Source organism: Pholis gunnellus, assembly GCF_910591455.1.
Source record: "Pholis gunnellus genome assembly, chromosome: 10".
Classification (NCBI taxonomy): domain Eukaryota; kingdom Metazoa; phylum Chordata; class Actinopteri; order Perciformes; family Pholidae; genus Pholis; species Pholis gunnellus.
In genome coordinates, this window is record NC_136537.1 from 25499105 (window position 1) to 25629758 (window position 130654).

Below are 130654 nucleotides of genomic sequence, written 5' to 3' on the forward strand. Positions count from 1 at the left end.
TTATTCGGGTGTTTCTGTACGTTTGCTCTGGTTTATGCTCTTAGATGCTTGTTTAAAGGAGATGCACTTCTGGTGACTAGTAGTTCTCTTGAACACCGATGTTGAACACACTTATTGTAAGTCGCTTTGGATAAAAGCGTCTGCTAAATGACTGTAATGTAATGTATTGTAATGTAATGTAGTATCATTTAGTTTTGTGTGAAACTGATCAGTGAACTACATTTCTCGACTCACACAACGTACGTCACCGACACCAACATGTTCGTTACCTTGGCTTGATAGCTAGCTAGCTGACTTAGCTTTGTTCAATCAGGCGTCAACCTCCGGTTCTCTAGAGTTCTTCAAAGCTTCATGTGTTAAAGCTGCATTCTCTCTAATGACCATCAGGGGGCGACTCCTCTGGTTGTATAGAAGTCTATGAGAACGGGATCTCTCGCCGTTGACTGTCGTGCATATTTTAATCTGAAATAATGTCCCACAGTGGTCCACCAGAAGGGGCGGGACTTCACCGCTCTTTTGTGACGTTTGAAGAAGAGCTTTGCTAAAGCAACTCGTTGCCTGTTAATTCCAGCTTGTTCTCGGCTGCTTTTACTGTGAAACTCCAGACACTGAAAAGGGAAATCGTTCCTGTTTAAATCTAAGCTTCCAGTTTATTTGACTCATGACTTCTTCTCTTCTTATTCTACTGTCGCTCAGAGGATCTTTGTCTCTTTCAGTTGAACCAATGAGCAGCGTTTCGTTCATCTACTAAACTAAATAACATCTATTAGTGAAGAGACTTTCTACAAAATAAAAGCATCAGAGACCGTCACAATAAAGCTCTGGAGCAGCAGGTTACTCACTTTTCCAACAGTGGTGTATGTGTGTGTGTTTACGTGTGGTCCAGTATTTGAATGCTCATGCGTGACAATAACTCATCAAAGTCGCTCTGATGGAGGGAAAGTTTGGAGTTCAAGAAAAAGCAGAAGGAGACGACGATGTCGAGGCTTGACTGAGGGGGATTTCCAGCACATCCAGTGTTCCTCCACCGTCTCTTCATCTCAACGCACATCTGCTTACAGAAAGATAGTCAAACTAGACTTTCTGTGATGGACCATTTCCCATGAGCCCGCTGGGATCTACAACAAACAGCGGCCTTCACTTGTGTTTTCATGGACGAGTTTGTTAAGCATCGAAACAAACTTTAACTCTTCAGTGACGTTTAGTTTTAATAAGATAATAAGACGTCTTCTCTCCCACAAATCAACAGATGAGTTTCCATTTAGTTGTCTAGCTAAAGAAATGTGAGTAATCCATCAACTGGTTTGGAGCGACGAAACTAGAGTCCGTAGTTTGTTCAGATGGCGGCGCTGTTGGCCACACACGTCTGTAATCTGCCAGTAAACACAGTAGAAGAAGAAGTCGAGGTCGTGAACCAGAAACAAAAGAAGTCTGCTTGTAGGTCGACTATAAGTTTGATAAAAACAAATCAGGAAAAATACAAAATGTAAAAGCAGCTCAAAGAAAAGTAAAAGTACATTTTAATAAATTATTGTTTCTCTGATTTGTTGGAATAACTTGTTACATTTGTCGCTTGTTGTTTTTTTAGAAATAAAATTTGAGTCTGAAAGACGACAAAAGCAGAATCAGCCGATCAGTCACGAGAATGAAATGTTCTAATGTCACAACGTATTTGTTGACGTAGTTTTTCCAAATAAAATTCAGCTCATCTTTTTCGACAAAGACAGAAAAACACCTCAAGCGAATGTAAAAACATATTTGCGCAATTTTACAGATGTTATCTGTCGGGAGGCGGCCGGTCGGTGGAGGAAGTACTCCGAAATACTACAGTGCAGAAATACTCTGTTACAAGTACAAGTCCTGCATTCAAAATATTACTGAAGTAAAAGTAAAAAAGTATTAGCATCAAAATGTAAAACACATTTTCAAATATACTTCTGTTTTATTATTCTCTTTTGAGTTAGGATTAGGAAAAGAATGTGTTAACTTGACGGACTAACGACTCAAAACGTGAGTCTTTGCGTCTTTGTTTGAGCGTTGGACGGTTCTGGTTCTGGGCTCCACGTCGTCCATTCATTTACTGATAATAGACGACTCGTCGGGCATCATCTCTTCAGTTATGCTTTGTCGATTCAGGGACTAAACCAAGAAACAAATAACCTTTCCACACGAAGAAATCATCTGCTGCCAGCAGGAGAATAAATAATCATCAATTATAAACGTCCAGAGGGTTCGATCCATCACGGATCATAATCATTCCTCCTCCTCGTTCTCCAAGTTGTCCCAACTTTCAGAACGATGCACCAATGACACTTATTTTACAAAAGACTTCACACCTCCTCATCTAGTGTTGAGATTTAAGTTGTAACTTAATGCCGACGTTGGAACGTTTATAATATTCGTAGAAATCAAACCGCCAGTAGAACGAACGATGTGAAAGAGGAATGGAACACTAATAAAAGAGTCGATGATTCACGTCTCGTCGATTGTGTGACGCCCGCTCCGCCTCGCTAACTGTCAGGTAAACTCCTTCTATTCATGAAAAACAGGCGGATGATTGATGAGCTAATGTTCCTCCCTAATGTGCTGTGTAGACTTCACGTGAGGAAGAGAGCTCTGCACGCCAGCTCACACGAGGACGCCACAGGCTTGTACTGCAGGACGAACGCTCGTTTGCATGAAAACTTTGCCACTTTGACCCAAAAGAAACGCTCGTGCCAGAGGCCTGTTGGCTCCAAATGTCCCACCTTGATCCGTGGCTGCAGTTAAAAAAAAAATAAATAAACCCAGAGCCTCTGGATCTGATGGGGTCTGATTTACGGCCGAGCGTGACGGGCTAATGACGGGTTTCAGGCTCTTGAGCAGCGTTTTACAGACTGGAAGAGCTGGTTTCTCAGACGCTGCTCCCAGATCAGCTTCAAACCTCCACGGGTGATGAAGACAAGTGGGAGGAAGAACTGATCCTGAATCAGCAACCCCGGAGGCGACCCCCCCCACCACCACCACCTGGACGGGCGGCCGTGATTGGCTGAGAGGAGTTTGGGAGCTCCGGCAGTAAAAACGTTGGTTTTCTATGAATCATGAATCACTGAAAGAACTCTAATTAAGAGTAACGACGGCTGTGAGTCTGCAGAGCGATGATTAAGATAATTACACTTAATCACAAAGAAAATAACATTTTAGCGTGACGTTGTTGCAGTAGTGCAGACTCTCACTGTTATTTACACGAGTGCTTCATTTCCGCATCGGTTAGTCGACGGGTAAATCATCTTTTCATGTTTTCACACAGACTTCTGTTACAGACTCGGATCCTTTAAACCACGAGGTTGGTGGTTCGATCCTCCAGCGAGACGCTGAACCCCAACTTGCTTCTGCAGAGGACATACTGCATGTTAGTGGTGTATGAGACGACTCAAGTTTAATACAAATAAGCAATAATAATAAATGTCAAATCAAATCCGTAAGTCAACATTGTACTTTCTCTGAGTCAAAATGTTAACGTGAGAAAGACAACGCGTTCAAACTCTTTAATGCATCATAAACGCACTAATAATGTGTTACGATCCAACTATAAAGCTGTATAATTATAGCTATCAGCAATAATTAACATTCATAATGCTTTATAACAATAACCATAAGGCATAACGCATTTAATTATGACTGAGGTCAAGTCTCTTAATGCTTCCTGATTGACTTCATAAATACTTTTCTATTAATCATTAGTTTTAAAGGATCATAGTTTGCTATAACTCCCATAGATTTGATTACAAGTTTGAATAAAGGTTAAACATGCAGCGAGGGGTAAAGTAGAAATAGTGAGGGATTATCTATCATTTTAATTCATTTTAATGTTCATCATCAAAAAGTAAAATTGGAGTATTTAATTTAAAACCCTTTTAACGTTGTTCTTGTATAGATTTCATATTTTTATCACTTAAAGCAAACAATGACGACTTCTAGTGATTTATAGTCACTTTATTATACATTATAACAATATTCTTAGAGTGTTTATTATAATAACGTATTACAACTATTATGAATTATAATACACTTTATAAAGTAACAGTTCGCTGTGTGAAGCTGCTACAACATGGACACGTTTCAGCTGAACTGATCAAACAGAAAGAGGAGATTCAACAATGTTCACCGGAACGTGAAGCAGAAACTGACAGAAGTGTGTCAACATCTCCCGAGCTGTTAGCAACCAAAAGAAAGTGGAGCAACGGCCTCGTGGCGAGGAAGTTGCTCCACTCATTGCCTGACAAACAAAGGCCGGACGAATACAAACAGTTATTAAAGTCAATCTAGTGAACATACAAATAATGTAAATAAAGAGCCGGATAATGAAACCGATACGCTAGCCTGTGATGTAACAGACACACGCTACAGCTGCCAGTGTACGTTAATGTTTATACATTGATATCAATGTATCGATTCAATGATCAACGATCCAACACCAGTGATTGCAAAGAGAAAACATTGATACATTTAACTGACGTCGCTAAATAACCAATTACATGTTAATAAAATGAGATAAATATAAATATGATTATATAAATACATGTGCAGAATACCACTCAGGTAGTCCAAGATCATCTCATGTGGAGTAGAAGTATAAATGAGCATAAAATATAAATACTCCAGTAAAGTAAAAGTATCTATTACTGAAGTAAGTGAACATTTGAATAAACTTTATTGGTGAATAACCAGTTTTGTTTCTGTTGGATTCGTATCCGACTCCTCTGAGGAGCTGAGAAAAGTGTAAATATTCATATACGTTGATGACTGTGATTTAATGATCCACACATAACGAGATCACACCAATAATTATTTTTTTGTGATCTCGGGAGACGCATCATTTTCTGGTGATTATGACATAACAAGTTTATGATTTCCGATCATTAGCTTCGTTAGTTTTTTTCCTTAACGATCAGGAGGAGACGGATTTCGGGGAGTTATCTCCACCTTCGTAAAATAATTCATGAGAGAAAAAAATAGAAGTGTTATGTTGAGATCAAGAAATAATTGTTCTGTGATCACGAGAAAGAAACAAACAACACAAAATAATTACACCTGTGACATTTTTCTAGCTTCTGGAGAAAACACACACACACACTTACACCTACACACACACACCTACGCTCACACACACACCTACGCTCACACACACACCTACACTCACACACACAGGACAATGTGACCCAACCTGTCGTGCAGGTGAGCAGCAGCAGCAGCAGTCAGGAAAAAACACAAAAACACCAATTATACGAATGTTTGGAATACAAACAGCCGCCCATCACGGCCCTCAAACAGGACGCCAGCTTCCAGACGGTAACGGCGACCATCAAATGTCCCGACTCATCTGTCACCGACCAGCAGCTGCTCGCATAACAGCTGAGTCGCTCACTTTCAGAGGATTTTCTTCCAGGAAAACAAACTAGAAAAATATAAGCAGACGTCGAGTCTGAGCCCGTCGGCTGAATAATCTCCAGTTGTCTATTGACATGCACTCATAATGAGATCTAATAATGATAATTGCACTCGACAACACTTTATACACTTTAAAAGTGTTGATAGCGAGTTAATGAGAAGAGCAGTGATGCTGCAGGACCCAAAGTGATTAAAATGATGAATGGAAATAAATTAAATGAGCTACAATCAGTGGATTCACTCGCTGAGCTGAAGTCCAGTCACAATATTATTAAATGTTGAGATTATTCAACGTGAATTAGCATATTTAGCACAATATAAAATAACTAAGTAATTATCAAGCGAGAGTAAAAGATCAGAAGATATTAAGTTTCCCGGTGTGAATAAACCCATAATTAGAGAGCTAGGCTAGCTGTTTCCAGTCTTTATGCTAAGCTAAGCTAACTGACATTCATCTGAACATCTCACTTTCTGTAGCTAGATGTGGATATAAACGAATCCTTCTAAGCTAACAAAAATACAGCGAATTTTTATTTTTAGTTGCTTAAACATGAAAGAAAACAAAGTTATTAATTAATATCATATAATATTGTATTTCATTTCTGCCAATAGATCCCCCAAAATGCTAGACACTGGCCCTTTAAGACTGAAGAACGAAAGCATCGGACGTCTCAGAACGTTCCCGAAAACAACACCCGTTCAACTGACAGCGCCCTCTAGTGGCCGCAGTCATACGACAGACCATCATCCCCAAACCTTAACCACGAGCTTATTATTGTAGCCATGACAACAAAGGTTCATAACAAAGCTATAATGTTAACCCGAACCACGATCAAGTTAAGACGAACGTCGCAGCATCCCCTGCTTTATGGTCTGTGTGACTCTAAATGGACCATCATGTACTAAATGAACATCATGCTGTGTTGAAGAAGACTTGAAACTAGAGATTGAGACCATAAACTCATGTTTACAATGTTTACTGAGGTAATAAATCAAGAGAGAAGTAGAGTCATTTTCTCATAGACTTCTATACAACCAGAGGAGTCGCCCCCTGGTGGACATTAGAGAGAATGCAGCTTTGACACATGAAGCATCGGTTTCACTTTACAGAACCGGAGGTTGCCGCCTTGTTTTTTTTTTAATAACCTTTTCCCCCGTCTTTTGTTCAGCCTCCGTCAAAGGCCGTTTGTGTTGGTGTGCTTTCATTTTTTGGGGAGCTCTGCTCTCCTTAACCTTATTTGTTAGAAAACTTTTAACTACTAAATACAATTTGCATTGTTTTTCAAAGTCTTCCTTTAAGCTGTTGGTTGTTTTAAAGTGTGTTTTCTTTCTATGGTTTAAAGATCCGAAGTTGTTTTTTTTCCCACTACGAGCTGGATTTTTGATCATTTTAACACTTGTAGTACCTTCATTCAGCAGGATGGTAATTACATTAGATTTAGATTAATTGTCCCAAAGAGAGATTTGTAAGAACAGCGAACGTTGAGTCTTTAAACGAGGATCCTTCATCTTAAGAAGCAACAAGTTCAGGTTTTAAATAAAGTTTTGAAGAGAAGATCACTGGATTCAGTCTTGTTCCCTGATCGGCGTCGGTGTGTTTGGGGCGGTGACAGCCGGTCCGACCCGAGGCGATGACTGACTGACAGCCGACGGGCCGCTGCTTTGTCCTCTTTGTTTACAGCATCGACAGTTTTGCGTGTTTGATGGAGGATTAGAGCTCATTAAGAGAGCGAGGCTGGTCGCCAGGAGCTGCTCAGAGAACCACTCATACATTATACTGCTCTCTCTCTCTCTGTTTCATTCAACATACACAAGCTTTATTACCCATATTCTCATGTTATACTAATGTTGAAGTGTACAGTTTAATATCCATGAGCTTAAAATAGGAATTCACGTTTTTATGTAAAGACATCTCATCTAATAACTTCTGTCTGTGTTCAAAGAAACACATGCAAACAAACTAAAGTTTGCAGGTTATTAAACAGCTCGTAGATATTCCATGAAAGCAATCCACGTAATCAGAAAGTATGAACACCGCAACAAGTTACACAAGGCGGGTGAGAGGGCAGTCAGATGAATAAAAACAAACACTTATTAAACCAGGAGACCTCTGTTTGTTCACCATGTGAAACGAGAAGTTAACGTTGATTTAATGGACATGTAACATCGTACTAAAGTAAGGTCACTAGTTATTTTAACCCAAACATAAATCTTTTCCTGAACCTAAAGTATTTTATGATCTTTTACGAAACCTAAATGGACCATCATTTACTAAATGAACATCATGCTGTATTGAAGAAGACTTGAAACTAGAGATTGAGACCATAAACTCATGTTTACAATGTTTACTGAGGTAATAAATCAAGAGAGAAGTAGAGTCATTTTCTCATAGACTTCTATACAACCAGAGGAGTCGCCCCCTGGTGGTCATTAGAGAGAATGCAGCTTTAAGCCAGTCCAAGTTTGTGCTATAATTGAAGAATTCCCCGTAAGACGTTTCTGAATGATCAGGTCCCTGAGAATGGACCGGATGGACGGACAACCTGAAAGACTTTCAGGTGAGACTGTAGTTTGGTCGTATTGGGCTAATCACATGTAGCATTAATACCTTAAAGGTATTCATTATCTATTTTAGTGCAGACATCATCAGAAAAGGAGACTTGAAGATGTCTGTATATTTACAACACTTTGTCTCAGACTGGATTCACTCCATAAAACCCGTCATGTCAGAAACATCGGAGCTCAACAATGAAGCCTGAAGAGCAAAGTAAAAGAGAGTGAAAGCTGATTGGAGCTCCTCGGGGCGATGAGGAAACAACATGATTGGACAGCTTCCTAACTGGCATCGAGCTTCCTGGTGAAACCCTGCAGGCGAATCTGAGGGTGACGTCGTAGTAAAAAAATCGGACGGTCCTCTGTCATTAATTCACCTCTGATACAAGTCAGCACAGGTGATCCCACACAGGTACGCTGCAGCTGCAGGCGGAGGCTGAGCTGCTCGGGGTCTCCTGCTGAGACAGACTCATCCTGCGGTTCTTTATTAGAGGGAAGAGGAACGCGGCGGTTGCGGATTCCCAGAAATGGAAAGTATTTGAGTTTTACATAAACAAACGGTCGCCGTCTTCACCTGATGCACTCACCTGTGTGTCAGTCAACACAGGGAGGAGCCACAAGACGGATTACACTTTAAGCTTCGATATATATTACAATGAATTATCTTCTTTTTTAACAAAGTGTAATTATCCATTCACAAAAATAGAATGGTATAATTGTACTTCCCTGGAGTATTTTCTCCTCAAGCTACTTTCTACTTCTGCTTTAGTACATTTATCTGACAGTTTTAGTTACTTTATAAATTAAGATTCTTTTTTGATTAATCAATTAATCAATTAGTGGATTGACAGAAAATGAATGTGAAACTATTTTAAGTAATTTTTTCATGTACAAATATTTGATGGCTCCAGATTTAATATGAAGATTTGCTGCTTTTCCTACTAATAATTGTAATAATTGACATATTTTACTTTTTACGGTTTTGTATTAGTACTTTCACTGTGACAGATTATTTTCACTGTGTGGTATTAGTACTTTTACTGTAACACAGTATTTTTGGAGTATAGTATCTGCAGCAGAGGATCTGAATACTTTTCCACATCTCGTCAGTTTACTTCACGAAAGAAAGAGGAACTCTTCCAAACAATCACGTCAGACTGAGACTATAAATGATAATTTCTTCTCACAAACGAACGCTTTAATGCAACACTGGTGAAGCAGCTGGCTGTTCGTACCCAGCAAACAGCAGCACTTGAACGCATCATCAGATCAAACTTCCTGCTGCAGTCTGAGGCTGGAGGTGTTAGTCAAAAGGTGGAGGCTTCTGGTATGTGTCATGTGAGACGGGGCCTGTAGCTCTGACACTTGTTTCACAACACACACATAATTGCAGCTTTATGCAGATGTGGAGGGCGTTTTAACGTTTCTTCTTCCCTCGCAGCTGGAGTTCTTTTCTAAACAAACGTCTCATTACGAAGAGCAGACGGGTGAAAATTAGGCCTTTAAACTCCGTCATCTCTCTCTACTTCTCACTTATTACCTCAGTAAACATTGTAAACATGAGTTTATGGTCTCAATCTCTAGTTTCAAGTCTTCTTCAATACAGCATGATGTTCATTTAGTAAATGATGGTTCATTTAGAGTCAAACAGACCATAAAGCAGGGGATGCTTTAGGGGCGGGGCTACACAGTGATTGACAGGTCTCTACCGGAGACGTATACGTCGTCTCTACGTCACTCCTCCTCAGTCCAGATATGGTCACTTCCTGTTCACTGGTTGCAAAAAAAACAACATGGCGGCCGCAAAATCACCCAATTTCCTGTAACAGGTTTAGCATCACAGCAGGAAAGAATGAGCAAGCTAGCGTAGTAGCTAGTCGTCCGCTAGTTAGCTTGTTAATGCTACCATTCTTTGATGCTACACCGGTTGCAGAAAATAAACTTAACAGCGGGCCATCCTTCCATCTCTCTAATAATTTAGCCTTCTGTGGTGAAACAATCGTGGCGGCTAAGGATGTTAGCAGAAGGCTAAGCTAAACTATTTATTTCTCTCCATCTCTGAAACGCTTTGACGATATTGTAGCTCGCAAGAGCCTCAAATCACAGCTAATCATCTCAAATCGGTTGTAAAAGAGACGAGAAGCACAAAATATAAATGCAGTCACTTCTTTCACGGCCAGCAGTAATGTCTCTCCATTACAGAAGTTACACAAACTGGAATAAAAGCTTTAAAAAGGAACAAAGCGACGAAAACTGTCACTGTTTACATTGCAACTGCCAATTAACCCCCCCCCCCCCACACACACACAGACACACATTCTTCTGCTAAAACGATGATTTTTATTCAAATTAGCTCCTTTCTGCTCGTTAGCGCACCTGTGCTCTCCTACACCTAATTAAAAGTAAAATCCTGCAAATTTCTGCATCCGCCGACGGTGGCTCTGTTACCAAATATTGAGCAAGGTAGCACTGTGCTAATTAATGTTAGGGGGGGGGGGGGGGGGTGAAGTCGGCTCATTTACATAAACCTGTGCAGGAGAAGAGAGAAAAACAACAGGACCTCACGTCGCCACGCTGCAGCAGGCGGGCGCTCGCTGTTGTGTTGCTTCAGACCCTCGAGCCGTTTTAACACTCTTCTTCTTCGTTGGTAGGTTCAGTGTGGGGGGGGGGGCGATTTTATATTCTATTTTGACCCCAGAAACAGTGTGTTAGTGTTAACATTGGTGAAGAAAAAGAAAAAAAGGAATCCTGCAGGTTTCAAGGTGCATATTAATTTTTTTTCACCCAAAATGAACATGTAAATAATGTTGGATTCCATTGATGTCAGCTGGGTGCTAATCACACGAGAAAAAGGAAAATTGAATACTGCAACAATTAGCAGGTTTGATGGAGACACGCAACCTTAGTGCAGTGCTTATATTTAACTCTAATAAATGACTAAAACAGTGTCTGAGGAATTGCAATTATAGGCAGCCATGTGAGGTGTCGGGGAAGGCAAAATCACAGGCGGAAACTAAAAACAGTGACGGAGGTGAAGAGAAGAAGAGAAGAAGGAAACACAACGCACTGCAGGAGCGCCACAAAGCAAATCCAGGTCTGAACTCAGGACCTGAAGACCAGCTGAACCTCCTCAAAGGAGACGGAATAAACCTTTCAGTGGAACAAGAAGAGTCAAGACTTCTCAACATGATCCACTCCGCCTGTCTTCAACGCTCACAGATTCGATGAAACGTGTACAACCGGCGGATAGTTTGATGTTCTAAAAGAAGTTCTCAGCTGCCTGTGGATTGAAAAGGACTCACGATGCATCCGAGGAGGAAGAAGTACCACAGTGTAGAAATACTCTGTTACATGTAAAAGTGCCAACATCAAAATAAACTTAATGTACCAAAAGTAAAAATACTCATTATGCAGAATAATGAATATCATTGTATTATAATTGTTGATAGATTAATGTGTTCATCACTTTAACGTTGCAGCTGGTAAATGTGGAGCTCATTTTAATGACTTTATATATCCTGCTGGTAGTTTAATCTAAAATAATACATCATCATTTACTAGTTGAATATATTTTGTTTTAACAATCTGAATCTGTAAAGTTAATAAATAAATGTAGTGCAGTAAAAAGTATTTCCCCCTGAGATGTTGTGGAAGAGAAGTATAAAGTATTAGAAAATAGAAAATACCCAAGTTAAGTACAACTACCTCAAAATTGTGAGTACTGGTGTAAATGTGAAATATGTTACGGCTGCACAGCTTTTCCATCAAATGGAAATATTTTACATCTTTTTTTATGTCAACTGCAACTCTTTAGACTCATTTCCTCAAAATTCTACTGAATACGACTAAATATACATGTGACTATGAAAACGACTGACTAACAACTAATGTTTACTTTTGGTTTCACACGGGACACGATCATTGGTCTCCTGGCTGAAACTCACCGTGTGGACTTCCTCAGTCTTTAGACGTCAGCTGATCTGAGCGTCTAAGAATGACGTGAATGTGTTTCCATTAGAGTTCGTTGAAAGACCGGTGCGTCTGATACGGAAGCTAAAGGGCGACTCCGTCGCTATCAGACGCCTACGGGGCACTAACCAAGGGAGTAAGAAGGTATTGTCGTAACACTCAAGACATTAAGATATGACGCTTTAAAACCTAATTTCATGACTCGTTGAAGCTCAATATCAACGACAGAAGATGTAACTGACACGTCTTTATGCTCCCGTCTTCATGAGGCTGTTACCGTCGTTACGGTCGTATTAATCGTGACGTTATACTCTAGTGCTTGTCAAACGTCAGTGGAATCAAAATGAATACTGTTAAAGTTATGCCAATTACACAGCGAACTGCAAAAATGTATCAAACATATTAATATTTATTTATGGTCATAAAAGAAAATGAAAGAAAATGTTTAATGTAACGTCTAAAACGACACAAAGAAACTGGTTTAGAGCCACTTGCCTTTTGCTAAATTGGGGGGAATTTAATAGTTTTCATATTTAAATACAAAATGAGCTTTACTTATGTTTCTAACAAACGTTATGTAATTGAATGGTTCTTTAAAAACGTCCATGCAGCCTTAGATGTGATTGTTGTCTAACTGACTCCACCTCCAGGTTTCCCAGCCGCAGTAAAGACATTAGTTAGTGAGCTCCGCTAATTTGTTTAAAAAGGTACAAGCAGGTTAAGAGGAGGCCTCGTTATCCGGCTCTGTCTTTTCAAACAGTGACAGCGAGCCCCCCTCTTTCCCTCTGCTTGTTTAGCTGCAGCCATGCATGCTGAGGACCGGGGGAGGAGGACGGCGCATCCTGCAAATTAGCAGGCTGATTTCCCTCTCAGGGTTTGGACAGAGAGAACCCCGCGGCTCATCGCCAACAACCCTAAAACACTAAAAAGGCCGGCCCGGCGTCACAGTGGCTGAGCGGACATGGCCGCCTCCGATTCAAAGCACTCCAGCCGATGTTTTTACAGGCGCGGATTACCCAAATGTCCACTACACGGTCGGTTTGTCCGTGGCCAGGTGAGGAGGCGATGGACGAACTAAAGTTTATGACCTGAAGTCTGAATTATGAGGGAAGAAGACAAGAACGTTCGTTCAGATGTTTGCAGAAGACGGATTCATAAAAACATGGATTCACTGCAGTAAAAATACATGTTTACAGGGCTGGAATGTAACTAAATACATTTACTGGAGTAGTACTTGTGTACTTAAAGGTCCAACCAAGTTTTCAATGAAAGGCTGAGGTTCTACGCAGAATCATTTGCTTCTGAAGAACCTTTTTTTGAAGAAAGGGGTCTTCCAATGGTGACTCTTTTTTATCCAAATAACCTGTTTTGGTGGAAAGACTTCTTAAAGGATTGTTGAAAGCGTTGGTGTTAAAAGTGAACGCACACAACACAGATCAAACACCCTGAAATCTGTGATTGTGGGTTACACTGCACCACATCAGATCCCGTTCTTTAGGGTTCTAGATGAAACCCTTGGAATAGAAAAGGGTTCTCAGTAGAAGTTTGCTAAAGATGAAACCATTGAAATGTGAGTAGGTTCCAGATGAAACCGTGGGATATAAAAGGGTTCAAGATTAAAATGACCTGGGTGGGTTCTTGTTAGGACCCTTAGAGGGTGTGAAGGTTCTGGATAGAACCTCCAGAGAGGGTTCAGGGTGGGACATGAATAAATCCAGTAGTTTGAAGGAGATGTTTTCACATGAATATAAAATAGATATTAGAGATGAATTATGAGCTGTTTAACTTCCTAACACAAGCTCTAAGCACATTATTATACTTCATTAAAAAGAGTAATGACAGAATTTATTTTAATCAATAAAATACAATATATATATATATATATATATATATATATATATATATATATATATTGTATATCATTATTTCATTCTGTGACCCACTATAAATTACAAAAGTAAAAGTACAACATTTTGTATTTTTGATGGTTTACTGACTTCAGAGCAGTTGAAATTATTGTTGTAGTAAATATGTTGTAGTAAATATGTTGTAGTAAACATGTTGTAGTAAACATGTGGTAAATACAAATATGTTGTAGTAAACATGTAGTAAATACGTTGTCTTAAATACGTTGTCGTAAACATGTATTAAATACGTGGTATTAAACATGTTGTAGTAAACATGTTGTAGTAAACACGTTGTCGTAAATATGTTGTAGTAAACATGTAGTAAATATGTTGTAGTAAATATGTTGTAGTAAACATGTTATAGTAAACATGTGATAAATACAAATACGTTGTAGTAAACATGTTATAGTAAACATGTGATAAATACAAATATGTTGTAGTAAACATGTTATAGTAAACATGTGGTAAATACAAATATGTTGTAGTAAACATGTAGTAAATATGTTGTAGTAAACATGTTGTAGTAAACACGTTGTCGTAAATATGTTGTAGTAAACATGTAGTTAATATGTTGTAGTAAATATGTTGTAGTAAACATGTTATAGTAAACATGTGATAAATACAAATTTGTTGTAGTAAACATGTTATAGTAAACATGTGATAAATACAAATATGTTGTAGTAAACATGTTATAGTAAACATGTGGTAAATACAAATATGTTGTAGTAAACATGTAGTAAATATGTTGTAGTAAACATGTTGTAGTAAACACGTTGTCGTAAATATGTTGTAGTAAACATGTAGTTAATATGTTGTAGTAAATATGTTGTAGTAAATATGTTGTAGTAAACATGTAGTAAATATGTTGTAGTAAACATGTTGTAGTAAACATGTAGTTAATATGTTGTAGTAAATATGTTGTAGTAAATATCAGTGCTGACACGGTGAAACAATTCAAATGTGTTTCACAGCAACACGTTTTTTCTAATTAGAAGTGACATTTGCATCTTTTCCGGAGTTGATCCTTTGGCTAAGCCCCGCCCCTCACTGTTGCCATGGAGCCCACGCTGTCACTAACTGCACTTTACTGAAGAAATATTATAACCTCCGTTAAGAGGCAGTGTAACATGCTGGCTGACAGAGCCTCCCGTCCCTCCCTCTCCCCATGTAAATATGTGGAGCTGATTGGAACAAGCAGGGTAATAATGGCATACGTGTTTTACATGAAGTGCAATGAGCCAGTAAACTGCTTTGGGTTTGTCTTTCTGTTTCTGTGTGCGTGCAGAGACGAACATGTCTGATAATGACTCTGTGTTTACTTTTGTTCTCTGCCAGAACAAATGCTCTCACACACATTATCAGATACTTAATGTGCCGATGATACTGAAGCTGAAACAAGCTCTTCTTCTTCTGCTCCTTTTTTTGTCGGCGGCATAATGAGGAAATCAAGCTGCTCTCCTGCTGCTCTGCTTAAAGAATAATTCAAGTATTATTTGCTGGGATCAGCGTTGACCTGTTGTACTTACTGGACACAGTTCTTCTGTACAATGAGGATTATTATTATTTTCTGCTCACTTTCAGTTTGACCTCCCTTTAAAGAGGCTTAGAAAGAAATCTGGATAAACTGTTGGTTTGTTTCCAACCCATCTGCTGTGTTTCTTCTTTTTAGTCAGTACAAATATTATTATTATTATCATTATTATTGATAAAAATGATGGACTGAGCTATGTTCCAATAATTCAGAGATATCCTTTAAAAACAGTGAGAAAGAAATATCTGATCAACTATTTAATCATACAGCAATTTAATCTTTTTGATCCATGTTTCATAGTTAATAGTGTCTTATTATATATTTACATTCATTAAGCTGATGAAAACAATTAACTGATTTTCATTTTATTCATGCAACGGTTTCCGAAATGAGCTTAAAACGTGTGACAATTTAAATTAAACAAAAGTAATACTTGTTCTGACCACTGATGATTATCACTTCTTAAAACTTATCTTTAAAGTTAGGTTACGTTAAGTTTTTTTTTATACTAACACTTCATTATATGGCCTAAAATAATTGGTTTTATTATTACATCTGGTATATTGTTTGGTATTTTATTCCTACTTACTATTAAATTATTTTTAATCATTATCATTATTATTAATATTATTATTAAAATATAAATATATATAAAACTACAAGCTAAAGAGGCTAATGCTATGTTCACACAAATATCCAGGGAAACTAAACGCCGTCGTGTCTCGAGTTTAAAACATCATTCGGTGAGGTATTCACTATATCTAGCAAGCTACACATCAGCTGGTTTACTACAGCTGTATGAACCCAAAATAAACTATTTTGCTGTGATTTAATTGCAATTATCGGACAAGAAAGAAAATAGAAATAACTACACAATGATGCAAATTTGTAAAAAGTCTAAATTCATGTTTTGTCAAGTCAGTCCACAAAAACACAAACTTTTAAAATGCTTGTTTTCTCAATGGAGCTCGGACCGATCGGTGCTAGGCTATGCTAACATTGTAGCAGCTCCACCGACACTCAAAATAACATCATATAGGTGTAAATACGGCAGCGTTGTTATTGTTTGTACCATATGGTTATTACACATACATTTATACTATATTTAAATCCTTTCACACTCGTCATTGAACCACTTATTTCATTGTTTATATAAAAAGTACTCCTAAAGATAAGTCTCCTTGTGTGGCGTCTGCTCAGCTCAGCTTTCTCCTCACACCGTTTAATAATAGTTCATATTTGGAGAGAGCCTCTGAAGGAAACACAAAAAAACTGACTGGGCTGTTAGTACAGAAACCTCTTGCCAGCACCGAGACAGTCGGTGTGAGTTTAAAGCGTTGGTTTAAAAGTTGTAATCGTAAGCATATGCATCGCAATCTGTTCTGTTATTTATTGATGCGCTAATCACCAAGCACACCAACATTTCTCTCCCTCCTCTCTCTCCGCCTGCAACGAAGGAGCTCATACGAATCTGGAAGGATTTCACAAGTAATACTTCATAGGCTAATCTCACTCCATGACTCTAATTAACGCATCATTAAAAGCATAATTCAGATAATTATAATTTCTCACTTTTTAAATGAGGAGACGGGGAGGAGAGGGGAAGGGTGTCTGAGGAGCCAATTTAGAGAGCGAAACAGATTTCTGAGGCGAGCGAGGTGGGCGAAGAGAGAGAGAGAAGCAGGAGAAGAAGCCTGCAGCTCTAAACAAAAAACCTGCAGCCGTTAAAAGTGTGTGAGAAGTGAGACTGGAGATCACATCACAACGAGAATCAGAGGATCTGGATCTCCGCCCGACGTTCACCTCAAAAACACAAAAAGGTTTCATTACGAGGAGGTCATGTCGCGTGTGTCTTACGAGGGAATTCGTGGCCAATTTGACCTTCTACCTTATTTATATTTATATGTTTTACAAGCTGATTCCAGCATTTTTTTAAATGAATATATTTAAACGATTCCAAAAGAGTTTGGATCCTGGTAATGTGAAGAAGACAGAATACACGGAAAAGATTGATGCACGTAATAGAGTTCTGCAGGGACGACGTATTTTTGTAGTCCAACAGGAAGTTGGCCAAAAGCCAATAGGATTCTTCCAGTGGATTTTGGATTATTAAATAAAATAATCTCTGTGTCAAACAAAACATTTATGATTGTGACAGGTTTAGTTCATCAAGATAATCTTCACTAATTAACTCCTTTTATGATGTTTGAAGTGTAAAGTAAAAAGCTAACGTTAGTCTATAAAGGAACTCCACCACGGTCACGTGACTTCACGTTAGTCTATAAAGGAACTCCACCACGGTCACGTGACTTCACGTTAGTCTATAAAGGAACTCCACCACGGTCACGTGACTTCACGTTAGTCTATAAAGGAACTCCACCACGGTCACGTGACTTCACGTTAGTCTATAAAGGAACTCCACCACGGTCACGTGACTTCACGTTAGTCTATAAAGGAACTCCACCACGGTCACGTGACTTCACGTTAGTCTATAAAGGAACTCCACCACGGTCACGTGACTTCACGTTAGTCTATAAAGGAACTCCACCACGGTCACGTGACTTCACGTTAGTCTATAAAGGAACTCCACCACGGTCACGTGACTTCACGTTAGTCTATAAAGGAACTCCACCACGGTCACGTGACTTCACGTTAGTCTATAAAGGAACTCCACCACGGTCACGTGACTTCACGTTAGTCTATAAAGGAACTCCACCACGGTCACGTGACTTCACGTTAGTCTATAAAGGAACTCCACCACGGTCACGTGACTTCACGTTAGTCTATAAAGGAACTCCACCACGGTCACGTGACTTCACGTTAGTCTATAAAGGAACTCCACCACGGTCACGTGACTTCACGTTAGTCTATAAAGGAACTCCACCACGGTCACGTGACTTCACGTTAGTCTATAAAGGAACTCCACCACGGTCACGTGACTTCACGTTAGTCTATAAAGGAACTCCACCACGGTCACGTGACTTCACGTTAGTCTATAAAGGAACTCCACCACGGTCACGTGACTTCACGTTAGTCTATAAAGGAACTCCACCACGGTCACGTGACTTCACGTGAGTCTATAAAGGAACTCCACCACGGTCACGTGACTTCACGTTAGTCTATAAAGGAACTCCACCACGGTCACGTGACTTCACGTTAGTCTATAAAGGAACTCCACCACGGTCACGTGACTTCACGTTAGTCTATGAAGGAACTCCACCACGGTCACATGACTTCACGTTAGTCTATAAAGGAACTCCACCACGGTCACGTGACTTCACGTTAGTCTATAAAGGAACTCCACCACGGTCACGTGACTTCACGTTAGTCTATAAAGGAACTCCACCACGGTCACGTGACTTCACGTTAGTCTATAAAGGAACTCCACCACGGTCACGTGACTTCACGTTAGTCTATAAAGGAACTCCACCACGGTCACGTGACTTCACGTTAGTCTATAAAGGAACTCCACCACGGTCACGTGACTTCACGTTAGTCTATGAAGGAACTCCACCACGGTCACGTGACTTCACGTCTCCACCACTATGCTAATGGAGGACTAGTGTTCTAGTGAGGACATCTAGTCGTCTCATTTACATTTTTTTTAAGATCTACCGGAGGGGCGTTCACTGACCTGTTTTATATATCAGACAACTAAAAACTGGTGTTAAACACAGACCGGATTTCAGACATGTAACCAGAAACACATTCAGAAAACACAATGATTTCCATCGGGGTTGCAGGAAGTGAAAAAATGCAGATTTATTTCTGCGTTTTTTGTTCACAAGCCAAAGCTACACCTGGGTAACTGTTAGCCGTACGCCGTTAGCAACACGTGCCACACTAGATTAGCACAACAAGCTGGTTGCCGTGCGAATCAGTGTCACTATGGCGAGCGTGAAGGAAACAGAGGAGAGTTGATAGAAGACGAGGTTGTGAATATAAAACATCCAACATGCTAACGTACATTCAACGATGTTATAATGAAATCAGCTTATTAAATGTCCCCAGTACTATGTTCATAATAAATGAAAACAAAGGCATCGCTATGCTCTTATTTCTTTCTGTACCAAACTCAAACCGAACTGTGACTCCTGCTGCACTGTTTAAAACTGATTCTGCAGAACTTCCTGTTTTCTGCATTCATTTCCATCTAACTACTATTACACAGAAACAACAGCGGCTTCAAATCCTGCAGGACACTTCAGAGCACTCCCCCAACCACAACCACAACTCACTGCATTTACATCCAGACATAACATGAACATTAAGAGAGTCAGCAGGTGTTTCTGTAAGTCCAGGATGCTTCCCTTGGTAGGACGGGTCCTTGTGTGTGTGTGTGTGTGTGTGTGTGTGTGTGTGTGTGTGTGTGTGTGTGCGTAGATTTCAGGTGTGTGATGTCATCAGAAAGGCAAATGTTCCTGGCGACTGTCCAAATCAATTATCCCACCTTCAAACACACCCGACTCTCTCATCAGAGGTGTGAACGAGGTAAGCATCTCTCTCTCTCTCTCTCTCTCTCTCTCTCTCTCTCTCTCTCTCTCTCTCTCTCTCTCTCTCTCTCTCTTATATTTCACACATTGTTGTGTTTTTAAAGCTGAACATTTGTATCAAACGCTCACCGTCTGCAGGTCTGAAGTCCGGCTGGATTTTACAGGATGGAGAGTCCAAGAGGAACCGGATCTCCTGGGTTCTGGTCCAGGAACCTGTTCCAGAAAACACATTTTTACAAAAAAAACAGAACTCATGATTTTAACACTGGAATTTAACTCAGTACTTAAGTATTTAAAGTGTCTGCTACTTTATACTTCTAATACTACATCTATTGTACTTTTTAGTGAACTACATTTCTCTGATAACTTTAGTTTCAACTTCAAATGAGATTATTTCGATACAATACAACAATTTATATATATATATACTGTATATCAATGTATACAACTCTGCAATATCAACATTTGGTATTTCATATTTCATATGTACAATTTTAGTTTTTTTATGGTTTACTTATTGATTATATCTAAATAATTTGATTACTTATTTATTCTACTTGTTTAGTTTTTTATCGATGATGTCATCATCATCTTTGCTGCTGTAATACTGAATTATCTTTTCTTAAAACTAAATATAATAAACTACCAGCAGACATAACGTCATTTAAATGAGCTCCACCACATTAAAGGGATGAACACATTAAAGCATCAATAATTATAATACAATAATAGGATCATATATTTCTGCATGATGTGTACTTGTAGTGTTGGTACTTTTGGAAGTATATTTTGATGCTAATACTTTTGTACTTTTACTAACTATTCAAATTATTTAATTTTATTAATTCTAATTTTTTCACAATAGAGTGAATACATTTGGCCATAAACGTGTGAAAGTGTTATAATACAGCTCATTAAGAAGAAACGATTGATTAGCTGCATTATCATGAAATCATTCAGTTTAAGAGGCAGATAAAAGCTCCAGAAGTCAGTTTCTCATTGGTTGTAAAAAAAAGTGCCAAATGTTAAAATGATCTTCCTGCAACAAGATAATAAATTAATAATACAGGTGATAAAATATTCAAAGACAAAAGACAGAAAACAAAAGCTTTTGCACCAAAATGAGACAACATGAACCTGAGTCGTCGTTACGAGCTCTGGTTGTTTGTTCTTCTCACCTGTCTGAGAGACGGAGGTGTGACGTCACCTTCCCTCCTCGGCCTTCTCCGGAACACACACGCACACACGCACACGCACAGACACACACACACACACACACACTCACGCAAACACTTTTTCACTCGCTGTTGATCTTTGTTATGTGATATTGTTTCTCTGAAGGAGAAATCATTTAGTTTTCTTCCATCACACGTCTTCTTTCAAACTAATGAAAAGAAAACATTTATTTTACTACTTTGTCTGTTTGTGTCTGTAGATTTTTCATTGAATTCAGCAAAAGTTACCATTACATAATGCCTCATTTGCACATTTAAACAACATTTAAGTAAACTTGTAACACAAAACATAACTGTCTTGATGTCAGTAATGAACTGGTGAAGTTTCATGGTGATATCTTTAGTTTAACGCTCCAGCTGAGACAGAAGTCCTAAATATTTCTATGGATCTGGAGAGAATATCGTGTCAGCTGCTGTTTTTCTCGAGCTTTGAAACGGATGAAAAGCTCCACAGCAGCGACTAGAAAGCTGGTGAAGTACTTTTAAACCCGTCGCACAGGAAATGGAAGGACTCGGAGTAAAGACAGCAGAATGTAACGGAGACATTTCAGCGTTTGGCTGCTGAAGGCCTGGAGCTGCAGATGGCCGGCTCGTGCCCAGTCCCGAATTTTTTTATATATTTCTTTTTTTTCCCCCAAACAAGATGTCTGGACCGGCTCCCGCTCGCCAACGGCCGGCTGCAAACACAATGACGAACGTCCTGTCACTTCTTCTTCTTCTTCTTCTTCTTCTTCACCCTCCACCTGCTGCAGAAGTCTGAGACGCACTGACGGAGACTCTTATTCACCTCCTATAAATAGACGGATGGAAGCTCATAAATAAACGTTAGTCGAGGTATTTTAGAACTGAAGTGATGAATCAGTGAATGAACGCCGGATGGTTTTTAGCTCGTCATTTCTGCAACATTTAGCAGAAAACAGGCACCAGGAGGGTAAAAACTTCAGCTTTAGTTTCCTCTCTATTTTCTCCTCCGAGTGTCTTTTTAAAAGCAACAATTATCCGTCTTAATTTCATGCCATTAATCGTGTCATCGGCGTAGGTGTCTTCACATTTCTGGAGCAGCTCACGTCCATTGTTCTCCAGCGTTTTTTTTGGAGGGATGCTTTGTGCTTCCCGCTCCTCTCGTGGTGGGAGTCTGAGGCCTGACCCAAACAGACGACGGCGGTGAGAGCCCAGCTTCCTCCCGAGATGATGTGGTCGGACGTGGGAAGCGGGCGGAACGGTGGGAGTTTGGCCCGGTTCGGCCCTGACGTCGCCGTGTGGGGGCGTCGGTCTGGATTTGGGCTTCCGGACAGAGTGGAATGGTGGAGGGCTTTTAAGGGGGTCACTGCGGGACGGAGGTCACTGCGGGACGGAGGCTGGTTTCTGGGGTGTGAAGCGTCTGTGTGAGGTTCACTGTGACTGAACTGGTTTTAAGGCTTTCAGTCACTCAGATCAATGAACTTCAGCTCTTCTGTTTTGGACTATGTTATTTTCAGCAAACAATCCTTTAAATAGTGAATATCATCACTAAACTAGGTGATATTATTTATAGATAGCCTAATTTCAAGAGTTTTTAAATAGTGAGTCGGAACTTAAAGTTTATCTGTCAAAATGTCAAAATCACTTCTTCTGAAGATACATTATAAATTCTGTTTGATTTCTTTTAATCTTTTTAAATCGATGTTTGGAGGATTTAAGTTAAGTGGCAGTTATTTGGCAAAAAGTGCCAAAAAAGGAGTTCTCCGTTAGTAAAAGAGCTGAAGGAACAAAAGTACTCTCTTTGAAACAAGGGTTCACATTCTGGAGCCAGAAAGATGATTTATGATGATACGTTTAATCTATGATATATAGAGATATGAACAAAATAACATGTTGTACTCTAAACGATGTTGGATCCATCTTGTGCACAAACATCATAATAAGTTCTTGCACAATAGAGCGTCTCATTGAGAGATGCATGAAATCAAGAACTGATAAATTCCTGCAGATTGTCCGTTAATTCAAAGTAAAACAAATCTTTATCTGATGACAGACCATAATAAAGTGAGTTAAAGTGATTGGCAAAGATAAAAGCTGTGTGGTAATTTAAATAAAATGATTAATTTAGGAAGATAGAATGATGTCGGTCCTAAAACTAAACCTTCTTCAACGCCTCAACTTCCGGTCATAACTCTTTATTGTGTCGGCTGACGTATTAGTTTGTCTGGATGTTGACGAAACGTCTCCAGTTTACAAAAAGCAGCAACAAGTTGAGTTAAACATAAACACACATGAAGTATAGCTTCTAGTTCTGGCACTGACGACGGGAGTTGGTCAGCGGCCCAGTTGGCCGTCGTCTTCGTAGCGTCTCCATTAGTTCTTCAGGAGGAATAATGAACATATGGAGAGACAAACCTCACCGGGGGAATACTTCACAAACACTACAAGATCCGCTCTTAAAATGTGGAGAGCCGGTTCAGAGAGGTGGAGGACTTCTGTTTATGTTGTACAATAAAAGGAGGATATTCTATAATTTAGGAGGGTGTGATTATTAATACTTAAACACACAGAGATACACATTCAGGAGTGCTTAATATACAGACGGTCGCGACTCCAAAGTTCCAGCTTTGAAACAACAACACAGATGCGCAATTCATTTTCTTTTTTCTCGGACTCAATCAAACCTGTGTGACGAAGAAGATGTTCACATTGTGTTCTGCAATTTAGAAAGAAGATAATAATGAATACAAATTGTTAATTGTATTAAGATAAACAGATACCGTGCTCCCCATTTATTTCAATGAACGCTCACTGGGCATGTGACCCAAAGTTTTTTTTAGGCTTCTCCATCTTTAGAAACTTAGTTTTGGTTTCCCAGACACTAAAACAATTCACAGACATGGTCCTAGACTGAACGGACTCTGAAAATACAAAGACTTAATGACTGTGTCAGTGTTTAGGCCAGTAGGAGTCACATGATCCTGCATCAGAGACCTGAAGTGAAACCAGAACGTCCAGGTTCTGGTCCAGAAGTAAAAAGAAAAACGACATAATAAAAACCCAGCAGAGTTTGTCGTGTGGCTTCTTCATATATTTAGATAAGGACGGATCTAGTATCATTGTCAATATATCTGTTTTTATCTGCATTTACGGAACCCCGTTTCCCAGAAGCCCTTGCTCTTTGCAGGCTTTCATGCAACACCAATGTAAACCCATCCATGGTAATATCAGACGCGCAGAGAAATCGATCGAGTGTGATGACGGATAAAACACAAATAAAAACCCACACAGGGTAAAATCACACAAACACAGGACTTTCAACCAGGAGACCCATGTTCATGTCCCAAAGTGTTACTTTGAATTTAATGATGTTTGTGACATGATTTCTGTATTTATTACGTTGTTTACTTGGTAAAGATACTTATTTTAAGCCCAACCGTGATGGTTTTTTTTAACCTTTAATCTAAATGGAAATGTGGTGACAGAAACCTACCTGCTTACGGCGGTTAGGTTTCTAAACAGGCGGCAACCTCCGGTTCTGAAGAGTGAAGTCAAAGCTTCACGTGTTAAAGCTGCATTCTCTCTAGTGTCCACCAGGGGGCGACTCCTCTGGTTGTATAGAAGTCTATGAGAAAATGACTCTACTTCTCTCTTGATTTATTACCTCAGTAAACATTGTAAACATGAGTTTATGGTCTCAATCTCTAGTTTCAAGTCTTCTTCAATACAGCATGATGTTCATTTAGTAAATGATGGTCCATTTAGAGTCACACAGACCATAAAGCAGGGGATGCTTTAGGGGCGGGGCTACACAGTGATTGACAGGTCTCTACCAGAGACGTATACGGCGTCTCTACGTCACTCCTCCTCAGTCCAGATATGGTCACTTCCTGTTCACTGGCAACATGGCGACGGCCGTAGCGATTTATGTTTTTTTATGGCTTTTGTTTGTTTGTTATTGAAGTGGATATTAAGACGTATAAATGCTCAGCATTTCTAAATAAAGAACAATGTGAGTTTTATTTTAAACACCGGCAGTGTTGAGCATTTACATTCAAATGTCGCCTGCTGCAGCTTCAGTGCGTCACGTCACCTTGAATAAATTAGAGAGCATTGAGAGCTGCTCTGCTCGGTCACATGACTAACACCTCTTCCTCGCAAGCCTCTCCTGCTCTATTGTCGTGTTTCTGGTTAACCAGTCGCCACAGAGCTTGTCGAGAACATCTCCGATAAACAAAGACTTCAGAACAGAACGGTTTACGGTTACCGACACCAGACATCTGTCGCTCATAAACCTGCATTCATCGTTTTCATTTTAGATTTACTGCCGCCAGAGCGAGCAAACCGCATACAGAGACGCGAAGAGATAAAGATCTTTATCTCTCAGATGATTCATGGTGAAAAGCTGCAGAGACTCGAGGCGATGCAGACGTGAAACTCAATTCTCTCTGCCTGTTAAAAAGTCGATCTTTTAAAATAGAAACAAATGATGCTTCATTTACAGTCTGAGACCCTTGTGGAGTAAACAGCGTTTGGTTTTTGGCAGGTGTTAACTTTTCCACCCTTGAGGGGAAACCTGCAGCCATGCAAACACATTTTTCACATATTATGTCGAATTCCTAATTATGGATCCTAATCATCTAGATTTTCTGAGTGTTACAAACTGATACCAGGAAAGTTTTGGGGGTTGCATGATGTTGCCTAATGTCCCTGCGTATTCACTAGTGTACGAGATGACGAGTGAACACTGAGGGGAACAATGAATGTCTGCAGCCGCTTGCGTGTCGGGATACGAAGCGTGAAGAAAGCCTTCAGGCGAGCAACCGCGTAACTGTAACATCCTACCTGTAAATCTGATCTGTCCGGTCTCTGCTGTGTCTTACACACATTACATCGTAAAAGAACCAAAACGATGGAGAACGATGTTTTGAAATGCTGGTGCAAGTTCAAGTTTCATTTCACAAAAAGAAAGCTGAATGATTATAATATATATATATATATATATATATATACAACCAAAAGAGAGAAATATTCTCTGAACAACAGCTGAATAAGAAGAAATCAGCAGCAAACAAGAAGCTTAGATTTGAACAGGAAGAGCTTCTTGTTTCACAACAGGATTCATCATTTCGAAGAACATCAAAGGTAGTTTATATGTATCCACACACACATATATACTCATATATATATATTATATATATGAGTATATATGTATACATACATATAGCCTATATATTGTGGATACAAAACAAGTGTTTGCACCAAGAAATGAACCTTTTCTAGTTGCTAATTAAAGTAACTAACTCATGTGACGCCACGACTACAGAAGTAAAACAGACGTTAAAGTGGAATTATCTGCTCATATTAATGATTACATTGTAACGAATGTCTGTTAAATGAATAAAGTCAAGACATCGTGATGTCGGTATCAGGGGGAGTCTCTCTCTGTTGGAGCAGGACTCGTTCTTGACTCCTTTGTTTTGGTGCTTGGACTCGGGCCTCCGACACGGCTTTCCAAAGCCAGACGAGAGGAGCGAGAGAGAGAGAGAGAGAGAGAGAGAGAGAGAGAGAGAGAGAGAGAGAGAGAGAGAGAGAGAAGCAAAATGAGCGTTTAGCCGCTGGTGTGAATTGCCTGTCGCACCAGACAGATTTTCTGATCCCATAATGGCTCGAGCTTCGCGTTTCCTGGTGCAAATTCTCGGCGGCGCTTGTGTCGGCTGCACATGCTCCGGCGGCCTAATGAGGCAGCATTAGCCAGGGGAGACGCAGTAATTAGAGCCAACGTCAGCGCCGAGGACAGATGGCACGCTAAGACAAGCCTCTCGACTTCACCTCCGCCGTGTGTGTGCGTGTGTGTGCGTGTGTGTGTGTGTGTGTGTGTCCTGACAGAAGAGAGAGGGGAAGGCAAAATGTGTCAGAAGAGAGAAAAAAAGAAAGACAGAGGAGAATTAAAAATGTGTGGGAAGAAGAGAGAACAAAACAGAGAGAAGAGGAAGAGGATGGAGATGCAAGTAGAGAGGAGGCCAAAATATACATAACATATATATACACACACACACACACACACACACACACACATATATATATACACACACACACACACACACATATATATATATACACACACACACACACACACATATATACGCACATACATGAAGCATTCAACATCATTAGATTAAAATCAGCCACAAAACATTATAAAAACACTTTGCTAAAAGCAAAACCGTGTATTTAAAAATATTACTCAAGTAAAAGTACATAAATATTGGCAACAAAATGTACTCAAAATATCAAAAGTAAAAGTTCTCATTATACAAAATTGCTGATCTTAGTATTGCCATTCATAGGTATTCATGCATTATAACCTGTGAGTACCAGTTAAATGTTGAAGTTGGTTGAGAATTAAACTACTTTATATACGTTTGGTAGGTTTCATCTGTAGCGATGCATCATAGTTCATAAACTCATCATGGTTTTTATGTAAAATGTAAAACATAAACGTTTGCTTCTTCAGGACTAAAATAATTACTCTTTGGTTGAAATGACCACAAATCAGTCGATGTTTGCAACTGGTGACGAGGATTTGCTTCATTTTAAAGAGTCCAAAGCAAAAAGGGTGGAGAAGCTCAGGTGTTGAATCTCCGCTCTGTTGTTTCAGTGAAACAGACTATTGTTGTTCTCTTTGTTAACACTAACAAACCAGCTGAGCGGTGGTGTGAGGCAGCACTTTGGATGTGAAGTCATGCATTAAGGTGAGGCTGCTAGTAGAGTGATAATAAAGATGAAAGCTAAAGAACATTTGAAGAGAAGGAACGTGCATGAAAAGAGGATGAAAGAAGACCAAAGAGAAAGAAAAACGAGCAGTAAAATACTTATGAGTGCAGAAAGAAAAGCAGCCTCATTTCTTATGAGAATGTAAAGTTAATTAAAATAGAGAAAGGAGAAGAAGAGACAAAGGATAGAGGGGACAACGTAGAAAAGAGGAAGATGAGGAATGAGCAAAAGAAAAAAAAGGAGAAGGAATGAAAAGAAGGATTCAGGATCGCTGGAGTTGAAAGTGAGGGTTTGAGGTTATAGATGAAGACAAAAAAAGGTGAAATGTTGGACGAGCAAATGTGGGAATTGATGAGAGAAAAGAAAATGAGACGTGAGAAAGGAGGAAGAGGACTGAAGGAAAAAGATGCTGCATAAGAGGTATCGGGAAAGAAAGATTTAAAAAGAGGAGCGTTGGAAGGAAAAGCAGTGAAAAGGAGAAAGAGGGGAGCAAAGAAAAAAGAGAGAAATAAAGGAAATGAAATGTGTTGATAATAAAGAGAAAAGAGGAAGCGTTGGAGAGAGACGGAGGGTGAGAGTGTGGAGGAAGAACGATAAAAATAGGATGAGAGGTGAGGAAGAAGAGGAGAGGAGAGAGCATGTTGAAAGAGGAGGAAGATTGTACAAAACAGAAAATAGATGGAGAGAAAAAAATGCAGAAATAAGGATCGACTAAAAGAGAAAGAATTAAGAGAATATGTCAACAAAGCAAAGAAGAGAGAGAAAGTGAATGAAAACAGAAGAATGATGGGAACCAAAGAGACAAACATGTCACTGCTCGTGTCTCCAACATGTCACAATCTTTGGATTTATCGCCGCTTAGCAACTCCACACCTGTCTGCCAGTGACACCGAACAAACAGTAGAAGAAGAAAAGACGTCAGCTTTGAGCTGTGGCAAGAAATCAACATTCATTTCATGAAAATATATAAACTACAAACATATAAATAAGAATCAAATCAAACTACTGGCATGGCAGAAATCTGTGTTTTGCATTTTTGTCTCTGTGTAGACGAAACAAACAAGATACAAGACAAAGCTAAGCTAACAGTTTCCCCCTGCTTCCAGTCTTTATGCTAAGCTAGGCTAACCATGCCCTGAAACACACAGACATGATGAATAACCATCTCAACATCTCACTATAGACAAAGAGTAGAAGACTATATTTCCTAAAATGTTGAATTACTCCTTTTAGGTAAAGTATGATCAGAAGAGACGAGATGAAACATTTTCTCAATAATAATAATATTCTGAATGTGTAAAGTAACTAAAGCTGTCAGATACATTTAGTGGAGTACAAGTGTAGAGTAGCATAGAATAGAAATACTTAATGTCAAATATGTAAAGCACAGGTACATCATAATTGTACTTGTACACAGTGCTTGTGTGGATGTACTTCGTTACATTCCAACACTGTCTGCGACCTGAAGCCCATTATTTACCGTCTATTGACAGCATTCCACTTTAAAGGAGAAGTACTGCTTATGAGAATACGCTCCTTTGTTCAACTCAATTAAAAACGTACACACACTGAACATCCTTTGACGTGTACTTAGGCTCCTCATCAGATGAACTGCAGGTTAACGTAGCGTTAGCTCGTCCTCTCATTAGCTCGTCTACATCGTCTCCTCAGGTGTTTGTTTGACGTGTATAATTGGCCGGTGGACGACCCTCAGATTCCTCGTTATCGGTGATTATAATAACAGCGAGCGCGGTGTTACAGCTCTACCTGCCCCCCCCCCCCCCCCCCCCGACACTGTGGTTTTGACTGTACATAATTATCATTGTCACTATTTTTCCAATGTGTTTCATGCGTGTGTTGTTGATGCTAATTTATTGTTCATGTAATCAAATATTGCCATGCATTTGCCCGGTGGCACATTTAGTGTTAATTAGTCTGTGTGGATGGTTTAAAAAGAGAGAAATGTGGAAAGTTGTTGACAGCCAATCAACTTCTCACTTTCATAGAGAGACGGAGAGCGGCGACAAACAGTACGATGAGCAGCGATGGTGGCAAACGGCTGCAGATCTGCAGCCAGCAGAGCCTGTTTGCTATCATTAGCAAGTCTCTTTTTTTCTCTCTGGAGGGAGGCATGTTCATACGATTTGTCATCTCAACTTCTGAACATATGAATCCGTGTTTACTGACGGCCGTGCAGCTCTGTCTGCAGAGACGACTGACGTCTTCATGTTGGACCGGAGCGGTTGTAACTGCCGGCGGTTGGTAGGACACGGGTACAACATGTTGCGTTCGCATTATTACAACAGAAAACAAAGCATATGATGTTATGTTATCAATGCTTTTCATGTGTTCAAGGTTTAATAACAATTACTGAGAAGTTAGTTAAATATGTATAAAAGAAAAAAACACACAAGCTAATAAATGAGAATGTCAGACAAAATGGTGCAGAATGTATAAAATAAATAATATATATTTGTGGTAGACAGTAAATGTAAAGTGAGCAAACTGTAATGTAAACAGGAATGTAGTGGATATATATATATATATATATATATATATATATATATATATATAAATGTAAACAGTAAGTAAAACTACAGTAGTATACAGTAGTATATGAAGATAAATATGATAATGCACTGTCGTCCAACAATAATAATCCTGTTTAACTTGTTAGTTTGGGAAATTACTTTGAATAAAATTGTACTAATGTCTGATCAGGAAATGATTTGTTCATGGCCAATAACACAATATATATTTATATATATATATATATATATATATATATATATAAATATATGGACATTAGAGAGAATGCAGTTATAAGACGCTTCGGCTTCGGCTTCACTCGGCAGAACCGGAGGTTGTCGCCTGGTTTTTGTGAACTTTCTTTGTTGTTGTTTAGGACGCTGCTCTTCTTTGAGGTTTTATCATATGAAGTGCTTAAACTTTGATTCATACTGTTCAGCTGGCCTTTCATGGGAGTGGGAGGAATGGGGCAGTCAAAGCACATGATGGTGTTTGTGTCACCCGATAAATGCAAGTCCAATATTCTCCACCAGCTGTTGAGGAAGATGTTTGTCTCTTTAGCTGCTAAATGCTCCACTATGTTCACCAGAAAGTCTATAACTGTATCTTTATGCTGTTTGTGTACAGCAGGTTTATCAGAGCTTTTATTCTGAAAACCACCGAGACTGAACCAGACAGGAAATGTGCTACAATCTGGAGCTAAAAGAGGCTAAAAGAGGCTAAAAGAGGCTAAAAGAGGCTCCTTAAAGCTGCATAGTTTGTGACACTTACCTTCCGTCCCTTAAACATCTATGTGGGAATTGAACCAGCAACCCTGGCACTGCTTTGCTCTTCTCTTTGGAAGGAAGCTGCCGCCTCAGCTGCTGACTGCAGCAGTGTGATACGAGTCGACGGTCTACGGGGGAGAAAGACACACACACATCCTCACACATACACACACACACACACACACACACACACACACACACACACACACACACACACACACACATACACACACACACACACACACACACACACACACACACACACACACACACACACACACACTCACACATACACACAGGAAATGTGCAAAAACACAACAGCACAAAGCAGCAAATTAATGTACACACATATATGTACATCCTGACACCCCCCGCCCCCCCAACACCTCCAATGTACATCCTCACCTGCAGCACAAACACATGATTAATGCCAGATAACATTGTAGAAATACCGGAAACTTTACTGCTCCATGGGGATATGTTGTGCCCCTTCACACAGCAGCAGTCAGGAAAAAACACCAATTATACAACATTACATCATTACATTGGCTTACCTTAACCTTAAACCAAGTCTTAACCCTAAAACAATGATTTACATTATGGGGAAGTTTATTTTGTTCCCAAAATGTACGTGAGTCCCGACAGTGTGCCGTGTAAACAGATATGTCCCCACACCGTCCCTATTCTAATTTTACACACACACACACACACACGTAATCGTGGAAGGCCCTCAGCAACAATCTGTGGTGACAACATGCTACCTTCATTATCAACTCTCCCTCTCTCTCCCCCTCTCCCCCCCACACACACCTTCCTCTCAGCAGCCGGCTGAACAGCTGAGGTGTCAAAGCTAAACAAGGCGAGGATGATGAAGATGATGAGGATGATGAGGGGGGGGGGGTTGTGGGTAACTGGGCAGTGTTCCGTTCCCACCAGCATCACCACACCAGTTGGGAATGGACACACACACACACACACACACACACACACACACACACACACACACACACACACACACACACACACACACACACACAGGGCTACATTATTCATTTTTCATGATTTGATAATGGATCAATTAGGGTGATCAGTTTCTATCAAACGTCAATAATGATCACACGTTTGTATTGCGTTTTGATTTTATTTAAAAGTATTTGTTTTCATTTCAAACTTGCTTGAAAAAACAGGTAATTTTGTTTCATATCAAACTGTAATGTCTGCTTATTATTCATTGATTATTATTACAATCCAAACACAGTTATTTATTACTGAATTTCTTTATAAATAAATATGTTTTGTTTCATAGATGAACGGCCACATGATCTGCTCACTCAACATCTACATGTGCAGTACACATACATACTGTGCCCAACACCTCGTTCAAAACCACATTATAACAACGACAGAACTTAAATAACTGAGAGCTGATGGGTAAACCTGGGGCTGATGGGTAAACCTGGGGCTGATGGGTAAACCTGGGGCTGATGGGTAAACCTGGGGCTGATGGGTAAACCTGGGGCTGATGGGTAAACCTGGGGCTGATGGGTAAACCCTACCGGATTTCTGGAGGGACCGAGAAGGATCTTTTGAGATGTTTTGACATTTGGAAAAACACTTCAGGTGTCACAAGCCTTCACTTCCTCCTGCTGTGTGTGTGTGTGTGTGTGTGTGTGTGTGTGTGTGTGTGTGCGTGTGTGTGTGTGTGTGTGTGTGTGTGTGCATGTGTGTGTGTGTGTGTGTGCGTGCGCGTGTGTGACAGTTCGGTGTGTTTGGAGTTTGCGGTGGACGACAGATCGGCCCCGAGGCGCTGCAGGTGTTTGAGATGAGAAAGAGAAGGAGGGAGTTAGAGAAAAGAAAAGAGAGACGTGAAGAGAGAGAGAGAAAGAAAAACAGAGTTAGTTTATTTACAGAGTCACAGTTTCAAAAACTATCAGACCTTAAAATTCTCACGACGTCAGAAATAAACTCATCTCTGTTGCATCATTTACAGTAGAAAGTTTAAACTGAATGAATAAAAATAAGAGACAAACTTTGCAGCGTGGAGAAGATTGAGGCTTCTGCTTAGAGATCAAATTTATAGGAAATAAAACCAGAATTAGCTTTCACGCACTGATTTGTGCATGTTAGGTTTTTATGCAACCAATGAACATCAGTGACCATATCTGGACTGAGGAGGAGTGACGTAGAGACGCCGTATACGTCTCTGGTAGAGACCTGTCAATCACTGTGTAGCCCCGCCCCTAAAGCATCCCCTGCTTTATGGTCTGTGTGACTCTAAATGGACCATCATTTACTAAATGAACATCATGCTGTATTGAAGAAGACTTGAAACTAGAGATTGAGACCATAAACTCATGTTTACAATGTTTACTGAGGTAATAAATCAAGAGAGAAGTAGAGTCATTTTCTCATAGACTTCTATACAACCAGAGGAGTCGCCCCCTGGTGGACACTAGAGAGAATGCAGCTTTAACACATGAAGCTTTGACTTCACTCAGCAGAATAGACTCTATTTATCTGCCGGACCATACTGGACTGTACTGGACCAAGCACTGGACTGTACTGTACTGAACTGAACTGTAGTGAACTGGACTGTACTGGACTCTACTGGACTTAACCTCCTCACCTCTGTTGTGGAGCATCATCAACAACCAGAGATCTTGACCAGACCGTCGGGGTTCAGGACCGACCCCCGTGTCCCTCGTCCCCATAAAGAACATATGTAGGTGCATCTGCTTCCTGAGACTCCGGCAGAACCGCGGACGCTCGGCGAAGTGGTCTCGAGCCGCAGAGGACCGGTTTTTTAAACCCAGCGGCCATCTGTCCGTCTCCTTCTCTGAGCTTTTCTTGGCACCCAAGGGTGCAAACTGAGGGGGGGGGGGGGGGGGGGACAGAGGAGTCGCCCTCTCCTCGACACCATGAAACAAAAGAGTCTCTAAAGAGAAGAAAACGACAACTGCTCATCCAACCAACCCCGCTGAGATCAGTCTGATGACAACACAAGAAGAGACGCATTCAAACACAGTCAGATGTAAACATGGCGTCAGTGTAATAACACATGTGATTAAGAGGTAAGTTACATCTGATCCTTCAAAGAGACAGGAGCTTTAAAACATGTCAGAAATAAATACGCATCATGAGGGAACTCACCTTAGACGTGCTGATGGTTTCTGTTGATCATCACTGAATAAAGCTTCATGAGTAAAGTCTGGTTTCATCTGAAGATCGCTCCGTGGTTCAGAACAGTCAGTCGGTTTTTGGTTTTACTTGTTTTTAAAGACGTTTCTGTGTTTTTTTAAATGTTGACATATATTCAGTGTTTCAGCAGCGTTTTTATTGGAGGTTTATAAGACAGAACTTTATTCATCAGTTTCAGTGGAAAAGAGTTCAAATAAACAAAATATAAACAACATCGATCATCAACGAGTGGGTGTTTAGATGCAGAGACATTAATGCAATTATTTTATTTAACCTTGAGAATGTTGTATCTCACTCAAAAGGTGGTCCTGGTCCAGAAGGCAATAATTCATCTCTATCTTTAAAACCAGCAGTTTGATGGAGTTGAGATGTTTGTTGTGTTTGATGAGAGCTAATGAGAGTATTAGTACTCGTGGTCCCTTTAATCGACTGGATCAGAACTTATATTTCGTCTCTCTCTTCTAAAGTCCTCCATTAATGATTCACTGAAGGTGTCGGGGATCAACATGTTGATGACTGTGCTCCTGAATTACTGTTTGCATTCTGTATTATTACACTAATTAGTCATTTAATAACCTGCAATTCTGATTTCTTTGAGCCCCACAATTTAAACTACGAGCACCTTTTTTTTAAAAATTGTAAATTAGTTTCCTGAGTTTTTTCCCCGTCTCTATTATTTTCTTTTGTCGGTATTAGACCCAGTCCGTCCCTGATCCTGGTCTCAGCTCTCACCTTTCCTCCCCCCTTCCTCCTCCTCCTCCTCCTCCTCCTCCTCCTCACCCATTCATCCCCTGCTCTCTGACACCACAGAGGGGGAGTGGAGGCTCCTGGATTGAAGGATTTGGCAGAGTTCAGTCTCTGAGAGTCCAGCGGAAGTGGGAGGAGGACAGGTTCATCAAAGCCTCCCTCCCTCCTCCCCCCCTTGAACTGGAGACGCCATAATGAGGCTGAAAGAAGTGGGAGGAGCTCTGGAGGACCGGGCGTCCTGACCGCCACACAGACGTGACATGAAACTCTCATCGGGGCTTTTTGGAGCAGCTTTTGAGGCGGTGATTTTTTTTGTTTTTGGAACGAATCCACACACTCTCTCACAAGTTTTTATTTCCACTTCCTGGCGGTTCTTTAATGGCGTCCGTGTTTCTCCTCCTCGCCATTGATAACCCCCCTAATGACCCTTCGGAGGAATGTTCGCTCACCTTTCGCAGAGGAAGTGATCAACTCGAGGCTTTTCTGCTAATTGAGGAGAAAATAATACGGTGCCGCCCCCCCTTTCCGACAAATGAGAGAGGTGTTTAGAGAATAAGAGGTGGACGGGGCCCGACAGCGGGGGGGCCCCATTGTGTCGGTGCAACACGAAGGGGATCAGCCACCAGGGGGGGGGGGGGGGGGGGTTTCTGAACAAATCCAAAAGGAACAAAGTGGGATTATCAGGTTCCCAACGGCATGGGGCTATTCCTCTCATAACGTCATTAGTCGGCATTAAAGCGCTCCGCTTTTCTCTCCCTTCATACGAGTGGAAAACCCCGAGCGAGTCTTGCAGGAGATTAAACCCTCCACAAGGTTCTAACTGACAAACCCAAGAGCGATGTTATCCCCGACGTCGCTTTGAACAGCAGAACAAGAGACGCACAAAAAGGATTAGTAACGCTGATAGCTGAGAGGAGAAAAAAACAAAGAGTTTAACTTCCTCCTCAGAAGTCTCAATGATTTGAAACTAAGATATTTAGGGAATGCGTGGAGGGACGTAAACTTCCACCGATCACAGAATCAGTTTGTGGACATTTTGATGCCTGAGGCCAAACTTCCTCCACTCCTTTCATCAGCAAATCAATTATTCTAACTTCTTCATAATGCAGACATATTACATCTTTAATCAACATCAGAAGGAAACTCGTTAATTGACGGATCTGCATAAATGTTTTCTGACAGCTTATTTAATTTCTCTACAAAGTTCACAACACAACATCCGCTTGTAGCAACGACAGCCGACGTTATTCACATTTAACTGAAACCAGTCTTCTCCTCACTTTAAAAGATTATGTTGACATTTTAGGACATCCACGTATTTGCTCAATATGTCGCTTTTATACTTTTTAGACATCAAACAAAAGAGATATAAGATTTTAATTAGGGAGCGTTTTTACTTCAGGGACAGGGCCAAGCTGTTTCCCTGTTTTTGTGCTAAGCTAAGCTAACAGGCTGCTGCTTTATATTTAAAGGATTAGTAGTGATGTTTAGGAGTTTGGTTCTATGAGGTTGTTCTCCATTTTAGACACCTAAAAGAATATTTATCAGTCTAAGTGAACGCTATTTTAGAATATTTTAACGTTTCTGACGGGGAGCTGAAGTCGTGATCTATTCTCCTTTCAAAGACTCCTTTGACAAAAACACTAACTTTACTCTCAGTACAGCAGTTCTGCCTCTAATTGCTTAATTTGTTTCCGTTATTGTTTGATTTTTATGAATCCAAACTAAACCCTTATAACAAACTGTCTACTGTAGTAAAACACTGACTATGGAGAAGAAGCTAAACTATCCCTTTATCACACAGAGATGCTATCAACCTGAACATCTAACTCTTTTACCCCAAATGACAACTTTAGCAATAAAAACTGCTGTTATTGTGTCTTGTAAGTTATAAGTGTGTTTGTTCTTCTGTTAATCATCTTGCGACCCCTTTAAATGTATCTTCTGACCCCTGGTGGGGGCCTCGACCCCCATGTTGGGAACCTAAGCCCGATGAGATCTAAAACATCCAGCACTCTGCTGCTCTCAGCACTATTTACTTCCACTAATTAAACTCCCAGTTTGATGTCTCTGTCTCTTTGAATCTCTACTAAGCATCACACTTCCTGCAGTTGTTTCACAATAAAAGCCTGTCAGGAAAGTGAGGAATTAAGCACGTTTAGAAGGCTTTTACTTTGAAACATCCGTGGAGTTTGTGCTACGTTTGAGTGAATTGCTTTCAGCCAACTTTCAGTGAATTTTCAACCCTTCTTTTTTCCTCTTTAACGTCTATAAAGGTGCATTGCTGCTATAATAATCTAATTATCTAACTTCTAGTTACACGGAGACGCAGCTTTTTCCACTTATGCTTCCAAACTGTGGAACAAAAACATCTATTTCGCCAAGCGCTTCTTTTATAAAAGCACTTTATGTTCGTTCCAGAGTCCCACTTCTGTCTTTCAAATGATCTTTTTTGTATTTAAAATATTTTATGTCGAAACATCTTTTTATTTTTATTTATTTATTCAATTTTTTGTCATTTTAAATGTAAAATGTTTTCTAGTTTTTATCAATCTGTTGAAATGTTTTAACCACACTTAAAATATAAGTGTTTTTTATTTCTTTTTAGCACTTTGAGCTACATAGTCTGTATGAAATGTGCTACATAAATACAGAATATTATTATTATTATGTAAATCTAAATGTTCCTGTTTACATCTCAGCAATTATAATAATTGGTTCTCGAGTCCTTCGCGACACACGGGGACACTTTGAGTGCAATCAGCCGTCAAAACGCCACCGAGGTGGCGACGCAGCGACTCGAGAGCGACCGCCCGACTCGTTCCCGCGTCCACTCCAAAGCTCATTCTCAAACCTCGGGCCTCATGTCCCTCTCGAGCCCCCGTAGTTAGTCCCAGTCTGTAATTAAAGGGTGATTAAGAGGCTGGAGCTCGATGAATGGGAGCCTAAATAGTCTAAATACCCCATGCTGCTCTGCTGTTGGACACAGCGTGGAGGACTTAATTGATTCGGGCTAATCAGCGGTCAGAATTAAAACAGTCACAGTTGTCTGGGAGAGACGAGAGAGAAAGGGGGGATGGGGGGGAGAAAAGTGAGAGGAAATGAGGAGGAGGAGAACAGAAGGTTGAAGCGAAAGAAAGGAGGAGGAGGAGGGAAGATGTGTGTTATTGTGGAGGGATGAAGCAGCTCAGCAGAAGGCGTCTTGTATTATCCTGCATAAATTAAAGAAACAAACTCACACTCACATACACACTCTCACACAAACACACACACACACTCACACACTCACACACACTTCACACACACACACTTCACACACACACACTGGCGGATATTAAAGGAACAGTTTGTCGGACAATTAGGTGATATGGAGACTCATTAGCGTTGAACGTGACGGCCAACTACACGTCCGACTTTGGCATCCTGACGACTCTGCAGCCCCCAAAAAAAACGTCCAACTCACTGTTAGAGGAACATTCTGTTGATTTATTTAAAAACGGGGTTTGTTGTTTGGTTTTAAAGTGGCGGGGACACATTTAGGGGAGTAAAACGACAAAAAGTTTAAGGGCAAGAATTTGCATTTGCTTTAAAAAAATCACCTCGAGCAGATATTTTCAAGCTGATTCTGTAAACGGCGGTGGAAGAAGTACGAGATCTCTTACTTAAGTGAAAGTATCAATACTACAGATTACAACAATATTAGCATCAAGATATAAAGTAACAAAAGTAGAAGTACCGATTATGCAGACTAATAGTATCATTGAATTATAATGATGTGTTATTCCCTTTGATGCTGCAGCTGTGGCTTGTGAATTCATGATTGATAAAGAACTTTAATATACAACAATACTTCATGACGTATTTGTTGAATCAAGTTAATTTACTTCTAATACAGGAACAGTGTTGTTCCTTCATCTCATCGTCTTCTGTTTCGATTACTATTGTTTGAGTCGAGCTTCCATCTTTACCTTTTTTAACTGTTTTCATTCGGATACATCCAAAACAAACTGTCTTCTGTCTGATCGGCTCTGAAATCACTTTTAATTTAGCTAAAAATTAGATAATATTTCAGTTAGTGACAGTGTGGGCTCCATGGTAACCAAGCTCTGACATCTGGGGGCGGGGCTTAGCAAGGATGTTGTTGAGCACTGATGACTAAAATCTATCTCAGTGTTTACGAGCCAAATTGTTCTTCACTTAAAGTTGGGAAAAGATGCCTCCATATTATCCTTAGACGGTCACACAGGTTAGAGGTTACCACTAAGTCTGGTGGTAGTAACTCAATATTATAATGCCCGTGCACAACTGGGGTGTAAATACAGCAGTTTAAAGTTAAACAGGGACAGATGTTAATGATTACAACACTTAAATTAAATTATTTCATCTCCTTCGCTTCTTTTTTCATGCAAGAAATACTTTAAGTGCCTTTTCACTACAGTCATATTTGTAAATGTGACTTCGTAGTGACTTTCAACGTGCCACCAAAAATAAAATAATAACGAGGTGAGGCACCAAACTATCACCTGTTCTGTGACCTCTGACCTCCTTTCTGCAGCGCGTTAACAGCCTGAAGCCTGAAACACAAACGGCGTTCAGCAGCATATGTCCCGTTAAAAACACGAGCCGTCCTGCAAATAACTTCCCATCAGACGACGACAACAACAACAACAACATCGCTGTGAAAACAATGGCCGCCTTGTGTTTCGAGGCGAGTTTGGCTCGACTGTACCGTGAAATATGTCGAGTGGAAGTGAAGCCGACGCCTCCGGTTCTCACAGTAAGAGAGTAAACTGCAAATGAATCACAAGTGATACCACAAAATGTCTTCAACTCACAACCACAGCGTCTCAGTGAGGTAGTAACACACACACACACACACACACACACACACACAGATATGCTAAAACACACATGCTGTCACACTCGCTGTCATATTTAGGTCCAATTACAATCAACAACTTGTTGTTTTTTTTGCTGCAGCTTCACATATCAGACTGTAACAGCTACAGTAACAGGACATCACACAACGTGTCACACATGACATACGCTCACAAACACATGCAACGTTTTTTAAAATCTTCCTAATAGCTTGATTGACTTTGTTGTTCAGTATTTTTAGAGTGGAGTTAAAAATTTAGATAACATTTAAAAAAAGCCTTTTTAACTGCTCATGTTCTGCACCTAACGCAGACTGGTCCTATCAAGCATTTGCAGCAATTCCTACGAAAAATAACGCGCTGTAATTTGAAGGTATCCCACAATTTTTGGGGGGATGTTATCTACGTAATCATGAACGAGAAGTACAGAAAACTAAATCACACACAGGGAGGGCAGCAACCAGTCATTTTTCCTTCAGGAGATTGCTGTCTGTTTCTCACATGAAACTAAAAGTCAATGTTCGTGTCTTTGTCACATAACTTGTGTACTTCAGTAACAACACTTCCGTAGCTTTTTTAACTCAAACCACCATCTTTTTCTAAACCTAACTAAGTAGTGTTGTCTAAACCTTACTAAGCTGTGATATTGTCTCAACCTAACTAAGTAGTGTTGTTGTCTAAACCTAACTAAGTAGTGTTGTTGTCTAAACCTAACTAAGTAGTGTTGTTGTCTAAACCTAAATAAGTAGTGTTGTTGTCTAAACCTAAATAAGTAGTTTAGTTGTCTAAACCTAACTGAGTAGTTTAGTTTGAACCTAACTAAGTAGTGTTGTTGTCTAAACCTAACTGAGTAGTTTTGTGTGACGATGAAAGTCTATTTTCAAAGACAAAGTGCATATAACATGTGGAAATAGACACGTATTAATTTTTTTGCTCTTATTCCTAAAAAATGTAATAACTATTCCTACTTATCTGTTTACATGGATGATAAGATGAATATGCTACTAATATTACTGTTTGCATGCAGCGGTGTATATTCCGAGTAACGTAAAACTCCCCATGACATTCCTGCAGCTAACCTATTAAAATGTAAAGTCTTTCATAATGTTTAAAGCAGGTGTGTTTTGCCCTCTTTTCTTTCCGGCATGCATCTCTGCAAACTATCGGCTAGTTGGTTTGTTTCAACACTAAGAGCTGGTTGTAAACAGGGAAGCAACCATGTGTCACAAACTGCAGTAAACACCCTGATTAAGACATATTCTGAATGTGCTGTATGAAAGTCCAAAGAATGCTGTTAAAACATGAATAATAATGGAGGAGTACAACCAAACCAAGAGAAAAGCTCAGAAGTTATATTCCCCCACACCCCACAGTGTTGGAATGTACATTTACTCAAATACTGTACTTAAAGAAATACTTCCCCCATGAAATGACCATCTGTATATCAACTACTAACTACAACTACCATGTAATATTTAATTATTGAGGGAAACTTTGTTGTATCCAAAAACATAGAAAAGTCTGAATGAATGGAAGTAAATGGAGGCCAACAGCAGCAAAACATCAGTTTACAAACTCTTACATAACTGATGAAATATAATCAAAGTCTCATTTATTCAGTCCATACGACTGAATAACTACTTTACAAACACGCATCTTCACTAAAACCTAACTATTGAAAGTGTTTTTATATTCTCTGTAGAATAATTTAAGGTGGTGAGTAATTGATGAACAAATGGTCAGTTTGGTGGTGAATATACTTTTACTCCACTACTTCTCAGAAGGCAAATATTGTACTTTTTACTACATTTATCTGACGGATGAAGTTACTTTTTTACAGATTATTAAAACAAAATATAATCAACCAATAAATGGTGATGTATTATTTTAGAATAAACTACAAGCAGTATATTAAGTCAATAAAATGAGCTCCACCTTTACCAGCTGATGAACACATTAACGCATCAATGATAACACAATAATATATACATTATTGTGTTTAATGAGTACTTTTACTTTTTGATACTTTCAGTATGTTTTATTGCTAGTACTTTTGAATGGACTTTTTCCATTGTTGTCCGTCTCATAACTGCACTGCAGCGCATAAATAACGACATACGGTGTCGTATTTACATTGGCGTTTATCAAAAAGACTCTGGTTTGTAAAACAGGCAGAATCTAGAACCCCGACCTCACGGGTTCCTCCAGTTTACAGATCATTGAGAGCTATTTGTGAGGCTCAAACGAGGCTCCGTCAGCAGCCTTCCACAGATCTGGGTTCAGCCTGTGGTTAAGAGCCGTTTCCTCTGAAGCGGAGTTCAAGTGGGTGTTAACAGCTTAAATAAACAGTCTCACAGTCGGAGCGGGTCGACCAGATGATTGTTGCCTGGAGACACGTCAGCGGGGATTTCTGCCTCCTTTCTCACTGTTTTCTATGGCAACGTTCTGTTGTGTTGTTCAGGGTTACAGTAAACATGTTGCTGTCCTGTCTGCTGCAGCAACTCAACACAAATGTCTCCCTGTTTTGAACCGTGGCTGTTATTTATTGTGTGTATGTGACTGCTAAAATACTAAGGACTTTAATCATTGTGCATGCAGCCTGCTCGGTGTGCAGCGGCTACGTAACCAAACAAACAAAGACAATCCAAATATAAGAAGCAGCTAAACATTTACTATGTAGTTCTAGGAAAAAACGAATAAATACTCTTTATATATACTATATACTTTCCTTCTTTTACAGGGTTTTCAGGCAAAATGAACGATGCCAAAATTAAACAGCCTCTCACACTTTTGCTCATCTGTACAACAGAATATTTTAACTTTAACTCTCATTAAAAATCAAAACCTTTACAAAATATATAATTTGTACATAATAATTTGAGAGGCTGATTTACTTCAATCACACTTGACGGTATACCCTAAAGCAATATTTCTGACATTTTATAAAATCACAGAATAATTTTAAACTGGTCAAACAATCATAGAGCCATTTATTTCAATTGAAAGTCAAAATAAAATGCATTGATTGATCTGACAACTGTCAGTGTTTATTTGACAGTGATTTACTATTGTGCTTTCGTAAAGTTGGATTTCACCGTCGCCATGTTTGTTTTATTTCAACCAGTGAACAGGAAGTGACCATATATGGACTGAGGAGGAGTGACGTAGAGACGCCGTATACGTGTCTGTTAGAGACCTGTCAATCACTGTGTAGCCCCGCCCCTAAAGCATCCCCTGCTTTATGGTCTGTTTGACTCTAAATGGACCATAAAGACAACAGTGAAAACTTGAGTGAGAGTCGGAGAGAGGAGAGCCGGTGTGTTGGAGGACAGAAAGTGTAGCTTAGTGTTATCTAAAATATATTTACATGATTTTAGAAATGTGGATGTGACGCAAGATTTCAAAAGGAGACTTCTCTGAGCAACACACACAACAAACAGACTCTATCCAGTGACAGGTGAAGGGAAACGTTCTATTTCTCTGCAGGGTTCGTTCCACGATGTACTCAGACACTTATGATAACAATCTGACAACAAGCACTTTTAGTGGAAGTTGTCGAGCGATTACGTTGCAGCGCTCTCCTTCAATACCGGACCAATGTTTTAAATTGCTTTCCAGGTTTAAAAAAAAGAAAGAAAGATATCCTTCTCTTTGACAGAAAAGGCATAAAGTCTCCCTGTTACACCTTTCAGACTCATTACATTACAGTCATTTAGCTTTTATCCAAAGCCACTTACAATTCAGATTCTATTACATTTATACACCGTCGGCACGGCTACGGGAGCACTTTTGGGGTTAAGTGTCTTGCTCAAGGACTCAACATGTACATATGTGACTACTGAGCGTTTACAGTGAAATCATTCGGGTGCTCGTCGGTTGGTGTGGAGTCGAGTATCACATGACTTAATTAGTACCCTGTCTGTCTTTCTGTCCCTGATGACATCACCGCGGTTTGGTTGATGATGGAAGCGAAGCTGCAGGTACAGATGGCCGAGAGGAGACAGTTACCAGCAACACACACACACACACACACACACACTAAAATACAACAAGGAAGAGGTAAACCGACACACATATACAGTACATGTCCACACAGGCAGGCAGACACACACACACACACACATTTTGTATGTCCCTGTAGGGGAGCATTAGTTGTGTTTGAGGCATGCTGGGAGCTTGTTAACTGTCAGCTCGGGGGAATCGGCTGCAGTTGTAAAAAAAGAAGTCATCATTAGAGAATCTAAAGTCTCCATTTAAAGTGTCTCTGATGAACCACGCAAACTAGAACAACAAACAAACAAACACTCCTCTAGTTGTTTGCTGGGAATAAACTAAAGATCAGGAGCTGAATGTTCTGTTGACCACAGTCATGATTTAATTTTTGAGAATAAGAAAAACTGTGAAAAATGTCTGGTTCAGTCTCAGCTTTCAGAATAAAGCCCACTGTTCACTGCCTGCTCAGAAGAAACCAGACAGACAAAGTTAGAGACTAGCTGGTGAACAAAGTGCAGCATTCAGCTGCTAAAGAGACATTTCCATCACGAGGTGGTGGAGACCAACAGCAGAGCTAAAAGAGAGAGAATGTTTCTCATATTCATCATGAGACAAAGACTCCCAATGAATCATCATCATCATGTATAAGATGATAATATAAAATATGAATGAATGATATCGTGAAAACTGGCATCAGTGGGAGTGAGCTCTCTTTCTTTATCAGAATCAGAACCGTTTATTGCCATGGTATGTTGAACATACGAGGAATTTGACATGACGGGAGGTGCATAACATTTAGCAATTAACAACAATCAACACAGTGCAAAGTAGAAACATTACAATTTACAGAAAGATATAAAATAAAGTAAAATATAAAATAAAGTGAAATATAAATAAAGTGAAATATAAAATAATAAAGTGCACAAATGAACAGATAACAGGACTATAAACAAATGAGATGTAAGTGTAGTGTAAAAGTGTCGAGTGTATAGAAGGGACAGAAGGGATGCAGGGGAGTGACCGGTAGGGAATAGTCCTGAGGATGACAGAGTCAGTGGGGGACCCGGGCTCTGTTAATGAGCCCGACTGCAGAAGGAAGAAACTGTTCACGTGGTGTGAGGTCTTGGTCCTGATGGAGGTCTTGGTCCTGATGGACCTCAGCCTCCTGCCCGATGGGAGTGGCATAAACAGTTTGTGTCCAGGGTGAGAGGGGTCGGCTGCAATCCTTCTTGCTCGCTTCAGGGTCCTTGAAGCGAACAAGTCCTGGAGGGACGGCAGATTGCAGCCAATCACCCTCTCAGCAGAGCGGATGGTACGCTGCAGTCTGCCCTTGTCCTTGGCAGTGGCTGCAGCGTACCAGACCGTATAAAACACGTCTTTACTGTCGGGCATTTTGTGTAAACTTTATATATTTCCCTGCACATATTCACAGTGTGCATTATACATGCAACTAATCAGCACACACACGCACATACACACTTCAACTCAGCAGTAGGCATGTGTGTGTGTGTTAATTGTGACCCGTGGGCTCTGTGTGAAGTCGTAGTATAATTATCTGTGTAATTGTCGTGTATTTTGTAAAGTGCTAGATCATTTAATTCAGGATTAGCTTTTCTCACCTCCAACGGCCGAGGGCATTGCCTTCACTAACCACCTCCATCAACACCACACACACCACACACACACACACACACACACACACACACACACACACACACACACACACACACACACACACACACACACACACTTCCTGTCAGTCCCTTGTGACACCTGAGGGTGCTGCTTCTCCAATATTCATAAGGAAGTAAAAACGGTTAAACTTCTATCTTAACTGATGTCTGCTCTCTCTCTCTCTCTCTCTCTCTCTCTCTCTCTCTGTCTGTCACACACACACACACACACACACACTTCCTCACTTTCTCTCCTGCTCTGTTGTTCTTTTTGCTCTCTCTCCGACACGTTTTGAGTTAAGGAGGGTATCAAGTTGCTCGCCCATCTGTGATGCATGGAGCTTGCTAAGACACACAAACACACACAAGTACACACACACACACAAGCACTTGAAATATATACACTAATTTATGCACATTTACATAAATACATATTTTTACCCACGAGCGTGTAGATGCACACACATTTCCACAGGTGTGAGGATGTTCTGCTCATTTGAATATCTTAAAATGAAAGGATCCTCCTCAAAAAGGTTTAAATGAAATGTGTTGATGTGAAAATTTGTATTTTGTTATCGGATTTCACAAATCCAGAAAATTCTGGTTCTGATGCACAAAGGACGACCTGTATATTTACTCAAGTATTCTTTTTAACTTCAAGGTACTTGTACTTTGAGTATTTTCATGTTCTGCTACTTTCTACTTCGCCTTCTCGGTCTCACAGCTTTAGTTACTTTTCAGATGTGAGTTTTTTTATCTGTTTCATTTGAATCCAAGACTTTTACTTGTAGTGAAGTATTTTCACAGTGTGGTATTAGTACTTATACTGCAGTAAAGGATCTTAATACTTCTTCTACTATATACACTGTAATTCTGCATTGGCCATTAATGGGTTTATTGGCTGAGCAAAATATGCACAAAGTCACACAAAAACATGCAATTGAGTTTATATTAAGATATGACACAAAAATGCACATTATGCAAGTAGATCATTGCAAATGGCAAAATCTCATGGTGATAAATATATTAATAGTTCTTTCATCTGTTTGTGCTGCTGCAACATTGAAATTAGAACCCTGGGGAATAATAAAGCTTTCTGTATCTCTATGTAGCTGATGTTCAGCTGTTAGACCTTCCAAATAAAATGTATAATAAACCTAAAACCGCTCGTCACAATGTAGTTACACACGGCGTCATTAGACTTATGCAACCTTAAGAACATGTGGCTGCACCAGTGATGAGGTCATGTAAAGAGTCTTTTGTTGTTGGAAGAAAGTGCTGCGCCCCGACTTTTCCCAGAGACCTACAACCGTTTACAGACGAGCGCTGCATGTTTCTCTTTAAAAAGAATCATTCCAGCAGGAAGGGAAATTGAGGGTTAGCCTAGCATGCAATTAAAATATGCACTGATGGACAGGCGTGTAATGAAAAGTCACACCCTGGCTCATTGTAATCCACATTCACACACACACAGATTGTTGGGTCGAGTCCAGAACAAACGAGGTGCGCTGTCGGTGTTTACATACCACACAGATACATGATTGGCATTTGGCATGCAGCTAAAAGGATTACACACACATACACGGTTGTAACGTCAAGTGACAAAGAGAATGTACTTTACGTGGTGGACAAAAGAGAAAACTTGCTGCCTCATGCAGGGCCGGCTACACTTAATCTCACCGTTAGCTTGCGAGCTACACTAGCTCTCCAACTAGTCGTGCAAGCATCCTGCACACCTACTGACACCACTCTTTTCCTTTAGTAAACATGAGGTATTTTTGTGGGCAATGCATAATTCTCTGAACAAGTTAGTTAATGATGGCTAGCAAGTTTTGTTGGATTTTTTTTTTTTAAATAATAGCTGAAGAAAATAGGAGTTTCTATCAATATGTTCACTCTCCAGGCCTAGGAGTATTACTTGAGAACATTAACCAACGGGACCATGTAAGCCGATCTCTACGCCGCTGGCAGACGGGAGCTAGCTAGCTCCACACCCCCGGTAAAGTAGTCTCCTAAAGGCGTGGAGAGAGGCGGATGGACCGTAGATCCACCAGCCCACCGTTGGGCTCATTTACTGAAAGTAGTGTATAACGTTAGCATGAAAGCATGGTGGGATTAGCAAGGTAGCTAGCAAAACTAGCCAACCGCTAAATAATTAAAATTAGTACATTGCTATTATATTGCTATTGCCAGATAAGTGACGACTTTGTTCGGATGATTTTCTGAAACCAGTGTTGCATGACAACATAGCGGATTTAGCAAGCTAGCTCAGTAGCTCGCCGTCTTCTACTCAGCTTGTTAAATCCACCATGCTTTAATGCTACACAAAATATAGCTGCATGCCATTTAGCTCGGAAAGCGAAAGTCGGAGCTGGGAAAGACGTCACACTTGAGTTGACTGTGTTCCAGTACAACAAGTAAGTCGAGTTAGCTATTATTAGCAACACCAGTTCATAACAAAACATTATGCCGGTATTTTGCGCTTATAAACACTACAGTCACATGTCCAAAGATAAGAGTTGGACAACACAGAAGTGCTAATAAACTGTTGTTTGACAGAAGTGCTAATAAACAAAAATAAAGATAAATATGTTTTAAGGTCCGAGTTGGTGGGTTTGTCCGATTTTCGGAAATTCAGGCTAAGGTCCAGTTGAAATTTAAAATTGGGAATTTGGAAATTCCGAATTCCCAGATTAAATGGAACGCAGCATCTAATCATTCGTCCACCGTGGCAGGTTTACAATATAGGTGTGTTGAGCGGTTTTGTAATCGCTGCTTCATTTATAACATTTATATCTGATCGAAACACTGCGCTGACGTGTTTTCGCCGACTTCGCCACATTGTGTCGCGGTTGATCTTGGCAGCGAACCACACCGTCGCTGTCACTCAGGTATGTTGATAGATAGCATCAGGGACTATTTGTGTCAGATGAGTTTTAATGGATGTTTCAAAGGGTAATTTATGGCCACTTGTCACGACTAGTTGACACTTACAAATGCCAAAGCTTCCCTCCCTCCGTCTGAAAAAGAAAATGCCTTCTGTATACAATCATCGACTCATCTCGCTGTTAAAACACCTGTTATTATCCCCGGCAGGTATGAAGACCTACGACCCAGTTCCCCACGTTACCTTATTTCCACGCTTCCATTTCCTTTTCAAAGGAGAAGCAGACATGCCACCGTGCTATACTAGCTCGAGATGTACCGACTGTCCATCTGTCTGTCTGTAAATTTACTACCAGGATTCATCCGTCTGCGTTAATATATCATTAATTTCACATTTCCTTCCTGAAGGGGTCTGCGCTACACTCTGAAGAACAAAGGTTCATCCAGGAGGATCTGCTACATGCCGATGATCACGGTGGATGATGTGTTTAATGCATTTGGCAATAATTGATGCACATTACAAGCAATTGTGTGTTAATAATAGCAATGGTTCACCAGAGGAAATGCAAATGTATTGGGTCCAGTAGAGGATAGGACGGTGCAAATGTTTAATCAAATCAGACAGTTATCTTGGCCCTACTAACATCTAAGAGGCCTGAAAACATGTTTGTAAATGAATACATGTTAGTGATACCTTTCACTGATGTCGAGAGTTTTTCATGTATGTGATTGGTTAACTACGTTGCCTTGCCAGATGATGTAATGTTGTGTTGCCAACTTTTTTACTTTGCTTACTTTGAGACATTTAAAAATGTCAGAAATCACTTCTATAAAGTTAGTGTTCATCAGGGATCCTGCTCAGGACATCTGTAGATAATAACCATATCATGTCACATGTTGACATTTGACCTGTAGTTATAACAGCCTCTATTAGCATTGAGATGGATCGTCGTCATTAGCTTCCTTATAATTTCATCAGTGATGGTGGTCACACCTGAAGCTCTTTGACTTTCAGAGTGGACGAGGGGGGATGGAGGGAAGGCTGAAGTGTGGGAGGCGGGAAAGAGGAGGAGGGTCGGTTCTTATCTGATCCAGACCACTTTAGGAAGACACCTGTGGTATCCAGGACAATATATTACCACCTAAGTAGCTGCCGTACCCCCCCCCCCCACACACACACACACACACACACTCTCTCAGGTTTAGTGTTGAGGGTGGGCAGAGCTGTCAGACAGCTGCAGGCAGGAAGTAAAGACGACAGGTGGGAACGCCTCGTATTTATGGAGCGGTGAAACGAGGAGATTTAACGAGGAGCGTCAGACAGCGAAGGTGATCAGGTTCAAAATCAAGAAAGATGAAAAGACGACAGGAAGTAAAAACAAAGTTACTAAATCTAATTAAGTTTAGTTTAGATATCACTGCTTCTTCCTGCTAATTCTCATCAATCACTTTGACTTTAAACGTATTCGTGTCCAGCTTTTGGCTCCGTTGCACAGCTGGATTTACCCACAATGCCTTCTGTCTGGTTTAGTTCAGTAGAAGTCACATTTTACTTCCTTCTTGTTAAAGTAAAAGCTTCTTCAGTAATTAACTTGCAATTATATCACCAATAACAGCTGGAATGCAGTGTAAAGGAATTGTGTGATATTAGTACTTTTTCTACAACATATTATAAATGTGTGGTAATAGTACTTTTACTTTTAAAAAGTGTGTTTACTGTGTGGTATTAGTACTTTTACTGTCTTAAAGGATCTGAATACTTCCCCCACTGGTTCTGGAGACACTAACCATTGTTTGCTGCAGTGTCAGTATTGATCGTTTCCATCAGTCGATCTGATCTCGTCCATCGTTTGCTTTGGTCTGGAAGCTGATCTCAGCTCTGTCCTGTCACTGTTTCTCTTTGATCTGAGGATCTTACCTGCTGGACGAGCTCAGAGGATGTTTATTCCTCAGCTAAAGTGTTGACAGGTGTCATGGGGGGGGGGGGGGCTATGTGTGTGTGTGTTGATGATAGACACTGTCTTTGTCTCCAGGTGTGTGTGTCACTCAGGGACACTCATGCATTTCTTCTCATTTATGCATCAGTGTGTGAGTGTGCTGAAGTTTCTCTGCCCAAACCTGTGTGTGTGTGTGTGCGTGTTCAGGTGTGTGTGTGTGTGTGTGTGTGTGTGTCGGGGGTATGAGTCCTCCTGTGCCCCCGGGCTCTTCCTGTAGCAGCGTATGTTTCCACCCCCCAGGCCTGGGGACTTTACAGGCTTTACCTGAGCCCATAACAGCTCCCCAGTGAAGACAATTAGCTGCTAAACGCCTCCCTGCTCGCCGCTGTTTGTTTACCGTCGGCCGCCATGTTGGCTTTTTGTCCTCGTTCGTGTTTCACCGACAGGAACGTCCGGAGAAGAAGAAAAGAGGAAAAAAACAAGTTTGTTGACGACACCAAACACTTCCGTCCACAGCTGTCTGGTTTTTACTTAATGCATCTGGATCATATGATGTTAACACAGACCCTGTTGTTTTGCTTCCTGTTTTCACAATAAAGGTCATCGCTATATGACACTAAAAGTAAAAGTTGTGCAGATTTTAAATCTGCCTAAAATAAAAACGTTGATCTGTTTCATGTTTTTCCTCTTTCATAAAATAACAACCAGAAGAAAACTATAGATGTTTTGTCTAATCAGACAATTTACATATATTAATGCATCTTACATTAAATAAAACAGACGTACACAGAAAAAGTGATCTTTAAACCTAAATGTTTTTGTGATTCATCTATCTTTAAAATCATTCAAGTATTTTTATCTTTCATTTCCATAATACTGGTCAAAAGGGTGTAGTAAGTACCGTGTACTTTGTAGTATTTGTATAAAACGTGAAACTGGGACATAGTAGTTGTGTCTCCTGGAGTAGAATTCACGTCTAAATATTATCAGTAAAATGTCTGCAGAGGACACAAAGAGGCGTTTTTTTTAAAGTAAAAGTAGTAATACCACAGGTTCAAAATACTCTGTTCCAAGCAAATGTACTGTATTAAAAAAATATATAGTGAGGTAAAAGTACAAATGTATTACTTAAAGAACCAAAAGTAAAAGTACTCATTATGCAGAATGGCTCATTGCATAATGTATATCATATATGGAACATCATTATCCATAATAACACATCATTATATATTTTTGTTTAATAACCTGAAGCTGCAAAGTAACTAGCAACTACAGTAAAGTAGAAGTTTATTTATTTAGTAAAAAGTATCTTTTATTCCTCACATCCGTCGATCTTCTTCTACTCTGTGTTCGTTGGTGCATTTCTATGTTGAACTCGTATCTTAATAACATTTAACAAACTTAATATAAAATGTAGTTTCATCAATAAAAACTGATCTAAAGACGAAGTCAAAAACAGATCTGAGTCCTTTAACCAAACATCCACTTAAAGAAGGTTTTAATCGTCTTCTATCAAAAAGACATGAAATGTATGAATCTCATACAAGATTATAACTCAGTTTAGGAGATTCAGAAGGTTTGGATTCAGTCTGCAGCACAAAGAGAACAAAAGAATAAAAAGTCTCATTTCCCTGCTTCTCATTCGTGGTTTGAGGCTCAGACGTCTGTGGACTTGTCTCTCTGCTACATATTGAAATGGTCATTTTTAGTCCATTTTCACGGAGATCGTGGTGTGAAGGTTGGAGGTCGTGCTGAGACACATCGTCCATCGACGTCTCCCTAAAACACCCGCTGAGTCTGTTTCACATGAATATGTGAGGTGTTATTCTATAATCGAGTCATATCTCTGATTTAACAGAGAGTTGGTCCTGAAACCAGAACTTTACACACCGAGACATTCAGCAGAGGAACAACTTATACAATATAAAAGTCCTCCACTCGACGTTTGGAGGAAAGGAAAGAAGTGTTCGCAGTGAAATGGACTCAAAGTTTGAAAGAATACGAGGTTTCTGACCATTTAAATGATTAAATGATAACAGATCGTTTAAAAAAGAAGAAAGACGGCAAACAAAAACAAGACGCAGAGAAAGAACGAAGGAAGGAAAGAATGAAGAGACTAATAAACAAACCAAAGAACTGGATAAAGAAAGGATTTAAAAAAGAAAAGGAAGGTAAGAAGGAATTAAGGGTTTAAAATCAAAAAGAAAATAAATAAATAAGATGAAATAAACAGAAATAAAAGAAGTAAAGAAGGAAGGACTGAAGGGCTTTCTCTTTAGGAAAGAAAGGAGCTAAAGAAGGAAGGAAAGAAAGACTAAAGGGCCTTCCCATTAGGAAGGAAAGGAACTAAAGAAGGAAAGAAGGAAGGACTAAAGGGCCTTCCCATTAGGAAGGAAAGGAACTAAAGAAGGAAAGAATGAAGGAAAGGAAGGATTAAAAGGCCTTTCCTGAAGGAAGGAAAGTTGTGATCGATTGTGATCAGGACCGACTCATCTCCAACGAGCATATTATGGTCTGTTTCATCTGAGACGCTTTAGAGACGTCCTGAAGACAAACTGACAGACGTTTAAAGGAAAGCTCACTTCCTGTCTCTTCTGTTTCTTCAGCTCTGATGAAACAGCGTCTGTGTGTCTGACTCACCGTTTGAAGGAAGTGATGACAGCTCTGAACCCTCACAAGTATTTATTTAAAAAAGTATTTTGGAGGTAATCTGCTGTCAGTGAGGTAATAACACTAGTATTCAAATAAGAAGCAAGTACTGTGCGTCTATAGCGGTGGTGGTAGAAATGTTTTCACTGAACTAAAACGCAGTTTGCGTGTGTTTAATGTGTTTGTTTTTTTAAATACCCGTGATAAGCCTATGAGTTCCAGGAAAACAAATAATGTATTAGTGGCGTTCATCAGGGAACCTGTTCAGGTCCTCTGTTTAAATTTAAACAATGCAACAGTAAATATTTAGAGATTTGTACTTAAGTAAAAGTAGCCGTACTATGGTGTAAAAGTACATTCAAAATGTACTTAAAATAACCCGGATCAAAATATACTTAAATTAAAAGTACTCACCATCTTGGATTACGGCCGTCGCCATGTTTTGTGAACAGGAAGTGACCATATCTGGACTGAGGAGGAGTGACGTAGAGACGCCGTATACGTCAATGACCTGTCAATCACTGTGTAGCCCCGCCCTAAAGCATCCCCTGCTTTATGATCTGTGTGACTCTAAATGGACCATCATTCACTAAATGAACATCATGCTGTATTGAAGAAGACTTGAAACTAGAGATTGAGACCATAAACTCATGTTTACAATGTTTACTGAGGTAATAAATCAAGAGAGAAGTAGAGTCATTTTCTCATAGACTTCTATACAACCAGAGGAGTCGCCCCCTGGTGGACACTAGAGAGAATGCAGCTTTAAGACTTTTCCGTGCACCAGGAGACTCTGAAACCCTCTGAGACCAGGTCCCTCACTGCTGTAATTAGCGTCCATCATCCACCAATCACATCGTCCCCTGAGGGACGACTGTTGATTTAAGACAACAGAGGAACTGGAATTTATTTTTGGACGCAGAGTGAAGTTAATATGAGGAGCTGGTCCACCTTAAACATGTGGCTCCACCTTAAGAGCTGAGGTTTAAATAGATGCGAGGAGTTTAGTTTTGGGAGACTTATCTGTTGTTGTTTTTTTCTCTTCAGTCTCTAATTGAAATTCTTGTAAATTAAAGTTTAACAGTGGACCTGTTGGAAACCCCTGGAGGACCCTCGGGCAGCCCCCAGACCTCAGGTTGAGAACCTCCCCCGTCCTCTCCCAAACTGTCAGTCAGCGTTCAGTCGTCTCTAAACGGTAATTTATGTTGTTGTGAGGACAAATTGCTGCAGGAGGTGAACCATTAGCTAAACGGTGTTTCACACAGACGTGTTTTCACCTGCAGAAAAAATGAGAAAAATGTCCTCACTCTGAAGGTAGAGAGACGGAGGAGAGGGACGGGGGGGCACTGGATTTATAGAGGGGGAGACACTGGATTTATAGAGGGGAAGACACTGGGTTTATAGAGGGGGAGACACCGGGTTTATAGAGGAGGAGACACTGGATTTATAGAGGGGGAGACGCTGGATTCATAGAGGGGGAGACGCCGGATTTATAGAGGGGGGAGACACCGGATTTATAGAGGGGGAGACACCGGGTTTATAGAGGGGGAGACACTGGATTCATAGAGGGGGAGACGCCGGATTTATAGAGGAGGAGACGCCGGATTTATAGAGGGGGAGACACTGGATTTATAGAGGGGGAGACACTGGATTTATAGAGGGGGAGACACTGGATTCATAGAGGGGGAGACGCCGGATTTATAGAGGGGGAGACACCGGGTTTATAGAGGGGGAGACACTGGATTCATAGAGGGGGAGACGCCGGATTTATAGAGGGGGAGACGCTGGATTTATAGAGGGGGAGACACTGGATTTATAGAGGGGGAGACGCTGGATTTATAGAGGAGGAGACACTGGATTTATAGAGGGGGAGACACTGGATTTATAGAGGGGGAGACACTGGATTCATAGAGGGGGAGACGCCGGATTTATAGAGGGGGAGACACCGGGTTTATAGAGGAGGAGACACTGGATTTATAGAGGAGGAGACACTGGATTTATAGAGGGGGAGACACTGGATTTATAGAGGGGGAGACACTGGATTCATAGAGGGGGAGACGCCGGATTTATAGAGGAGAAGACACTGGATTTATAGAGGAGGAGACACTGGATTTATAGAGGGGGAGACACTGGATTTATAGAGGAGGAGACACTGGATTCATAGAGGGGGAGACACTGGATTTATAGAGGGGGAGACACTGGATTTATAGAGGAGGAGACGCCGGATTTATAGAGGGGGAGACACTGGATTCATAGAGGGGGAGACACTGGATTTATAGAGGAGGAGACACCGGATTTATAGAGGAGGAGACACCGGATTTATAGAGGAGGAGACGCCGGATTTATAGAGGAGGAGACACTGGATTTATAGAGGGGGAGACACTGGATTCATAGAGGGGGAGACACTGGATTTATAGAGGGGGAGACACTGGATTTATAGAGGGGGAGACACTGGATTCATAGAGGGGGAGATGCCGGATTCATAGAGGGGGAGACACTGGATTTATAGAGGGGGAGACGCCGGATTTATAGAGGAGACACTGGATTTATAGAGGAGGAGACACTGGATTTATAGAGGAGGAGACGCCGGATTTATAGAGGAGACACTGGATTTATAGAGGAGGAGACACTGGATTTATAGAGGGGGAGACGCCGGATTTATAGAGGGGGAGACACTGGATTCATAGAGGAGGAGACACCGGATTTATAGAGGGGGGGGGGGGGGGTGGAAAGTCTTATCTCTTTTATAGAGGGAAGTTTAAGTGGGAAGTTTTATGTTTTAAACATTTTAATGTTTAAATGACTTTATTAATAATTTTCGGATATATTTTGAATATTCAATATTTATTATAAATGAATACAAATGTAGCGACCACAACCAAGCTGCAGCTCTACTGAGATATTTAGTAAACCTTTATTTCTTTGTTTGAATTATTTGTACTTCAAATCAATGAATTATGACGGCTGATTAAAGGTAAACGTACCACCCATAATATCTACTTGTGTTCAAGTGGTTTGTTTTTCTGCACGACACGTTCATTTAAAATGTTATTACAGATTGATGAACATGATGCTTGAGAACTCTCTGGATCAATAAAGAAGCGCATAACAAACAGCACAGCGCCCTCCAGTGGTCGCTGGTTGTCATTAACATCAACAACACAGAGAAGAAAATAAAATCCTGTTTGTTTTTATTTATCTATATTATTCTTTTATTGTTGATCAATGAACAAGGAAGCAGCATCTTCATGTTGCTGCTGGTTTAAGTGCAGATCATTCTAAAAACGTGGGAAGGGAAGATTAAAAAGAATAAACTAGATTAAAGTTGCAAATTTAAAAGAAAAACTCAAATCAGAATGTTCTTTTCTTCTGAATCAGCGGATTGACGGCTGTGTCCTTAAAGTCCACATGCTGATGATAACGTGGTGATTCTGACTATTTCCTAATCGATAAATATGATTTCAAAGCATAATGTGATCAAGTCGTCCACTGCAGCCGAAAAACTGTTTTCTGTCAATTTGTAACTTTATAATCTCAAAGAATAATCAAGTTTTTTTCAAGTTCAAATGTATGTTTTTCTCACAAAAGTACCACTTGAATCTCAGAGAATTTGAAGTTTATTCCCTGAATATTCCCCCATCGCTGTAACGTCTAATGATTTACCTGAACTGTCCCGATACGTCCTCATAGTTGAACTCTTTTATGATCAAACGTGAATAATTTAATCGCAATCCGAAGTTTTCGTATTTCTCATTGCAGGTTTTTATTTTTGGGATTTCTGTGAAATTAGGATGCCAATGAAAAACAAACAATAATTATAAATACTTTTACTAATGCGATCAATAGATTTCCTCAGACATCATAATTCTGTTTATAATGTCACACGACAAAAGATTCATTGATCCATCGGTGGAAGTTTAACAGCTGAGCTGCTCGTGATGACGAGTAGACGATATGTATACTTCATTAATACTTCATAGGTTTGATATTTGATACATTTGATATTAGATGGATAGATGTATATGTTGATAAAGTTTATCTAATAAACTGAACTGAAATCATCTTTAAACTATTATAAATTAAACACGATTAAACACTTTATTATATTGTTGTATTATTTCTGTACTATTCTCATAACGCGCTGTTTTTAATGCATCAGTGAATTCATCTAATCTTCTCTGGTATTTCATGTCACATATTATTGCTATACTGTTCTTCCTATATGTGCCATACTGTCCTGTGTGTGTGTGTGTGTTAGTGTGTGTGTGTGTGTGTGTTAGTTAGTGTGTGTTGTCCTGTGAAATGTCTGTCAGGTTTGATTCAGAAGCTTCCAGCAGCAGCAAAGCAGCCAATCAGAGTGTGACAGACGAGTGAGAGTCCGACCATCTGTAGGTGGACTGATGCCGAGACACACACACACACACACACACACACACACACACACACACACACACACACACACACACACACACACACACACACACACACACACACACACACACACACACACACACACACACACACGAAATGTGGGAGTAACTGATTACATGTTGGGATTTCTGTTGACACTGATCACGGAGTGGTTAGTTTCACTATGAAGTCGATCAGCAGATCTTCTGATAATCGATCATCGGTTCTTCAATGTGAATATTTTCTGGTTTCTTTCGTCCTCTGAGACTCAAACCAACGTCTTTGAGAGAAACAGGTCTTAAAAAAATCTACATTTGAGTAAATATTTTGCAGCCAAATCAAATAATTGACAGGATATTGCTCCTTTGTTTCTTTATAAAACATGTAATACTTGACTTGTTTCTTTACAGGGTTTAATAAAGTAGTTCATGAATATGAGATCTAGAGAGTTTACAGCTATTATCATTCCTCCTGTGCATTGTTCTTCTTCACAGAACATTTGTTTTGAATACTTCCTCGAACAACGAACATAAACTCCTTCATACATAAAGAGGCTCCTCCCCCTTCTGGGCGTCACTATAAACAAAGCTTAAAGCACTATGCCACTGAAAATAGTCAAATTATACATATAATAACACAAAACTCATCCATCAACCGAAGCAGGTGAAACCAGCCGGATGCGTGTATTTAAATATTGAAAGCAGCAGATACTGAACATGATGTCATGCCCCCCCCCCCTTAGGTTCATTAACAACAGATGAAAATTAAGTGTTGGCACCACATCTGCTCCAGAGTCCTCTGCGTCTGTAAATACGTGTGAACCGTCTCTTAGTTATAATTATTATTACTTTACAATTTCCATTATTTTACATCACCGCTGAGGTCAAAGCTGTTTAATCACCGAGAGGGGAATTTAAAATCAGCTCAAAGCTGCAGCGGGAGCGCGCTGCTGTCTATTTGTGGCAGAGAGGCAGAGAGGTGTGTTCTTTATCTCCACCGCAGTCACCTCCAGCTGAAGGTGGAAATTGCACCCAGGGGGGGACAGCTTTGAGGGGGGGGGGGGGTCCCTCTTTGTCTTCTTCTCTGGATCGTTCCCCAAAACTCCACAACTGCACCACCAGAGCTGGTTAGAGACACAAGCTGCTGATATCGAGCGAGACACCGACAATCTACCTGGTGTTCAGAGCACGCGCTGCGTGCGCGCGTGTGGCTCACCTGAGCTCCTCCTGCCGTCGTGTTAAAGAAGTCACTCCGAAACACGCACACGAGGAGAGAAGAAGAAGTGACGGGTATGAAATAGAAACATGTGATCTCGCCTCCAGATGAGTGATGTGAACAGTAGAAATGTTTCAGTTTTTATCTATTTATTTATGGATTTAGTTTTTTATGATGACTGAGAACAAACAACTGTCAACCAAGCTGAAGCAGTTTGACAGCCATGTGTTATAATGATGATGTGTCCATTAAACGCCCCTGAGGTGATCTACAACACCGCCGTGATTTATTGATCATTTCATAACTTTACACACGTTTTAACCTCTGAACCCGCCGGCGGGATGGAAAAGCATGTTTTCTTTAAACAATCGCAAAAACAAGAAGCTGTACAAAAACATATTAATCATCAGATTCTTATCTTTACAACGGTCCTTGAACACATCGTGTGTAACGATCACTTCCATCACAAAAAGCAGCAGAAACGAAGCTGGAAATCTTGATATTTCAACATTTTACTCCATGGTTCGTTTGAAATGTCTCCTCTAATAAAGAGTTCACTTTAACCAGAATAAACTGAGAAACTATGAAGTCATGATTGATTCATCTGAGTCCAACAGTCACGTGACCACAAGAGGAGAAACTCTGACTGAACTACAGGAAGTGAACACAGAGAGGAGGGGAGAGAGGAGAGAGGAGAGAGGAGAGGAGGGTGGAGAGGAGGAGAGAGGAGAGAGGGTGGAGAGGAGGAGAGAGGGGAGGAGAGGAGAGGAGAGAGGAAAGAGGAGAGGAGGGTGGAGAGGAGGAGAGGGGGGAGGAGAGGAGAGGAGAGAGGAGAGAGGAGAGGAGGGTGGAGAGGAGGAGAGGGGGGAGGAGAGGAGAGAGGAGAGGGAGGAGAGGGGAGAGAGATGAGAGGAGGGTGGAGAGGAGGAGAGAGGAGAGAGGGTGGAGAGGAGGAGAGAGGGGAGGAGAGGAGAGGAGAGAGGAGAGGAGGGTGGAGAGGAGGAGAGGGGGGAGGAGAGGAGAGAGGAGAGGGAGGAGAGGGGAGAGAGATGAGAGGAGGGTGGAGAGGAGGAGAGAGGAGAGAGGGTGGAGAGGAGGAGAGAGGGGAGGAGAGGAGAGGAGAGAGGAAAGAGGAGAGGGGAGAGAGGAGAGGCTGAAGTAGAGGATGTAGAAACGTGAATAGTTTAATATATAAACACGTGGAGCCTCCATGTTTTTCAAACATTGTAACACGTGTGGACCCAGATGTTTGATGGAAAGAATCCATCGTCTCCTCCTGAGAGCCCGTTTTAAACCTCTGGGGCTCTGCAGGAGGATGTTTGTGTCCCTGCAGCTCTACGATCCAACACAGGAAATAGAAAAAGAAACAAACAAGCCTTTAGTATTTGTTTTGTAGACTCAGGTTTTTATAAATACTTCATATTGTACAAATACACGGTACCGCTTGTCTCTGTGTAACACCAGTATGACATCACGTGGAACCTCAGAGCGCCCTCTGGAGGCCGACCGGCACACAACAGTCAGCCGACCTCTGAATATAAAAACTAAAGACAAGAGACTGAACCAGAACCAGGACCAGGACCAGAACCAGGACCTCTGCAGGGTCACAGGTCCAGAGGAACTCAACGGGACCTTTCAGTGACTCTGATGGTGTTTTGTGTCGTTAAACAAGACAAATTCTGCTTTTTAAAAATCCTCAGGATGGAACTTTCTGCAATATTTAAATTCACAAGAGAAACATCGCTCATCAAAACACAAAAATGAAAGAAGTTTAACTCAAGCTGAAGTGAGCCGATAAGGACGCTCAGTTATTATTTGAAGTAATAATAATAACATTTTAAAGAGTTATGACAAACTCCAGACTTCAGCTTTTGTCTTTAAAACTATATTTCAGATTTAATTTGACAGAATTTAATGATATTAATCTAAATTATTATGTCTTGAGAGTTCAACAGAAATCCTGCGTAAACTGAAATGAGAGAATAAAGAATGAATCTCGTGTTTTAAGATCAGTTCAATTATAAAAACAAAAACAAATGTTTTTAACCAAAAAATGTAACAAAAATACATTAAAATAATATTTCTCCCAAATAAATACACTGAATCTCATCTTCTGTCTGAGGTCACTCAGCGGGTCGACCAGTACAAATGTAAGACATTCGTCATCATCATCATCATCATCATCATCATCATCATCATCAGCTGTGTCACAGTGAAAGCAGGAAGTGATCCGGAGGTAAAGGTTCTTTCATTGGATTCATTTCACACCATAAGATCTTATTTACGGGTGATGAAGATACAAATCCTGGACTTCTCGCTCACGTTGGCGCAACAGCTGAAAACACTGCGGAGGAAGTTCATGAATATGATCGAAAGCTCCAGCTCAGGTTGGTTTTGCTGTGTTTGATGTGAGCTGTGAATGGAGTGAATGGAGTCTGGTTAAAGAGAGGACGGATGAATAAGAGGTGGAGACGTTCTAAAGCGTTCATTTAAACTCTCCAATCCGTCCACAGCAGAACCGTACTTTGCTCCTCTGACTGGAGGAGAACGTCTGAACATCTCGGCCGTGTCTTTAACCTCCAATCAATAAAGTTATCTGATCGATGACTCGATGATGACGATGATGACGAGTGTCGCTCTACGAGTGAAGCTTCAGTTCCTTCTCACGGTGGCGTTGGAGTAAAATATATAAATAGAATCACTTTACTTTGAAGAAAACAGGAAATACATTCGGGGACGTTTGGTCGTAATTAAGAAAATCCAGATTTCTCATCAATTATGAGAAAAAGTCTGTTATTCATTTATTTCCGTTGTGATCAGTTCCAGAGACACATTCTGCAAAACAACTCGCACACATGAACCGTTTCTTTCTTTTCAGAATAAACGTAGAGCCTCGTGTGAGCAGCAGGAGATGAAACCGTGTTGAGACTCTTCCTCCGTTCGTCCTCACTTCTTCTCCAGCGGGGATTGAAACAGAGAAAACGAACCCTCTGAGGTGCATTTGAACATCTCTGCTGCTTCTGCACGATCACAGTTAAAAGAACAACAACGCCAGCAGGAACCAGACTGCTGCCCCGCCAAAATAAATGCTGTTAAAACAGCCGAGCGCCTGTGTTTGAGTTCAGCTCGGCTCAGTCTTCTCATCGTGAGGTTTTTTAATCTTCAGCAGTTTAAATAGTCGAGATGAGGATATCGAGCTCCACGGTATAAATGATCCGATGTTCAATATTTCTGTTTGTACCATTTGTTTGTTTTCACAGCCTCATTTCACACGACCAGCGCTAAACGGATGAAAGCCTCCGGGTGAGCGAGCACGACTCCAGACCTGAAACCCGTTGTGTGTGTGTGTGTGTGTGTGTGTGTGTGTGTGTGTGTGTGTGTGTGTGTGTGTGTGTGTGTGTGTGTGTGTGTGTGTGTGTGTGTGTGTGTGTGTGCGTCCTCTACGCCAGCAGACACCAGGGCGTGTGGTCCTGGTCACACTCCAGCTTGGTGTTGATGACGGTGCACGGAGCCCCGCTGATGGTCACTTCCTGTCTGGACTCCACCTGGTAACGGAGGTTAGTCAGACCCCCCTCCTGGTCCACCTTAAACTGCTCCTGCAGGGAGGAGGGAGGAGGGAGGAGAGAGGAGGGAGGAAAGGAGGGAAGGGGACAATGGAGGGTGTGCTGTGTTTAACAGGAGGAGCTTTCCGTTGATTATTTATTGGTTGTTTCGTTGCTTTGTCGGAGCTAAAAGGAACTGTTCCTGAGTCTAAAGCTGCTAATTCCAACAAGACTTGTGTGTCAGTGAACGCAACACGAAGACCTCGTCTCCTGAGGACGTTTAGTGCAGACGGACGCGTCTGAGCCGCTCAAACAGTAGCTGTGATGATGTATAATATATAAAGAGCGTCCTCTCTGCAGGCTGCAGGAAGTGACCTGGATTTATTGTGATGGTGTGGCTGCTTAGCTTAGCTTAGCTTAGCTTAGCTTAGCACCTGCAGACACACGTCACACGTCTGTCTCTGGTTCACGAAACCTTTTCAAAGCATTTTGAATAGAAATGTGAGCAGAAAAGCAGAATGAGGAGATGAGATCATTTAGTTTAACTCTGGTGTTTACTGAAGACGTCGGATCGACCACGGCTGTTTTATATGAATTAGAGGTTTATAAAAGATATCGGCTGGGACTCAGAGTGACCTTCTGATTGGTTCCCTCTAACAGGTGAACTCTCGTACCTGTTTCTGGGAGGCGACCCTCTTCTGGTCTCTCTTCCTCCAGGCCGAGTCGTGGATGTGGAGGAAGGTTTTATATCCTGTCGTGATTCCACTCGGTCTGAAGAGCTGCAGAGAAGAAAAACACAGAAAGAATGTAAGACGTGGTCCGACATGGCCTGACATGGTCTGACATGGTCTAACATGGTCTGACATGGTCTAACATGGTCTGACATGGTCTAACATAATCTAACATGATCTAACATGGTCTAACATGGCCCGACATGGTCTGACATGGTCTAACATGGTCTGACATGGCCTGACATGGTCTAACATGGTCTAACATGGCCTGACATGGCCTGACATGGCCTAACATGATCTAACATGGTCTAACATGGCCCGACATGGTCTGACATGGCCCGACATGGTCTGACATGGCCCGACATGGCCTGACATGGCCCGACATGGTCTGACATGGCCCGACATGGTCTAACATGGCCCGACATGGTCTAACATGGCCCTACATGGTCTAACATGGCCTAACATGGTCGCCTAACATGGTCTGACATGGCCTAACATGGTCTAACATGGCCTAACATGGTCTGACATGGCCTAACATGGTCTGACATGGCCTAACATGGTCTAACATGGCCCGACATGGTCTAACATGGCCTAACATGGTCGCCTAACATGGTCTGACATGGCCTAACATGGTCTAACATGGCCTAACATGGTCTGACATGGCCTAACATGGTCTGACATGGCCTAACATGGCCCGACATGGTCTGACATGGTCCGACATGGTCTAACATGGCCCGACATGGTCTAGCATGGCCTGACATGGTCTAACATGGCCTGACATGGTCTGACATGTACCTGTAACTCAGCTTTCCTCAGTCTTCTGTAGAACTCGTCGTCCTCTCGGCCCCAACCCCAGAACCGGTTCGACATCCCGTTACACTGAAAAACAGAAATCATTTTATTTTCTCCGCTTCAGGGAAAATAAAGTGAAGATGTGACGAAGAAGACTTGAACTGTGAGGTTTCTGCTGAGTAGAATCCAGCGTAAACCGGTGAACCAGCTCCACCTGGTGGCCGGTCTGAATCATTACATCAACGTGATGTGAAACGACTTGTCGGGTATTTTTAACTTCAGGAACTTCAACCACAAACCTTCAAGATAAACGTCACCAAAAAGACTAAAGAGAGGCTTCGTGTTTCTGGGATTGATTGTGGAAAAATATTATGAAGAAGAACCGGAGCACAACAACATGAAGAAGAGGAGGAGAGGAAATATCTCAGGATATTCACACAGTGAGATATCTGATGAATATAATATAAAGACTATAATAAAATAAAACAGTACATTCTATATAATGACATCACTTTGCTGTAATGAAGCCTTTAAAACCAGGAAAATGCTAAACTTAAGTCATATTAAAATATCCAAAATGTAAGTTGATATATTGCCGAGCTCCGTGTTACATAACATTTAGTTAAGTTCCTGCAATAGAAAAGCACTAAAATAACACAGTTCAGTTCAGTAGTTTCATATTATCCCTCTGTGTGTTGTTTCCAGTGAAACGTGAAGACGCAGAGCAGACAGCAGGACCTCCGAGCCCTCACGTTGTTTAAAGAAACCACAGAAGAAGCCGCTCCGTACCGCGTGGTAGTGCTTCTTGGTGAGCAGCAGGATCCCCCCCACGTAGGTCTTGTAGTGGTACAGCGGGTGCAGCTCGGGCGAGGCCACGTGGAACGGACCCTCCACGGGGAACCCGTAGTCCAGCGCCTCGTTCAGTGGCAGCAGGTCCACGTCGTGCATCGCCAGGTAGTCCGTGTCGTTACCGCTCTCCAGGTAGCCCACGTTGATCAGGGAGGCCCGGTTAAACCTGAACCCAGAGTCACAGTCTCAGTTAAGAGTGAGTTAGACAGACAGACAGACAGACAGACAGATCTTCTTCCTCACCTGTAGTGATCCACCTGGTTGATGACGATGATCTTGTGTCTGATCTTCTTCTTGTTGAGGAACGTGTGCATAAAGGGAACAAACACCATCAGCTCGTCGAATCGTTCCCTGAAGGGGACGATGAGGGCCAGTCTGTGAGGACCCCAGGACGGGTCGTCCGCTAAAGACGCCTGACCGGCGGCGGCGGGGGGGCAGGGCGGCTGCTGCTGTTGTTGTTGTTGTTGTTGTTGTTGTTGGGGGGGGCGTCGGTCTCCGTGCAGGGGGGTGGACATCTCCCCGGAACAGCTGAGCTGAAGCCACAGCAGAGAGACGAGCAGCAGCACCATGCACAGACCGAACAGCTTGTAGATCGTACATCTGCCAGAGAGGAACCTGGAGACACACGGGAGGGAGGCGGAGCTTCAGACAGCTGCTGAAACACTACAGGAAGTTGAATCTTTAAATACAGGAAACAACTAAAACACTGACCAGGTCTGGATTTCAAAATAAGATGTAAGATAAGATGTTAGATTATATATATATGTATCTTCTGTAATAAACTAAACGTAGACAGTCGTTAGTTAGTACCGACACACACTGACATGTGTTGAAGCTGCATTCTCTCTAGTGTCCACCAGGGGGCGACTCCTCTGGTTGTATAGAAGTCTATGAGAAAATGACTCTACTTCTCTCTTGATTTATTACCTCAGTAAACATTGTAAACGTGTGTTCTCATTTCTGCTTCACTACAGAGTGGAGCCTTGAGCAGATAAAGAGACAGATATGTTTAATAAGCGTCTATGAAACTTTAACTACAGCTGCAGCGTGTTTTTAATTTACATTTAGAGACACAAACCAGGTTCAACGCTGCGTTCATGGCACATGGAAAGAAAACGGGAAAACCTTCCTCTTACGTGTGTTTATTCCAAGATGGAATTATACTGCATCTCAGAGGTACATGTTGTACTTTCTACTGTACTGCATCTCAGAGGTACATGTACTTTCTACTGTACTGCATCTCAGAGGTACATATTGTACTTTCTACTGTACTACATCTCAGAGGTACATATACTCGTTACTGGTGTAACAGTATGTACTCATATGGAGTCATCAGTATTAAACAGTAACTTTAAGTACAAATAGTGATACTAAAGTGTAGAAATATTCTTGAAGTGAAAGTCCTGCATTCAAACACTTATTCAAGTAAAAGTATAAAAACATTAGCATCAAAATATTCCAAGTTCCAAAAGTAAACGTACTCATGATGCAGAATGTCCCACTTCATAATAATATATTCATGAATTAAGTACTTTTTTCTGATTCATAATTCTACTTTTAGTGAAGTATATTCACAGTGTGTGTTTTCTTTTTGAATATTTTTATATATGAGATAATACTTCTTCCACCTCTGGGGCAATTACTGTGAATTAACAAGAATACAGTGAACATGATGTACTTCTAAGGTTGAATAAAATACCAATACGTGGAATTATAAATAACTAAACATCCATCTTACCTTCTCTCCTCTTTGAAGTAGAGGACGGGTTTTCTTCTCGATGAGTACATCATCTTTAAAACCTCACTTCTGTCCAGTTTGATTAAAAAAACAACAACAACAGAGACTCAAACTTCTCAAAAACAGAAGTGTGTCTCAGATTATTCTTTCATCTTCTTCTTCTTCTTCTTCTCTTGTGTGACTGACACGAAGCTAACTCCACACAAACCCTCCCGGCACTCTTCTTCTACGGCCTGTCAACATTTGCTTCATTAAGAGTCAAACTTATTCAGTAATAATCCATATTTTGTAACTGGTTGGTTCTGTTAGCATAACATAGCTAACAGTTAGCTGCTAATATAGCTTGCAGTAAAACTGTACACGTAGCATGTAGCATGTAGCATGTAGCGGTGCACACACCGCGGCGCTCCGGGTTCAACTTCCGGTTTATCTGTTACCGAGTGTCCGTTAACGTTTGAATTCAGCGGGGAAATGTTCAATTAACAAAATAACAAAAACCCCGACCGGAGGAATATTTAACGGTAATTTCACGATGTAAAAAATCTGCGATTGGATTGTTGTCCGAACTGTTTAGGAGTCCGAATGGAAACAGTGTCGGCTGCTACTCAACAAAGGTTCCGTCTTCTCGCTTATTCTCCGTTTCTACTTCCGCCAACCCAATAAAACATGGATTCAGTTTCTTCTTCTTAAAAAAAGTATTATGCTTTCCAATAACATAGAGAGACCTGTTAAGACCAGCTCGACGATTCCTAGTATTGTTATAATCCTCTCCTCTTTCTTCCACTAGATCCTCCCAACAAATGGTTTATTTAAAATATATAGATTTCCTTTTAGTCCCTTTATTCCATTTGTCCCTTAATTAGCTTCTGACTCACTCATATTTACATTAGTTATTTCTCCCACTCTTCAAAGCCATCAACTCAAACATGGGACCCACAACAAATAAACACACATCCTCATTAATGAGTTCTGAATATTGATTGTAGTATTTTATAAAATAAATCCTCATTAATAGTAAAGGTTCTACCATTAAAGGAACATTACACCAGTAAACTGTGTAAAGTACTCAGATGTTTTACTCTGAGTACATTTACTCAAGTACTGTACTTAAGTTGAATTTGGAGGTACTTGTACTTTACTTAGTGTTTCTACTTTCCATGATATCACAGAGGAATATATTGTACTTTTTCCTGCACTACATTTATTGGATAACTTACTTTACATATTCAGATGATTAAAACTAAATATAATCAACCAATACATGAAGTATTACTCTATATTAAACTAGCAGCAGTAAATAAAGTGAATACAACGAGCTCCATCTTTACCTGCTGCGACATTAAAGTGATAAACACATTATATCAAGAATTATAATATAATATATATATTATTCTGAATAATGAGTACTTTCATTTGTGGCACTCCAAGTATATTTTGATCCTAATACTCGTGTACTTTTACCTGGTGAAATGTTGACTGCGTGATGTATTTCTACACTGTGGTAATAATACTTTAGTACTCAGAGAAAACTACCGTCTGTTTCCAGAGTGAATCATTAGCTTTATTTTAGGAAAGAGTCATAATTATTAGTTTAAACTTTATTACAATAGTTTGCAGTCTCATTTCTCTGCTTTGTGTATTTTATACTTATAATACAACGTACAGCCAATAAAAAACCTCCTTAAGTGACTTTTACAAACTGTTTCAGTGGAAAATATGACAAGAATAAAAGAAAACATCCTTCAAACCAAATGTGACAAACTTTATTCTGAGTGCAATGAGACAGAATCTCTCCAAAAATAAAATATAGAATCAAAGCTCCTCCAGCCTAAAAACAACCGATTCAAACTCAAACCCAAAACATTTCTCAAATATTCCAGCAACACAAAACCACCAGAGAAGAAGAAACAAAAGGAACCACAAGTTTAGAGGTGAAGAAGGAAACAAGGATTTATCAAACGCTTCTTTTAAGTCCGACGGCTGAGGAAGGTTTTTAAATGTTTTCAGTGAACTTCAGGACTTGAAACCTTTTCACTGCTCGAGTCTCACGTTGAATATTCAGATTCAGGTCTTCGTGATTTTGGGGTTTAGATCTAAAGAGCACGTTTGCATCTCAACCACGTCTAAAGAACCGCGGGTTGTTCTGTTTTTCTTAAAGTGACAGTGGCCTTTAAAACGATCCAACACCAGAAGACTGTAAGTCTTCCCTCTGATGAACATGAAGGTACATTCAGTTTGGACACACAAACAGAAAACAGAAGTTTCGTTTTGTTGGATTTCACTGAAATAAAAAAGAGGAATCGACACAAACTTCATCTGGAAGCTGAGATCAACGCGGCTGCATTAACAGGACATTTGATACGCTGTACGAGTCGACAGTAGTGCGTCTGTAGAGTCACGTCTGCAGACACACAGTCAGTCTGATCCCAGCGTTACAGTGAAACTAGTGGAACGTTTTAGGAGTGTGGTTGTTTGAGGTACTTCTCAGTGTACTACATAAGAGTAAAGTACTGCTGTGGATGTATTTCAGACAACTAAAGGAATGATATGTACTATATTTAGAATACTTTCACCTCTTTACTCTGCTGTCAGACAGACTGACGTTCTCTCTGATCTCTTCAAACACACCAGACTCCATATAAACAGTGATTCTACCTCAGAACACCAGTTACTGCTCTACTGCTCCTCCATCTGCTACTGTGTTTGTGCTGTTGGGAGACTTTAGTGAATCTGAAATAACTCTTTAAAAGAGTAAGAAGCTAAAATCACTGTTTTATGAATGGAGTCCGGTGTGTTTAGAGAGAATAGAGAAGAGAAGTCTGTCTGACAGCAGAGTAAAGAGGAGAACATGGTCTAAATAAAGCGTTCATTTAATCTGATACAGATTCTTTTAGGAGTCTGAAATACGTCCACAGTCAGAGTATTACTACATCTACTGTAGTAATACTCTGACTCTACTGTAGTAATACTCTGACTGGAGAAGAACTTCACACAAACACCTCTAAACATCACCGCTGTCCCGTTAAAGTCATTGACCATCGTTGGTGTTGAAGCGAGAGAACAACAACAACAACAACAACAACAACGGAGGAAAAACCTCTTCTCAACATCAACAGAGCCGTAACGTCCTCGATGTCAATATTTGACTTTTGTTTGCAGAATCTCCACATTAAAGAAAACGTTTCACAAACTTAGTTTACACACATGAATCCAGATTATAATCCGAAACACGCTGAACGACATCTCTAGTGGCCAGTAACACATCATGACCTCATGACCTCATCGTGACCTCATCACAGTGAGGGAGGAGACGGAGTCATTTAAAATTAAAATAAACTACAGAAACACACGACTATCGGCCTGGTGGACGCGGACAGAAAGCAGAAAGAAAAGCTCTCTGTGTAATAAATACAGTTGTCACATTTCCCCCCCGACGGTCTGACGGTCTGCTGCAGAGGAGACGAGCTCGTTACAAACAAAGAGAACATCAACAGTGAAACAAAGATGGCGTTTTTCAGCTGCTTCTCTCTCCGCCTCCTCTGCAGTTTATCCTCCGACAGCAGCAGCGACCACACACACACACACACACACACACACACACACACACACACACACACACACACACACACACACACACACACACACACACACACACACACACACACACACACACACACTCTCTCACACGCCCTCTCTCTCACACACACACTCACACAAACACACAAACACGCTCTACACCAGCTTCTTGGCCTCGAAGAAGCTCTTGAGGTGTCTCATCTGCCAGATGCCGATGGCCACCAGGATGAGGGTCTGGACGATGGACCACCAGAGGACCCGCTGGTTGGTGCTCTCGCTGGTCAGACGGAAACGCTCCTCGCGGTACTGAGAGGACAGACAGACAGCAACACGTCACATGACTGTCTAACATGCTGACATAGATCAACCAGGTGTGTCGATCACCACGACGAAGAATTTTCGTATTTTCCGTTTCATAACAAATGTTTTTTTCAGTTTTATAGCCTGCTGTGACCTGTTGCATTGTGGGAAAGTGTTTGTTCTGTGTTGCTACAGTTTTAATACACACGTGTTTGAAATGTTCATGACTTTTTATAATGAAATTAGTTTTAGGAGAACAAAATGTCCCCTCAGTCTCCAGCACAAACAAAGAGAAACCACATGAATGTGTGTGAACTCTGTTTAACACCCAGAGACACTGACCCTCTGGTAGTTCTGCTCCTTCTGGATCTGGTCCACCTGCTCCACCAGCTGTCTCACTCTCAGCTGCAGCTCCGTCAGCTTGTCTTTGGCAGCGATCTCAGCGTAGTTGTTGGCGTGTTCTCCCACCTGGATGTCCAGGTGAACCCTCTGAGACACAGGAAGAAGAAGAAGAAGAACTATGTCAGCAGTGAGGGTTGTTTAACTTCTAACACAAGGAAGTAGAGGAGAACAGCGTGAGAGGAAGTAGAGGACAACAGTGTGAGAGGAAGTAGAGGACAACAGCGTGAGAGGAAGTAGAGGACAACAGCGTGAGAGGAAGTAGAGGACAACAGCGTGAGAGGAAGTAGAGGACAACAGTGTGAGAGGAAGTAGAGGACAACAGTGTGAGAGGAAGTGGAGGAGAACCTACCAGCATGCCTCCGGCGAACAGGGCGAACTTGGAGGAGTTGGAGTGCAGACAGATCTGATGCTCTCCAGGTGTGTGGGACGTGAAGGTGAACCTCCCCTCTGAGCCGTACTGTCGAGACAGGATCACCTGCAGGAGACACAGACAGGTAAACACTGATGGACTATGAGCTCATGATGATGAGGAGGAGGAGGATGAAGATGTCTGTTCACCTTGTCATCAGGATCTTTGACTTCCACAAACATCCCCAGACCCTGAGTGGCCGGCATGTACTCTTCTCTCTGTTTATCGTACAGCTGAGTACGGTAGTTACCTGCAGGGAGGGAGGGAGGAAGGGAGGGAGGAAGGGAGGGAGGGAAGGAAGGAAGGGGGAGGGAGTGAGGGGAGAAAGGCAGAGAAGGAGGTGTGTTGTGGTTAGATTTCTGTATTCTCAGAAGTACTGAGTCATAAACCCTCTTAATAGATCTTTCCTCTGAGCACTGCTCCGCCTTTAATGCTGCATTTATTACATACATTTAAGAAATATTCTTATTGAATTCATAAATTTATTGCGTTTATATTTAACACACTTAATAGATTCTACTTCTCCACTTACTTACAATGTGGTTTCATGTTGTAAGAGACTGATGCACTTCTTTCTTGATTTATTATTTTTGTTTTGTTATATTTGTGTATTCTCTGCATATATTGTGTTATATATATATATCGTAGCATTATGGACATAATGTACATTTATATCTTACATACTCCTGTATTTATATTATCTTTAAAAAAAAAGGACAACTGTGACGTACACGTTCATTCTCTGACAAAGTTCTTCTGATTCAACAGGTCGTGTTGTATTTGCACAAACAGGTGAACTGTGAGAGGGAAGGAGTACTACCACCAGAGTACACAATGAAGTATGTTTACTCAACCACTGTACCTGTAAAGGTTGAGGTGCTTGTACTTCCTTGTTCTACTACATATCATGAGGTACATATTGTACTTTTTACTGTAAAACATAATTATACAGCTGCTTTATTTGAGATTTAACGCCAAAGTTTGTTACTAGCTACTCTGAGTGAGTGTGTGTGTCTGTACAAAGCTATGACGTTAAATCAACACATCAGCAGTACAGATCCGTCTTGTGAGTGTGTGTGAGTGAGTGTGTGTGTGTGTGAGAGTGTGTGCGTGTGTAGGTGAGTGTGTGAGTGTGTGTGTGTGTGTCTTCACAAAGCTATGACGTTAAATCAACATGTGTGTTTGTGGACACGAACGACAACTTGAGCTCAGTTAGCCGATTAGCTAACTAGCTGAAGTTGGTGAGCTAGCTAGTTAGCATTAGCATCAGGTAGACTTCCTCTCTCTGAACACTCACCGATAATCATCGTCTCGTCCGGGATCTCCTCTATGAAACACTTCTTCTCGGTCTCTCCGATGTGAAAGTACAACGAGGACACGACGCTGTAGAAAACGTTCAGCAGCAAAACCGACAACACACACGATCGCATCCTGACAGACACCATCTTCCTTCCTGCCGGGGGAGAGAGAGAGAGAGCAGAGATCTGACTGAGCATGCGCGGACACAGCAATGCCACGTAAACCCTCGCTCGACTCTGGCCAATCAGCGCGCCGTTTAGAGGATGCTGGGTGTTGTAGTTCTTAACGATTTGCTAGTAAATTCAAGTTCTTTGAGCTTCCTGAGGGCTGTCTGTTTGTACTTTTTTTAAATATACTATATTCACTTTACTATTACTACACTTGACTGTGTCTAAACGTGGTATGAATGTATTCTCAAAACTGCACTTTGTTTTCTAGTATTTGGTCCTAGTTAATTCATAAATTAATAAAAACGTAACGTTACATTTTTCCTACTGCTTGGCATCAATGTTCACACATATTTACGTTTTACTGATTTAACAGGTCGTTACAAATCCACCTATCTACCTATCTATCTAGTAGTACCACATATAGCTACTAGGGGGCAGCAAACGAAACCCTCTCCGGTTGAACCCACCGAAGAAGAAGCACTTCCTCCCAAGCTGTTTCCATGGCAATCAAACATGGCGCCGGGTAAGTCACTCACTCGTTGTGTCTAATAAAAGGTTTAGACGTAACCAATACTAATAATAAGCTGTATTTTAATGTATTTACCGATGTAACAGTAAACTGTGTGACCGAAACATCAAAGAATAGAACTTCCGGTTTTGTGTTCGGAATCTACCGGAGTTAGCCGATGTTAGCTTCGTTTTGGTAGCGTTACCAGTCCTCGGTAATAACTTACCCGGATGTTAACCGGATGTAACAAACAGCCTACGGCAATATAATCAGTAGAGGAAGAACTGCTGCGATACTTTTGAAAAATACTCCTTTACAAATTAAAAGTCCTGTCTTCAAAATGTTACTTAAGTTCAAGTATGCAAGTACAGAAAAATGTAAAAATGTACATTATGCTGAATGCATCCTAACACATTATTAGCTATATTATAGAATATTAACTTTAATATAACATATCTTGTATTCACCTCTGCATGTAATTATTAGGTTACTTGTTTAATCTTCACTTTTGTAAATAAATACAAATTCAAACATATTTAGTAATATAGAACATTTGGTTAAATATTGCCTTATATGTTGATGCATTTTGATCAATTATTTCTATTTTATTTTCTCTTCATCTCTGCAGGAAGCCAACCAATCGTATCCTTCACATGAAGCTGATGCACACACACGCACACACACACACAAACCTGCCCTCTGTGTGTGTGTGAGAGACAGTGTGTGTGTGTGTGTGTCTGTCTCTGTCTGTGTGTGTGTGTGTGTCTCATGTCCCTCTGTTGTCCTTGACTCGTCTTCCTGAGCTTTCGTCCACTCCTCTTCAGGTCCTCTTCTACCTGAACAGCTGGTACTTTGCTGCCTTCTACATGGCAGAGATCCTGATGTTCATCTACAAAGGTCTGAGAGAGAGAGACGCTGTTTTATACATTAAAATATATAATATACATATATATACAATTATATATTCATATTACTTTCCACTGTCACTGAGGCAAACCGTCAGCAAACAGCTCTCAGTGATACAGCAGCGATGTTTCCTCAGCATGCAGCAGAAAACACACTCAATGAGGTGGACCACTGATGGAACTCTATGATAGAATGTATGAGTTTATGTTGTACTGGTTGTGTGTGTCACAAGAGGGGGGGAGGAGGAGGAGGATATATATATAATATAAAGTACAAACAGCCCTCGGGAAACTCAAAAGAACTTGATTAAAATGAAAACATCTCAAGATGTCGCCACAGGGTTCAAATAATTTAACAATTCATTCATTTAAAATGCTCTTTTCTTCTTTGGTGCGTTATTGAGCTGGAGGTCAGTGGTTCTTCACTGTTCTTCTTAAAGCTGAAGGATTAACTCTTCTTCTCTTGAAGGGGTTCTACTGCCCTACCCGTCAGATAACCTGGTTCTGGACGTGGTTCTGCTGCTTCTCTTCCTCGGTCTGGAGACGCTGCGGATCTTCTACGGTGAGCAGCGGGATCACCGGATACATCGGGTCGTACCGTAGCAAAGTCACTTACTCCTATAATCTTTGTTTTAACTGGAGATTAAACCTACAGGAGACCTCACACATAGCTGTCACAAACAGATGATTCATCTTTTATGCACTTCAGATATTTGCTCTTTGTGCTGCTGCACGACTGCAACTGCGTCCAGACGTCCCTGCAGGTGTTCAGAGGACCTTTAGTGCTGATTCGACTAAATAGAGCTAAAATATATATCGATATTCAGATCGACTCAAATCTGTCCAAGAACCATCTACTCAGATGTAGAAACTTCTTATTGTCATCTAAACCAGATAATTCATGTTTTCATATAAAGCAGTCTGAATGAAGTGCAGAGCGAGACGAGTCCTGCTTCAATAACACTCACCTGTCCTTTGACTCAGACACTCTATCACAGAAAACCAGGAACTGATCAGCTGTTTAAAGGAAGTTTGATCCAGCTGGTGTCTGAGGTCTCAGCTGGTGTGGATGTATAGTGGTTCTCACTGACCTGGTGCTGTCCTTCAGGCTGGAAGGGGAACCTGTGCGAGCGCTCGTTGGCCTCGTGTGCGTCGCTCTTCGTGCTCGTCCCGTGTGCCGCGCTGGCCGTTTACTTCCTGCTGCTGCAGACCTTCGTCCTGCGGCTGGAGTTCATCCTCAGCGCCGTGCTGCTCGTCTTCTACGGCCTGGAGCTGCTGCTGGGACTCCTCTCCGTCTCCACCTTCTCCAGGTGAGAGTCCTGCTCTGGTCAACTGATGTGTGTGTGTGTGTGTGTGTGTGTGTGTGGGGGGGGGGGTTCTCAGTTCAATACAAATCTTTTATTACGTCTGGAAATATTCAAGTTCATGCTTAAATTGTCCCCTTTTTTATTTGTTTCCTTGTAGGTCCAAAGTGTACTGAAGAAGAAGAAGAAGTTTGACTTCCTCTGAAACATGCCACGCTGTAAATAACTGTTTCTATTTTCACACCAACATGTAAATCTGTTGCTTTTATACGAACTGTTTGTCCTCATAATGTATCAAACCGGAGTGTTTGTACACATGTAATGAAGATAAAGTTATGTAAATAAGACTCTTTCTGAAATGGATCCTTTATTATAAACTCACATCTTGCAGAGAGGAACGAATGAGCAGGAAGCTGAACTTCAGGTCTTAAATCTATTAATCTTAAATGAAAATGTGTGTGAGTGAGTGCAGGCGGTCAGGAGACGGTCTGAATAAAACTTGTAGTACAGTAAAAAGTACACTATGTACCTCTGAGATGTAGTACAGTGAGAATGCAGCAGGTGGTGGAGGACTGGAAGTAGTCCAGGATGGACCTGTTTAAAAGGCCACCACAGGAGGAGGAACCCTGTGGGGTTGGGATCCTCCCTCGGTTATGAAGCTCAGGTTCAGGACTCTGACCCTAACACCCTCAAATTAGGTCCCAATCTGACTTTGGTTGACTTTGGTTGGAATGCACAAAATACAAACACGTTTTATTTGGTTTATACAATAAAAAGAAGATTAAAAGTTACAAAAAATGGATGATATAAAAAGCAAATAAAAGAAAAGGCAAAATTCGAAAGTTCAAATCACCAAATAAGCCTCGTCAAGAAGCCCTGATTGTGTGTCGTCTCCTCCTGTTTCTACCTTTTTACTTGGAGCATCGTTAACCTCCTGGTCCATATATGGTCACAACTAAACATTAGCACATCACTGATGAAGCTGTTTACGTAGTCTCACAGCTCATGACAGACTTCTTGAGGTTAACTCTTATCTCTAAGGTTCCTGTCTGGTCTTCCTGGTGGAACATCAGTCAGGATGTCTCCTAAACAGTCACCATGGTTACAGCATCTGACCTTACATCCTGTTTCCTTTGCTGACTGACAAAGATCAGAGCAAAGTATGTCAAACCAAGATCATCTCATTAAATCATCTCAACCAATTATGCGTCACAAAGCACGTCTGATATCACATCGATAATTGACTGAAAGTCACTTAAACATCATCATCATTAAATGATTACTCAGCAATAATAGAGATCAAAGAAGTGACATCATGACAGATTCATTGATAGGAGAGAAATCAATAGTAACTCACTGAGTAGAATAAAACATAAACGCATCAAGACTTCATGAGCCTAAAGTAGAACTAAAGAAAACAAGCCAAGTCTGTTTCACAGCGCCGGGGTTACAACTGAAAGGACAAGACTCACATATATTCATTCATGTCATCAGAATACATCTGCAGCACATTCATGTAACAGAATACACACATGGAGTAGATGTTGTGCTCTAGATGAGACAGTGATATTATTAATGTGTTCATTTCATCATTCACACAGTCTGTGATTTATTGCCAGCTGTTCTTTCTGCATGAAGCAGTTTGAACTGTGTTACTTTTATGACTTAACTTCTTCTTATTGGTTCAATATTTCCTAACGATCCACGTACTGAGCTCTGATTAAACTAATTAAGTTATCCACAAGATTTTGGTAAGCGTTGACAATGTTTTAGCAATAATGATCCTCAGAACATCTGGTAGCAAACAGAGGTAAGGTTTAGGAGGAGATAGCAAACATCTGTATTCGGTCCAAAAGGCTGTTTAGTAGAGCAGACTGAGCTGAACATGGGAGTCAAATTTCCAGTCGATGGGACTTCTGGTGTGAGGGGCGTGGCTTTTCAAAAATCGCATTTTGGGACGTTAATTACAGCGCCACCATGTGGCCGATCGGAGTCATGTGTCTTGAGAAGCACATGAACATCATTTCCAGTTATTGTTCCAAGTTTCATTGTTCTACCTCATTCCAGCTCATAATCTGTTGTTCTATGAGGCCCGATGTCTTTACATGTGAGAGGGTGTCAGACTTTAGTCTTTAAAAGTCTTCTGGTGTTTGGTACACTAAATAAAATCCAGGTGGAGGTGGTGGAGCAGTCTCCAGTCTCCAGATGCTCTCTGGATCACCAGGACTCAGCTGACAGAGATCACTACCACCTGATGAGAGAAGAAGAAGACAAGAGAAGAGATGAATCAGTGTTTCCAGAGACTCCCTTCATCAGCCGTCAGTCAGTGACAGCACATCCAGTAGAAAGAGCAGCTTCCTCTCAGCTCTCATGTTAACCTACACTGAGCTCCAAGCTCACACACCTGCAGACACTTTGGGCCTCCAGTCTGTTGACTCTGCAGGTTTCACAGAAATAAAGTGCTGAGAGTCCTGAACGCATCATGACTGCAGAACCAGAGAGGTGTTCACTGCTCACTGTAAAGATGGATTTAACCCTGTTATGCTGCGTTCACAACAAACGCCAAGCAGACTATTCACGCGACGTGATTACATACAAAGTAAATGCAAAGACGCTAATAGACGTAAATTTGAGCCAATGAGGTGAAAGACGCGATGCAAATTTAAATATCTCCAATGGAGTAACAAACACACGTGAGGCTGTGTCGTTAAAGCTTTTCAGCGTTGAGATTCTCCTCCTTCATCACTGACGTCCTGACGCTGTTGAATCACAAATGGAGGATAAACATATCGTATCCTTCTGTGTTCACCCAGAGCTCTACGATACCTCATACAGAGACCAGACTATGTGTATATATGTATGAGTATGAACCACAGACTGTCTACGGTACAAACAATAACCACGCTGACCTATGTACGCCTAGATGATGGAGCAGCTACAATGTTAGCATAGCCTAGCATTGATTGATCCAGACTCCATTCAGAAAACAACCATTTTAACAGTTGTTAGCTTGTCATCTTGTGGACAGACCTGACAAAGCATGAATCCAGACTTTTTACAAATCAACATCATTATATAGTTATTTCAGCATCTTTTGAATGTTTGTTGAAGTTAAATCACAGCTGAATCTGTTTATTTTGGGTTCATACAGCTGTAGTAAACCAGCCGACGAGTGTCTGGATAGATACAGTGAATACTCCTCCAGATGATGTTATGAACCAGACGTGATGGAGTTTGGTTTCACATATCTGGGACTTCCTCAACTTGTACAAAGCAGCACTAGTGGTTATTTCAGCCCTGATTGATGATTGGCTACATGCAACGCTGGTTCTATGAAGTGAGAGCCAGTGATGTGCAGGCTTCAGTCAGACTGATCTCAGAGCTGTGACAAAGATGAACTGATCAACAGTTTGATAGTTTGATGAATGAGGACCACTGTCTCTAAACATCTGATGATGCCGTCAGCTGTTAACAAGCTTCACTTCCTGTAGACGTGAACAACAACACATGGTCTCAAACACAATCACAACAAGCTTCTGACTCATCTGATTGGCTGACTGCTCTCTCTCTCTCGTCCAATCCTGAAGCCTGTGGATCTGTGTTTGGTACAATACTGCTGAAACCAGCACGGACTGACTCCAACCCTCTACTGACCTCAGAGTCTCCAGTCGACAATGTGGACTCTCCACAAGATCAGACAGCAGCTTCACGTCTGAATCCTTCAGGTTGTTTCCACTCAGATGCAGTTCTCTCAGATGGGAGGGGTTTGACTTCAGAGCTGAGTCCAGAGAAGAACAGCCTTCCTCTGTGATCTTACAGCGTGACAGACTGCAAACACACAAAACAACACACAGAGTTTCTTATATCGATACACAATGAATCATTATTTTCATCATCAACATGAGAGGCTTTCATTTTGGTTTCATCCTCTTTTGTAAACAGGCATTTTGTGTAAATTCTGTCACTGTAAAAACATTTAAAATCATTATAACAGTGAAATAAGTTGTTCCAGTGTAGTAGATCGCTCTAACAAACTAAAAGCACGACTTAAACCGTCCTGGTTCCCTGAAAGCAGGTGGGCCAAAGGATGTTCATGTTGGTTGGACAAGACATCCAACACTTTGATCCCGAGCAGGATAGTGGCCAGTTCACCATCACTTTACACCATTATTTCCAAAAGCATATTAGCAGAGACACTAGTAGATATTGTTGTCCCACAGGAACATGTTGGTAACACCACCATGAACTTGTATGCAGTAGATCACTTCAGACTTCAGAGCTGAGAGCAGAGAAGAACAGCTGACCTCTGACAAACTGCAGTAACTCAATCAGCATGAAGAAGAAATGATGAAGAGGAACAATCTGTTCATCATCAATCAGATGTGTTCATCTTTTAAATGTGGAACTCAACTTCACAAGGGTTTCCTGCAGCGTGGTAGCAGACGTGTAGAAGCAGCTTAAGTCAGGAGAATTCATGACTTGTTTCAAATATAATATGAACTTTCAGGACAAACTGATCACAAAGCAAATGTTCAAATGAACCTGGAGCACAACATGTTGATGAAGATGTGAAGTGGATGATGCTTTATAGAACTTTGAGACATTGTTACAAAATGTATTGATGAGTATTGATCCAGATTCTAAAGACCAGATTAGAAAAAAAAAATTCAAAACGTGTTGAAAAAAGTTATCAGAAATGTTTTTTATAAATATTACTTTAATAGTTATTTCCTAAAACTTAATGTAACCAGAATAATAATTTAATCTGGATCTTAATTATTATGTTTGGAACTATGTTACTGTCCCTTTAAGTGAGTTCGACAGGTGGTCAGATAGCCGTTTTTTGTACACAGAAGAATGCTAGGAGAGTCAATCTTATCCTTAATAAACGATCTTTGTTTCTCCATACACAGAGATCGATAGAAGTGATAATCCGTTTTTTTATTAGAGGATCTTTGTTTTTTCCGTCTGTGCTTTAGTATAGTAGAAGTTGTTGTGGAGAGAAAAAAAGATTAGATAGATTCTGAGAGAATAAAGTTAACAACTTTATATTGAATGTTAGACGACGAGTCACTGAAGAGCTGTAGTTTCGCCTGGAGATTCTTAGAACGTTTGATATCCTGGTGAGTGAATTGAAGTTCAATGCTTTTACCGTTGCATGTTAGCTTTGTTAGCATGAATGCTCGACGATATTTAGGAGTAAGTTTGTATGTAAGTTGTATTTTACTAAAAGAAAAAACCAGTCAGGATAAATCTGAAGAGGATAGGAAAAAAAAACCATTCATGAAGATGTAATGATTGTAATTGAATGCCTTGAGTTATGTATGTTCGCTAATTAGTTATATTGTGTGTGATGTTTACAGCCATGCGGGTTGCAGGCCCAGTTGAGTAAATTTAGTAATGAACTATTGTCCTGCATATGTGCATAGGCTGTTTTTTTTGTATCGTTTCTTCGCTGGAACCGGAGGTGTCGTCCATCCACCGTCCTGCCTGTCACCACTCTCTCCATTCATCGTACCATCTACCTTCACCTGAGGGAATCTCCATCTCGATCGGACATCGCAGTTCACCTGGAGTCCATTTCACTGGACATTGTGCACAGGGGGGGCGGTAGGACATTTGAAAACTGAACTCTTTCTTTTATCATTTTTTTTCAATTTAATTTTATTCCTGAGATCTCAGAGGTTTGTGTTGATTTTGATACTACATGTGTGGACACACCTTTGATGTTTGGAAATGTGAAGTTGTTGTACTATTGATTATTATATTGTGTCCTAATTAAACCTTTGTAAAAAAAAACGTTGCTTCGTGTAATTCGGGGTGGATATTTCTTTTCTGTAGCAGTCAAACAAGTGACATATTCACCAATCTCCTTATTGAACCTAGATTAGATTTGATAATTCCCCTAATTTCTGTCTATTCTGCACTGTCTCTAAAGCGACAGCTGCAGGGGGGTTACATTAAAAAAAGAAGGTTCTTTACGTGTGATTAAATTACATTTCCTTTTTTTATGATGAACATTGAGTCACTCAAGTATAGTATATTCAAGTTACTTTTTGTCTCTTTGTGTCTCTTTGAGTGACATTTCGTAGGTAAAGGTCAGGGGGGCCCCTGACCCTTTGGGCCCCTGGGCCTGTGCCCGGTAGGCCTGTTCAGTAATCCATCCAACAGCAGAATGAAGCCAGACAAGTTGTACATTTCATGATTGTAGAGGATGACATGCAGACAACGAGGCAGCTGATGTGAAGTGGAACATATTACCAGAAAATGTATCACTTTATGGATCTATACGTAGATAAATCAAAGAGAGTAATTGATGAAACATGAAGGTGCTGCACTAGCAGCAGACAGTGAACCCACCTCAGAGTCTCCAGTCTACAATGTGGACTCTCCAGAAAACCACTCAGCAGCTTCACTCCTGAATCCTTCAGCTTGTTTCCCCACAGATTCAGTTCTCTCAGATGGGAGGGGTTTGACTTCAGAGCTGAGCCAAGAGAAGAACAGCCTTCCTCTGTGATCTTACAGTCTGACAGACTGCAAACACACAAAACAACACACAGAGTTTCTTATATCGTTACACAATGAATCATTATTGTCATCACAAACATGAGAGGCTTTCATTTTGGTTTCATCTTCTTTTGTAAACAGACATTTTGTGAAAATCCTGTCACTGTAAAAACATTTAAAATCATTATTACAGTGAAATAAGTTGTTCCAGTGTAGTAGATCGCTCTAACAAACTAAAAGCACGACTTAAACCGTCCTGGTTCCCTGAAAGCAGGTGGGCCAAAGGATGTTCATGTTGGTTGGACAAGACATCCAACACTTTGATCCCGAGCAGGATAGTGGCCAGTTCACCATCACTCTACATCATTATTTCCAAACGCATATCAGCAGAGACACTAGTAGACATTGTTATCCCACAGTAACATGTTGGTAACACCACCATGAACTCGTATGCAGTAGATCACTTCAGACTTCAGAGCTGAGAGCAGAGAAGAACAGCTGACCTCTGACAAACTGCAGTAACTCAATCTGCATGAAGAAGAAATGATGAAGAGGAACAATCTGTTCATCATCAATCAGATGTGTTCATCTTTTAAATGTGGAACTCAACTTCACAAGGGTTTCCTGCAGCGTGGTAGCAGACGTGTAAAAGCAGCTTAAGTCAGGAGAATTCATGACTTGTTTCAAATATAATATGAACTTTCAGGACAAACTGATCACAAAGCAAATGTTCAAATGAACCTGGAGCACAACATGTTGATGAAGATGTGAAGTGGATGATGCATTATGGAACTTTGAGACATTGTTACAAAATGTATTGATGAGTATTGATCCAGATTCTAAAGGCCAGATTAGAAAAAAAAAATTCAAAACATTTTGATAAAAGTTAGTATCAGAAATGTTTTTTTTAAATATTACTTAGCTATTTTCCTAAAACTTAAAAAAAAAAGTTTTTTTACATGTGATTAAATTACATTTCCTTTTTTTAAGATGAACATTGAGTCACTCAAGTATAGAATATTCAAGTTACTTTGTGTCTCTTCGTAGTCTTTTTGTGTCTCTTTGTGTCTCTTTGTGTCTCTTTGAGTGACATTTCATAGGTAAAGGTCAGGGGGGCCCCTGACCCTTTGGGCACCTGGGCCTGTGCCCGGTAGGCCTGTTCAGTAATCCATCCAACAGCACCATGAAGCCAGACAAGTTGCACATTTCATGATTGTAGAGGATGACATGCAGACAACGAGGCAGCTGATGTGAAGTGGAACATATTACCAGAAAATGTATCACTTTATGGATCTATACGTAGATAAATCAAAGAGAGTTATTGATGAAACATGAAGGTGCTGCACTAGCAGCAGACAGTGAACCCACCTCAGAGTCTCCAGTCTACAATCTGGACTCTCCAGAAAACCACTCAGCAGCTTCACTCCTGAATCCTCCAGGGAGTTTCCTCTCAGATCCAGTTCTCTCAGATGGGAGGGGTTTGACTTCAGAGCTGAGCCCAGAGAAGAACAGCGTTGCTCTGTGATCTCACACCATGACAGACTGCAAACACACAAAACAACACACAGAGTTTCTTATATCGATACACAATGAATCATTATTTTCATCATCAACATGAGAGGCTTTCATTTTGGTTTCATCTTCTTTTGTAAACAGACATTTTGTGAAAATCCTGTCACTGTAAAGACATTTAAAATCATTATTACAGTGAAATAAGTTGTTCCAGTGCAGTAGATCGCTCTAACAAACTAAAAGCACGACTTAAACCGTCCTGGTTCCCTGAAAGCAGGTGGGCCAAAGGATGTTCATGTTGGTTGGACAAGACATCCAACACTTTGATCCCGAGCAGGATAGTGGCCAGTTCACCATCACTCTACACCATTATTTCCAAATGCATATTAGCAGAGACACTAGTAGACATTGTTGTTCCACAGTAACATGTTGGTAACACCACCATGAACTTATATGCAGTAGATCACTTCAGACTTCAGAGCTGAGAGCAGAGAAGAACAGCTGTGGAATGTGGAATGTGGAACTCAACTTCACAAGGGTTTCCTGCAGCGTGGTAGCAGACGTGTAGAAGCAGCTTAAGTCAGGAGAATTCATGACTTGTTTCAAATATAATATGAACTTTCAGGACAAACTGATCACAAAGCAAATGTTCAAATGAACCTGGAGCACAACAGGTTGATGAAGATGTGAAGTGGATAATGCTTTATTTAAGCAATAAGGTACTCGAGGCAGTACTGTATCGTTAATAATGTACTGTTCAAGGGTTTGCTGGCCCGACGCGTAGCGGAGGCTTTTATAATACGGTTGCCTGCGACATTATGAATAGTAAGTAAATAGTAAGCTGCCTTTCAGCACAAAATACTTGTAGCCACCAAACGTTGTGTATCGCATTTCAGTAGCCGAGAGAAAATAGTCCCGTACGTGTGGCTGTTGCTATGCAACAGACAAACAGCATTGGGATCATCACGTGTGTTAGCCTAGCTAGATCTCGCACCATCTCATTCATTCACAATGCTCATTTTATAAAAGTTCCATTTAAAATAACAGAAATGACGGCTGTTGTTAACGTTTGATTGTGTTGATTTGGATCTCCATTAATTGTGCGTCGGTGGAAACGTGTCTCGTGTCCCTTCGTCTCTGATGACATCGCTTCAGACCACTCTTGCTCTCTTTGCCGGTGGCTCGGTGTTGAAGTGCTTCTCCAGCAAGGACATTACTCCAACGCTGTCTTTCATTGAGATTTGGTGCCCAGTAGCTTTGAAGGGAGCTTTGGGATTCATGTCCACTCACTGACATGATTTCTCTTGCTTCCAACCAGCATTAGAGAGAGTTTGCACCAAGGTGCTGCGCAGGCAGTGATTGGTGTAGATTGTTGTGCCGGTCGCGCAAAATCTACCTGTTATTTTGAGTGCGCACTGATATGGAACGCTCAGGTAAATGTAAACAGGTGTACAGTACTTTATGGCTCAATACAGTACACCCCGTGACTCACTCTCAACCAATCAGAATGCTTGATTTCATCTGACCCGTATTATAAAGAACTTTGAGACATTGTTACAAAATGTATGATGAGTATTGATTCAGATTCTAAAGAGCAGATTAGAAAAAAGAAATTCAAAACGTTTTGATAAAAGTTAGTATCAGAAATGTTTTTTATTTTAAATATTACTTTAATAGTTATTTTCCTAAATTTAAAAAAAATAAGGTTTTTCACATGTGATTAAATTACATTTCCTTTTTTTATGTTGAACGTTGAGTCACTCAAGTATAGTATATTCAAGTTACTTTATGTGTCTTTGTGTCTCTTTGTGTCTGTTTGAGTGACATTTCGTAGGTAAAGGTCAGGGGGGCCCCTGACCCTTTGGGCCCCTGGGCCTGTGCCCGGTAGGCCTGTTCAGTAATCCATCCAACAGCAGCATGAAGCCAGACAAGTTGTACATTTCATGATTGTAGAGGATGACATGCAGACAACGAGGCAGCTGATGTGAAGTGGAACATATTACCAGAAAATGTATGACTTTATGGATCTATACGTAGATAAATCAAAGAGAGTTATTGATGAAACATGAAGGTGCTGCACTAGCAGCAGACAGTGAACCTACCTCAGAGTCTCCAGTCTACAATGTGGACTCTCCAGAAAACCACTCAGCAGCTTCACTCCTGAATCCTTCAGCTTGTTTTCACTCAGGCGCAGTTCTCTCAGATGGGAGGGGTTTGACTTCAGAGCTGAGCCCAGAGAAGAACAGCCTTCCTCTGTGATCTCACAGTGTGACAGACTGCAAACACACAAAACAACACACAGAGTTTCTTATATCGATACACAATGAATCATTATTTTCATCATAAACATGAGTGGCTTTCATTTTGGTTTCATCTTCTTTTGTAAACAGACATTTAGTTAAAATCCTGTGACTGTAAAGACATTTAAAATCATTATTACAGTGAAATAAGTGTAGCACCCTGCTAATTTGTTTACACGTGTTCCTTGAAATTCCTGTAAAACAGTACATATGCATATGTGTTCATAGGCAGAGAAATATAGTTTGCAAAAGTTCTTAAGTGTCCTACAGTCGGAGTTGCCCTTGAACCGCTCGTGTCCTTACCGTATTGGTTGGTCAGGTGTCAATGTGTTTCCAGCCAATCAGGAGAGTCAGATGAGACTCGTTGGTAACCTACCGGGTTCTTAGAGGGGCGGGGCTAACGACCGGAGAGCGCGAACCAGAGAAAGAGAGAGAAAAAGGCGTCTGCTCCGCGACCTGCGACCTGCCCCACCGGAGCGTTTCAGAAGCAGAGCTCTCGCGGGCGCCACCGAACCACAGAAACCGTTAAAATATTAAAATGTTCAGCTCTTTCAGGAGAGGGGTGATGCTGACTTTTCATATTTGTAATCTTTAAACTTTTTGAATTATTAAGCTTTTTGCAACTTTTTTTTGAATGGGTTTCTATGGAGAATATTTTCAAATACTTCAAATAATTCTTCAACTTTCAAATCCTTCAACTTCCTCATACTTTCAGCTACAGACACCATTTCAACTTTAAAATACTGAGAACATCTTAAGCTATTACTGTATGTTATAATCTTTTTGATATCTTTTTAACTTTTTGAACTGTCACATTTTAACTTTTATGATTTTTTCAGTCCTTTTCTGCCTTTATAATGGGTGTGTATTGCGCAGCTTAGAGTGCGTGATGTCACCGCTAGAGTGAAGAGCAGCTTCAGATTCTTGTGAAAAAAATATTTGTCTTTTGCCTTGGACTCCACAATTTTCACTCTTCATATATATTTTTTAGTTTTTACAGTAGCTAATCCTGTTCTTCTCGTTAAAAAGTGATTGTGGAATCCCACAGATTTACACATTTGGCAGAAAATGACTTAATTGAGAGGAAAAAACAACGTTCTGCTCCATAGAGCTCAATGTTAAATCTGACCACTCATTTCTCAAAGAAAGCAGACGGTACCAGTTTTGTATATTGCGCTGGAGCTCACATTTTTAACACCACAAACAATAAAAAACACATCAGCGCGTTCGGCAGAGTCTTATCTTTCTCACGGTATCCATATTTTATTGATTAGTCTCATGGTTTTGGTATAAAGGGCATATGTTCGACAGGTAGTTTTGTTGAAAATCGCTGTTCACTCTAATCTCTCACACAGGTGCTGCAATCACCAACCAGTGCACCCAAGCACACAGGTGTTTCTATGAGCTCGTTAGTGATGTTTATAAACACACAGAGGCACTGAGACACACATGCACACACGACTTGGAGATATGCGTGATGCTGCTCAGCCAATCAAATATGGGTATTCTGACAAGTTTCCTGATTCCAGTGAGATGTACACACACCATGACACAAGTGGGCGAGACGAGGAAAGACCTGGCAGAGCAGGACAATAGTTACTTTAGCTGTAAATGTTAAAACATAGGACAATCTCCAGATGAGAAGGATTACCAGAGAGATCAGAGTGTCTGTCTGTCTCTCTCTGTCTGGTTATCTCTTTCTGTCACTCTCTCCCTCTGTCTGTCTGTGTCTCACTCTCTCTCTGTCTGTCTCTCTACGCACACGACATGGAGGGATTGTTAGATCTCCTGTCTGTCTGGCTGTCTGTCTCTCTCTCACACTCACTCAGTCCATGTAACTGTCTGTCTGCCTGTCTGTTCTCCATGAACAGGCTGCTGGCACACAGGTGTTCGTGATTAAGGTAATCAGCAATGTTGATAAACACACAGACTCACAGACACACGTGCACATACACTTCTCTCTCTCTCTGTCTCTCTGTGTCTCTCATTCAGTCATTCAGGTCTTGGATACTTTTAGAGGACCCCCCCACACACACTTATTCTAACGCTACTAATACTTCTACTACTTATAATACTTCTACTACAACTTCTTCTACTACTACAACAAATATCACTACTGCTGACATTTTTTAAGCCACAGAAACCGTTAGAATATTAAAATGTTCAGCTCTTTCAGCAGAGGGGTGCTATATCTCTTCATGTTTCTAATCTTTAAACTTTTTGAATTATTCAGCTTTTTGCAATCTTTTTTGAATGGGATATCTATGGAGAACATTTTCAAATCCTGTTAAATTTCTTCAACTTTCAAAGCCTTCTTCTTCCTCATACTTTCAGCTACAGACACCATAGTTCAACATTTCAACTAGAAGGGTTTACAGCAGTGCAGTTTAAATGCTTTTGGGCTTCAACATTTTTCAGACAGGTAGTCTCCCATTTCTGTATTTTCAGCAATTTGTAATCTTTAAACTTTTTGAATTATTAAGCTTTTTGCAATTTATTTTTTAATTGGATATCTATTTTCAGCAATGTTTCAGCAGTTCATTTCAGCTTTCAGCATTCCAACGCATTTTCAGCAGGAAATGCATTTTCTAGTTTTTATTGTTGTCTAGCTTCAGCAGGGATTTCTCGATCCTGCAACATCTGACTTGTCTCCAACGCCGACTGTTCTCCTCCCGTAGATGAGCAGGACTTTGAAAGTGACATTTCTGTTTAATACTCATGTTGATTATTACAGCTCGCTATCTGAGAAATATGAGCTCACAAAACAGCTCATGCTTTCTTTTCTTTTTACTTAATAAAGGAATTAATTAAATTGACAGTTGATTAAGAATGTTTATTATGGTAATATCAATACTTGAAGATAGAATTTCTTACAAATTGTTTAAATAGTTTGATTGTTTGTTATGAAACTCACTGATATGTTGTCTCATTATACAGTTCAACAGAGACGGAGGTCAGATTTCTGTGTTTCTCCTCATCTCAGGAGATTTATTTTGCCATGTTGATGTTGACATTATCTAGCTCGCTACAACATAGAGCTGCTTAACATTCACAAAACAGCCAAAGCTTGAACCTTATCGATGGATGATGTGCATATATAAACCATTGTGGGTAATATGTGTTGGTATTTTGATGAATTATAAATACTTGAATGGCCAAAGGGGGGAATTGTTGGGGCAATGTATCCTGTTCTTTTAGATATAACTTATATCGCTTAAACCTAAACCCAATCTAAAAGAGCCAGAGGAAGTACGTTTAACTAGTTGTCAACCGATTCAGTAACTATACAGTGAACTATTACAGAGACAACATGAGGACAAACTGAGGACAGAAGACAGTCCACAAACGCAGGCATAAGCTAACCAACCAATGAACCAATGACTGTTAAAACATAGAAGAAACAAAAGCGTAAAGTACATGGACCTGAAGACCAGCGGGAGGTTCTAACATGTTTCTAGTATGAGTGACGAGAGTCACTCAAGGGGGGAATGTGGGAGAACAATGTATCCATGTCTATTCACATTCATCCTGTGATAACGGCCGGTATCATTGTCACATGTTATTCACGTCACTGAGACGGGGAGTCTAGTATAGCGGCCTTGGAGCCCGGGTGAAGGTAGAGGGGGGATGACGTAGATGAACAAGTAGGGTAAGATTTCTAATGCAGGGGAAGAACGGGAGCCGGTCGCTGTGACGGGCGGCCAGAAGAGAAATCAGAAGAAGACGAGTTGGGAAGGAGACGGTGGTTAATCAAAGAACCCTCTGTTATGACTTGTCTGAGGTACACAGTGTAACTTGTCTAGGTGAGAGTTCAGTGGAGGAGGACATCTCCAAAGGGGGAGACTTAGGGTAGAATGGAGCTATAAATAATGAATGATGCTATTATGGAGTTAGTTGACTCCGGACAGCTCGGTTTACTTGTATACTTTGTGATGCAAATAAATCTGCGTGAACTGAAGGAAATCCAATATCTTTGGTGTTCTGTGGGTGTTCGTTATTGAGTTCCTAACAGTGAGATCCTGTGGTGTCTCACCACGAGTCAGATAGAGAACAGTTACTGAGCCAACCGTTAGCTAAAGTCAAAGAAGAGGATCAACGAGGAAAAAACCACAACGGTAGTCTTTATGTGTCTCTTTGAGTGACATTTCGTAGGTAAAGGTCAGGGGGGCCCCTGACCCTTTGGGCCCCTGGGCCTGTGCCCGGTAGGCCTGTTCAGTAATCCATCCAACAGCAGCATGAAGCCAGACAAGTTGTACATTTCATGATTGTAGAGGATGACATGCAGACAACGAGGCAGCTGATGTGAAGTGGAACATATTACCAGAAAATGTATGACTTTATGGATCTATACGTAGATAAATCAAAGAGAGTTATTGATGAAACATGAAGGTGCTGCACTAGCAGCAGACAGTGAACCCACCTCAGAGTCTCCAGTCTACAATGTGGACTCTCCAGAAAACCACTCAGCAGCTTCACTCCTGAACCCTTCAGGTTGTTTACACTCAGATCCAGTTTTCTCAGATGGGAGGGGTTTGACTCCAGAGCTGAGACCAGAGAAGAACAGCCTTCCTCTGTGATCTCACAGTGTGACAGACTGCAAACACACAAAACAACACACAGAGTTTCTTATATCGATAAACAATGAATCATTATTTTCATCATCAACATGAGAGGCTTTCATTTTGGTTTCATCTTCTTTTGTAAACAGACATTTAGTGAAAATCCTGTCACTGTAAAGACATTTATAATCATTGATCAGAATTGATCCAGATTCTTCAGAGCGGATCATAAAATAAAATATTATTAATAAAATATATTTGAAAAATTTGAAATTGTGAAAATCCTGTCACTGTAAAGACATTTATAATCATTATCACAGTGAAATAAGTTGTTCCAGTGCAGTAGATCGCTCTAACAAACTAAAAGCACGACTTAAACCGTCCTGGTTCCCTGAAAGCAGGTGGGCCAAAGGATGTTCATGTTGGTTGGACAAGACATCCAACACTTTGATCCCGAGCAGGATAGTGGCCAGTTCACCATCACTTTACACCATTATTTCCAAATGCATATCAGCAGAGACACTAGTAGACATTGTTGTCCCACAGGAACATGTTGGTAACACCACCATGAACTTGTATGCAGTAGATCACTTCAGACTTCAGAGCTGAGAGCAGAGAAGAACAGCTGACCTCTGACAAACTGCAGTAACTCAATCTGCATGAAGAAGAAATGATGAAGAGGAACAATCTGTTCATCATCAATCAGATGTGTTCATCTTTTAAATGTGGAACTCAACTTCACAAGGGTTTCCTGCAGCGTGGTAGCAGACGTGTAAAAGCAGCTTAAGTCAGGAGAATTCATGACTTGTTTCAACTATAGTATGAACTTTCAGGACAAACTGATCACAAAGCAAATGTTCAAATGAACCTGGAGCACAACAGGTTGATGAAGATGTGAAGTGGATGATGCTTTATGGAACTTTGAGACATTGTTACAAAATGTATTGATGAGTATTGATCCAGATTCTAAAGACCAGATTAGAAAAAAAAAAATTCAAAACGTGTTGAAAAAAGTTAGTACCAGAAATGTTTTTTTTTTAAAAATATTACTTTAATAGTTATTTTCCGAAACTTAAAAAAAAGAAGATTTTTTACATGTGATTAAATTACATTTCCTTTTTTTAAGATGAACATTGAGTCACTCAAGTATAGAATATTCAAGTTACTTTGTGTCTCTTCGTAGTCTTTTTGTGTCTCTTTGTGTCTCTTTGTGTCTGTTTGAGTGACATTTCATAGGTAAAGGTCAGGGGGCCCCTGACCCTTTGGGCACCTGGGCCTGTGCCCGGTAGGCCTGTTCAGTAATCCATCCAACAGCAGCATGAAGCCAGACAAGTTGTACATTTCATGATTGTAGAGGATGACATGCAGACAACGAGGCAGCTGATGTGAAGTGGAACATATTACCAGAACATGTATCACTTTATGGATCTATACGTAGATAAATCAAAGATAGTTATTGATGAAACATGAAGGTGCTGCACTAGCAGCAGACAGTGAACCCACCTCAGAGTCTCCAGTCTACAATGTGGACTCTCCAGAAAACCACTCAGCAGCTTCACTCCTGAATCCTTCAGGTTGTTGTGACTCAGATCCAGTTCTATCAGATGGGAGGGGTTTGACTTCAGAGCTGAGCCCAGAGAAGAACAGCCTTCCTCTGTGATCTCACAGTGTGACAGACTGCAAACACACAAAACAACACACAGAGTTTCTTATATCGATACACAATGAATCATTATTTTCATCATCAACATGAGAGGCTTTCATTTTGGTTTCATCTTCTTTTTGTAAACAGACATTTTGTGTAAATCCTGTCACTGTAAAGACATTTAAAATCATTGATCAGTATTGATCCAGATTCTTCAGAGCGGATCAGAAAATAAAATATTATTAATAAAATATATTTGAAAAATACCAAATGCTCTGAAAAAGTCATCATCAGAAATGTTTAAAAAAACTGTCTTTAGCAGTTATTTTCCTAAAGATAAAAAGGTTTGGTTCTTTAAGTGTGATTCAATTAAACTCTCTTTTTAAATGATGAACATTGACTCTCAAGTATAGTATACATAGTATATTTATCAAGTATAGTGTATATATAGTACATTCAAGTAACTTTTTGCCTCTTTGTAGTCTTTTAGTGTCTCTTTGTAGTTGTGGTAGTGGGCGTGGTCTGTGCTCAGCTGCAGGAAGAGATCTGTGGTAGTGGTTCAGGGGAACAGTGCCAGGGTTAATTGGCACAGCTGTAACCGGTTGCTAATTATCCCTCATTCCTCTTCAGCAGTAGCAGGCTGGAGCTCTGGTGGCCGGTGAGACACAGAGAGGAAGAGGAACACCAGCCCACAAGAGTCAGACTGATTGATGCACACTGGCCTGTGTGCGCTCCGAGGAGCCGGACGGCAGGAGAGAGCACACGGCAGTGTGAAGTTTAGTTTAAGTTTGTAAATAAAATACGTTTGAGTAAACCTGAACTGCTGAAGACGGTGTGGTGTGTTGAGGACCCGCGAGTAACAAGGAGTCGGCTACACTGGAGCCTGAACCACTCCGACAGATCTCTCCCCTGCAGCCGAGCACAGACCACGCCCACTACCACAGTAGTCTTTGTAGTCTCTTTGTAGACTTTTTGTGTCTCTTTGTAGTCTTTTTGTGTCTTTTTGAGTGACATCTCGTAGGTAAAGGTCAGGGGGGCCCCTGACCCTTTGGGCCCCTGGGCCTGTGCCCGGTAGGCCTGTTCAGTAATCCATCCAACAGCAGCATGAAGCCAGACAAGTTTTACATTTCATGATTTTAGAGGATGACATGCAGACAACGAGGCAGCTGATGTGAAGTGGAACATATTACCAGAAAATGTATCACTTTATGGATCTATACGTAGATAAATCAAAGAGAGTTATTGATGAAACATGAAGGTGCTGCACTAGCAGCAGACAGTGAACCCACCTCAGAGTCTCCAGTCTACAATGTGGACTCTCCAGAAAACCACTCAGCAGCTTCACTCCTGAATCCTTCAGCTTGTTGAAGCTCAGATCCAGTTTTCTCAGATGGGAGGGGCTTGACTTCAGAGCTGAGTCCAGAGAAGAACAGCCTTCCTCTGTGATCTCACAGCCTGACAGACTGCAAACACACAAAACAACACACAGAGTTTCTTATATCGATACACAATGAATCATTATTTTCATCATCAACATGAAAGGCTTTCATTTTGGTTTCATCTTCTTTTGTAAACAGACATTTTGTGAAAATCCTGTCACTGTAAAGACATTTATAATCATTCTTACAGTGAAATAAGTTGTTCCAGTGTAGTAGATCGCTCTAACAAACTGAAAGCACGACTTAAACCGTCCTGGTTCCCTGAAAGCAGGTGGGCCAAAGGATGTTCATGTTGGTTGGACAAGACATCCAACACTTTGATCCCGAGCAGGATAGTGGCCAGTTCACCATCACTTTACACCATTATTTCCAAACACATATCAGCAGAGACACTAGTAGATATTGTTGTCCCACAGTAACATGTTGGTAACACCACCATGAACTTGTCTGCAGTAGATCACTTCAGAGCACTTCAGACTTCAGAGCTGAGAGCAGAGTAGAACAGCTGACCTCTGACAAACTGCAGTAACTCAATCTGCATGAAGAAGAAATGATGAAGAGAAACAATCTGTTCATCATCAATCAGATGTGTTCATCTTTTAAATGTGGAACTCAACTTCACAAGGGTTTCCTGCAGCGTGGTAGCAGACGTGTAGAAGCAGCTTCAGTCAGGAGAATTCATGACTTGTTTCAAATATAATATGAACTTTCAGGACAAACTGATCACAAAGCAAATGTTCAAATGAACCTGGAGCACAACAGGTTGATGAAGATGTGAAGTGGATGATGCTTTATGGAACTTTGAGACATTGTTACAAAATGTATTGATGAGTATTGATCCAGATTCTAAAGACCAGATGAGAAAAAAAAATTCAAAACGTGTTGAAAAAAGTTAATATCACAAATGTTTTTATTTTAAATATTACTTTAATAGTTATTTTCCTAAAAACTAAAAAAGAAGGTTTTTCACGTGTGATTAAATTACATTTCCTTTTGTTATGATGATGTTGAAGGAGTTGGATTGTCTGCGAAATTGTGAGTTCCTTCTACACGGACTGCCAGGGTCCTTTGGTGTTGAAACACCATATAGCTGCTCCGCAGAACAATAAAAGAAAATGACTAAAAACAAAAATGTAACTTTGAAGGAACTCAAGGCCCTGTGACTGATGCAACAAGCCTTGAGGCTTTCGTAAGAGAGCGCCTGCAGATGTGAACGAAAGGACAACGTCTTATCTGACTTTGCATCTGCCTAATGCTGTGGCCGGCGAGCATAGCAAGGTAGAGTCCAGGCTGCAGTCACACAGTTCAGCAAGTTATAGTTCAGGCTGCAGTCACACAGTTCAGCAAGTTATAGTTCAGGCTGCAGTCACACAGTTCAGCAAGTTATAGTTCAGGCTGCAGTCACACATATGGTTCTGTTTTGTGCAGAACGCACACACATACAGTTCCTCTTATGTGATTGGCCAGATACACACACACACACACACACACACGTGTACATCCACCCACACACACACATGCACCACCACAGGAGCATCGAGGTCACCTCGAGGTTACCGTGTTTTAACTTTCTCAATTACATTTAGGATGGTTAATAGTACATCCGTATAGGCTTCAACATGTAGGCCCGGGCCCCTAAAGGACGAGGGCACAAGTTAGGCAGAAGAGTACATATAACGAGAATACTCAATTAATTAATCGTAGGCTGGGCAACAAGGTGTATTATGATTTGTATTATGGTTTGTGTGTTATCTTTTATGATTAATATCAATCCCTGTGCACTGTTACAACTTACATGAAGATATGTCTGTGTAGGGGTCATAACCAATGAGGAGTGAGGAGTCAATAAGTCCTGAGTCATGCTAACGTATGTTGAAACATACGTGGCATCACCGCCAAGAAAGAACAAACGCAACGGAAGACGACCTGCCCATAGGATAAGAGGGAGGGGGTCGGAATCCCACTCTCAAGGGTAAAAATATTCTTGATTTTAGACATTTGAGGCATTAATTGGGGAGGCGGACACTTAGTCTTTTGAAAGTGTAATTTAGAGATTGAATTTCTTCGGACTTTTTGATAACTCTGTGTCTCACTGAGCATCAGGGGTTTTTACATTCTTTTCGATTTTGTTCTTTACCATATTTGTTATAATTTTTCTATGTATTGGGACCTAAACAGTATACTTTGTATTGGCCGAAAAATAAATTAAGTAAACTTTTAGCACTTCTTCAAAGACTCCTTTTTCCTGTCCAATCGTTGACATCGAGCCTCCGAGAGAGGGGTCACCTCTGAGGGGAGAGACCCTCCAGCCCTTGCGGTAAGTTGCAGGACCTCCAGCACGGCACATCACTGATTGCATCTTCTGCAGAAACCCACTTACACATACTAACATCTGTTTCTAAAAGTGAGAGAGAGATCCGTAGAATACCTGCTTCGAGCTTCATATCTGTTAGGCTCTGAACCAGGGGTAGTAAATCAAGAATATCTTTAACCTCAAAAAAGGGAAAAATATTACATTGAATATCGGGTTGATAATGATTTCCTAATTAATTGAATGTTGAGATTAAATTGAGACTTGATCATAAACTAGATACTAAAAGTATAATAGTAAGAGGATATATATATAGGGGATATATTTACATAAAATTAACTTAATTTAATTAACTGGTAAAATTAAGTAAACTTGGAAAAATGTTAAAATCTTCAACACAGAAGGCTGACAGCTATCCGAGCTTATAAGACAGAAAATCAATGAGCGGTCCTAAAGAGGAAAAGACCCACAAGCAACGACTCGTGCTCATATTGGTGATTTATTACTTTTTGGTGAAAGCGGCATCACGTCGGGGATTCTCTTAAGCTGAGTCCACACCGAGGCAACACATTAGGCCAGGTGGGTGAATCATATAGAGAGAGAACATGGCTCAGCCTCCCTCCCCCCTCTCGCAGACTCTTCCTGCACCGGGGGCACTCACAGAGGGCGACCGGACATCGGGACAAGAGTCTCGTTGGTCCGTGTTCACCCCGGGGGGCAAACCGTGGTCTGTCCGTCGCCGCCGAGATCCTGGTCGCATGCGCGCAGACATTCCGAGGGATCCTCGTTCACTCCTGTCCGTTTCAAACAGGAGGCCTCTTTTTTATTTTTAAACAAAATTGAGAAATAATCATTAAAATTAGAAATTTTGATTGATTAAGAGTTAATTATGATTAGATGTTAAAATTGAAGTTTGTGTTAGAACTGCTGAATCATTAATTGGGAGATTGTTGATTGATCTATGTTTAATTAATTAATTGCTCTTTGATTGAATCTTATTTAGTTAATTGAAAAATTGTAATTAATTTTTATTGATGAGTTAATTAGTTTTAATTAATTTGTATTTTATAATTTTAATTAAAAACATTTTTTTTTTTAATTTTAATTTTAATTTTTAATTTAATTTTTAATTTTCAAACGAAAGGCGCGCGGAAGTCACCGCTACGCGTCACAATGAACATTGAGTCACTCAAGTATAGTATATTGAAGTTACTTTATGTCTCTTTGTGTCTGTTTGAGTGACATTTCGTAGGTAGAGGTCAGGGGGGCCCCTGACCCTTTGGGCCCCTGGGCCTGTGCCCGGTAGGCCTGTTCAGTAATCCATCCAACAGCAGCATGAAGCCAGACAAGTTGTACATTTCATGATTGTAGAGGATGACATGCAGACAACGAGGCAGCTGATGTGAAGTGGAACATATTACCAGAAAATGTATCACTTTATGGATCTATACGTAGATAAATCAAAGAGAGTTATTGATGAAACATGAAGGTGCTGCACTAGCAGCAGACAGTGAACCCACCTCAGAGTCTCCAGTCTACAATGTGGACTCTCCAGAAAACCTCTCAGCAGCTTCACTCCTGAACCCTTCAGGTTGTTTCCACTCAGATCCAGTTTTCTCAGATGGGAGGGGTTTGACTTCAGAGCTGATTCCAGAGAAGAACAGCCTTCCTCTGTGATCTCACACCATGACAGACTGCAAACACACATAACAACACACCGAGTGTCTTATATCGATACACAATGAATCATTATTTTCATCATCAACATGAGAGGCTTTCATTTTGGTTTCATCTTCTTTTGTAAACAGACATTTAGTGAAAATCCTGTCACTGTAAAGACATTTAAAATCATTGATCAGTATTGATCCAGATTCTTCAGAGCGGATCAGAAAATAAAATATTAATAACATGTATTTGAAAAATACCAAATGCTCTGAAAAAGTCAGCATCAGAAATGTTTTTTAAAAAAAATGTCTTTAGCAGTTATTTTCCTAAAGATAAAAAGGTTTGGTTCTTTAAGTGTGATTCAATTAAACTCTTTTTTTAAATGATGAACATTGAGTCTCGAGTATAGTATACATAGTATATTTATCAAGTATAGTGTATATATAGTACATTCAAGTAACTTTTTGTCTCTTTGTAGTCTTTTAGTGTCTTTTTGTAGTTGTGTAGTGGGCGTGGTCTGTGCTCAGCTGCAGGAAGAGATATCTGTGGGAGTGGTTCAGGGGAACAGTGCCAGGGTTAATTGGCACAGCTGTAACCGGTTGCTAATTATCCCTCATTCCTCTTCAGCAGCAGCAGGCTGGAGCTCTGGTGGCCGGTGAGACACAGAGAGGAAGAGGAACACCAGCCCACAAGAGTCACACTGATTGATGCACACTGGCCTGTGTGCGCTCCGAGGAGCCGGACGGCAGGAGAGAGCGCACGGCAGTGTGAAGTTTAGTTTAAGTTTGTAAATAAAATACGTTTGAGTAAACCTGAACTGCTGAAGACAGTGTGGTGTGTTGAGGATGTGCGAGTAACAAGGAGTCGGCTACACTGGAGCCTGAACCACTCCGACAGATCTCTCCCCTGCAGCCAAGCACAGACCACGCCCACTACCACAGTAGTCTTTGTAGTCTCTTTGTAGACTTTTTGTGTCTCTTTGTGTCTCTTTGAGTCCCTTTGAGTGACATTTTGTAGGTAAAGGTCAGGGGGGCCCCTGACACTTTGGGCCCCTGGGCCTGTGCCCGGTAGGCCTGTTCAGTAATCTATCCAACAGCAGCATGAAGCCAGACAAGTTGTACATTTCATGATTGTAGAGGATGACATGCAGACAACGAGGCAGCTGATGTGAAGTGGAACATATTACCAGAACATGTATCACTTTATGGATCTATACGTAGATAAATCAAAGAGAGTTATTGATGAAACATGAAGGTGCTGCACTAGCAGCAGACAGTGAACCTACTTCAGAGTCTCCAGTTTACAATGTGGACTCTCCAGAAAACCTCTCAGCAGCTTCACTCCTGAATCCTTCAGGTTGTTTCCACTCAGATCCAGTTTTCTCAGATGGGAGGGGTTTGACTTCAGAGCTGAGCCCAGAGAAGAACAGCCTTCCTCTGTGATCTCACACTCTGACAGACTGCAAACACACAAAACAACACACAGAGTTTCTTATATCGATACACAATGAATCATTATTTTCATCATTAACATGAGAGGCTTTCATTTTGGTTTCATCTTCTTTTGTAAACAGACATTAAGTGAAAATCCTGTCACTGTAAAGACATTTAAAATCATTATTACAGTGAAATAAGTTGTTCCAGTGCAGTAGATCGCTCTAACAAACTAAAAGCACGACATAAACCGTCCTGGTTCCCTGAAAGCAGGTGGGCCAAAGGATGTTCATGTTGGTTGGACAAGACATCCAACACTTTGATCCCGAGCAGGATAGTGGCCAGTTCACCATCACTTTACACCATTATTTCCAAACGCATATTAGCAGAAACACGAGTAGACATTGTTATCCCACAGTAACATGTTGGTAACAACACCATGAACTTAGCAGATCCGACACTTAGACCACTTCGTCATCTTTGTAGTAAATCATCTGATCCTGACCTGAGAGTTTCAAGTGTACAGTGTGGACTTGCCAGTCCAGCAGAGAGCAGCTTCACTCCTGAGTCCTGCAGGTTGTTGTTACTCAGGTCCAGCTCTTTCAGACTAGAAGACTGTGAGCTGAGGACTGAGGACAGAGCTTCACAGCTTCTCTGTGAGAGGTTACATCCACTCAGCCTAGGGGAGGAACAGGGATTAATACAAACAAAATGTTTAATCAAAGTCAAATATCAAACATATTTAGTAATGGTTATGTATCCGTAGTGTATCTGCCTACAGAGCTTTGTTGGAGGCTTTGACCACTGGCAGCAGCCTCAGAAGAGCCTCCTCTGAAGCAGAGTATTTTTTCAGGTCAAACTCGTCCAGATCTTTTTGTGATGACAGTAAGATGAAGACCAGAGCTGACCACTGAGCAGGAGACAGTTTATCTGTGGAGAGACGTCCTGAACTCAGGGACTGTTGGATCTCCTCCACTAGAGAACCATCATTCAGTTCATTCAGACAGTGGAAAAGATTGATGCTTTTCTCTGGAGACACATTCTCACTGATCTTCTCCTTGATGTACTGGACTGTTTCCTGATTGGTCAGTGAGCTACTTCCTGTCTGTGTCAGCAGACCTCGTAGGAGTTTCTGATTGGTCTCCAGTGAAAGACCCAGGAGAAAGCGTAGGAACAAGTCAAGGTGTCCATTTGGACTCTGTAAGGCCTTGTCCACAGCACTCTGGTAGAGATGTGTTAGCTTAGGTTTTGCTCTCAATACTTTAGGCAATTGGGTTCTTGGTTGTTTTTTTGCCATCAGGTTGACACCAGAGTTGATGAAGGTCAGATGGACATGAAGAGCAGCCAGGAACTCCTGAACACTCAGATGGATGAAGCAGAACACCTTGTCCTGGTACAGTCCTTTCTCCTCCCTAAAGATCTGTGTGAACACTCCTGAGCACTTTGAGGCTGCTTTGATATCGATGCCACACTCTGTCAGGTCGGATTCATAGAAGATCAGGTTGCCTTTCTGCAGCTGATCAAACGCCAGTTTTCCCAGAGACTTCATCATCTTCCTGCTCTCTGGACTCCAGTGTGGATCTGTCTCAGCTCCTCCATCATACTTGACCTTCTTCCGTTTGGACTGAACTACCAGGAAGTGGATGTACATCTCAGTCAGGGTCTTGGGCAGCTCTCCTCCCTCTCTGGTCTTGAACACCTTCTCCAGAACTCCAGCAGTGATCCAGCAGAAGACTGGGATGTGGCACATGATGTGGAGGCTTCGTGAGGTCTTGATGTGGGAGATGATCCTGCTGGCCTGCTCCTCATCTCTGAATCTCTTCCTGAAGTACTCCTCCTTCTGTGGGTCAGTGAACCCTCTGACCTCTGTCACCATGTCAACACACTTAGCAGGGATCTGATTGGCTGCTGCAGGTCGTGTGGTTATCCAGAGGCGAGCAGAGGGAAGCAGGTTCCCCCTGAAGAGGTTTGTCAGCAGCACATCCACTGAGGTGGACTCTGTAACATCAGTCAGGACCTCATTGTTGTGGAAGTTCAGAGGAAGTCGACACTCATCCAGACCGTCAAAGATGAACACAACCAGGAACTCTTCAAAGCTGCAGATTCCTGCTTCTTTGGTTTCACTGAAGAAGTGATGAACAAGTTCCACCAAGCTGAACTTTTTCTCTTTCAGCACATTCAGCTCTCTGAAAGTGAATGGAAAGATGAACTGTATGTCCTGGTTGGCTTTGCCTTCAGCCCAGTCCAGAGTGAACTTCTGTGTTAAGACTGTTTTCCCGATGCCAGCCACTCCCTTTGTCATCACTGTTCTGATTGGTTCCTCTCCTCCAGGTGAGGCTTTAAAGAGGTCTTTTTGTCTGATGGTTGTTTCTGGTCTGTCTGGTTTGCTGGATGCTGTTTCAATCTGTCTGAACTCATGTTCATCATTGACCTCTGCAGTCCCTCCCTCTGTGATGTAGAGCTCTGTGTAGATCTGATTCAGAAGGGTTTTTTTCCCTGCTTTAGCGATTCCCTCAGACACACTCTGGAACTTCTTCTTCAGGTTAGATTTGAGTTTAGTATTCCACAGTACAGGACTAGTTCCTGAAATGAAAACAAATCATAGAATGGAATTAGTGAGTGGTTGTCTTCTATTTCATTTTAAAGTTTTTAAAATCATCTTACTGCTCTGCAGACAGTCAGCCAGCTCCTTCTGCTTCATTGTCCTCAGGAAGTTTAGTGTGATCTTCAGAATTGCCTCCCTGCTGCTCCTCTTTTGCTCTTCCTCGTCACCGTCCAACACCTCCTCATTGTCAGGGCATTCTGGGTAATCTGGACTCAGAACTTTTTGGAACTTCCTTAACTCGTTCTTCACAAAAGTGACAATGTTTTCTTCAAGCAGCTGAAACAGAAACATATTTAAATGTAAACCAACAGAAAATAACATCACACCTGTCCGTCATGGACTGAAAGACTATTGCTAACTGGTGTGTTGTGGTTGATTCAGAGCATTGACATGTTTCTAGTTTGACAGTGTAGCTTTCAGTTTCTAACTTTAATCTTTCATCTAGATTTGGTAACTAAAACCAATATAACTCCTTCCTCATGGGAGTACTTTACTTTTTTTAACTTAACACATCAAGACCTAAAAAACACAACAGAAACTGGACAAACAGTCTGAGAAATGATGAAGCTTTATATGAAGCTCTAGCGTAAGTTCAGTCAGGTCAGTTCATCAGCAGCGGAGAAAACATCTTCCTCTCGTGTCCCTGCCTGGGAATCTCAGTGGTTACTCCGGGTCACTCTGTGCAGGTAACAACCTGATCGGCACCGTGCAGTCTCTGGCTAAATCCAGCAAACTGTCCATACAGGCCTCAGGGCCAAACATCCTTAAACTTCTGCCTCCTTGTGGCAGCGGCCTCATGCACACCGCATTCATTTCACTTCAAGCTGCTCATCGATCAATTTAAACACATGAATTAGCGTGTCACACCTGGACCGTCTTCTCAATCAGATAAATATTGTGAGGCTGCTTTGACAATAGTTTTTAGTTGCTTTTTTTAGTTGCTTTAGTTGTTTGGCCTCAATTAACCTCTACTACAAAGGTATCTATGAGGCTCTTTTGAAGCAGGGATATTAAAGACACACGCAGTCAGGGCGTATTTAACCCCTCTGTCTCCTCAGGGTATTAGAATATCCCACGTTTGCAGTGTTACATGCTCACTTCGGTGAAAGTTTCAGAAATTGTCACCGTAAAAAATGTATAACTTTTAAGGTTCTCATCCGTACCTTAGTTTAGCCGTCTCCATTGTATGGCACTTATGTTACATTACTATAAGTTGTTTGAGACTTTCAACTTGAGTACACTGTGAAGTTGTATTATGTTTATGGTTTATGGTTTAATTTTCAATCAAGCAAAGGGAGTACTTAATGCCAAAATGCACGGTCATTCATGACATGGTCAGAAGTTATCCATAGCAGCGCAGATCATGAAGTCCATAAGAAAGATCACGCCGGCCTCATTCAAACCCTGGTCATTGCTGACCTCATCACAAACCACAACAAGCATGCTCAGTTGGCATAGCAGAAAAACTCTTCCATGTTTTGCTATTATATTTCTTTTGACTCTGAAGTTGGGACTCATGTCTATCCATGGGCTTTTGAGGGATATCACGGTCAGTGGTTCTCAGACTCTGTGTGAGATATCTGACTGCAGAAGCTCTCGTGTCTGGGACCAGCAACCGAAACACAAACGCCTCACTCTCATGCCTAAATCAGTCGTCAGCATTCCTCAGTGTGAGCATTCCTCTTCATGATTCATGTGATAGTATCACGCTATTAGCCTGCACACAAGTCATCATCGCAATAATTCACGTGGCAGGGAAAGTGCTCGCTCTGTATATGTGCCTTGCTCAGATTTTATATACACATGCATATAACTGGTGGTGGAGTTTTTGCTTCACAGCTACGTCGCTGCTCACTGTCCTCTCTGATAACCTGTTTTTTCTGGTCATAGCTGAGCTCGACATTACATTCACGTCTTTCTGGTCAAAATCATTCAAATCATCGAGTGCAGTTAATTTTTTAAATGTTAGATTCTATTATATTTCGCCTCAGTGTGCGGCTGGTATTGTTTTCACCTTGTGACAGTTTGCTTGTCTGTCTGACGGCAGATTTGTTCCGCTAAAAGTGTCACAATAGATTCAGTCACAAATCTTTTAAAGTGTAAAGTAGGATCACAAAAAAACAGGCAGAGTTCAAAGATGTGTGCAGTCTGAGCAAGGCCGGCAGGAGTATGTGGGTAAGAAGTGGGGAATGACCCATTGGACCACCACACTTTACAGCCTGGCCTGATTTGGCGTCGTAGCGCCGTGATTGCATTGCAAGATGTCCTCCTGTTGATGTATTCATTTTTTATTCATTTGTCATTCATTGCGTTCTTCTTGATAACTACTATTCATATCTTACTGCTAATTCCCTCTATCCGTCGTACTCTGGTAAGTGGGTCACTTTTAATGCATCATGGTCTAACACGATCTCATACACTGCTTCATGGTCTAATGTGTCCTCATACTGTTGTCCTGTCATGTGTTGGATGCTGCTATTTGACCAAGTCTTGTCTTGTCTTGTCTTGTCTTGTCTTGTCTATGGTTCACCATAAAATAGGTTTTAATTGCAGTGTGCGTCTTCTTAGTTCAGGGGTCGGCAACCTTTACTATCCAAAGAGCCATTTTAAACTATTTTCCATCAAATAAAATCCGTCTGGAGCCGCAAAAGCTATTTGATATCACAGCTTATAAAGTTGTATATATAGTTATATTATATATACAAAAACTATAGTTTGTTGTATTTATGAATTGATAGAACAAGAATAAAGACAATTCTTGAGCTGCATCTACTGTTAAAAGTGAACAGTTTACACAGGTCAGAGTTCAAATGTACACACCTCAAACACTGAATCCAAGTTTGCTTGAGGCTTCTGGACTTGCCGACGACTGGGAGCCTTTGATCTCTGAAGTCTGTAGAGAAAAAGGGTTTAGGCTTAATGACGACAAAGTAATTCCGTGTCATATTATGAGAAACCAGAAAAATAAAGACTTAGAGAGACATTCTTTTAAACTTCTTAAAAATGTGTCTGTATAAATGATTCCTCACGGAGAGACAGAAGTAGATTCCTCATATGAAATAAGAGAACATTTTAGAAACAGTTCTGATAAGTGCACATGTTCAGCAAAAACCTTCACAGGAAGTTCCAGAAAAGCGTTTCTTTTAGTTTACGATTCAATAATTTGTGTAATTTGTCTTGGTGTTTGCTCGGGGAAGACAAAAGGTGACAAACAATACAAATACAAAACACAAGCGTTTGATGCATTCAGAGACCCACTAAAGGACACAGTTTCAGTTGAGTTCATAGACTGAACTGATGAGGAGGAGTTAAGAGCCCTGATTGCTTCAGGATGCTGTTACAGGAAAAAGCAGTTCTACTCTTAAAGTTACTACAAGGACCTTTGACTTTGTGCTGTTTCTGTTGGTCCCTGTGGACGACAGTGGTCGTGTTTCTGAGCACCAGAGTTCCTTTAGAACCGCGGTTCTCAAATGGGGGTACGTGAAGGCACTCCAGGGGGTACGTGAGATTTACAAAATATATATTTAAAATTAGCATCCATTCAACAATCCTTGAAAAATAGTTCTTTATTAAATATTCAATAAAATATAAGTGTAAGTTCATAAACTTTCATTATCCTAAACAATGCAATCTTCAGTGTTGACAGTTTAATAAATCAGACTCTGATGATCTTTTTTTCAACCAAAAATGATTTGCGCTGGTTAGGGGGTACTTGGCTGAAAACATATTTCACAGGAGGTACATCACTGAAGAAAGGTTGAGAACCACTGCTTTAGAAAACCTAATGTTACTGCAGCAGGTCTGACAGTCTGCCCCTCTCAGTCCTCGTTCTGGTTCTCCCGTGTCTCCCTTCCCTCCAGCGGGTCCAGCAAGACGTCCTGGGTCTCCAGCAGCGTGTTGTCGGTGTTGACTCCCAGAGAGGAGAAGCTCTGCTCCTGGAGGAGGAGGAGGAGGAGGAGACGCTGCTGCTGCCAGGAGCTGAGCTCTCCTCCTCCCTCCGGAGCTCCGACCGCAGGTCCAAGGCTGCGGGTGAAGCCGTATCTGGGTCTGTCCACGGTGGACCGGTCTCTGCTGGAGGATCTGGGTCTGTCCACGGTGGACCGGTCTCTGCTGGAGTCTGAGCTGAAGGAGGTTCTGGTGAACCTGCATGAGTTCATCTGGTTTCACCAGAATCCGACCCGGTGGCTCCGATGACGAGCATCAAGAATAACTCTATAGAAACAGACCATCTTCTCTCTGATGGTCTCGTTACTGATGGAGGTCTGATAGAGGATCAGGACTAAACTGAGACTGGTTCAGGACCAGTTAAACGTTCCTCACTGTAACTTTAGTACTACGCAGCCTTTTTCCTGAAGAAAGAGGACTAAAAGTGATTTGGAGTGAGAGCAGCCTCTGATCATGTTCACAACCATCCTAAGCGTGCAGGAGTGAAAGTATCACAGATGCTTTTCATACCTCATTAACATCCTTTCTGTTATCGGCTGAGCTTCTTTGAAATCAGGAGGGGGAGTTATAGACCGTTCGCTCATCAAGCTCACACAGCTGGATTCAGGAGAGTCTGAGTTCTGCTTCTTGAACCTGATTGAAAGAAGAATAAAGAACTTTTAAAAAGCCAGTTCACATTCTTCCCAAAGATGGAAAATGTAGGCTGCTGTAAACAACCAGCAACAGGCTGTGAAGACAGATAAACTTCAATCCTGTAAACCTTCCTTGAACAGACGGAGTGATTTTAAGGCTACATATTGTCATTAATAATACACATGTGCTACTATATATGTACATAATGTATGTGTGAGTGTTCATCAGCTAGAATGAAAACTCACAGACAGTGTGATGTACAATATCTTAACTCACTGAGTCTCTGAAGGAAGTTTTCTTTTAAAAAAGGGAGGAGAGTTCATGGACGCTTCACTCTTAATGGACACACTGGGTCCAGTTCCAGGTCCATGTTCAGAAGAGTCTGGTCTGTTCAACACAACACACACAGAGCTTAGAGGGTGAACAATGATGGTGGAGTGATGTGTCCTGGACAGCTGGAGATCCTCATCTCACCTCTGAGCTTTGGTCTGGCTGTCATGTTCCCCACACAGAGCGGTTTTAGAGGGAGGGACTCCCTCCTCTCTGTCCTCACGCTGACTCATAGCAGAGTCCACACCTTCACACAAACACAACAACATGCAGTCATTCATCACTACAAGACTCACATCACTGAACACTAACACTGTACAAAAGCTGTCAAACACGTTCTGACGCATATTTCATGAGTGAGTCAAACTCAAGTTGGTTCTAGGCGTTGGCGCTTTTTCTAATACATGCAAATCATTATCAAATCAGTCTTTTAACTTAAATAAAGACTATCGACAATATTTCCACCTGAAAGCTAAAATAAATGATCAGCCAATCAGCATCAAGAACCATTTCTACCGTCAGTTAAACAGAGAAACAACACAAAGAGATCAAAGTGATCCTGATGATCAAACATGTACAGATTCCTCTGGTAGGATTCTCACCTGCTGAACTGACTTCAGGTCAGTTTACAGACACGTTCACCTTCATGTGGAGGAAACACTGGAGAGAAGAAGCTGCTCATGTCCTCCTGTCAGTCCTGGTGTCTGTGTCCATTTGATCTGAGGACGCCGTCACACCCTCATCACTTCAGAGTCCAAGTCTAAAATAAAACCAGTGTGACGTCAAAACCTGTCCAACAGGTGGTAGATGTCAGCCTATCAGAGGTGTTTGTATTTCCTCACTCCTCTCCCTCACCTGTAGCTGATTCATGTTGTGTTGTTGAGTGTTGGAGACGGTTATTGTAATGTGTATTATGCTTTCTTACATCAAGTCAAGTCTTCACTGAGTCCTTCCTTTCCTTTAGAACACGTCCTCACAGCGAGCCAATCAGACAAATCACAGGTGAGGTGATGTAGTTCTCCTCTCTGTCCACTAGATGATGCTAACTAACCATCTAAAGAGATAAAGATCAGCTCAGTTCACAAAGATTTAATGAAGCAGCAGCAACTTGGATCACATGCATGTCTCACTGATGAGACACAATGTGACGTTTACATGTATTTATTTATAAAAGTGTTATTTTGAAGAAGATTTGGTGAAACATGTTCATCAATCACATTCTTCTAGAATGATTTATAACCTACATGTTGTAACATTTCTGAGCAGCAGCTTATAAAAGTTTACAGTCAAAACAATCAGCGTGAACCCATCAAATAAGCAGAAGATCACATGACGATGAAGAAGTAGAAGAAACATGTGAACATCTCATGTTATCACCAACAGACCATCAAACTGAAGGACTCGGATCAAACTCAGTGCTCCTGTTTCAAACACAAAGTCCAGCTCACATGAGACACTGGAGACACTCTGGATGTTGGATCTGATCCTGGAGCAGTGTCCTTAAAGACATGACATTAAGCTCTCTACATGCATATCAATGGATCAGCAGTATGCATCGTGTTCACTCAGTTTAAATGATGGAGCTCAAAGTCACAGAGCACAAGTTGACCTCAGGGGGCTTCACCACCGCGCTGCAGCGCTCAAAGAGTTAAAGTGTTTGATGCAGTCAAAATGCTCACATGTGATTATTTATTTTAATTATAACAAATACTGAAGAACTCAAGATGAGACATAAAACACTGAATTAGAAAGTATAGAAGCTTTTGCTAATTGAATTCAATAACTGGAATGAGACATGAACACACTTGATGAGTGATAACAGAAAGTGGTGACTGTGGTTTCAGAGGTCGTCCTAGGTCGTCCTGCTGCTCATCAGAGTATAAGTGACAGCAGCTGATGTAAAATGGGAGAGTAGCTCTGATAACAACACTGTTAGGCCTGGACGGTCTGTAGATTATTAAAATGATCACTGGATCTTTAGAGTTTACTATAAAATCAAGACGTTCACATGAAGTAAAGCTGAGATAAAAACGACTCATTATTTAGAGATGTGATGTTTAAAAGACCCAAATGAACAGGCTTATAGTCAGGAGCAGCAGGTAGCAGAGGCTGCAGAGGGACTGTCAGTAAATAGTTGTGGTTAGCACCAGAGGGGTTTGACATAGAGCATGCTGCAGAGGGTCTGTGACAGGAAGTGATGCTTATAGGAATGAGTTCCTCTAAGGAGAGGATGAAGGAGATTGCTTGATTGCGTAATGCACATGTGAGGATTAATTACAGGCCTGTGGATGTTTTCTGAGGTATAACAGGAGAATCATAAGACGGCTAACATGTTGTGACTTATTTACAGTCTATTACATACATGTTACAGGGTTTTATAGCATTTTCACTGTTACTACATCATCAGACACACACAGGTCCTCTAGGACGGGTTTTGTCCTCTGGGACAGTTGAGACATGAACTGAGCAACCAGGACTCCACTAGTGACACCAAGTGTGTGTCTGGGTTGTTAAGATGGGTGTGTTGTGAACATTCAGAGTGTTGACAGTTAAAAATAACTCAGCTTGATCCAACCTGTCAGACCAGTTCAGACACGCAGATTACAAACTTCTGTTGAAACTTCTTGAGAAACATGAACATTATATTTCTAAAGATCATTGTTCTTTATCTCAGAGAGAAACTCTACTGCATATAACAAATATATCTTTTGAAACATCGTTCTATTCTCCAGTTAAACAGAGAAACAACACAAAGAGATCAAAGTGATCCTGATGATCAAACATGTACAGATTCCTCTGGTAGGATTCTCACCTGCTGAACTCACTTCAGGTCAGTTTACAGACACGTTCACCTTCATGTGGAGGAAACACTGGAGAGAAGAAGCTGCTCATGTCCTCCTGTCAGTCCTGGTGTCTGTGTCCATTTGATCTGAGGACGCCGTCACACCCTCATCACTTCAGAGTCCAAGTCTAAAATAAAACCAGTGTGACGTCAAAACCTGTCCAACAGGTGGTAGATGTCAGCCTATCAGAGTAACAACTAATAGTGCCATCATGTATTACATAGTGTGATGCTATGTGAGTCAAATTAAATGTGATTATGTCTTTTACTTATGTTGGGGATTTCACCTCGGGCTAAAAGCCCACATTATAATCTGACTCCAAAAGACTACCCCTCCAGAAGGACCCCGAGCAGATCGTTTGAATTAGAATTACTTTGATGAACAACAGATGACAGACGATCTAAAAGTATTAACAATTTATTAAGTCAAGCATCAGAACATGTAATGCATAGATCTATGGTTTCACAGAACACCGTCATCGTGCTGCTACTGCGCCGCAGAGGCAAAGAGGCGCTGCTGGGTGTTGTAGTTCTTACAGCTTGTGATCAGCAGCTTTCTTTCTTTTCTGTTTCTGCACTTTATCATGAAAAGAAAATATGTTTTTCACCGAAATCTATTTTGCAATTGTGTTCGTATTATTTCTTTGACTCTTCATAATTGTTATTCTATTGTTCATATATGTTAATATATTTATTCTATTGTTCTTTCCTAATCTTATCTCTTATCTTATATAGTACAAGTAAAATGTTACTTTAAGTTATCAAGAATTTGTAAATACAGTATTAAAAGTATAAAATGGCCCCTGTTATGTATTCTATCATGAGACTATTATGACTCACACAAAGCAAGATTTCACTGTTGTAGAGGTGGAGCTCGTTTTGAACTATTACCTAAACATTTCTATATTAAATCCTCACATTCATGCTCTCCTCAAGATGAATGTTGTTCATTCACGCTCTCCTCAGGGTGAATGTTGTTCATTCATGCTCTCCTCAGGATGAATGTTGTTCATTCATGCTCTCCTCAGGGTGAATGTTGTTCATTCACGCTCTCCTCAGGGTGAATGTTGTTCATTCACGCTCTCCTCAGGGTGAATGTTGTTCATTCATGCTCTCCTCAGGGTGAATGTTGTTCATTCATGCTCTCCTCAGGGTGAATGTTGTTCATTCATGCTCTCCTCGGGGTGAATGTTGTTCATTCACGCTCTCCTCAGGGTGAATGTTGTTCATTCATGCTCTCCTCAGGGTGAATGTTGTTTATTCATGCTCTCCTCAAGATGAATGTTGTTCATTCATGCTCTCCTCAGGATGAATGTTGTTCATTCACGCTCTCCTCAAGGTGAATGTTGTTCATTCACGCTCTCCTCAGGGTGAATGTTGTTCATTCATGCTCTCCTCAGGGTGAATGTTGTTTATTCATGCTCTCCTCAAGATGAATGTTGTTCATTCATGCTCTCCTCAGGATGAATGTTGTTCATTCACGCTCTCCTCAAGGTGAATGTTGTTCATTCACGCTCTCCTCAGGGTGAATGTTGTTCATTCATGCTCTCCTCAGGGTGAATGTTGTTCATTCATGCTCTCCTCAGGGTGAATGTTGTTTATTCATGCTCTCCTCAAGGTGAATGTTGTTCATTCACGCTCTCCTCAGGGTGAATGTTGTTCATTCATGCTCTCCTCAGGGTGAATGTTGTTCATTCATGCTCTCCTCAGGGTGAATGTTGTTCATTCATGCTCTCCTCAGGATGAATGAAGCTCTGTTGATCCTCTGACGTTTCATTTAGCGCCACCTTCAGGTTAATGTGTCCGATACTCTGGTCTCTCTTTTCTACGTGGAAATATATACAATATACAATTTAAATTTCATTTCCTGTTAATGTATTACTGACAGAGCAGGCTAGTGTTTTCCCCCTGCCTCCATTCTTTATGCTAAGCTAGGCTAACCACACTGACCCAACACACAGGCATGATATGAAATCGATAAACATCCTTCTGACACGTGTTCAAGCTGATGAAACTAATTAATTGGCAATTACCAGCAACTTAAACAAAGCTCATTTACTACCGTGAGAGGTGCACAGAATCTTCTCCGGCTTAAGGACGACAGACTTTCCCCACATTTTGGTTTATTCTTTGCATATGTTCAGTACACATAAAGTTGCAAAGCTTTATCAACTTTTCGAGGGAAAACTTTTTTCCTTCCTTAAGCCGTCTCTAATCTCAGATGACTAATTTAACAGTAAGCGAACATGCAGAATGTGACTGCCGGCGTTGAAAAGCGGATAAAGGAGCGTTGCATCCTCCTCCTGACCTGCACATGTTTGTGCTCGCGGGGCATTTGTTCTGCTTGTCAAAGTCGCCATCCAATTGGGTGAAGCTCGTATTAAAGAGATCAGTGTATTTGCATGTCTCCACAATGGCTGCCTCGCTCGCTTCTCTTTGTGAATATAAAGTAGAGAGGAACTTAAAGCTGAGAGGTTTCATTACCGAGGCTATCGCAGCCGTGCAGTTCCTGCCGCGCAAATTAAATTGTGCCACTTTGTTGAACACCCAACCTCTGCTCATAACTGGAGCTTCATCTGCACAAGTGTGTCCACAGCCGCCAGCTTCTCACCAAAAGTCACGATAATGACACAACGCCGTTTACGTTTTACATGAGTTCTTCAGACTCGGATCTCAAAGGCCTCGGACGATGCTCTACCTTCCACCTGGGTCACATGTCAGGAGCTAAAGAAAGCTGCAGGATGATGACAGAGCCAAGCGTCGCTCTAAAATCAGCCTTTGTATTGTTAAGGTTAGACAGATTGTGTCTTTAATAAGATGGTCTGTCTCTTTAAGGGATTCACACTTCACGGAGATTTAAACCAAACTAAACCACAGAAGTGTTCGACTAGAAAACTCTCTGACGGCTTTAACGAATCAACTTTTGTCATTTTAAGTTTGGAGATTTGATGGAAATGAAACAACTTGAATTCTTTGATTTGCCTGCTTTCTCTTATGTTGACTTCGAGGTTTATTTCTCCACAAAGCCGCTTAAAGTCCTGAACACCAAAGACCTCAGCAAAGTAAACCTGAACTAAAATGCTTTATTATTTATCCATCAAGTCATACCTGCTGCTGCTGATTGTTTGATAGCATTTAAGGAGACACGATGAATATAACGGGACACATAAATGATTGAATAAATGATATTTTGGAAGCTACAGAGCGTGACATGCCGCGGGCTGTTGACATCGTCCTGGTTAAAGTCTCTTAGATTTAAAATTATATTCCATAAACTGGTATTTTCACAGAGAGCGTGAGAATAAATGCTGCTCTCCTTCTTTTCCTCACTTATTGAGAGTTTCACCAAAACCTCTTTTCAGACAGTCAGGAGACGTCTTAGTTATACTTCATTAATATACTTTAATATATCATTAATAATTGATTGTGGCCACTAGCAGATGCATGATTCTTTTTTCAATGAGCTTTTTCTTTTAACGTACAAGTGATGTGATTCATAACTCATCTCTAAATGCAACATTATTTCATTTGATTTTAAATAACACAATAAGTGATGAGTGGCCAAAAAGTAATGTTACATTAAACAAGTAGTAGCTATACAATTCTTACTATAATATAATGTAATATCGTACAATATAACATAATATACTATAACTAACGTGAAGATATTGCAATGCAATTTAATGTAATTAAATGTATAATATTAATAGTATTTAATAATAATAATAACTATTATTATTATTCGTAAAACACACATAAGTGAAGGAACAGCAGATCAAGTTTTATTGATTTGTTTATTTAAAAACAAATCAACTCATCAGAGCTTCTCCAGTCGATCGAATATATTGAACTCAAGACTAAACTTGTAGCTTTAACCCAGTTTATCATTAAGTCCACTTTCTGTTTAAAGGTGAAACCAGAAACACTAATCATTAAATATCCAGAGCGATACGTTCAATAAGTCTTGATCTCTTGTTCAGCTGCAGTTCACACAGTCAACCACTAGATGTCAGTGAAGCTCCATCAGCCAGAGCTACGAGGAGGAGAGAGGTGAGAAAGAGAGGAAGAGGGGGAGGAAAGAAAGAGAGGAAGAGGGGGAGGAAGCTGCAGAATAATTTGATACTTAGTGAATTCATTTTTAAATGATCATTTATTTGAAATTCCAGTTTTTTAAGTCAAAAGCAATTATTTTGTAAAATGTATCATATAAGTCAGTAATTAATGATCAAAATTGTCTGTAACACTTGAACCTCTGTTCTTAACGAGTTCGGAGGCCGAACCGGCCAATCAGAAGTGCAGCAGCCTAACGAGCAGCAGGAGGCGGGGCTTCCGGGAGACAGACAGATGGATGGACGTCTCTGTCTCGTCCCTCAGCCGTGTTGACAGAGAGCAGAAGATGATGATTTACTAGGTGGGTTTTTATTCACGGCGTGTCCCGGATGAATAAAGATCAAATTAGAGGTTTATGAGCTCCGCTGTCTATCCTGACATTTATATGAGCTCTGGGCTCGGCTCGCTGTGATTTATGTTTACAGCAGCGCAGGAGGGAGATAAATAAATAAATCAAAAAAATCAAATGAAGTAGCCTGAAATCTTATTCTAATGCTCTGTCAACAGCAGCGCAGACGCAGAGAGGCATGATGGGAGATGAGAGGCGAGGAGTCAGAGGTGAGGAAGATGGAGATCACATTCAGTGCTGATGAAATGAAACTAAACATTTATCTGTTGGAGGAAAGACGACTGAAGAAATATAAACTGAAAGAGGAGACACGCGTCTCGTCAGATTCACCATCTTGTTCCTAACTTCATACAAATCGTTGCTAATTTAAAGGTCTTATTTTATACATTTATACGTAGACAAATATTTAAAAAGTATATAATACATCCACAGAGGTTTTAGAAAGCTGCCAAATAAAATTATTTCTTAAAAACGTATTCTGAATGATTATGATACAGACGCTCAACGAGCGTTGGAGTCAGCCGCAGAAGAGCACTGACTGTCTGTGAGAACGGGTTGGTTTTATACAAAAGATGACTTATTTGTTGTGCGTTTTTGTGCGTCCACTCAATACATGAATCCAGTCTTTTCAAAATAAACTTCCGTCTCCACAGAAAACTACCTAGTTAAGTTGAGACAACTAAACTACTTAGTTAGGTTTAGACAACTAAACTACTTAGTTAGGTTTAAGAAACGATTGTCTTTTGGGATAAAATAACAACAGAAGTGAAATGAAGTACCCAAGTTTAAGGCGGGTCTTATCCAGCATTCTTTGCTAAAGCTACACAAACGATATCCTAAATGATTTTGTATGTTATCCATGAAATAATGAACGAGGATGTTTAAACACACAGGACGGGTGAGATCGTTCCTCCAGCAGACCGCTGTTTGTTCCTCAAGTTAAACTAGAAGTCAACGTTGATTTATCCGTCACGTAACTCGCGTCCTTCAGTAACGACATTTCTGTCGTTATTTTAACTCAAACCACCGTTTTTTCCTAAACCTAACTAAGAAGTCATGTTGACTCAACCTAACTGAGTTGTTTCTTGTGAAGACAGAAGATTATTTTGAAAAGATATCATACGAACCGTTGTATGAGGATACGTTTATGATCGTAGGTAGAAGCACAGAGAGTTTATGAGAACAGCGTGTTCAATATTACTCCACTAGAGAGAACATGATACTTTATATTTTAAGGATTAAAATGTTAATATTTCTGATACATCCGTTTATAAAATATGTAAAATACAATGAAATATCAGCATGAAACTGCTGCTAAAGTATCACTGCTAATATTCCAGTAATGTATTTTATATAATATGACTCTCTGACATCACCCTCGGACCATTCTGTCCTACAAGTACTTTTACTTTTTATACTTTATGTACATTTATCTGTCACAGAGTATTTGATCAGAGCAGGATTACTACTTCTTCCACCACTGCTTTTACGTTTTATTCTAAAACATCTGTACTTTAATGAAAGGCAGATTGTTAATCCAGGACTCTTTAGTATAAAGAAGTATTTTAACATGTAGCTGCTGCTTTTACTTAAAAGAAGTACACAATCTGAATACTTACAATACAAATCTACAAAGGAGCTGGTTAAACAGAGGACATAAGATACACCAGTGAGAGTTTGAACTCAACCATATGTATCTGATGTCTCATGTGGGCTCTCTACTAGCAATACAAATAAAGATTGTTACATTTGAACAAAACATAAATATGTTTAGACTCACCTTCTCTCGTCCTTTTTTCGAATCTGCAGCCACTTGATGGCAGTGAAGCACCGCGATTCAACTGTGGGAAGAAACAGAAAAAACCCTGCATTAGTCATAAAAGGTGGTGAAAGAGAAGAAGAGGAGGAAGGAGGAAGGAGGGAGGAGGAGGAGGAGGGGAGGCTGGGAGAGCATCCATAATGTATGTGATCAGTCAGAGAGAAACACTGGAGGAAGATGCATATTTACAGGGGTTATGATACTAATGATGACACAGATGCTGAAGCCCACATGAGCCGACACAAAGAGAGCTTCCTGTCCGTCACACAGAGCTGCTGGGGAAGAAAAACCTCTCTCTTTGTAAGTCCTAAAGTCTGATCTTCTTAAAACAAGAGAGGAAGAATCAGCCAATGAGGGGGTGAGATTATTTCACCTGATTCTGGTGCTTGAAATGGAATAAAAGAAAAAAAAGGTGTCAAGACTGTGAGCAGCAGCTGCTCGGCGTGCAGCTTTTATCTCAGAGAACACATCCTGGATCACTGCTGCACATCCTGCAGAGGGTTCGGTTCAAAGATGAAGGTGGAGGAGGAGGAAGGTGCATCTCATGTGATGATGTGTGGACGTAAACATCATCAATATCGTTACTGAGCAATATGTGTAACAATAATCAACCTTTTTCAGACCCAGCAATAAGTACATTTACTCAAGTAGATACTTTACTAATACAATACAATTCACTACTTGTATCTGCAGTTACCACCAGTGGTCAAGTACTCAGATCTTTTACTGCGGTATTCTAATGTAAGTGGCAATCTCTAACATTTTCATTTAAATAAATGTCTGTTTTAATTCACTCTCTCTGGCTGAAGGAGGTAACACAATGGCGATTGAGCTTATAGCCCACTAAATATTGCAATATTTATATATTTGTAGTACTAAGAACTGGATGTCTGTGGCAACATGCCCAGAAAAAAAGCTGTATTACAGTTCTCCTCCATTATACACACAAAACATGGAATTATGCGCACAATTCTGAATAAATAGCATGTTTGTAAGAAAGTCCAAAGACTCCAGACTGCCTGAAAAAAGTAGTTAAAGTAGCAGAATAATACGTATAACAATATTAGGTTCAGACAACTAAACTACTTCGTTAGGTTGAGACAACTAAACTACTTAGTTAGGTTTAGACAACTACAGAAGTGTTGTGACTGAAATACACAAGTTAAACAATTTACTTGGCAAATAAATCAACGTTGACTTCTTGTTTCAATTGTCTGCTGACACTTGTCAGATGGAGGAAAACTCGCTGTATGTTCCACCTCCTCTTTATTATTCCTCGTTCCGCAGCAGATTCTCTTTAAATCAACCAGCACTAGTTCTTCTCTGAAGTAAAAACCCCAACCTGACCAATGGAGGACCCGTCCGTCCTTTCTACAAGTTGTTTCTGAAAACAACAAGAAATACGTCGAGCTACGTGGAGATCGGCTCACCTGAAAGCTTCCTATGAGAAATTTAAGTGGAGCTCTAAAATATCTGCAATTTCTTGGTGCCATTTATTTCTGCATAAATGTATATTTAGCATCCTGAGATAAATAATAGGCCAATAGGAAAGCACTTGCATATTCGTGCATAACAATTTCCGATAATTTGTGTCTATTAAACACAATGTTATCATTTCCTGCTGAAGACATCAATGCATACGGGCGCTCTCCACACACATTAGGCAGCATGCAATGTCTTTGGAGTGCTGTGGGCACGTTCATGATCGTTATGGGATTCAATCAAAGAAATGGGATGCAGCCTCGTTCTGGTCTGTTTAACACAGTAACTGCTGCCTGTCCACTGTGCACTTGAGTTTTTATTGAGTGATAAAAAACAACAACAACATTGAAAGGGTGAACAATGTTTCTAAATATTCTTTGCATGAACTGGAACTGTACTGATCGTATATATTTTTGCACAAAAAATTGTCACCGAAAGTAATTCAAACTCCGTGGACCATCGTCATAATTTACAACAAACATCTGCTTGAATCTCTTTATATTCTTGAATCTCTTAGTGTTGATGTGCAGATGTAGAAAACAGCCGGAACATAAAAAAAACGTTTTCTTCCCGGTCAGTGTGAAGAATCAGTCCGTCCTCCATCATGTGGGTTTCTCTGCTGAATCCAGAGCCGGCGGGATAAAGTACAGCGAGCGGGTCATTATTGCCAAATGAACCCCGACAGGGTGATTCAAGAGCCCGTCGGCTCGCTGTACATTATCCCTTACATATATATCTTCTGTTCCATCTGTGAGGAGAGAAATACGGACACAGTTAAAGCCCCGTAATGAGTCCGTTTTCCTCTGACCTCGCTTCCCCCACAGATACATGCTGACATGAAAAGCTGCTGCTGCAACAAACGGATGTTTCTGAGCTGAATGTGAGCAAATGGGCTGAATGAAGCACATGCAGCCCGGTGAGTGTCACTGCTAATTATAGCCGGCAATGTACCTGTTTGTTCCCTTAATTTAGTAATCAATGTCCTCAAATTACTTAATTACCTCAAACTAATTATTTGTGCCCTGAAAAAACTATATTTTTGCTTTCAGAAGGCAGTGATACAACGTTCACAGTATCATCCGAGTTTTACAGCCAAACAATCTGTCAACCACCGTGTTTTTATTCCCACTATTTCATTCTAGTTCTTATCTTTTCTATCAATATAAAAGAGTTTACTGCTTTTCTTTTTTTTCATCCTACAGTTTGTAAAGCATCTTTAATAATTCTCCAGGACTCTACTCCTTGTAGCATCTCAACGGGGTCGGTCTTAAGTGCATTTTATTTACACAGCCCAATATCACAAATCACAAATTTGCCGCACAAATCTTTACAATCTTTTCATCATACGACACCTTCTGTCCTTCAGACCCTCGATTCAGATCAGGAAGAGTAACTTTGGATGAATCCATCTTTCTGGACAGACAGAAATAAATGTCTTTTTAACAGAATAACTGACAGTAGAATTACAGTACAGACAATCAGGATTACAAAAATGATACTTAGAATGTAAACGTAAATAGAATATAGATCAGCGAGGAAGCAGCCTTTACACACCGGGGGTGCTTTTGTTTGTGCAATTGATTTGTCAATGTATTCTTTCAAAGTGCTGTTTTGGTCACAAACACTTTCTTTCAAAATGTGAATATTATACATCGAAAAGCGATGGAATGTCTTTTCCGGAACACGGTGGATTTTTCTGACCTTTCACACCACGAATAAAAGCATCAATCAATCAAGTTGTGCCTGTAATTATAAAATAACAACATGGAGGCTCCGTAGTTGAACCAAGACTGCAAACTTTATACCTCTCAACGATGACAAAGGTTCTTCCATTCTTACCTTTCACAATAAAAGCCCTAGATATATAATATTCCGACGTATCCTCATATGTTTTGTATATCGTACAAAAAAAGTTGCTCCTACAAAAGTCCAGAAACACGTGTTCATTTCCGCTTCTTATGTGCATGCAGACTTTTCAAAATAAACTTCTGTCTTCACAGGAAACTTCTTAATTAGGTTTAGACAACAACACAACAAAACTACACTACGCGACTACAGAAGTGGCGTTACTAAAGAACGTAAGTTACGTGAGAAATAAATCATCCCTGACTGTTATAGCGGTCTCTTGTGGGTGAAAGACCAAATATTGCCTCACCGTACCTGTGTGGGTATTTGCTGTCTTTATACTTCCTGGTTCATGATTATGTGGATTCCATTCAAATTGATTTTGTGGGATATCTACAAATTACAGCGTAGTCATCTGTGAATACAACTTTGCTATAACGCCGGGTGGGAACAGCCTGAATATTCGTAGACGGTTATTTGATCATCACTTCCTCGGTGTGTAAACATATGTAGACTTCATAGTCAGGATCATTTTCTATTGGACGCAACAAAAAGACAAGATTATGTTCATTTGTGTTGTGAATGTTTTAACATTCAATACAATGTTTTTTGAAATTTTTACTTTCTTCACATGGTAACTAGATTATGGTTAAGGTTTGGAAAAGATAATGGTTACAGTGATAAAGATAATCATAAAGGTTAGTGGAAGCTGATCTTACACTATAAATATTAATATAGTTGGAGCTGCTTCTTCTTTGTCTCCTTTTATTTGCGTCAGCAGACGTCACTGCAGATGCATCAAAACATTTAGCAGAGTCTAATATATATTTAAAACACTACTAATGATACAGGGAGGAGAGGCCTTCCGTCACTGTTGTGTTTAATTCATGAACATTTGCTTCATTTTCCTCCCTCGGAGAGGGAGCCTCCCACCGAGACGTCTCCGTGTCAGTCAGCGCTGAGACTCTGTGGAGTTAATGCTCAGCCTTATTAGACCGGACACTGCTCATAATTCTTCGTCTCTCACGGATGTTTAATTCATGTTTCCCTTCCGTCCGACACATTCAGCGTCATTTCAGCTCCAACAAAGAGCAGCTGCTAATGGTCCTTTCAGAGAGGAGGATTTAAATAAAGCTCTGAACCGCCGGACAGGACGGAGGACGGAGGACAACATGGCAGGAAGAAGAGAGACGCTGTCAGATAAATATGAACTGATTGTTATTGTGTTGACACATTGTAGCCAGGAGAGGAAACACAGACAGTGTGATCAGTTGTATCTGTTTGTCATTGGTTACTTTAGTTCAAACAGAGATAAAGAAAAGCCCAATTAAAAGGGAGAACTGTTGTAATTGTTTGTTGATTTGCTCATATTGTCTTTCAGATCAGACTTGTTGTTTATCATAAGTGTGACTATACTCATATCTTGAACTGGGAGATGTCACAGATAAAGAAAGACAGTTCTGTCCATAGTAATTATGACGGGAGCAAAGGAGGAAGTCAGGTGACGTAGTATAAAGAGCAGGCAGCGAGCTGAAGAGCTGAAGAGCCTCAAACCTGCATGACAAGGCGTAGGTCTGCATAGAGACATGTCCGTACACATTTTTTGGGGGAACAGAATTGTCCCGAACATTATTTTCATTTTGAAGAATCACATTAATGCAGCGAGTAGGTACTCATTAGCATATCTGTGTTCAGCTGTGGCTGAAAAAGTCTGTGGAACTTATCTTACATAAACCCATAACATTTATTGCTTCCTATTCTTTTTTATTATAATTCTAAATATATGCGCATATGTCCATTTTTTAACGTACCTTCGAAACTTTTTCTTTCACGTTGTTTGTTCAAACCTTTTGTATTCAATAAGTCGTCGTCGCTGATGAAATCTCACGTCTTCCTCTGAGGTTGGAGAGAAAAAGTTAGAGAAGGAAAAGGAGGTGAGGCGATTTTGAGCAGAGGAGGTTTTCAAACCCTTCTTTTCCACCTGGTTTGTTCGGCAGCGTTCTCCCCCGAGGACCGTCAAGCTGCTCCTGTCGATCCACGCCGCCTCCTCCGTCACTCACATGTGGACGACGGCGGCTCAAACCCGACCAAAGCCTCTCAATCTCTCCCAAACTTTATTATATTCTCTCCACATGGCGCGCGTACTTTCTCGGGCTGGTGGACAGATCTCTCCGGGGAGCCCAGAGCAGAGGAAGCAGCTCTGAGGAATGAATCTAATAAAAAAAATGAAAATAGGAGAAAAAGGTTTTCAGCCATTTCTCCTGTTTGACTTTGAGACTGTAAAATAAGATATATCATCTACCATTATTATATAATGTCAACTATATATATAATCCCTCCAGCGTGTTCTGAGTCTACTCCAGGTCCTCTTACCAGTTGGACGTGTCCTCTAAAGGGAGGCCTCCAGGAGGGTCCAGATCAGACATTTGAACCTCCATAGTCGGGCCTTTTTAAAGTGAAGGATCAGCGTCTCTACTCTGAGCTCCTTTGGAGTGGAGATGAACTGGTGAATCAAGTTTTGCGTTCCAGCTCAGCTCTCTCTTCAACACGGTCCAGTCAGGCTGGTCTCATCCAGCATTCCTCTAACTTGCGTATTCTAGTTGCGGCACTTTCATAGTATTTTATTATCGGTGATTTTACTGTCTCAACCTAACTAAGTAGTTTTGTTCTCTCAACCCAACTAAGTAGTTTAGTTCTCTCAACCTAACTAAGTAGTTTTGTTGACTAAACATAACTAAGTAAATTAATCGCACCAACAAAATGCCCCCGGTGTGTAAAGGCCTTCAGACTTCAAACTGCTTGACATCCCCACCGATCCATTTTCTATTTGTGTCTACTTTTTAAGTATATATTTGTAATCCTATGGTCTATACTGTAATTGTATTAGTTTGGTTATTCTGTTAACGCAGCATCTCTTTCCGTTCTTTCCGTGTTGACCTGTTGAACATGCCCAGAAAACCTTTAAAGGGAGGCGTCCAGGAGGATCCAGATCAATGTTGAACCTCCTCAGCGTCTCTACTCTGAGCTCCTCTCTCTATCTCTAAGGCTGAGACCAGACTGCCTATGAAGGAAGCTCATTTCAGCTGCAAGTATCATTCTTTCGGTCAATCCCAAAAGCTCATGACCACTGGTGAGTGTTCGAACCAATGTGTGAAACACGGGGGGTCTCAGGGGGTTTGATTGACCCTTTAGACCCCCTGAAAGCCTCAATAGCAACATTTCGAAGGATCTTGAAAATCACAAGACAAATATTTGTTAATATTATTGCCGTTGTCCCTAAAATGTATTTTAAGAGCTTACTAATACCTGCAGCAGTTTTAATTATTATAACTGCAAAACATTTTTTTGTGAAGCGAGCCGGTCTTCACGTCCCCCCTTTGGACAAAATTGATCCGGTATCTTTGATGAGAATCTGGATTACCGTCTCACTCCCAATCCGGATCTGAAGAGTACTCGGTACCCTTTAAAGGTTTGACTCTTTAAAGACTCAAAGACAGGAAAATGAGATGTTCAAGGATGCTCCGACATCTGAGTCACGTGGAGAAGAACAACCTTTTATGAAACTAATATCACATTGCTGTTTTCTATGTTGCTTCTTGTTTGTCTTCAAGAGTGATTTTCTGACAAAGCTTTGATATTTTGATGTTCAGTATTCTTGAACTGTCCTTGAACGCATCACCAAAGTGACTTTGACAGTAGAGAAAAAGGTGACGGTTGATCTGAAACTGAACTCAAAATAATTCATTCCAAAACCTGGAGGGACATTTTGATGATTTTTAAACATTTTGATCACATTTGTTTTTTACTTTTTACCTTGACTTTTTTTGACAAGAAAATTGTTTGTTTTCATAAACAAAAAAATAACAGAATATTTGTATTTTTCTGCCACACGCACTCGAGGACACAACAAATCAGGAGTTGATCTTCTGACAAAAAATAGCAATTAAGTGTCTCCGAAGTTGTTGAAGTGTCCTTGAACACACCACAAAGGAGACTTTGACTACAAAATAAATGCTGTGATACCTTCTGATGATGTCATTAAAGATTTGTTTGGAAAAAGACAAAAGAGTAAGTAGTTTCAGCTTATGAAGTAAAAGATGAATAAACAGCGGTGTGGTCCTTTAAAGGAGCATTTCTAAAGTTTATCTTTGAAAGAAGGATTCTCCTGTTTCCTACCTAGAGATCTCTCTCTCACACACTCTCTCTCACACACACACACACACACACACACACACACACACACACACACACACACACACACACACACACACACACACACACACACACACACACACACACACACACACACACACACACCAGTCTCTGTCAATAAGTGACATTTTCCATCACAGCGTTTTCTCTTTTAACATTAAATCATAAAAATTCAAATGCAGCCGGATGAATCTGAGCCTCAAAGCGAGCGGCTGCGTTCACTTGAGTTTTGCTGACATCTCGCCGAGAGTCTCTGGTTTTTAAAGTTTAAACACAGGCGTGCGCCTGCCTTTCGGTTCACTTTCTGAATATTTTAAAGGGGGAACTTCACAGGAGACGGATGAAGGTGAGGGGCTGCTGCCACCCAGATTAAACAGAAAGCATTAAAACCGAGTTAACACCGACTCTCTGCCTCTGCGCTCAGGTGCGATGGTTTTAATCCGAGGCCGGATTTCCAGATAGCTCTGCCTTTGTCAGTAACACTCCCCCAGTCTTTGAAACATCCATGCACCTGTCGTGAGAGAGAAAGTTTTAATTAGGCCAAACTTCTCATGTGCTTCTCCGGCTTCATAACAAGAAACAGGAAGAGAGTGGAGATGCAAGTTTTTGCCCAAAGATAATAAGATAAAGAGCAGCGTTGCTCAAAGGCTGTGCCCTTCAAAGAGCCTCTGTTATGATAAATCACCAAACTGAGACTCAGCAGTGGAGTCTGCTCTCACTGAGCGCGTGCGGTGCGACCACACGACTGATCACCACGATTATTATCTTCACCGCCGCCGCCGGACAGGACAGGAGAGGACGAGGCGCTGCCACAAACACCGCCAGACAGTCCGTTCACACACCGGTTCAGTTTACACCTCCGTCTCTCCGTTTGTGGTGAAATGTGCTCATTAGATCGGATGTTGTTGTTCTCGTGGTGGCGTTTTCCCACAACGTGGCGGCGGCGGCGGCGTAAAAACCGTCCTCGGGTGATCTCTGAAACAACTCCCCGACGTCCTCACCCTCCTAATGAGTCCGCGTGTTCCTCCTCGGCCTTGAGTTAAGTTAAAGTAGTGCAGCCTCCGAAAAATAACAACACAGAATGCAAACGTGTGAGGAGATAAGAATACAAGGAGACGAGGAGATGAGGACACAAGGATATAAAGGGATAAGGAGAAGAGGAGACAAGCAGCGGAAGAGATGGGGAGACAAAGACACAAGGAGATGAGGAGATGAAGAGATAAAGACACAAAAGAGACAAAAAGATGAGCAGACAAGGGATCAAGGGACTAGGGGAGATGAAAAGACGAGGAAACAAGGTGATGAAGAGACAAGGAAACAAGGAGACACACAGGTAAGTAAACAAGGAGGAGAAGATGAAGAGAACAGGAGAGGAGGAGACAAGGAGAGGAGGAGTGGAGGAGTTACAGTGATAAGGAAACAAGGGGATGAGGAGACCAATGGATGGAGAGACAAGAGACAAGAAGACAAGGAGTTGATCAAACAAGGAGATGAAGAGACGAGGAGATCAAAAGACGAGGAGACAAGGGGATGATGAGACGAGGAGACTAGGAGATGAAGAGACGAGGAGACCAAGACTTTTCTGCATTTCTTTTGCAATAAACATTCAGTAATTAAATCGCCATATTCTATATTTTCTCTATATTGTCTTTATTTAGCATGTTTGTCTTTTAGTGGCGGGGTCCGCCTTTCCCGTGCCGGACTCACACACGTGACACATTGACAGAAAACGCTGCAGCGTGTCGTCCAGTGTAACTGTTTGTATCAGAGCTGGATTAATTAAGATAATGCTAAAACATTTTTCTGCTGCTTCAGCTTCACATTAAAACATGACGAGGCTTTTATTGTGAAGCAGCCACAGGAAACACAATGTCACAGAGGTCTATACAACCAAACACGGGTCCTCCTGGTCCTTCAGCTCAGTCATCAGAGTGGAAACATCAGTCTGCTCCTTTAAAGCAGCTAGATCCACACACACACACACACACACACACACACACACACACACACACACACACACACACACACACACACACACACACACACACACACACACACTCTCTCCTCTCACTCTTTCACTCATGAATAATAAAAAAATGGGGCTGAATTATTGATGCAGATTTTTGCACACAATCTGCAGGGCCCATTATCCAGATCTGTGATGGATCTCATTTCACTCTGACAGATTAGATGGCTCCACACTTGCGCCTCCATTGAAGGCGGCGGACCTCCTGCAGGTGATTACAAAAAGATAATCTGGAGTCTGAAAAGGTTACAATAAAAATGTTTCCATATGAATGAGACGGAGGTTTGATTTTCTCTGATGGCGGAAATGTCAGCTCCCCCGTCGAACGGATAATCTTTGGGGGGGGGGGGTCCCCCCCGAGGCCCCGCCCCCCCTCCATCTGTGAAAGGTCAGGGTTCAGACGGCGGCGCCGAATGAGCGCTCAGATATCCACTCATCTCCTGAAAGCCCACAAACGAGGTAATCCTCTTATTTGACACCTCGACCAGACGCTCATTACTTCGCAGCACTTTCTGCAGCCGACCGCTTCGCTTTTCATGTCAAGACCAGTTTCCTTCAGTTTCATTTATACAACAAAATAAAATGAAGACGAGCGGAGAAAACAAGCTTCTTTTTCAGCGGCAACACAAAACACCCAGCAGCCACCTCTGCTGGCACCGCCATTAATGTGACTTTAACTCACAACAAAACCCATAAAAGTTGTTAGAGGAGGAAATACTTTGTAAAATACTTTATTCTTTAGGAACACACATTCAAAATATGCTTTTGAGTTCTTACTTCCTGAAATAGAATTAGATTAAAAAGCTTAATTATAGGTCACCACTAGGGGGCGTCTCATGGAGCGAACGTCACAAGGTCCGAACTATAAAAACTACAAATGTTATAACTCAATTTAGCAGAACACCTTGAATTCCCCAAAGACACAAGGAGATAAGGAAAGGAAAAGACAAGTAGCTGAAGAGACAAGGAGACAAGGAGATGAAAAGAAGAGGAGACCAGTAAACAAGGAAATGAAGAGAGGAGGAGAGAAGGAGCTGAAGAGACAGGGAAACAAGGAGAAGAGGAGAGGAAGAGACCAGTAGACGAGGAAACAAAACAATTAGGAGACGAGGAGAGGAGGAGACAAGGAGCTGAGGAGATAAGTAGATAAAGAGACAAGGAGACCAGGGAACAAGGAAATAAGGAGAGGAAGAGACAAGAACATGAAAAACCAAGGATATGAGGAGCGGAAGAGACAGAGAGACAAGAAGATTAAAAGATCTCTTAACCTGCTTTATGGTCTGTGTGACTCTAAATGGACCATCATTTACTAAATGAACATCATGCTGTATTGAAGAAGACTTGAAACTAGAGATTGAGACCATAAACTCATGTTTACAATGTTTACTGAGGTAATAAATCAAGAGAGAAGTAGAGTCATTTTCTCATAGACTTCTATACAACCAGAGGAGTCGCCCCCTGGTGGACACTAGAGAGAATGCAGCTTTAAGCGGAGGTTGTCTCTTTCACTAAATCAGTAACATTGCACCAGCAGGGAGAGAGCACAGATTATTTGTATTGTTGATTTATTATAATTATTTTAACAAATTGATATTTGTAAATGATGATCACGTGTTCCCAGAGTCCCGGGTGAAAATAAAATAATTCAGATCACGATGACATAAAACAGAGAAAAGCAGAAAATCCTCTGAATCCAGAGCACGGTTGACGTCTTTGCTTCATAATCAAACTCTCCGTGAATAAATAAATCCCTTTAAAAACCAGTTGAGGATTAAAGCAGCGATCCCGGACGTTTAACGGAGAAATTAAGAACATTTAACGGATGAAAGATCGTGTTGGTTTGTAGTGAGGAAGAAGAAGAGATGATCCTCTGAGCCTCTTCACCTGACACCTCCGCCAGCCTCTCAAAGAGACAAACAGAAGGCCTGTGTGTGTGTGTGTGTGTGTGTGTGTGTGTGTGTGTGAGAGAGATCTCGTCTTATCTGAGCTCGTGTGATCACAGTCGCTGTTAAACTCCCACGGCAAATCACAGAGGGGAAGCATCTCCCGAGAGAAAGCAGAGAACAGAGGCAGCCACAAAAAAAATGAAAAAATAAAAATCCCCAAAAGCATCAATTAACACGTCAGAGGAGACGAGAAGAAGAGTGTGTAACTCCAAAATACTCCAATATCCCCTGTGGAAATAAAACCACTCGCTGGGTTTTCCATAAGAGTTGAACAGGTGTCATTTATCAATGTGTGTCTGAAGATATCAGACGATGTGTGAAGCTGTAAAAAAATAAAATAAAACCTTCACAAGAGAAATAAATGATCACATGAAGGAAGGTTTCAGTCAACAGGCTGAAATGCTCTCAAAACGTCTGAATGAAGTCGCTGTTTGTGCAAATGGATTAAATGGAACAGAAATGGATGTTTCAATAGATTGGTAATATTAAATGTATTGATTTTATATAGAAAATGAAGAGGTTAAATGATGTGCATGGCGCTTTAAATGAATACAATGATAACCTTCACAAGACGTTAATGTGACATTGACACATTTAGTGTTAAGTATTGTTAAATTGTTTAGTTGGAGGGTCTTTGGTCGGCGGACTCAAACTGTTGCTTTGGTGTTTGAGAAATAAAGTAGCAATAAATACTGCTGAATTCAAGAACCATAAATATGAAAAAGAAAACATTTACAGTAAAAATATGAAAAATAAAAGGTGGTAAATATGTAAAGAGGTGGCTCGGGGACGGTACTGAGCGTCGTAAAATAAAGAATCTTTATTATCATCGGAATTTGATCCTTTTGGTTTCAAAACATTTGGCAAGAAGAGGCGGATCATTACATCATTAGATCTCATTATTGTGAGCAGGAAGCAAACAGGAAGTCAGTCGGCTCAGCCTGAGGACGACTTGAACCTGCTGAATGCTCCCAAAATCATCTGAGAATGTTTTACCGAGTGAAGTCGATGCTTCATGTGTTAAAGCTGCATTCTCTCTAGTGTCCACCAGGGGGCGACTCCTCTGGTTGTATAGAAGTCTATGAGAAAATGACTCTACTTCTCTCTTGATTTATTACCTCAGTAAACATTGTAAACATGAGTTTATGGTCTCAATCTCTAGTTTCAAGTCTTCTTCAATACAGCATGATGTTCATTTAGTAAATGATGTGTAAATTAGTTGTGTCATGTTGCTATTAAAATGTCTTATTCGGCGTTCAGTTGTACTTAGCTCCACCCTCTCAAGTCACTTCTGGTTGTAAAAAAACAAGATGGCGACTGCAAAAAAATGCCAAACTCGAGGCTTAAAAAAAAAAAACGTCACCGTGACTACGTCTACTTCTCATATAGAATCGCGCTCGTCTCATCCAGCATTCGTAGCAACACCTACGAAAAATATAATTTTTTTTCCGGATGTCAACCACGTAATCGTTCATTGCGATCGTTCCTCCAGGAGAACGCAGATCGTTCCTCATGTGAAACGAGAAGTAAATGTTGATTTGTTTGTCACGTAACTTCTGTAACTTCAGTAACGGCAACTTCTGTAGTTACGTAATAAGTAGAAAAACTAACGTGTGCTGCTGGACTTTTGTAGGATAAACGCAAGAAAAACATTTCGTTATCCCACGAATCATCGTACGAGGATACGTTCAGTCTCACACCTTTCATTGGAAAGAATGCAGCTCCATCTTGAATCACACAATATTGTTTTTCCTTTAGTTCATCCTCTGACCACCAACAACGTCTCCACGACTTTTCATGGAAATCCGTCCAACAGTTGTTGAGATATTTCAGACATCCGGTGAAGATGTCCCGCATCCTACAGTCGCTTTCATTCCGTTGTTTCCTTTCCTCTAAATCTACTTTAAATCCCAAACTCTTCAGTTCACTTTCAGGTTTTTGCAAATTCAAGTATCGTGTCTCTAAAAGAGAGGAGACATGACAAACCAACGCAGAAATGACACTGTAGGGAAGGAACTGATGAGTAGAGAAGGAGGCAAGAAAGGGAGGGAGGAGGTGTCAAAGGAAGAAGTAGAGAAGGTAATAAGGAGGCAGGAAAAGAAATAAGGGAGGGAGAGAGAGGAAATAAAGGTAAAAAATAAAAAGGTAAATGAAGGAAGGGAGGGAGGAGATATGGGCAGCAAGGAAAGGAAACAAGGAATCAGATAGCAGGGTGTAATGAAGGAAATGATTAAGGTAGAGAAGGATGCGAGAAACAGAAACGAGTAGGTATGAAAGTAAAGTGTGTGAGTGGGGCAGGGAAGGAAATGAGGAAGTATTGGAGGAGGTAGGAAGAACAGGTTGGGGCGATGATTAGGAAATCAAAAAAGGAAAGGAGGCGGGAACAAAGAATAGGAGGCATAATGGGAGGAAAGGGAGAGAAGGAAAGGAGAAGGTAGGAAAGGTAATGAGGGAGGAAATTATCTCTCTCTCTCTCCGTCTCTCTCTCTCAAATCAAAAAAGGAAAAGGAAGAGGGAACGAAGAAAGACAATTACAAAGAGGTAAGGGAGAGAAGGAGAGGAGGAGGTAGGAAAGGTAATAAGGAGGGAAAGGAGGGCGCAAACAAAAGGAGGTTCAGAAGGAAAGAAAAAGATGATCGAAGCGCGTCAGCAGGTTACGTTTCGTTAAGTCGACAGTAAACACGGCGTCGTGTCCGCGGGTGTCGCGATTAAAACGTTTCTTCTAAAAAGGTGAAATACAGCGAGAGGCTTCGAGCCGCCGTGCAGATGTTTCCTCTCGACGGGCGCGTGATCCCGTCGTCCTGATCAGTCAGAGAACCAAAGCGCTCGGCTTTATCAGAGGAAATCATCAGCCTTTAATAGTTTTTTAATGAGTTTGTGGAATGCACTCTGGTGACAGTCTAATAAAAGGACAAGCTCCACACTGAGACTCGGGCTGAATAATGCATAAGGGCAGAGGTAGCACTAATGAAAAGATGATGAGAGGCATTCCTGAGAGAGGGAAAGGTGCCAGGAAAAAAAGTTGAAAGAGAGGCCCAATTAATCTCCATGTGCTTACAGAAGAAATTAAACAAACGCGAGGAAAAGAAAAGGACGAGCGAGAGAATAGCAGTTTGAGGGAGAAAAGAGCAGCGAGACCTGCGGAGCTGCAAGAGAGCGACGAGGTGAACAAAGAGACTCTGAGATCCAGCTAATGGCTTCAGAGGAGGAGGAGAAGCTGAGGAAGGAAAGTTACGTCAACTCAAGGAAACTTCAGAAACAACACCGGGAACTACCTCTGTGAGGAAAGGAAGCATCAGGAAGTGATGCAGGGAAGGTGATAAGGAGGCAGGGAAGGAAAGAGGCAGAGGTAAGGAAGGAAACAATGAGAAGAGAAGTAAAAGAGGAGGTGAAGTAAACAGTAAGGGGCTAGGAAAGGACATAAGGGAACAGAGAGGAGGGAAGGACATTTTGTGGCAGAGAAGTAAAAGAGGAGGTAAACACAATAAGGGGCTAGGAAAGGACATAAGGAAACAGAAAGGAGGGAAGGAAATTATGAGGTAGAGAAGGACAAAACAAGAAGTGATGCAGGGAAGGTGATAAGGAGGCAAGGGAGGAAAGAGGCAGAGGTAAGAACGGAGGGTGTGGAGATCTAGGCAGGAGGAAAAGGAAATATTTGGAGGAAGGAAAGGAAAGGAGGAGGCAGGGAAGGAGAGAGGTATACAAACAGCAGCTAGAGCTTGTTCCAGGAGGAGCCTCCTCAGAGGACAGAGTTGTGTCTCCTAAACGTTCAGCTGCAGGTTTTTTAAAACTTCTTTTTTTTCGTTGCAGCGATTAAACAGTAATGAAAGCGTTGAGCGGGGGGGCAGCGGGAGGTCGGGGGGGAGGATTAACGCCC

General features: G+C 40.9%; 4 protein-coding genes across 6 annotated transcripts; 1 reads left to right on the forward strand and 3 right to left on the reverse strand.

Moving 5' to 3' along the window:
* Window positions 1-60131: 60131 nt before the first annotated feature.
* On the reverse strand, window positions 60132-66896 carry b4galt7 (xylosylprotein beta 1,4-galactosyltransferase, polypeptide 7 (galactosyltransferase I)). The gene is made up of 6 exons (XM_079167413.1): window positions 66390-66896; window positions 64895-65266; window positions 64592-64817; window positions 63806-63889; window positions 62954-63058; window positions 60132-62333 (listed from the first exon to the last, which is right to left on the reverse strand). The coding sequence occupies exons 1-6, from the start codon at window positions 66440-66442 to the stop codon at window positions 62178-62180; spliced, it is 996 nt and encodes a 331-aa protein (XP_079023539.1). The 5' UTR covers window positions 66443-66896; the 3' UTR covers window positions 60132-62177.
* A 1234-nt stretch (window positions 66897-68130) lies between these two features.
* On the reverse strand, window positions 68131-72531 carry tmed9 (transmembrane p24 trafficking protein 9). Its single transcript, XM_079167416.1, has 5 exons — window positions 72374-72531; window positions 71226-71326; window positions 71017-71142; window positions 70608-70754; window positions 68131-70271 (listed from the first exon to the last, which is right to left on the reverse strand). Exons 1-5 carry the CDS (start codon window positions 72519-72521, stop codon window positions 70122-70124), a joined length of 672 nt encoding a protein of 223 aa, XP_079023542.1. The 5' UTR covers window positions 72522-72531; the 3' UTR covers window positions 68131-70121.
* Window positions 72532-73053: 522 nt separating this feature from the next.
* tmem216 (transmembrane protein 216) lies at window positions 73054-75556 on the forward strand. Its single transcript, XM_079167417.1, has 6 exons — window positions 73054-73068; window positions 73682-73695; window positions 73857-73950; window positions 74428-74520; window positions 75067-75268; window positions 75423-75556. Exons 1-6 carry the CDS (start codon window positions 73059-73061, stop codon window positions 75436-75438), a joined length of 429 nt encoding a protein of 142 aa, XP_079023543.1. The 5' UTR covers window positions 73054-73058; the 3' UTR covers window positions 75439-75556.
* A 168-nt stretch (window positions 75557-75724) lies between these two features.
* LOC306701954 (uncharacterized protein) lies at window positions 75725-109088 on the reverse strand. 3 transcript variants are annotated; one of them, XM_079167410.1, is made up of 20 exons: window positions 108959-109073; window positions 107072-107200; window positions 106749-106906; window positions 106291-106393; window positions 106093-106203; window positions 105694-105816; window positions 104059-104131; window positions 101298-101514; window positions 99413-101216; window positions 99139-99312; window positions 98486-98659; window positions 97056-97229; window positions 93075-93248; window positions 91644-91817; window positions 90002-90175; window positions 85384-85557; window positions 83138-83311; window positions 81623-81796; window positions 78917-79090; window positions 75725-77513 (listed from the first exon to the last, which is right to left on the reverse strand). In XM_079167410.1, the coding sequence occupies exons 4-20, from the start codon at window positions 106377-106379 to the stop codon at window positions 77507-77509; spliced, it is 4164 nt and encodes a 1387-aa protein (XP_079023536.1). In that variant the 5' UTR covers window positions 106380-106393; window positions 106749-106906; window positions 107072-107200; window positions 108959-109073; the 3' UTR covers window positions 75725-77506. The 3 variants fall into 3 exon arrangements, with proteins under 3 accessions (XP_079023536.1, XP_079023535.1, XP_079023537.1); XM_079167409.1 differs by having other exon boundaries at window positions 107002-107200; XM_079167411.1 differs by lacking the exon at window positions 107072-107200 and having other exon boundaries at window positions 108959-109088.
* Window positions 109089-130654: the final 21566 nt, after the last annotated feature.

Bases quoted from the DNA above. Each gene is read 5' to 3' on its own strand.
- b4galt7 (XM_079167413.1), bottom strand. From the start codon at position 66,442: ATGATGTACTCATCGAGAAGAAAACCCGTCCTCTACTTCAAAGAGGAG. The intron at 64,818-64,894 runs GTGAGGAAGAAG...CTCTGGGTTCAG, and splicing joins AACCAGGTGGATCACTACAG to GTTTAACCGGGCCTCCCTGA. The intron at 62,334-62,953 runs GTACGAGAGTTC...TCCTCCCTGCAG, and splicing joins GGGTCGCCTCCCAGAAACAG to GAGCAGTTTAAGGTGGACCA.
- tmed9 (XM_079167416.1), bottom strand. From the start codon at position 72,521: ATGGTGTCTGTCAGGATGCGATCGTGTGTGTTGTCGGTTTTGCTGCTG. The intron at 71,327-72,373 runs GTGAGTGTTCAG...CCCTCCCTGCAG, and splicing joins GGACGAGACGATGATTATCG to GTAACTACCGTACTCAGCTG. The intron at 70,272-70,607 runs GTCAGTGTCTCT...CTGTCCTCTCAG, and splicing joins AGGAGCAGAACTACCAGAGG to TACCGCGAGGAGCGTTTCCG.
- tmem216 (XM_079167417.1), top strand. The intron at 73,951-74,427 runs GTCTGAGAGAGA...CTTCTCTTGAAG, and splicing joins CCTGATGTTCATCTACAAAG to GGGTTCTACTGCCCTACCCG. The intron at 74,521-75,066 runs GTGAGCAGCGGG...GCTGTCCTTCAG, and splicing joins GACGCTGCGGATCTTCTACG to GCTGGAAGGGGAACCTGTGC.
- LOC306701954 (XM_079167411.1), bottom strand. From the start codon at position 106,379: ATGAGTCAGCGTGAGGACAGAGAGGAGGGAGTCCCTCCCTCTAAAACC. The intron at 106,204-106,290 runs GTGAGATGAGGA...TGTGTTGAACAG, and splicing joins AGCCAGACCAAAGCTCAGAG to ACCAGACTCTTCTGAACATG. The intron at 90,176-91,643 runs GTGGGTTCACTG...GTGTGTTTGCAG, and splicing joins TGTAGACTGGAGACTCTGAG to TCTGTCACACTGTGAGATCA.